Below are 144,179 nucleotides of genomic sequence, written 5' to 3'. Positions count from 1 at the left end.
AGGGTGAACTCACTACGGTAAATATAACAAAAGAAAAAATTAAAAGGTGTATAGAAAAAATTAAAGTTAATCAAACACCAGGGCCTGGCGATTGGCATCCAAGAATCTTAAAGGAAATGAAAAATGAGGTTGTTGTTCCATTAGAAGTTTTCAAGAAATTCATCATATCCGGAGATATCGCAAGAGTATGAAAGCTAGTTAATGTTACTCCCATATTCAAAAAAGGTAACAAAAAGAAACCAAATAACTACATGCCTATAAGCTTGACTTCAGTCATAGGAAAAATGATGGAAACTATCATCAGAGATAATATCGAACATAATCTAGAAAGTAAATGTTTGATAAATGATAGCCAGCATGGATTCAGACGGAAACGTTCTTGCGTGACTTACTCGAATTCTACAACACAGTCATCTCGAATTATGACAAAAGAAACAATATAGATTTAATAAATCTAGACTTTGCAAAGGCTTTTGATACCGTCCACCACGAAAGACTACTTACTAAATTAGCTTCACACGGAATACGTAACCTATAAAGTTGGACTAGTAATTGGTTGAATGATCGAAAACAGAGTTTTATATGGAAAAACTTCTAGATGGAAAAACGTTACGAGTGGAGTTCCTCAGGGTTCCGTTCTTGGGCAACTTCTATTCATAGTTGTTACTGTTGGGCTGTCGATGGCTGAGAATAAAACAGGAACCAAGTTTGTTCCTTTATTCAGAGCTTGAAGCAAAACGTAAAAACAAAAGATATTGACGTCATAGTATAAGTACCTGAACAAACCAAAGACGTCTACATAGGATCCAAACATATAAACAATACCAATAGATGCTATAGAGCATCTCAACATATTTCAGAGTATTAAACATATGAGAATCACATGGTATGTAAGGAACCTCCAGCACAAGTATATAATTCTTATACATCAACACAAAGTCTATTGCAAAGCAGGAACAATGCAACAATACAATTAATCTCAATTTACCACATCCCTTTTCCCTTATTGAAAAAGGAGTATCAAGGAACATAACTGAACATTAATCTTCATAATGAAGACATTACAACACCAGAATTAGAGATTCAATCTATCAAGTGGTTTCACAACTCTGCTAGATCTTCTAACAGGTTGTGGACTTGGTACATTGACAGTACTATCAAAATGATCAACATTTACAAAAGAATTTCCATCAGCCTTATCAAATACTTCTGAACTATCAGGACAGTGTCCTTGACCTGAAGGAGACATAGGCACAAAAGGTTTACTGCTACATGGGTTATCTTTTGGTACAGTGTCTTTACTGGGAACAGTGGTGTATATCTAAGCATTAGTTGATCAGAATGTCTTTCCCAAACAATGTTACCAAAATCCTTTAACATAACCTTGTAATTCCTCACACCTAGAACTTCAATTACTTTCCCTTCCAACCATGAATGACTTTTGCCATAATTCTTTACAAAAACAGCATCATCAATCTTATATTCAGACTTCTCAAACTTACACTCTTTTTCCAAAACCCTTTCCTTCTTATTTTGTGGTTTAATTTTCTCAATAATACCTCTGAAGTTTCTGTTAAACATTAGCTCAGCTGGAGCTTTACCTGTGGAACAATGGATTGAACGTCTGTAATTGTATAAAAATCTACAGACTCTGATTCGTATATCACCTTCCTTAAGTTTACTTAATCCTTCCTTGAAATTTTTTACAGCCCTCTCAGCTAAACCATTAGATGATGGGTTATAAGGGGCAGGAGTCATATGTTTAATTCCATTCTTTAAAAAAAAAAAAAAAAAAAAAAAAGTCTTCATTTCCTCAGATACAAAAGATGAAGCATTATCTGAAACCACAATGTCAGGTAACCCAAAATTACAAAAAGTTTTTCTCAGCATAGAAATTGTTACTGTAGATGTTGTAGACTTTGTTACATGAACATCCATAAATTTAGAGTGTGAATCTACAATCACTAAGAAATTATTTTCATTGATTGGACCTGCATAGTCCATATGGAGTCTACACCAAGACTTAACCGTCTCAGGCCAAGATAAGGTAACTTCCTGAGAACCTTGATTTTTTTTTAAACAAATTGAACAGGCTTTAGTAACCTCTGATATATCTTGGCCTAACTTAGGCCACCATATCCAATTCCTGGCTTCAGCCTTCATAGCGCTGATACCATTATGGCCTACATGCAGCTGTGACAGTACACTACCTTTTAACTCAGCTGGTATAACAACTCTATTCCTAAATAGCAACACATCTTCATATATACTTAAATCTGCTTTAACTGCTGCATATTCAGAAATAACAGGATCAGATACCCAACCAATTTTAACACATTGAAACACTTTACTCAAAACAGGGTCACTCTTTGTCATAACCTTAACCCTTTCATAGGAAATATTTTGATCTTCCAAATTTTCAACTAAATTCACATATTCAGCAGGTGTATGTGAGTCTAAAACAGAATCTGACATAGGCAAACGGCTCAGGGCATCTGCCACATTTTCTTTGCCAGACTTAAAACATAAATTGTAATCATACTGGGATAACAATAATGCCCAACGCTACTCTTGCGTTTGCATTGACAGGAATCTGTTTATCTTTACCAAATAAACCAAGTAGAGGTTTGTGATCTGTACGGATCACAAACTTACGGCCAAGCAAAAAATACTTAAACTTAGTTACAGCGTACACTAACGCTAGAGCTTCTTTGTCCAACTGAGAATAATTTAGCTCAGCGGCAGACAGCTTTTTACTTGCAAAGTAAACTGGTCGTGAACAACCATTAATTTCTTGTATTAACACACATCCTACTCCAACTGGTGAAGCATCTACCTCAACAATAACATCATGCTCACCATCAAAATTGGCAAGTAAATCAGATTTGGCTAACTCTTCCTTAACAGTAATAAATGCATTTGCTTCAACAGAAGACCACTTAAATTTTGCGTCTTTCTTCAGTAAATCATACAAAGGTGTTAATACACTTGAAAATTTTCTCACAAACCTACAATAATAAGTTACTAGACCCAAAAATAATTGAACTTCACCTACAGACCTTGGTATAGGTGCTTCTAAAATAGCAGCAAGTTTCCTTAAAGGAGACTGCAAAAGACCATAAGGCCTTGGTGAAGGTTTTATGCCATCACCTGAAATGACATAGCCTAAGTATTCTAAGGAGCTGGTATTCAGAACAGTTTTATTTTTGTTAATAGCAACATTATGTTTCTGAAAAACCTTCAACACTTTATCTAATCTCTTATCATGCTCCTCTTTAGTCTCACCGCCAACAAATATATCATCCAAGAAAGCAACTACTCCATCTATATTCGTCAATAACTGGGATATAAATCTTTGGAAGATGGCAGGAGATGATGCAAGTCCAAAGGGTAATCTTTTATATTCAAAAAGACCTTTATGAGTATTAATAACTAACAATTCTTGACTCTCATCATCTACTGGCACCTGTAAATAAGCATCCTTTAAATCAATTTTTGAAAATATCTTGCTTTTACCAACAACAGCAAGGATTTCATCAACTTTAGGCAGAGGGTACTGGTCACATGAAATACTTTTGTTTAATTCCTTGAAATCTACACAAATACGCATTGACTTTTTGTCAGCTTTTAACACTGGTACAATTAGAGCTGCCCAAGTACTAGAATGTACTGGTTCAATGATATTGTTATCAAGTAACTCATCTAAAGCATCTTCTACTAATTTTCTGTAGTGGTAGGGCACAGGCCTTGCTTTTTATCAACTAGGCACAGCACCGCTCTTTAGGTGTACCTTTGCTACAACACATGAAATTGGCAATCTAGAATCAGCTGAAAAATTATCTAATTGTACCATGGAATCCAAAACATTAACTCCTTCCTCTATACCTGTGAGTGCAATACCAATTTTAGGCATTAAATCTCTTCCACATAAGTTAGAGTTATTAGACTCAACTACATACAAACTTTGAAATACATTGTGACCATTATAAAACATATTTGCATAAACCTTACCCATAACATGCAAATCATTATTACCATAAGCCTTTAGAATTTTATCACTAGGCTCCACTGTTAAATTCAATTTCTTAACCTAATGCAAGGTTAGGGTAGACACACTGGCTCCACAGTCAGTTTCATAAGGCACATTATGACCTTCAATAATAATATCAACCTTATTTCTCACTGGCAAAACATTACCTACAACACTATGTACAGGTTCATGTAAAAAATTAACACTAACCACTTCTGGAAGGCTAGGTCTATCCATTAAATGTAACAACTGGTTATCATCACTACCAGTATCTCTCTCTTCCTGAGAAATTTCCTCGAAAACCATATTAGTTTTCTTTTTATCAAACCTCTTATTTTTGTTCAATTTTCCAAAAGATCCTTTCTGGGCACTGCTATCACTGGGCACTGCTATCACTCTTTTGAGGTGTCCCTTCGTGTTACATACTGCGCATGTTAGGTGCTTAAACCTACAGTTCTCACTTTTGTGTGGATATCCACAATGCTTACAACTTTCTTTTTTCTGACTATTGAAAAATTCAGAACTAACCCCCACTTTCTTCACTTTAGTCGGGAGTTTTTCCCCAACAAAAGCTTTTTCCAAATTTAAATTTTTCTCTAAAGTGTCCGTGGAAGACATGGTTTGTAAATCCAAATTCTCAGCCACCAAGTTCGGGAAATACACTTCAGTATCGACAGCCATAAATAATTGGTCTCTCACTCGTGCATCAAATAAAGTACCAAAACTACAATCCTTGGCTAGATTTTTCAAGTCAGCATACAAATCTCTTAAACTTTCATCAGATTTTTTCTTTCTCTTCTGAAATTTGATTAAACTCCGATGATAGCTCGGTTTAACCTTGTAATGTGATTCTAAAAGCTTCACTAACTCACTATAATTTTTAATATGAGGTAAATCAGGCGCACTCAGGAAGGCTAAGGTACTATAAGTTTCACTTCCTAACGAAACTAATAAAGAATTTTTCTTCTTGTCGTCATCAGTGATTCTATTATGTGCAGAATGAGCCTCCAACATGCCTAGCCAAATCTCCCATCTTATTTTATTGGGATCAAAACAGTCAATATTACCTGAGGTATTCGCCATTGTACATGAATTGTAGTAAATCTTGTTTAATCCTTGTGAAACAAATGACTAGTAGCCTGCTAAACCAAGGCTATCTGTAAATCGGTAGTAGTGGCATGGGTGCACATGATAGCGGGATCGGCGAGAAAAAATTCTTCATCCTTGTACATCTCGTCTATCAGTGGGAGAGGCAGCTATTTCCGTCTTTCAACATAACAATCGGTCCATCCACTAACAAATCCTCAGATCCTCGTTGCCACTGTTACTGTTGGGCTGTCGATGGCTGCGAATGAAACTGGAACCAAGTTTGTTCCTTTATTCAGAGCTTGAAGCAAAACGTAAAAACAAAAGATATTGACGTCATAGTATAAGTACCTGAACAAAACAAAAGACGTCTACATAGGATCAAACATATAAACAATACCAATAGATGCTATAGAGCAGTGGTTCCCAAACTTTTTTCTGTCATTTCCCCGTTACACCCAGTTCAACCATCCAGATTTCCCCCTTTCATGTGTATGAGGGAAAGAGTAGTTAAAATACACTGTGACTATTTACTATTTTATTTTTCAAATGTACATATATACTGATAAACAGGCATTCTCTCTCTCTCTCTCTCTCTCTCTCTCTCTCTCTCTCTCTCAGACATGAGAAAATTCATCTGAGATTTTTTTTAGTTAGTAGGTAGTGTAATTATTTCCCCCCTGGTAGATTCAAATTTCCCCCCAGGGGGAAATTTCCCCCAGTTTGGAAACCACTGCTATAGAGCATCTAAACATATTTCAGAGTATTAAACATATGAGAATCACATGGTATGTAAGGAACCTCCAGCACAAGTATATAATTCTTATACATCAACACAAAGTCTATTGTAAAGCAAGAACAATGCAACAACACAATTAATCTCAATTTACCACAATAGTATATATAAATGCTATAGACAACGGACTAAAATCTATTGTCTCCAAATTTACTGATGATACAAAACTTTGCGGAATGGCAAATGATCGCTTAAACCAATTAGATATTCAAGAAGATTTAGATAAACTACAGCAATGGTCTAAAATGTGGATAATGAAATTTAAAACAAGTAAATGCAAGGTTATGCACATATGTAAAAATAATATTATTGTAAGTACGATTACAAGTTATTTGGAAATTCGTGAACACAAGTGGATAGTGAAAAGGATCTCGGTGTTATTATCAGTAACGATCTCAAATTATCTAAGCAGTATATTTCAGCCTCTGAGAAAGTAAATAAGATTCTAGGACTGATTGTGCGATCTTTTGACTTCAAAAGTCCATCACTCGTTAGTTTGTCCACATTTGGAATATGCTGTTTCCGTATGGCCACCGAATCTCATTAAAGACATTGACAAATTAGAAAAAGTGCAACGTCGAGCCACAAAACTGATTCCAAATATCAAAAATAAATCATACGAAAATCGACTAAGATATATAAATCTGTTTTACCCTAAAAAAGCGTAGATAAATCATACGAAAATCGACTAAGATATATAAATCTGTTTTACCCTAAAAAAGCGTAGACTTAGAGGTAACTTGATACAGGTCTTTAAGATTCTAAAGGGTATTGACATCAAAAGTGACAAAATTTTCACACTGAATGAGAATCCGACAAGAAATAATGGTCTCAAACTGTCAGGAAATAATTTAACTTGGAAGTGGATAGAAACAACTTCGCCAGCCACGTAGTTTATGAATTGAATGAAGTTCCTGCGGAGGCAGTGCAATGTAGTTCAGTTCGAAGCTTTAAGATTCGTTTAGATAAAACCCAAGCAAGAATATGTTATAATACATATTCATAATGCTTACCTTATATGCTGTACTTACATCTTTTAATTCTGTAGCATGATGCAAAAATTTCCTAGTGAGAAGTTTTATTTTGATGAGTGAGTTGGATTACCTTTAATTTGGTACCAAATATTAGCTGATATCAGGAACATTGTGAAAGCTATTTGTAGGAGTTTTTATTGTGAGAGCTGGCAATTGCGAGCCACCCTCGTAGACGCTGCCCCAGGCCCCCAAGCGCGGGTAGTTAGTTATCCGCCAACAGCGTTTTTGTTAGGTAGCTAAAATAAAACCCAAACATGGCGCAGTAGTGATCCTTCCTACGCCTCTACGATGACCACCCTGCCATTTATGTTATATTATTTATTTGTTATTTGTCTGTTTGTTTATTATTTGCTTGATTTTCATTTATTATTACTTGTCGTTTGTTTATCATTTGCTTGATTTTCATTTATTAATATTTGTCAATTTATTATTTACTACAGTATTTACTTGTTTATTATTCAACTATACCAATGCATTTATTTCATTATTCTTTATACCTATATTAAAAAAATTATCTATTATGTATATACATATATATATACACATATATATACAGTATATATATATATATATATATATGTGTATTTACCTAGTTGTATTTACCTAGTTGTATTTTACGGGAAGGGGAGCTATGCTCGTGGGGTCCCGTCTTCATATCTCATTTTATCTAAACTATTTTTAAATTCATGTATTGTTTTTGCACACACCACTTTCTCATCTAACTTGTTCCAACTGTCTATTGCTCTGTGAGGAAAGCTGTTCTTTTTAAAATCTCTTCTATAGCTGTCTTTTTTTATTTTCTTTCCGTGTCCTCTTGTATTTCTGTCATCCCATTTTATCAGATTCTCTCTATCAGTAATTTCTATGCCTTTCATGATTCTGTAAATAGCTATCAAATCTCCTCTCTCTCGTCTTTGCTCTAGTGTCTGTAGTTTAAGTTTTTGTAGTCTCTCTTCATATGATAGTTTTGAGAGTGTTGGTGCCAGTTTTGTAATTGCTCTTTGTATCCTTTCAAGTTTTTTTATACATTTTTTTGTACTTGGTGACCATAACGTTGCTGCATATTCCAATCTTGGTCTTATCAGGGTGATTAGGATTTTCCTCACCATTTCTTCATCCAGGTATGTAAATGCCACTTTGATTGTTCTTATTAAATTATAAGTTTCTCCAAAAATCTTATTTATATGTTTCTCAGGTGACATATTATTCATAACAATGACTCCCAGGTCCTTCTCATTTTCTACTTTTTTTATTCCTTCTTCTCCCAAATTATATGATCCTGCTATTCTGTTTTTGCTTTTTCCAAATTCCATTATACTACACTTTTTTGTATTGAACTCCATCTCCCACTTCCTACTCCATTCTTGTACTTTATTTAGATCCCTCTGTAGTGATTCACAATCTTCTTCAGTTTTCACTCTTTTCAGTAGTTTTGCATCATCTGCAAAGAAGCTCATATAGCTTTCAATTCCTTCATCCATATCATTAATATATATAGCAAACATTATTGGGGCCAGAACTGTTCCCTGCGGGACACCGCTTATTACTTCATTCCATTTTGAGTGCTGATCTCTTATCACTACTCTCATTTTTCTTTCTTGCAAAAAGTCTTCCATCCAATTTAGCAATTTACCTTGTATTCCTCCTTCATATTCTAATTTCTTAAGCAACTTCTTATGTGGTACTTTGTCAAAAGCTTTTTTTAGGTCTAGAAATGCACAATCAGCCCATCCATCTCTTTCTTGTATTATATCTATTAGCCTTGAATAGAAACATATTAAATTGGTGACGCATGACCGTCCTTGTCTGAATCCAAATTGCCTTGGATTTAGTACGTTGTTTTTTTCCAAGTATTTTACCCATCTACTTTTGATAATTCTTTCACAAATTTTTGCTATTGTACTTGTTAGAGAGACTGGTCTATAATTGGTAGGTTCTTCTTTATTTCCTCCTTTATATATAGGTACTATATTTGCTTTTTTCCAATCTTCTGGAACTTTTCCTTCTTTTAAGGAACTGCTTATTATGCTATGTATTTTGTCTGCCAGTTCATTCCTGCATTCTTTCAGAATCCAGTTTGCTATTTCATCTGGCCCATGCGATTTTCTGACATCAAAATTACCCAAGTGTGTCAATATTTCATTCTTTGTTACTTCTATTTCTTCCATAGGGGGGACTTTTTCTTTCCACTCAATCTCTTCAGGTTGTATATTTTCCCTTGTAAACACTGATTTAAAATGTTTGTTCATAATTTCTGCCATTTCCATTTCCTCAGTGTATTCAACTCCTCCTTGTCTCAATTTCTCCAAGTCTTGTTTGTTTTTCAGTTTATTGTTTACAAATCTGTAGAATAGTTTTGGTTGATCTTTACACTTTTCTATAACATCTTTTTCATATTTTCTTTTTTTCTCTCTGCACTTTTGTACATATTCATTTCTATAACCAGTATATATTTTCCATTTTTCAGGTCTTCTGTCTTTTTTCCATCTGGTCCAGGCTTTGTCTCTTTTGTCTTTTAACTCCCTACAACTTTTGTTGTACCAGCATTTTACATATTCTTTTTCTTGTTTTTGTCTTGGGACATACTTTTCCACTCCTTTTTTGTAAATTTTTGTCAAAATATTCCATTTCTCTTCCACTGATGTTTCTTCTTTGTATATTTCTTCCCAGTTTTCTTGTTGGAAGAATTCTCTTATTTTATCAAAGTTTGTTTTTTCATACATCATTCTTCCTTTTCTATATTGTTCATTTCTTTTCATATATTTTTCTTCATTAAGTTCCAGTTCAATCAATATGTGGTCACTTTTACCTATTGGTGTTTTATATTCAATCTTGTCCACTATTCTAGGTTCAGATGTAATTATTAAGTCTAGCCTCGATGGTTCTTCTTCATTTCTATACCTAGTGTTCTCTTGTATCCATTGTGTCATTGAATGGTCAGTAATCATCTCAAGTAGAGCATTTCCCCATGAGTCATCACCACTCTTTGCTGTCATTTCTTCCCAGCAGATTTCTTTGCAATTAAAGTCGCCCATCATAACTATTCTTCCTCCGTCTTCCATTATTTTAGTTAATGCTATCTTTGTGTCCTCTAACATACTTTTATATTCACTCTCCTCCCATGAGGCTGTTTTCGGAGGCACATAATTGATCACAAATTTTCTGCTCTTCTTATCTCTGTCTTCCACTTCTATCATAATCATCTCTACTGTATTCTTTCCATATATGACACCTTTCACGTTTATATCCTTCTTAGTCAGGAACATAACTCCACCCCCTTGCTTTTTCTCTCTGTTTCTAATCCAATAATTGTATGCATCATGTCCTACACTGTTGGGTGGTAGTGGGCCTTTTAATTTTGTTTCTACAATTCCCATTATGTCCGGTTCTTTTTCTTTCAAATAATCATTCAGCTCATTCAATCCTGTTATTAATCCATCTATATTTGTGTAAGACACTCTTAGTTTTCTGCCACTTCCATTGTGTTCTCTGTTTCCCTTATGTTTTTCTTTTGTATGTCGAACTTCCTTAGTTTCATGTTCACTACTCTCCAATAGAATCTCTCTTTCTCTGACTCCGTTCTGTTCTCGTTTTTTGTCTTAGCTTCCAGTCTTTTCTGCTTTTCTTCCTCTCTTTCCTCTTTATTCATTTCTCTTTTTATCCATATCTTTTTGTGTTGTTCACTTGTTGCTAGTTTCCCTGTTTTGGATAAAATATTCTCTGCCGTTGTTTGTGACTTGAATTTAATCTTAATTGGTCTGGTCTTGTCTGTGCTATACTTTCCGAGTCTAAATTTCTCTTCGATTTGTTTCATAATTCCTGGTTCATCTTCCTGAACTGATTCTAGTAATTGGCTTACTTTTTCATTTTCCTCTTTGATTCTTGTGGTTCTATCTGTGTTGTGTTTCTCTTCCATTCCTAATATAATTATACATTTCTTCTTGTCTGCTAAATCCCTTACTATATTCTCCTTTTGTCTCATCACTTTAATAACTGAGTCTTCAGTATGTTCTTTCAATTGCTGTTTGACTATGTCAGTGAATGAAATCTTATTTCCTTCTTGGGTTTGCTTCCAATTTTTACTTTCTTTAGCTATTGTTTCTCTGTTTTCTTTACTATTCTTCTTCAATTCCTCATTCTCCCCCTTTACCTCTCTTAACTGTCTTTTTAGTTCTTCTATTTCATCAGTTAAGTTTTTATTCGCCTTTTCCAGTTCTTCCAATCTTTCAACCCTTTTTAAAATGGTGTTCATATGACCTAACCTACTCTCCAAGTCCTCGATCACCTTATCAACCTTCATCTCTAGTCTTGTCAGTCGGGGGGGTTTGAGTCCCCCCCACTCTCTTTAAATCCCTTGAAAATATTCTCATCACTTTCTGCTATATTGCTCCTATCTATACCTCTAATCTTCACATTCCTATTAGACATGTTATCATCCAACTCGTCTTGGGGTCTTTTGTCTACCCGGCGGCCCGTCAGGGCCATTTCCTCCACCTCCTCATTACCTTCCATTTCCCCAGTAATCCCTCCCCCTCTCCTCTTTCCTTACTTTCCCACTACCTCACGAGCAATTCCCCCCCCCCCTGCAAATACAAAAAGGCACTTCTCTTTGCGTTGGTATCCACAATCTGCACTTTTCTTCAGAGCGTTCGTCAAGCCGTCCGTTCGTTGAAAGTGTGTGTGTGTGTGTGTGTGTGTGTGTGTGTGTGTGTGTGTGTGTGTATATGTTTATATATATATATATATATATATAATTATATATATATATACATATATATATATATATATATATATATATATATATATATGTGTATTTACCTAGTTGTATTTACCTAGTTGTATTTTACGGGAAGGGGAGCTATGCTCGTGAGGTCCCGTCTTCATATCTCATTTTATCTAAACTATTTTTAAATTCATGTATTGTTTTTGCACACACCACTTTCTCATCTAACTTGTTCCAACTGTCTATTGCTCTGTGAGGAAAGCTGTTCTTTTTAAAATCTCTTCTATAGCTGTCTTTTTTTATTTTCTTTCCGTGTCCTCTTGTATTTCTGTCATCCCATTTTATCAGATTCTCTCTATCAGTAATTTCTATGCCTTTCATGATTCTGTAAATAGCTATCAAATCTCCTCTCTCTCTTCTTTGCTCTAGTGTCTGTAGTTTAAGTTTTTGTAGTCTCTCTTCATATGATAGTTTTGAGAGTGTTGGTGCCAGTTTTGTAATTGCTCTTTGTATTCTTTCAAGTTTTTTTATACATTTTTTTGTACTTGGTGACCATATCGTTGCTGCATATTCCAATCTTGGTCTTATCAGGGTGATTAGGATTTTCCTCACCATTTCTTCATCCAGGTATGTAAATGCCACTTTGATTGTTCTTATTAAATTATAAGTTTCTCCAAAAATCTTATTTATATGTTTCTCAGGTGACATATTATTCATAACAATGACTCCCAGGTCCTTCTCATTTTCTACTTTTTTTATTCCTTCTTTTCCCAAATTATATGATCCTGTTATTCTGTTTTTGCTTTTTCCAAATTCCATTATACTACACTTTTTTGTATTGAACTCCATCTCCCACTTCCTACTCCATTCTTGTACTTTATTTAGATCTCTCTGTAGTGATTCACAATCTTCTTCAGTTTTCACTCTTTTCAGTAATTTTGCATCATCTGCAAAGAAGCTCATATAGCTTTCAATTCCTTCATCCATATCATTAATATATATAGCAAACATTATTGGGGCCAGAACTGTTCCCTGCGGGACACCGCTTATTACTTCATTCCATTTTGAGTGCTGATCTCTTATCACTACTCTCATTTTTCTTTCTTGCAAAAAGTCTTCCATCCAATTTAGCAATTTACCTTGTATTCCTCCTTCATATTCTAATTTCTTAAGCAACTTCTTATGTGGTACTTTGTCAAAAGCTTTTTTTAGGTCTAGAAATGCACAATCAGCCCATCCATCTCTTTCTTGTATTATATCTATTAGCCTTGAATAGAAACATATTAAATTGGTGACGCATGATCGTCCTTGTCTGAATCCAAATTGCCTTGGATTTAGTACGTTGTTTTTTTCCAAGTATTTTACCCATCTACTTTTGATAATTCTTTCACATATTTTTGCTATTGTACTTGTTAGAGAGACTGGTCTATAGTTGGTAGGTTCTTCTTTATTTCCTCCTTTATATATAGGTACTATATTTGCTTTTTTCCAATCTTCTGGAACTTTTCCTTCTTTTAAGGAACTGCTTATTATGCTATGTATTTTGTCTGCCAGTTCATTCCTGCATTCTTTCAGAATCCAGTTTGCTATTTCATCTGGCCCATGCGATTTTCTGACATCAAAATTACCCAAGTGTGTCAATATTTCATTCTTTGTTACTTCTATTTCTTCCATAGGGGGGACTTTTTCCTTCCACTCAATCTCTTCAGGTTGTATATTTTCCCTTGTAAACACTGATTTAAAATGTTTGTTCATAATTTCTGCCATTTCCATTTCCTCAGTGTATTCAACTCCTCCTTGTCTTAATTTCTCTAAGTCTTGTTTGTTTTTCAGTTTATTGTTTACAAATCTGTAGAATAGTTTTGGTTGATCTTTACACTTTTCTATAACATCTTTTTCATATTTTCTTTTTTTCTCTCTGCACTTTTGTACATATTCATTTCTATAACCAGTATATATTTTCCATTTTTCAGGTCTTCTGTCTTTTTTCCATCTTTTCCAGGCTTTGTCTCTTTTGTCCTTTAACTCCCTACAACTTTTGTTGTACCAGCATTTTACATATTCTTTTTCTTGTTTTTGTCTTGGGACATACTTTTCCACTCCTTTTTTGTAAATTTTTGTCAAAATATTCCATTTCTCTTCCACTGATGTTTCTTCTTTGTATATTTCTTCCCAGTTTTCTTGTTGGAAGAATTCTCTTATTTTATCAAAGTTTGTTTTTTTATACATCATTCTTCCTTTTCTATATTGTTCATTTCTTTTCATATATTTTTCTTCATTAAGTTCCAGTTCAATCAATATGTGGTCACTTTTACCTATTGGTGTTTTATATTCAATCTTGTCCACTATTCTAGGTTCAGATGTAATTATTAAGTCTAGCCTCGATGGTTCTTCTTCATTTCTATACCTAGTGTTCTCTTGTATCCATTGTGTCATTGAATGGTCAGTAATCATCTCAAGTAGAGCATTTCCCCATGAGTCATCACCACTCTTTACTGTCATTTCTTCCCAGCAGATTTCTTTGCAATTAAAGTCGCCCATCATAACTATTCTTCCTCCGTCTTCCATTATTTTAGTTAATGCTATCTTTGTGTCCTCTAACATACTTTTATGTTCACTCTCCTCCCATGAGGCTGTTTTCGGAGGCACATAATTGATCACAAATTTTCTGCTCTTCTTATCTCGGTCTTCCACTTCTATCATAATCATCTCTACTGTATTCTTTCCATATATGACACCTTTCACGTTTATATCCTTCTTAGTCAGGAACATAACTCCACCCCCTTGTTTTTTCTCTCTGTTTCTAATCCAATAATTGTATGTATCATGTCCTACACTGTTGGGTGGTAGTGGGCCTTTTAATTTTGTTTCTACAATTCCCATTATGTCCGGTTCTTTTTCTTTCAAATAATCATTCAGTTCATTCAATCCTGTTATCAATCCATCTATATTTGTGTAAGACACTCTTAGTTTTCTGCCACTTCCATTGTATTCTCTGTTTCCCTTATGTTTTTCTTTAGTATGTCGAACTGCTTTATTTTCATGTTCACTACTCTCCAATAGAATCTCTCTTTCTCTGACTCCGTTCTTTCCTCGTTTTTTGCCTTAGCTTCAATTCTTTTCTGCTTTTCTGCCTCTCTTTCCTCCTTATTCATTTCTCTTTTTATCCATACCTTTTTATATTGATCATTTGTTGCTAGTTTCCCTGTCTTGGATAGAATTTTCTCTGCTGTTGTTTGTGACCTGAATTTAATCTTAATTGGTCTGGTCTTATCTGTACTATATTTTCCGAGTCTGAATTTTTCCTCAATTTCCTTTATAATTTCTGGTTCATCTTCCTGGACTAATTTTAATAAACTGCTTACTCTTTCATTTTCCTCCTTGATTCTTGCAGTTCTATCTGGGTTATGTTTCTCTTCCATTCCTAATATAATTATACATTTCTTTTTGTCAGCTAATTCTCTTACTATATTCTCCTTCTGTCTCATCACTTTAATAACTGAGTCTTCATTATGTTCTTTCAATTGTTGTTTGACTATGTCAGTGAATGAAACCTTATTCCCTTCTTGAGTTATTCTCCAATTTTTAGCTTCTGTAGCTAGTTTCTCTCTGTTTTCATTACTATTCTTCTTCAATTTCTCATTCTCCTCCTTTACATTTCCTAACTGTCTTTTTAGGTCCTCTATTTCTTCAGTTAAGTTTCTGTTAGCCTTCTCTAGTTGTTCCAACCTTTCAATTCTTTGAAAAATGGAGTCTACGTTACCTAACTTACGCTCCAAGTCCTCGATCACCTTATCAACTCTCTCCTCTAGTCTTATCAGTCGGGGGGGGGGTTGTGTCCCCCCCACCCTCTTTAAATCCCTGGAACATATTCTCGTCACTTTCTTCTGTATTGCTCCTCTCTATACTTCTAATCTTTACATTTTTATTAGACATTTGATCCTCGCTAAGTCTTTTGTTTACCTTCCGCTTGTCTGGCTGGTCAAAGTCTACTCCCTCCTCATTTCCTTCCATTTCCCTCAGTAATCCCTCCCCTTTTCCTCTTTCCCTACGTTCCCACTACTCCACGAGCAATTTCCCCCCCACCCTGCAAAAACACTAGGCACTTCTCTTTGCGTTGGGATCCACAGACTTCACTTTTCTTCAGAACGTCTTCTAAGCCGTCCATTCGTTGAAGTGTGTGTGTGTGTGTGTGTGTGTGTGTGTGTGTGTGTGTGTGTGTGTGTGTGTGTGTGTGTGTGTGTGTGTGTGTGTGTGTGTGTGTATTTACCTAGTTGTATTTACCTAGTTGTATTTTACGGGAAGGGGAGCTATGCTCGTGAGGTCCCGTCTTCATATCTCATTTTATCTAAACTATTTTTAAATTCATGTATTGTTTTTGCACACACCACTTTCTCATCTAACTTGTTCCAACTGTCTATTGCTCTGTGAGGAAAGCTGTTCTTTTTCAAATCTCTTCTATAGCTGTCTTTTTTTATTTTCTTTCCGTGTCCTCTTGTATTTCTGTCATCCCATTTTATCAGATTCTCTCTATCAGTAATTTCTATGCCTTTCATGATTCTGTAAATAGCTATCAAATCTCCTCTCTCTCTTCTTTGCTCTAGTGTCTGTAGTTCAAGTTTTTCTAGTCTCTCTTCATATGATGTGTGTGTGTGTGTGTGTGTGTGTGTGTGTGTGTGTGTGTGTGTGTGTGTGTGTGTGTGTGTGTGTGTGTGTGTGTGTGTGTGTGTGTGTGTGTGTTTTCATCCGACCTAGTCAAGGACCAAAGGGTCTCCTGTCAGCATGCTCCTCCTTTGTAAAGACAAAGACCCCCCCCCCCCCGATAGCTCCCATCAACCAGGGAGAAATGAGGGTGGTAGTCTAACTAGGTTTTTGGAGGTGAAGAATGTGCAATGAAAAGATGTGCCAAAGTAAGACCACTGAGTATCCTTCAACACTCAGTTGAATATAAAGAGGTCTTCTCACAACTTGGTAACACCTGGTCAGTATCAGAGGATGCTATGACCAAGTGGATGCTTTTACATGTAATGTCTATGGCAAATTGATGAAAAAAGTCAATGTTATACATTTTATAAAGATTAATGAAATCTGTAGAGATGAGGAACACAAAGTAGCGCTGAGGAATGTTGACGTGGCATCACTAGTACACTACCCCTTGCAGAAAAACACTGGCGCAACATGTGATTAGGATGAACTATCAGGTGGCAATATGGAAAAGATCACTAACCCAGAGATCCCAAGCCTGATCTCTTGGTAGACATAGAAGCCAGAAATAAACAAGATGATAGCTGGGAAGACGATGCAGAATCTGATGTCGAGCTAGATGCTGAATCAGAAGTGATTGAAATATTCATTGACTAATGATGACTGAACATGACAGTTGGGATATGTTACATGCATCTTATCTTTGTTGATACCCATGTTATTTATTTACTGGTTATTTACTCATTATATGATAGATTCACCGTTATAATACATATTCATAATGCTTACCTTATATGCTGTACTTACATCTTTTAATTCTGTAGCATGATGCAAAAATTTCCTAGTGAGAAGTTTTATTTTGATGAGCGAGTTGGATTACCTTTAATTTGGTACCAAATATTAGCTGATATCAGGAACATTGTGAAAGCTATTTGTAGGAGTTTTTATTGTGAGAGCTGGCAATTGCGAGCCACCCTCGTAGACGCTGCCCCAGGCCCCCAAGCGCGGGTAGTTAGTTATCCGCCAACAGCGTTTTTGTTAGGTAGCTAAAATAAAACCCAAACATGGCGCAATAGTGATCCTTCCTACGCCTCTACGATGACCACCCCGAGACGCCCTAGGCTCCTTGCCGCATCAAGTAGAAGGAGGAAGCCTCCTCGCACAGGCTCAGACGCTCTTAGTGTCCCAGCAGGGAGCCATAGCGGCTTTGCAGCGAGACAGCGGCGATGGGGACACCAAGACGCAAGGCCCTTAGCACAGCTGGGTTGGAGAAGTGCGACCTGGAGATCACTGCAGCCGAATTCAGGTCGTGGCGTTGGTCCTTGGAGGATTGGATCGAGCTCAACGCTGTCGGCGACGGTGACGCCGCGCGCTACATCCGGCTTTTATGTGCCCCAAGGCTCCATAAGGCGCTCGACGCCAGGTTCCCCAAGGCTCGTTAGGACACCCTTCTCGCTGCCGAGGCCCTGGAGAACGTTAGCAAGTTAGTGTTGCGTGCAGTACAGTGGTCGGACTTCTTAAGTGTAAAGCAGGACTTGGGGGAGTCAGTGGGCGATTACTTCACGAAGTGTTCCCAGATGGTGTTATATTGTGCTTTTCAGTGTCCAAGCTGTGACGCGAGTTTAAGTGAATATATGTTAGTGTGGAAGCTCATTGCTGGGTTGCGTGAACCAGCCTCAAAGACGTCGACAGCCTAAGATCTTATCGTGTAGCATTTGAAGCGGCTCAGAGGGACGCGCATGATTTCGCGCTAAACCGCCATCCCGAGGCTGACGCTGTTGACGTCATGCACGACGCTGCGAGTGACGACGACGTCATCGCTGCTGCTGGTCCCGGGAAAGCCCGCCACCGCCCTTGTTGGCACTGCGGTGACCGACACTAGTCCGGTAGGGCAGCTTGCCCGGCAGCAAACGCCACGTGTCTTGCTTGTGGAAAGCTGGGCCACTTCCAGAAAGTGTGCAAAGGGGGGAAGCCTACGATGAGGGACGCGGTGGCCAGTGCTGTGGTAGCGACCGCCGGGGTGATGAGCCAGACACGGCTACAGGTCATCGTCTCCGGGCCGGAGGGCGACACACAGCACTCTACCACAGCCATCGTAGATATAGGCGCGCAGGTATGTGTAGCGGGACCCAAGCTGTTGAAAGCTCTGGGCCTCTCGCCCAGGCAACTTGAGGGACGCACTGGTCTGCGCGACCTCGCCAACATTAACCTACCAACCTTGGGAACCATAACCTGCCACTTACGCATCCCTGGCCGCTCCACCCAACAGGAGGTGTACTCCGTACGGTCTGTGCGGCAGGTCTATCTGTCTCTCGCCGCCTGCAAGGATCTGGGCCTGGTACACGAAGGCTTTCCGCACCCGCCACTACCGACCATAGCGAGCGTGGGCGGGGGGAGCAGCGACAGCCCGGGTCCGCCACCAAGACCAGCAACCATGCCTTTCCCTACTCTCGAGGAAAAAGTACCGAGGCTACAAGAATAGCTGCTCGGCCATTTCTCGACGTCGTCCTTCGACACCGACCGGTACCCGCTGCCGATCATGGCGGGGTCCCCTCATCATATCCACCTGTCACCCGACGCTGTCCCTTATGCTGCCACACTCCCGCCCCCGTCCCGAAACATTGGGAAGCGGAGGTCAAGCGACAGCTGGATGAGGACGTCGAGAGAGGCGTAATTCGTCCTGTCCCCGCGGGAGAGGCCACAGAGTGGTGTGCCAGGATGGTCGTGGTGGTGAAAAAGTCTGGCAAGCCGCGCCGCACAGTCGACTTCCAGAAACTCAACCTATGCTGACTGCGGGAGACTCACTACACCCCTGCCCCATTTGACATGGCCTCTGGGGTCCCGGCACACTCCTACAAAACCGTGGCAGACGCGCACTGGGGGTTCCACCAGGTGGAACTGGACGAGGAGAGCAGGCGTCTCGCTACACTTATCACACCGTGGGGCCGGTACCAGTATTGCCGGACGCCCATGGGACGCTACGCAGCGGGGGATGCATACACCAAAAGATTCGACGACGCCATCATCGACCTGCCGCGGAAATACAAGTGCGTGGACGACACACTCCTCTATGACGCAGGCATAGAGGAAGCCTTCTGGCACGCCTAAATTTTTTTGGATATATGTGCTAAGGCTGGAGTGACACTAAAGCCGGAGAAATTTCGCTTCTGCCGGAGGGAGGTCAACTTCGCTGGCTACCACTTGGATTGGGACACATACAAACCGACGACAGAGCGCCTTACTGCCATCAGGGACTTTGAGATGCCAGAAAAACCGTCCATCACAAACGTGCGCTCCTGGTTTGGCTTTGTGAACCAACTGGCGCCCTTCCTGGCCACTGCCCTTCTTATGGCGCCCTTCAGGGATCTGCTGAAGAAACCAGCAGGTAAGGTTGTCTACTGGGACGAGTGTCTCCAGAATAGGTTCACACAGGCCAAAGAGATCATCTGTCAGCTAGCCAAACAGGGATTAGCATACTACGGCATAACCCGACCTACCATCGCCATCACGGACTGGTGCAAAGACGGCATCGGGTTTGTGGTGATGCAGCAGTACTGCTCATGCCCACCAGCCACTGCTGCAAGGGAGGCTGGCGCCTGGCATTATGCGGTAGCCGGCACCTTACCCCGGCCGAGACGGGATATGCACCTGTGGAGGGGAAGGCTTTGGCAGTAGCGTGGTGCCTGCGTAAAGCCCGGCTTTTCCCCCTGGGGTGCCCCAGCCTGGTTTTCGCCACAGACCACCGGCCCCTAGTTAGGTCCTTTGGCGACAAGGCCTTCAAGGACATCACAAACCCACGGCTGTTCCGGCTGCAGTACAGTTTCACCATGCGCTTTCTTCCTGGGAGACACAACGCGGCAGCCGACTTCCTATCCAGGTATCCCGTGGCCAAGTCTAATCCGGACGAGGTGGATGAAGAGCAAGACGTCGCTATCGCCACAGCCATGTCAACAGCTACTGTAGCCGCCCATGACCTGAGTGGGTGCGCCACCATCGACGAAGAAATGGTGTTGCAAATGGCCCTTGAGGACCACACCTACCAGTCACTGGCGTCAAGAGTGAGCAGCAGCGACTGGGAATCCCACAGGTCATAGGAGCCTGCCTGCCTGCGGCCCTTCTACGGTGTACGAGACAGACTGGCAGTGTCCCGTGGCCTAGTCACCTATACCTAAGATCAGGTATGTGTGCGGCTTGTCATCCCTGAGGCTCTGCGACAACAAGTGGCAGCTAGCCTTCACGCCAGCCATCAGGGCCAGACAGACGGTGTACTGGCCTGGAATGGAGGGTGACCTGCAGCATCACAGGGTCATATGTATCTCCTGCAACGCCAACGCGCCGTCACAACCACCTGAGCCCCTCATTCTCACCCCCCCCCCGATTACCCCTTTCAGCAGACGGTGGCAGACCTCTTCCAGCTGGCAGGTCAAACATACCTAGTCTACGCCGACCGACTCACTGGTTGGCTAGAGGTTGCTCACCTACCCTCGAGTGCCACGTCCAGCGAAATCATGAAGCACCTAAGGCACTATTTCACCAGATGGGAGGGGGCCCAGAACAACTCTCTATTGACGGAGGTACGAACCTAGTGAGTGGGGAAATGACCGCTTTCCTCAGAAGATGGGGAGTCACGACCCGCCTCTCCTCTGCTCAGTACCCTCAGTCCAGCGGCCGAGGCGAGGCCGCCGTGAAGACAGCCAAGAGGATTCTGCGAGACAATACAAGGACCAGCGGCAGCCTGGACAACGACAAGGTGTCGCTTGTCCTCCTAAAATACCTCAACACCCCACTACGGGAAGGAAACGCATCCCCCACTCAAATGACAACTAGCAGACAGCTACGTGATGGAGTCCCCACGGCCAAACAGAACTACAGAGTCGATTGTGAGTGGCAGCGGACACTGGAGAGGGAGACTCAGATGGCGCAACACCATGTAGAGATACGACAGAAGAGCACGGGCCAGCAACGTCGACGGTGACGCCTGCAGCCGGGAGCCCGTGTGTGGGTTCAAGACTAGACTACTAAGGCATGGAGCAAGTCTGGTACCGTAGTCGAAGTCCACCCACACCGCCAGTATGCAATGAGGATGGACGGAAGCGGTCGCATCTCACTGCGCACCCGCGGCCACTTGAGAATGGCTGCACCACCACGGGAGCCATTATCACCCGGGGCTTCACCCGAGCCGCAACTACCGACCCAGGGGACGCCTCCGCCTGCTTCCCTGAAAAGGGAACGTCCTCAGAGGCACAGGTCTCAGCCGAGATGGCTGGACGACTACGTAAAATAGCTGTTCAATTTTGTTCATATTGTATGTCATTGGAATTACCATTTATGTTATGTTCGATGCGGTCAGATTGTCAAGGTAATTGATTTGTTTTGTTTTTCCCTCACAATCTTGAGGGGGAGATGTAGGAGAGTTGGCTCGTAGACGCTGCCTCAAGCCCCAACACCCTTTTTGTTAGGCGGCTAAAATAAAACCCTAACACTAATGAATCAAGAAGATGCCAGTTTATGGATGTGCATTGACCAAATCACCAAAATATGTGTAATAGTAAGTTTATTTGGCACTGCATCAATATACATAAAGTGCAGATAATGAAAAGAACACATAGTTCGAAATAACAATTAATTGCAGAGGATAACAAAAAAGGCATGTAAGCTTATTTCCATTGTGGTCTTCAGTATTTGAATATTTAATATCCTAGCTTCCAGAAAATTGGTGTCAAAAGAAGCATCTTGAATTCCATTATGCAGTAAGAAATACTAGCAGCAGATATATATTCACCAATAGTTTTTCCTGTTATTTTTATTATCCTTGTGTTTGGGCGGTCAGATGCAGGGATGACCAGTCATCCTGGAGCCAAGAAAAGCGGGAGGGAGGGGTGGTGAAAGTGGGGGTGAAACGGATGGGAATGAACTTATGACTTACACTTTGGGGTTAAAGTGGTTGGTATATGTATGTACTTACCTAGTATTTTACGGGAAGGGGAGCTATGCTCGTGGTGTCCTGTCTCCATATCTCGTTTTATCTATACTGTTTTTAAATTTGTGTATCGTTCTTGCACACACCACATTTTCATCTAACTTTTTCCAAACGTCTATTACTCTGTGGGGAAAGCAGTTCTTTTTCACGTCTCTTCTATAAATGTCTTTCTTGATTTTCTTTCCGTGTCCTCTTGTATCTCTACTATTCCATTTTATTAGATCCTCTCTATCAATAGTTTCCATGCCTTTCATGATTTTATAAATAGTTCTCAAGTCTCCTCTCTCTCTTCTTTGCTCTAATGTCTGTAGCTCAAGTTTTGCTACTCTCTCTTCATATGATAGTTCTGAGAGTGTTGATGCCAATTTTGTAATTGCTCTTTGTATTCTTTCAAGTTTTGTTATACATTTTTTTGTACTTGGTGACCACGTCGTCGCTGCATACTCCAATCTTGGTCTTATCAAAGTGACTGACATTTTTCTTCATTTCTTCGTCCAGGTATGTAAATGCCACTTTGATTGATTTTATTAAATTATAAGTTTCTCTAAAAATATATATATATGTTTCTCAGGGGACATATTATTCATAATAATGACTCCCAGGTCCTTCTCATTTTCTACTTTTTTTATTTCTTCCTCTCCCAATCCCACTATTCTATTTTGCTTTTTCCAAATTCCATTATACTACACTTCTTAATATTGAATTCCATCTCCCATTTCCTGCTACATTCCCATACTTTATTGAGATCACTCTGCAGCGACTCACTATCTTCTTTGGTGTTCACTTTTTTCAACAATTTTGCATCGTCCGCAAAGAAGCTCATATAACTTTCAATTCCTTCAGCTATATCATTAATATATATAGCAAACATTACTGAGGTCAGAACTGTCCCTTGTAGAACTCCACTAGTCACTTCATCCCAATCAGAATGTTTGTCTCTTATCACCACTCATTTTTCTTTCATGCAAGAAGTCTTTCATCCACTTCAGCAGTTTGCTCTGTATTCCTCCTGCAGTTTCTTATTTCTTTAGCAATTTATGTGGCACCTTATCAAAATCTTTTTTCAGGTCTAGAAATGCACAATCAGCCCATCCATCTTTTTTGTATTACATCTATATTAGCCTTGAATAGAAACACATTAAGTTTGTGACGCATGATCGTCCTTGTCTAAATCCAAATTGTCTTGCATTTAGTACGTTGTTTTTTCCAAATGCCTTACCCATCTAATTTTGATCATTCACAAATTTTAGTTATCGTACCTATAAGAGAGACCGGTCTATAGTTAGTAGGGTCTTCCTGGTTTCCCCCTTTATTGGTACTATATTTGCTCTTTTCCAATCTTCTGGAACTTTTCCTTCTTTCAATGCACTGCTTATTAGACTATATATTTTCTCTGTTAGTTCGTTCTTGCATTCTCTCACAATTCAGTTTGCCAATTCATCTGGTCCATGCGATTTTCTGACATCGAGTTTACGCAAGTGATTTATTATTTCTTTTCTTGATACTTCTATCTCATTCATAGGGGAAACTTTCTCCTCCCACTCGACATCTCTAAGTTGTATGTTCTCCCTCCTAAACACTGAATTAAAATACTTGTTCATAATTTCTGCCATTTCTATTCCCTCTGTGCCAACTCCTCCTTGTCGTAGTTTCACTAATTCTTTTTTGTTTTCAGTTTGTTTACAAATCTATAAAATAGTTTTGGTTGATCTTTACATTTTTCTATGACATCTTTTTTCGTATTTTCTCTTTTCTTCTCTGCACACTTGTACATATTCATTTCTAGAACTAGTATATATTTTCCATTTTTCAGGTCTTTTTCTTCCATTTTATCCAAGCTCTATCCCTATTGTCTTTTAACTCCCTACATCTTTGGTTGTACCAACACTTTACATGTCCTTTTTCTTGTTTTTGCCTTGGAACATACTTTTCCACTCCTTTATATTTTTTTGTCAAAATATTCCATTTCTCTTCTACTGTTGTTTCCTCCTTGTGTATCCTTTCCCAGTCCGGTTTTTTTTTTTTTTTTTTTTAAGAATCATCTTATTTTATCAAAATTTGTTTTTCCATACATCAATCTTCCTTTTCTATATTGTTCATTTTCCTATGTATTTTCCCTCATTTCGTTCCAGTTCAACCAATATGTGGTCACTTTTCTTATTGGTGTCTTATATTCAATCTTGTCCACTATTTCGGGTTCTGATGTGATTAGTAGGTTCAGTCTCGATGGCTCTTCCTCATTTCTGTACCCATTGCGTCATTGTATGTTCTATAATCATATCAAGTAGTACATTTCCCCATAGGTCGTCTCCACCCTTCACTGTCATCTCTTCCCACCAGATTTCTTTACAATTAAAGTCACCCATTATACCTACTCTTCCTTCATCTTCCATTATCTTATTTAGTGTTGTCCTTGTGTCTTCTAACATATTTTTGTGTTCTTTCTTTTCCCACGAAGCCGTTTTAGGAGACACATAATTTACCACAAACTTCCTACTCTTCCCATCCCTGTCCTCCACTTCCATCAGAATCATCTCTATTCTTTGCATATGTGACATTACTCACGTTTATATCCTTCTTAGTCAGGAACATAACTCCACCACCTTGTTTCTAATCCAATAATTATATGCACCATGTCCTACACTGTTGGGTGGTAGTGGACCTTTCAATTTTGTCTCTACAATTCCCATTATGCCCGGTTCTTTTTCCTTCATGTAATCATTCAGTTCATTCAAGCCTGTTATTAAGACATCTACATTTGTGTAACACTTTTAATTTTCTGCTACCTCCATCCTGTTATCTGTTTCCCTTCCGTTTTCTCTGCTATTAACCATTTCCTCACTTTCATATTCACTACTCTCCAATAGAATTTATCTTTGACTCTGTTCTGTGCTCGATTTTCCTTAGCTTCGATTCTTCTTTTCTCCTCCTCCTCTTTCCTCTTTATTCATCTTTTTATCCATACCTGTTTATATAGATCACTTTTTGCTAGGTTCCCTTTTTTTTTTTATAACATATTCTCTGCTGTCATTTGTGACCTGAATTTAACCTTAATTGGTCTGGTCTTATCTATATTGAATTTCCCTATTCTATATATTTCTTCAATTTCTTTCCCTGATTCTTGTTCATCTTCTTGAACTACTTCTAATATCTTGTTTACTTTTTCCTTTTCCTTTACACTTATAGTCCTATTTGGATTATGCTTCTCTTCCATCCCTAATATAATTATACATTTTTTCTATATGCTAAGCCTCTTACTATATTCTCCTTCTCTCTTATCACTTTAATAACTGTGTCCTTGGTTTCTTTCACCTGTTGTTTTACTATATCTCTAATTTCAATTTTGTTGTTCTCTTTGACTTTTCTCCCTGTACCTCTTTTGCTATGGACTCTTTATTCTCTTTATTCTTCTTTATTTTCTCATTCTCATCCTTTACTTCTTTTGACTGTCTTTTTAATTCCTCTATTTCTTTGTTTAGGTTTTGGTTCTCCTTCTTTAGTTCTTCCAATTTATCAGTTTTTTTGTGTAATCCGTGTAAGTTGACTGAACCTAACCTCCCACTGTTCATTTATTTTCTCTAGTTTTTCCTCTAGACTTGCTAATCGGGGGAGGTTGTCATCTCCTCCCTCATTAAATCCATGGAAATAGTTATCTTCACCTTCCATTGCACCGCTCTTATCTATATTACTAATTTTTACATTTTTACTAAGCTCTTCGACTTCACCTCTATCATTTGTGCACGTCTTGTTGACATTCCTTCTCACTTTCTGGGCCCGTTCGTCCCCTTCCTCATTTCCTTCCATTTTCCTCAGTAATCCCTCCCCTTCTCCTTTTTCTTCACCTTCCCACTGTATCATGAGCTTTCCCCTTCCCCACTAATACAACACAGGTGCTCCCTTGTCATTGAGATCCACAGAATTTGAAGTTTTCCCTGGAGTTCCAAACTTCACTGTCACTTCAACTGTCGTATGTGTGTTTGGAGGGTGTTGTCATATAACAAACTAATGCTAATTTTTACTGCCCATTTGCATTACTTTTCAAATAATACATTAAAAGAGATTTTGGATAATAAATTATTTGTCTTAGTTGCTCATGTATAAGCATATAAAAAAGAATTAAATATATTTAACTACACACTCAGTGTCAGTCAGGAATTGGCTGCAATTAGGTTATACCCATAAATAGGGTGAAAACACCCTGTGTACCCCAGTTTATTTTATGATACCTCTCCATTTCATTAGCCAGACATAAGGGTTCAGAAAAATATGGTGGATCCCTTTCAAAAAATTCCATGTACAAGTTGCTTAACACTGAAGATAACTGGTTACCCATGGCAATACCAAATTTTTGCACATAAAAATTACCATTAAAAACAAACTTTGAATCAAAGGATTACAAAGGCGGAGCATGCCGACAGGAGACCTTTTGGTCCATATCTAGGTCGGATGCGAAAAAAAAATCATAATAATAATAAAATAATAAATAAAAACTATAATAATGTAAATAACAAATAAAATACATAAATAAATGCATAGGTATAGTTAAATAATAAACAAACAGGTAAATAGTAAATAATAATTGACATATAACTAATAATAAATGAAAATCAGACAGACAAATGATAACAAAACAAAAACAATACAAAATAAATTATAATCATTACAGCATCTTCCTTAGGTGTTTATCTAAATGATTCTTAAAGCTTCGAACTGAACTACATTGCACTACCTGTGCAGGAAGTTTATTCCATTCATTAACTACACGGTTGGCAAAGTTGTTTCTACCTACTTCCAAATTGAATCTATTTCCGGACAGTTTGAGACCATTGTTTCTTGTCGGATTCTCATTCAATGTGAAAATTTTGTCACTTTTGATGTTGTCAATTCCCTTTAAAATCTTAAAGACCTGTATCAAGTCACCTCTGAGTCTACGCTTTTTTAGGGAAAACAGATTCATATGTTTTAGTCGATTTTCGTATGATTTATTTTTTATATTTGGAATCAGTTTTGTGGCTTGCTGTTGTACTTTTTCCAGTCTGTCAATGTCTTTAATGAGATTTGGTGACCATACGGAAACAGCATATTCCAAATGTGGACGAACTAACGATTTATATAGCTTGTTAATGAGTGATGGACTTTTGAAATCAAAAGATCGCGCAATCAGTCCTAGAATCTTATTTGCTTTCTCAGAGGCTGAAATACACTGCTTGGATGATTTGAGGTCGTTACTGATAATTACGCCGAGATCTTTTTCACTATCCACTTTTGTTAACGAATTTCCAAATAACTTGTAATCGTACTTACTGTTATTTTCACCTATGTGCATTACCTTGCATTTGTGTTAAATTTCATTAGCCACTTTTCAGACCATTGCTGTAAATTATCTAAATCTTCTTGAATATCTAATTGGTTTGAGTGATCATCTACCATTCCGCACAGTTTTGTATCATCAGCAAATTTGGAAACAGTAGATTTTAGTCCAAGGTCTATATCATTTATATATACTATGAATAGAAGTGGTCCAAGAACGGAACCCTGAGGAACTCCACTTGTAACATTTTTCCATCTAGAAGTTTTTCCATTTAAAACAACTCTCTGTTTTCGACCATTCAACCAATTACTAGTCCAACCTAATAGGCTACCACTTATTCCGTGTAAAGCTAATTTAGTAAGTAGTCTTTCGTGTGGGACGGTATCAAAAGCTTTTGCAAAGTCTAGATATATTAAATCTATATTGTTTCTTTTGTCATAATTTGAGATAACTGTGTTGTAGAATTCGAGTAAGTTAGTCACGCAAGAACGTTTCCATCTGAAACCATGCTGGCTATCATTTATCAAACGGTTACTTTCTAAATGATGTTCGATAGCATCTCTGATGATAGTTTCCATTATTTTTCCTACGATTGAAGTCAAACTTATAGGCCTATAGTTATTTGGCTTCTTTTTGTCACCTTTTATGAATATGGGAGTAACGTTAGCTAGCTTCCATTCTCTTGGGACATCTCCGGATATGATGGATTTCTTGAAAATAATTTCTAATGGAACAACAATCTCATTTTTCATTTCCTTTAAGATTCTTGGATGCCAACTGTCAGGCCCTGGTGTTTTATTAGCTTTGAGTTTGTCTATACACCTTTTAATTTTTTCTTTTGTTATATTTACCGTAGTGAGTAAGTTTACCCTAGACATAACTTGATCAAATTAATAATGGTTGAAACATGACTTGCCACTCTGTTAACACCATTATTAATTTGATCAAGCTATGTGTAGTAGATTCAAAGTTTGTTTTTAATGGTACTTTTTATGTGCAAAAATTTGGTATGGCCACAGGCAACCCGTTATCTCCAGTTTTAAGCAACTTATAGATGGAATTTTTTTAAAGGTATTTATTACCTGGTATACTTCTCCACAATGTCATATGGCAATGATATGTTGATGACATTTTGTGCATTTGGCCTGTTGACTTCAATGTAGACTCCTTTCTTGTTAAATTGAATAATTTAGTTCCTTCTATCAAATTCACTACTGAGATAGAACAAGATAACAGGTTACCATTTTTGGACATTTTGATACACAGAAGTGGAAGATGTTTCAAGTACGATGTATTCAGGAAAAGCACAAATGTCCTGTCGTATGTCCACTTTTACTCAGCTCATCATGAAAAAACTAAAATTTCAGTCTTTTCTGCTATGTTCCTTAGGGCTTACAGAATTTGTAGCTCTGATCTCTTGGATGATGAACATAAGAAAATTTGTGACATTGCATCGGGCTTGAGATTTCCAAAATATTTGATTGATAAGGCTCATAAAATTGCTTAGAGGTCCTACCATGACATCTCTAAGGAAAGGAATAACTTTTGTAACCAAAATCTTTTAGTTCTTCCTTTCCATGAGAACTTGATAAGTCTTCCTAAGATTCTTAGACAGTTTGACATCAATGTGGTATTTAAGGATACAAGTTCTATTAAAAACATTCTTATTAAAAAATTCCCCATGTGATGGGATAGGCTGTGTTTATAGCATTTCTTGTCAGAAATGTGATAAACATTATATTGGTCAATCAGGAAAAGAGTTAAGTACTAGAATTAATCAACACAGGTATAGTGTGAGAACAAATCAATTGTCCAAATGGGATTTTTGTACACGTAAGAGACCATATAGCCAAGCCCTTCCTTACTTAATTATTGTATATATTTATTGTATATGTATCTCCTTTATTGTATATGTAACACTTCTTTATTATACATGAGTACATACAAACATATCTAGGTATATACATAAGAATGTACAGAAACAAGAGAACAATTACATATAATGATGAATATGCATGCAAAATGGTTAAGGGTAACATATATTTAATACCTTAATTCTATGACATGTACAATTGGCATAGACGCATATGCGTTTAGCGTACGCCTAATGACGTATATATAATCGGTTATATAATTATGTATAGGGCACTTATATAACGTAATGACTACATAGGCTTACTTATGCAAAACATTTACAATAAATATACAGTATGTTGATATTACGTACTCATGTATAATAAAGAAGTGTTACATATACAATAAAGGAGATACATATACAATAAATATATACAATAATCAAGTAAGGAAGGGCTTGGCTACAACCATGACCATCCCACTGATTGGAATAATCCCAAAGAAATTGTCTTTTGTAGTTCTATGTTGTATAGAAACATTATTGAATCCAGTTTCATTAAACATTCTTTTGATAACATCATGAACGTAAGTTTAGGCTTATATAAACTTGATAATTTCATTGTAAAGAAAATTGTTGATTATGTAGCAGCTCATTATGTGTCCCCGCCTTCATAAACTTTGGTAAAAAAAATTCTTGTTTGACCTCACATGTCCCCATCTTGTCTACTACTTTTCTGTATATATGTTCCTACTCATTGTAATTCTGTATTCCTTGAAAATGTCTGAATAGACGAAAATGTTTGGATCATAGTGTTTTATTTCCCGAGTGGATTTCTAAAAAAAATATATATATATATATATATATATATATATATATATATATATATATATATATATATATATAATTTCCCTTTTCATTTTCCTTAAAAAGTAAATAAATATAAAATAAAGATTAGTAAAAGGATCTTATATATATTCAAAATGGTGGGAAATGTTGCTAACACTTATTTTTCTTTTATGATGCAAGAAATTTACATCAAATAGCATTTTAATGCAAAACATTTTCAAAATAAGGGATTTTTTCCAATTTTTGAAATACATTTTACATTTGTTACCACTCTTTTCAACTATGGAGAAGTAAAAGCTATTAAATATATATATACATATATGTATATATTATATATATATGTATACATGTATATATATATACATATATATATATATATATATATATATATATATATATATATATGTATGTATGTATGTATATATATATATATACATATATATATATATACATATATATATATATATATATATATATATATATATATATATATATGTATGTATGTATGTATATGTATATATATTAATATACACACACATATATATATATATATATGTATACATATACATATATATATATATATATATATATATTATTGGGGGGGGGGGGGTGATTGGAGTGCATGCATCTTAGGCTAAGCTATTCTTAACCTTCCTATACCCTCTCCTCCTAAATGCTTGCATGTTACCTTCCTGTGGCTGCCCCCTGTTTGTTACAGAATGCATGTAAGCGACCAAGTGTCAGATGATATAATCAGACCCTCTGCTGCCTTGTAGGGTATGCCTCTTTAGGTAAAGGCTAGGAGAAGGAAACTCCGAAATAAAACCATGCCAGTTGTTATTGTTGTCGTTCCCTAGACTGTCTGTCCGAGCAGTCCCGTCTCCCCAAGAAATGCCACAGCCAAAACTGGGTTTTCCCACAAATCCTTTATAGAGTGTATGTTGTGTTGTTTGCGTGCATGATTGTGTATAATGCAGTCTTCCATTATGTGTTGTATGGTATAGGGTGAAGTGTTACATCCTGGGCAGCTGTTCACAATGCGGTCATCCAGCCTCTTCTGATAGCTTAGAAGTGCTGAGGTGGCCAAACCTCAGTCTGGCCAGGTGGATTCTGTCCTTTTGTGGGAGAGAGGATTCAGAAGGGTGGATATCAGGGGGTCTGGCATGCAGCAGCGTGTTGTCTTTCAGTGTGTTAATGGAGCAATGAGTGATATGATTATGAATATGTTTCCGGAGGCTGGTATCTGGTGGTTGTGGAGGAAGAAGTATCTATGTGTGATACAGGTCTTTGGGTGTTGTTTTAATGTTTCTTGGTGTGTGTGGGTGTTCTGCCATGTAGTGTAGCAGGTGTGATGTGTTTGTGGTGGCTGCGGCAAGTGTTTGTGTGCCTCTCATGTCGAGGTGGTCCTTGACTTGACTTTTGTTTCATAGTGTAAATGGTCTGTAGGTGTTGTATTTGTGCAGCCTGTAATTGTTTTTAGGGCTTTGTTTTGTATGATTTGAAGGGTGTTGTGGTGTGTCTCACTGAGATTAGAAGCCCATGCAGGACTTGCATAATTCATCACTGAGCGTATGTATTGTTTGTATATTGTTGTATTAGTTTCTTTGTTTTGTCCAAATGTTGTTCCAGTGATTGTCTTAAGTGCGTTAAGTCTAGGTGTGCATTTGTTTTTTATGTTTGTGATGTGTTGTTTGAAAGACATGGATGTATCGTATGTTACACCAAGAATTTTTGGTGTGTTTGTGTGTGGTATTAGTGTTGTTGATGTTGAGATGAGGTATGTATTTGTGTTCTTTTGTCCAGTTGGTGAGAAATGTTGCTGTAGATTTGGTTGGAGCTATTTTGAGTCTGTTTGTGATGAACCATGTGTTGAGTGTATCAAGGTATGGCTGGATTATTTCTGCAGCTTTGTCTGTGTTACGATGTGTATTTCTGAGGTGTCTGGTGTGGGTATGTCATGCATGTATAGATAGATTAAAGAGCATGGGGGATAGAACAGAGCCCTGTGGTACTCCATTCTTAATGTTTCTGATGTGCGATCATTGGCCATTATATGACACATAAGCATTCCTACCTGCTAGATAATTGGCTAGCCATCTTTTGGTGTTATTGTGCATGTCTGTGTTATATATCTTATTTGTTAGGTTGTGGCGGGGGATAGCATCAAAAGCTTTACTAATGTCTAATGTTAAAAGAAGTGTTCTGTGGTGGGGCCTATCTGAATTGATGCCATCTAAAATTCTTTGTGTGAGGTTTATCAGAAGAGTGTTTGTGGAGTGTAGTGGCCTAAAACCGTGTTGTGAGTCAGCAAGGGGAATATGTGGTGTGACAAGTTGAAGTATTAGGCGTTCAATGACTTTAGAGGGGGTGCAGAGAAGTGTGATTGGGTGGTGCGATGTTGGGATTGTTGGGTCTTTGTTCGGTTTTGGAATGGTGATTATTTTACCATGCTTCCAGATGTCGGGTATGGTGTTGTGTGAATAGCTGTAGTTTGCAATGTTTGTGGGTGCATGTATACATTGTGGTCCAATGTGTTTTAGGTGGATGTTACTTATGTTATCAGGGCCACAGGCAGATGAGTGCTTGAGATTATGTTTTATGTGTTTTGTCTGACTGTCTATGAAAGGTGTATGGGTGTATGGTCTGAGTCTGTGGGAAAGTCTTTCTTATGTCGAATGGTGCGTCAGTCGTCAGGGTGAGAAGTGAGATGGCTTGTCTGTGCAAAATGATTTATGAGTGTGTTTGCTTGTTGTCTGTTTGAGGGTAGATTGTCTGTTGTTGTGATTATTGCTGCATGAGAGCGTGTTGTGTTACTGTTGGATAGTGTAATGCTGTTGAGTGTTTTGTACAATTTGCTGGTGTTTGTTTTGTGATCAAGTGTATTGATAAAGTTTTGCCAATTTTGTGTTTTTTGTTTGTGTATTTTATTGGCAATCACAGTGTTTAGTGTTTGTATTTGGTCTGCTATGTTTTGAGGGATAGGTGTGGGGGTATTGTGTTTAAGTGTGTCTCGTTGTCTGATGAGGCCTTGGATTTCTGGTGTGAAGTTGAGGTTGTGTGATTTTCTGTTGCCTCTAGGGATGTATCTCTTGTCTGCGTTTTGTATGATTGTATTAAAAGCGTGCACAGCATTGTTTATGTTTGTGATTGGTGTACTGTTAAGTGTTTCAAAATGTTGTTCTGTCTCTTCAGTAAAAGCTTCCCAGTTAGCTCTCTTGTAATTGGTGTATGTGTGTCTGTGGCCGACTGGGGTGCATCTTGTTTTGGTGGTGATGATGATTGGAAGGTGGTCAGAACCAAGGGTTCCGACCACTCTCCATGATGTCGTTAGGGTTAGGCAGGGGGAGCAAAAGGTGATATCAGGAGAGGAGGGAGTGTAGAGGGCTTGGTGTGGGATATGTGTATGATTATGTGTGTTGTTCATGATAGTCAATGAGTCAAACTGAGTCTGTATATCAAGCCCTCTGTCTGTGTCAGGGTTGTCGACATACCAGGCAGACGACTTGGCGTTAAAGTCACCACCAATGATCAGGTTGGGGATTGAGGCTAGTTGGCTAAATTGAGGCCTGAAGGTGTTTGGAACTGTGGGGGATGATTGGGGGGAATGTACATGTTAACTATTGTCAGTGTTGATTTGTTGCCTGTGCGGATTCAAATGGATTGGATTTCTGTAGTGTTATCTGTGGTAGGGAGGAGAATTTTGGTTGTGGCACTTGTGTCCACAAAACAGATGGAGTGGTGGATCAGGGTGATGAGTCCACCGCCATTGCCATCGGTCCGGTCTTGTCTGATGGTGGTGTAATTATGAAATGATGGTGTTTTGTGTGAGTGTCTTAGTTTTGTTTCTTGTATAATTGCAATGTGTATGTTGTGTTGTTTAAGAAAGTGTTCGAGTTCATGTTTTTTCATGTTAATACCATCAATGTTGTGTTATAATATGTTGATGTTGTGTGTTCTGTATGTTATATTATTTGTTTTTGTTTTGTTATAATTTGTCTGTCTGATTTTCATTTATTATTAGTTATATGTCAATTTATTATCATTTACTATTTACCTGTTTGTTATTCAACTATACCTATGCATTTATTTATGTATTTTATTTGTTATTTACATTATTATAGTTTTAATTTATTATTAATATGATTTTTTTTTTTTTTTTTTTTTTTTTTTTTTTTTTTTTTTTTTTTTTTTTTTTTTTTTTTTTTTTTTTTTTTTTTTTTTTTTTTTTTTTTTTTTTTTTTTTTTTTTTTTTCATCCGACCTAGATATGGATCAAAAGGTCTCCTGTCGGCATGCTCCGCCTTTGTAATCCTTTGTGTTGTATGTTGCCGTTTGGGGTTGAGGTTGGGGTGTTAATGGAGAAGGTATAGGATCTGGGTTAGAGGGGGGGAAACGAGAGATTGGGGACAAAGGAAGGGGAGCACTGATTGGGGATAAGGGCGAGGGGAAATTGGGAGTGGGTAAGGGTGCTGGCTGTGGTTGGGGAGGTGGGAGTGGGGTTACTGGAGGGCAGGTAGAACATGTCCAAGTGTTTGTGTATTGGTTTGAGTCGGCAAGTGTTGTACAAGTGAGGTGGGCCCAGTTTTTGCACATATTGCACTGAACTGAGCCCTTTGTCTGTCTGCTTGAGGTAATGGGTTTAGAGCATGTTGGGCATGTGTATTTTGTGGTGGGCCCAGGATTGCTCTCTACAGCTCCGGCTAAAGTAGAAGAAGAGGGGTGATCGCCGGAGAATCACCCCTCGGTGCAGAAAAAACGTAACAGTGCATGTTGAGAAAAAGGATTGTGGTACTCCCCAAGGCAGTCGTAGCTCCTCTTGGGGATCGGTGCCATCTGCGTAGAGCCAGTGGCCAGGGCTGGTTGCCGCCGTTTGGCCCCCAACTCTTGGGGTTGGGGGGTGGTCCCACGACGTAGACGCTGCGGCTCTGTTGGTCTGGCTGCAAGGTAAGATCTGGTGGACTATATTATTGGCAGACCGATGCAACTCCACACCACAGTCTTGCACGTCACACCTATGTGCTACAGGAGGAAGGTGTGGAGCCAGAGTGTGTGGGCATCACTCTGGCAAAATGTTGTCCACCCTAAACAAAGTCACGCCAACGGCCTTTTCAGTCTAACTACGGTCTCTCTAACACCCTCTTTATTTCCTTTCTCTTCCTTTCCTCCTAACCCTACCTAGAAAATCCAGTGGCAATGGGACAAGGGTGGTGGGAGTAGGCATGGTGTAGCTGGAAGCTCTTAGCCCAGACCTGCACACTGGCGGCAGGCGTGTGATGGCCGCTTCTCCTGTGACTGTGACCACACAGGAACTCGGTCCTGCACCTGTGACTGAGCAGGCCTATTCAGGAGTACCGCTGCTCACCCCAACTGGGGAAGGCCCTATAAAAGGTGGGCTAAACATCGGTGGTCACACCATCCCAGTCATTGGGCAGCTGCACCCAATGACGCACCGTATATGCAGCCGTGAAAGAAGGAATGATTATAGTAAATCGTACCTCAAAGTAGGTGCATGGAATGTGCGCACCCTTATGGATACCAGAGACACAGACCGCCCTGAAAGACGAACAGCCTTAGTCTCAAGAGAACTCGCCAGATTCAACGTTGATGTGGCTGCTCTCAGCGAGACTAGAATACCTGGCGAAGGGCAAATCACAGAAGTTGGGTCAGGGTATACTTTCTTTTGGAAAGGGAAAAACCCGGAAGACCACCACTCCCAGGGTGTTGGCTTTGCAGTTAAGACCCAATTAGTAAAAGCCCATAACCTGACACCACATGCGATTAATGAAAGAATCACCTTACTAAGACTACCACTCCCGATAAACCAGTTCATCATGCTAGTATCAGTGTACGCCCCAACACTAGATGTGGAGGACCATGTCAAATGGACCGTCTCCTTCTCTTAGGGGATTTTAACGCCAGAGTGGGGCAAGAACTCTGGCATAACATAATCGGTAGGCAAGGTGTGGGTAACTGCAATGATAATGGCCTCCTCCTCCTTGGCCTCTGTGCTGAACAGGAACTGTTCATCACAAACACACAGTTCAGACTCCCGAATTGATCTAAGACCACCTGGAAACATCCTAGATCAAAACACTGGCATACCTTAGATTATGCCATTGTCAGACAACAACACAAAAATGAGGTTTTGATCACAAGAAGCATGCCTGGAGCCAATGACTGCTGGACAGACCACCAGCTGCTCATCACAAAATTAAAACTAAGGAAGCCACATAACATCCAACAAAACGAAGCCAGAAGATATGACACTGGTAAATTAAAAGATCCTGATACATCTCGAGCTTTCCAAGCAGCAATCCAGCAGAACCTACCAGCCAGAGAACCTTCAATCGACGCTGAATGGACTAACATACGAGATGCCATCAATGAAGCTGCAAAAACCATAATCGGCTACCAGAGTAAACAGCACCGGGATTGGTTCGGCGACAACGACGAAAATATTAAGTCCCTCATTAACACTAAACGGAAAGCCTGAATAGCCCTCGACCAAGACCCTAATTCCCAACCAAAGAAGGCTAAATATGCACAAGCAAAGTCACAGTGTCAAGCCAGGCTTTGGGAAATACAAAATGAGTGGGGGCAGCAAATGGTGCAAGACCTACAAGGTTATGCCAACAGCAGGTACCATAAAGGCTTCTTTGTAGGCACAAAGAAAATTTTCAGACCAAAGCACACTGCTGCAGGGACACTTTTGGCAGCTGACAACACCATCCTCACAGAAGACAATGAAATCCAGACCCGTTGGATAGAACATTTCAACACCCTCCTGAAAAGGAACTCATCAGCCCAACAAGACTTCCTCCGAAATGTGCCACAACATCCACCACAACTATGGATGTCCCTACCACCAACATTTCAAGAACTCGATGTAGCACTAAAACAAATGCGTCAAGGGAAGGCCGCAGGACTGGACAACATTCCCACTGAACTTCTGACCCATGGAGGTTTAGTCCTGAAGATGCATCTACACTCCATCATACTAAAAGCATGGGAAGAAAAACAGGCCCCCAATAATTGGAAAGACACACTCCCTGTCACCATCTTCAAAATAGGAGATAGAAGAGAATGTGGGAATTATAGAGGGATATCCTTGCTATCAATTGCAGGGAAGGTTTTGGCAAGGATCCTACTAAATAGATTACAAAACATAGCAGAAGTTATCCTGCCAGAATCCCAGTGTGGTTTCCACCCATCTAGAGGAACCATAGACATGATTTTCTGTGCTCGCCAACTACAGGAAAAATCAAAAGAACAGCAAAAACCCATTTTTCTAATTTTCTATGACCTCGAAAAAGTATTCGACGGCGTACCAAGAACAGCCATGTGGTCTGTCCTCAATCGCTTCAGAGTCCCTGAGCCTTTTGCTGACATGATCAAAGCCCTACATGATGGGATGACAGCTAAAGTAATCCACCACAGCAACCTGTCAGCCCCCTTCCCAATCACATGTGGACTAAAACAAGGATGTGTACTGGCACCGACACCTTTTCTCTTTATATTTAGCTGCCATGCTATATGAAGTACCCCACAACAACCCAGGGGTTGAAATAAAATACAGATTAGATGGAGGAATTTTAAACTGGGCAGACTCAAATCACGGTGCAACACCAACACCATCAATGTGACAGAACTACAGTATGCGGATGACAATACTGCTGTGGCCCACCCCATGCAGAACTCCAAGAATCGGTGGATAATTTCCATGCTGCCTACACATGTTTTGGAATTGACAGTTAACAAGGCCAAAACTAAGATATTGGCCCAACCAAGACCAGGGGAAAATCCACCAGCAACTAACATCACCATGGATGGAACCACCATCGAATGCTTCGAATGCTTCCCATATCTGGGAAGCATCCTTTCCACCCAGAGCACACCCTCCAAAGAGATTGAAAACAGGTTACAAGCTGGCCACACTGCATATGGGAGACTATCCACCAGGGTGTTCAAGAACAAAGACCTAACCACCCATACAAAGGTGATGGTATATAACGCCGTTACAGTATCTACCCTGTTATATGCATGCGAGACTTGGACCCTTTATAGTAGGGACCTCAAAAAACTAGAACAATTCCACCAGAAAAAACTGAGAACAATAATGAAAATCAAATGGAACGACTGTGTGTCCAATACAGCAGTCCTTGAAAGAGCCAACATCACCAGCATCAAGGCCATGATCATGAAACACCACTTAAGATGGTCTGGCCATGTGCTGCATATGGAGGACACAAGACTACCAAAGAAAATTCTCTTCAGTGAGTTAAATACAGGTGATCGCCTTAGAGGCCACCCTATGCTCTGATTCAAAGACCAACTCAAGAAATCCCTCAAGGAAGCTAACATAGACCCAAACACCTTCGAAGCTTCAACGAATGACAGGAATGGGTGGAGAAACAAAATTAAAGTGGGCACAGACCTCTTTGAAGAGAATAGAAGAGCCAACCTGGTAGCTAAACAACAGCAACTGGCAGAAAGAACAAAACAACCAAAACCACCTCCCACGATTCAGTGTGATCAATCCCCTTGGTTGTTCAGGGCACAAATTGGCCTTACAAGCCATAAGAAGGCTCACCACCCCAATAATAACTAACCTCTTATGACCCCCTCCTCTATTCAACCTTCTATTGGGACTGGAAATTATGATACTCAGATACGAGTACATGCCGACGACAATATATATTATTGATACAGAAGTATATTAACAGCACTATCATTACACTGACATGTTTTTCTATAATTTCTAACTGTATGAAATATTTCAAAACATGGAGTAATACAAAGTGGAGGCTTTTGGGGGCATTGTTTACAAAAGAAGGATGTCTGCCTTCTTTTGCATTCTCCTTTTCCCCTTTTAGCACACTGACTTGGTGTAATAGAGCAAACTTTACAAAATGGACGGTACTTCTTGTCTTCATATTGTCCAATATAATGCCCTTCATTCAATATTTGACTCTGAAAAACTTTTCCATGTCTGCGTCGCTTTCGTACTGTTGGTGAAATGCCTTCAAGCAATCCATTTATAATCTTTTGTCGAAAAAAAACCTGACTCATGCTTTTCTTATTCTGAATGTTATAACATATACTACTATTTATCAGAGCAATTTCAATGATAAAATGCCAAATGCTGTGATACCACTTTTTACTTCTGTGGTTAAATGGATAACTGGCACACAGTTGATCAAAAAGGTCCACACCTCCCACAAATCTATTGTACTGCTTCTGTAAAGAAGGTTTATCAACAACCCTATCACCTTCTTTTGACCTTATGGAGGTTTGTATAGTACTTGTGTCGCCAACAGTGGACAACATATTGAACCTACCAGAATCTTGCCATGAGTAGGCAATCATAGATCTGTCTTGACTTCTCCAGAAAGTAGGTGCTTCTCCATTTTTTTTCTTTATTTTTTTCATTTCTGAAGGTAATCCCCTTCTGTTAGGACAAACTGTACCACAAGCTCCTGTTTTCCTTTTCAAAAGTTTTTGAAAAAGTTGGACACCACTGAAAAAATTATCCATGTAAACAACATGACCCTTATTCTCAAATTCTTCCAACAATTTCATCACAACGAGCTCTCCAGCACCCACGTTCGTGTTTAAATCCTTTGTTTTGCCAGCGTAAACTTCAAACTTGAGAAGATAACCAGTTCTTGCATCACACAGGGACCAAACTTTTATACCCCATTCTGCAGAAGACTTTTTTGGAGGCAGGTACCATTTCCAAAATAATCTTCTCTTGAACTTGAACATGGTTTCAGCTACACTAACCTCTTTATTACTTATGTACACTTCAGTGTATAATCCTTTTACTATATTCAAAATGGGTCTGATTTTATATAATCTGTCATCCTTCTTTTTTTCCTTATTATCCACAAAATGTAGGCATGAACGAATTAGTTTATACCTTGCTATTGATAATATTGAGCCAAATCCAGGAGTTTCCGTCAATAAACACAGCTTTGCAAAGTAGCTTCTCAAAGACGGTTTTCTCACTAACCCCATGGCCATTTCAATTGCAATAAATGCCTTTATTTCACCAACACTTACATCAGTCCACGCATGAAAAGGTGACCTACGAGGTAATGGCTGTTTCTTTTTAATCATGTATATTGCATATTTATTCGTTTCATTGGCTACGTGTTCATAAATTTTATCAGGGAAAATTTTTTGGAAACACTGAAAAGGGGTGCAGTTTTCTAGTCCCACTACTCTGTGGGTGTCATTATAACTACCAACACCATCTACTGTTTTTGGTGATGTTGACCAATCACTTCTTATATACTGCCACAATGAACTACTCGGAATATCATTGATATCTTCTTCCTCTGATTCCCCCTCAAATTCAAGATCATCATCATGAGCTTCATCTTCTTCAGTAAACGCTTCTTGTGAAGCAGAACCCTTTCCAAATATTTCTTCATCTTCAGAGTCTGATTCAGCAAGAATTTCATCAATTTCCTGTTGAGTAACTTGCTGCTTTCTCTTTGGAGGCATTGGATGGGTTTTTTGCATAAACAGAGATTCCTTGAGAGGTGGTGATCGTAAATCACTGGCCATCACATCTGTCTGGCTAACATGAATGTTTTCATTAAAATCTTCTAAATGCTCCTCCTCTACTTTAATTTCCTCTTCAATTTTTACTTTCTGAAAAGACAAAAATAATTTACAGGTCAAGACAATAAAACAGGTATCTTTTTAAACTTCTTAAAAATCATGGGGAATGCATGGGTACTACTCTTACTGACATTAATTCCAGGCTCTGTAATCACTTAAATCTATATTTCATTTTAATGCCTAGCAATTTTGTTAACATTTCAATCTACAACTTACCTCCTGCTCATAGTTATCTTCATATATACATTTTGACGATGATGCATGAGGTTTGAGAATATCCCTCTCTAAGTACAATGATCCACAAGAATACTCATCCACTGGTACCCTCGGCACGTCCTCTATCACATAATACTCTTCAACTGGGAACCTGTCCATGATATACAATATTTCTATATTTCTATCAATTTTTTATAATCTTATTAGATATATTATAAAAGAAAAAATTCAAAGAAAAATTAACTTATAAAATGCATAGTAAAGATTTAAATGTCTGATGTCTGCACTGTGAAAGTATGGGTGGAACAGCTGATTTTCACTGGATCGTCTATGTTTAGTTTTCCGCATATTGCCACTAAATGGAGCAGCTAATGGGTTATTATGGTTAAATTCAAATGCAGGAAGAATTACTCAGTAGCATGCAAAGTATGACATATTTTTTAACATCCAATAAGAATGTTTATTTTTCGCATTTTTGTGTCTTAACCAGTTAAAGGGTTAAGTACTCCACTTCGTAAAGTGCTCCATGGTGAGACTTAAGTCTTACTTATACCAAAATATCTAGTAGTTTCATAGTTTCCACCCCATATTTATATATACAGGGTGGTCTAAAAGTAAGTGGACAGTAACTGATAACATTTGAGATTATGTATACAAAAGCAGGTGGACAGTAAGAGATAACATTTATTTTGAAATAATATATACAATTATATTTACTAATACAATTATATATATGAGTACAACAATATAAGAGCCTTATAATTTATCAACTCAGGTGCTCAAACAGTTTCCCATCACAATCTACACAGTAGGGTGGAGTGAAAATTGCCCAAATATTTTTTCTTCTTCTGAATTTTCACTTGAGTTCTTAAAAGGTGTCATTTCACTAAGAGATCAATATGCCAAAATTATATTTAAATCAGATATTTTTATGATCAACCACCAGACTTTTTAGGCTTACAATAATATACCATTATTCACCAATTGGCCCTAAAATATATTTACTTTTAAAGATTTAAGGTTGTAAAAGGTAGCAATTAATTAATAAAACATTATGAAAAAAAACTATTTAAATCGGACTTTTTTTATTAACTTCTATATTTTATAAATTTACAAAAATATTTTATTTAAAAGAAAAAAATCAAATTATAATATACATGAGATTATACTGCATATTTTCTGTTTATTTTTTGCATACTATTATTCTAATATTAAAGTCTGAGTTATCCGTGCATAGTTTTGATGAATTTAGAACTTATAGACACACTTTGAATCAAACTTTGGCATAAGCTGGTGAGAACCAACACGAGCCCAAACAAATCCGTGTCAGGACGTCACACTACACACAGAAGCAGAGGCTTCGGTAACTAGCTTCACACATCTTTCCACTGCCCATGTGTGATAACGGAAGAGGGGGAAGATGACCCTTGATAAAATTTGAGCAGAGATCATGTCCTTCAATTCATTGTCATATTCATTATAACAGGAGGCTTCATCACAGTCAAACTGTATCAATTGATCTTGTCATAGTATTCAGTCGCATTAAGGTTGAACAATGGCACATGAAATTTGTGGATTTTATTTGCAGACACATGTAACCTTGCCTTCATGATCCTTCTGAGCCCAAGTTCTCTTATATGTGGTCGTTCATCTGTCATCATGGCTAGTATCATGTTCTCAGGGTGACCACAGAAGCCATTTCGCTGAATCACCGGGTCAATGACTTTCTTTTGAGAGGAACTGAGGTACCGTGTTCTCACCATTATCCCATAAAGGCTGCATCTTGATTGCAAACCATGTAGGTGCATAAACCCTGATGATGAATGTGACAAGAGTTTTGATGTTATTGGATGGCTCATCAAGGCCAACACAGGGATGCAGGATTCTGTTAGCAGTTGTCAACCATCGCGAGTGGTTCAATAGTCCAGGTTTTGTATTGCTAGATTATAGGGACAGAGTTCACTGCTGACAGCTTAACACATCTACTACAAGTACTGCTGGTCAGTGCTTAGGTCTCTTACGTCTACATGCAGCAGAGGCATTGATATCAGTTCATACATTGTTATGTGGAGTTCCATGCATGCTGCAAGAGATTTTCCTATTGGTCCTGAGCACTTGGGTCCTGTAGTTGCTCCATCTAAATGCTGAAACAGGTGTTGCAAAAGGAGCTTATTAGTAAGTAATAAGCACACAAGCCATTGCAGAGGTTTTTGAAGTAATTCCTCAAGCTGCCAAATAACTGCCATTATGTCCAGTGTTGATGGCAGTTCCATCACATCCAACAACTTTTACACTGTTGAGATCCACACTTCGGGCAGTCAAGTATTCAAAGATTGCTTTGGAAATAGCCTTGCTCAATCTACTTGATGGTGTCACATGGCCAAAGTATGATGAACTTGGTTCACAAATAATGCTGATGTGCTTTTATATAACTGTCCTGGTGGTCATGTCCTGTGATGTCTCATACACTTTTCATTGTTTTATCTTTCTGACCAGCGAAGTACAATCCAGAAATGTATGTCATACTGCTATCTGAATTTGTGTCCTGTTTTGTCAATTCCTGACAAATTCTACTTCTATCTCAGTGAATTTTACTATGATCAATGACTTTGGAGGTGTCATTTGGAGACACAATCCCCATGTCTTGTAGCACAGATGAAGCAATAACGGCTGCTGTTTGATCTGAGATGCCAGTTCTGTCTCAAGCTTTAGCTAATGATGGTAATTGTACTATCATTAGTTTTTGTCATTTAGTCTCTGGTATCAGTAGATCTTGTTTACAGTGTGCCTTAGATAGAGTGTCTTCTTCATCGCTGGTATCTGTGCTGTCATCCTTGTCTTCCACACAGTTTCCAGAACTGCGTTGCTGCTTTTTTGTTCTTGCTGAATGCTGACTCTGCGTCTTCTCGATTCACTTTCTTTACTGGATTTTTTTTTTTGCAGCTTATTTGTTTCCACTATATCAATACCCCCTATAAACATCTTCCTGGCTCCTCTCTGGTCCAACAGAAACGTTCTTTCATTGACTGGTACTTTGTCTGCTCTTTTGCACTTACAGCTCATGACAAAATCTACACATTTACATTTGCTAATGTCAAAGAGTTTATCTGCATCTTTTCTGAACTGTTCAAGTTGTTGCTTGTAATTATTATTACCCTTCCGAGCCTTGTATGGTTTCAAAATTTTCTTGTATTTGTCATTATATGATCTCAAGATTTCAATCACTCGCCCATGGGTCACAGTCGGCAAAGATGCTTTCTCCCAAACAAGTTCAACATCAACACAAACTTTGTCCGATATTTCAGAGAATGGTGGGTATTTGTTATTCTTTGTTGTTAACTGTTGTCTTGTATTAATGCACGCCTTCATAACATCAGCATAGGTTGGAAGAAGATTAGTGGGTAACTTGCATGATGCACCAAAAATCACATGTGCCACCATCTCCCTCGTTAGACTGGCCATTCTGAAAAAATTTTTTTTTTTATAAATTGTAAGCAATGTAAGGCTAAGTGATATATAAATGGATAAAGAAAATATAACACTGAGGCATTATATCATGTCATAGTAGAACTTTCTGTGGGACGCCGTATCCCTTCCCCTCAGTTAACTACTAAAGTGAAGATTACCATTGTGTAGTGTATATAGATAGATTTATAACACTCACCGCTTATTAACATAGAGCAGCACACAACCTCCTAGCTCAACAGGTCAAGCCTAACTGCAAGGCAAAACATGTAATCTGCCCAGCTACCACAAACTTCACACAGCCACTTAACATATATGCCATATAGTAAAATGGTTGGTGGTTGATCAGAAAATGCTTCAATTATATTATAATTTCACGTGACTGATATTTTACCATTTTGGCACCTTTTCCACACTCAAATTTAGAATGAGAAAAAAAAAATCACTCCACACAGCTTTGAAGTCTGCCTCTCATGCTTCAACAAACATTTTATGTACAATTCTCTTTGGGTATTAATTTCTTGAAATGCTTCTTAAATAACTTTTGAAATCACCTTTAGGGTCAAGTCAGGTGAACATGCTGGCCAATCAATTGGACCTCTTCACCCAACCTATTTCTCAGGAAATGTTATATCAAGATACTCTGGACTGCTCTTGAATAATGTGGAGGGGCCCCATCTTGTTGGAAAGTCATGTGAGTCAGGCTATTGTTGTAACTGGAACAACTTGCTTCATTAGAATTTTGAAATACTTATGACCTATGACTGTTCTATAAAAAAAATACTGATCCTAAAACACCAGAACTTGAAATACCACCCCAAACATTGACACCTGGCTAACTTAGTTGTTGCTCAAATGTTACATGCACATTCTCATTATACCAGTAAATACAATTATATCTGCTAATATAACCTGATAATTTGAAAGTAGCTTCATCACTCCCCACAATCTATATACTTATAAAACTCTGATAATCTTGTTTGTTATCTTGCTTGCTTGAAACCTTCACCCAGCAAATCAGAAGAAGAGATATGACGTCACGACTGAGGACCAGCCAATCAGAAGAAGAGATATGACGTCACAACTGAGGACCAGCCAAGCAGAAGAAGAGATCAGAAGAAGAGATATGACGTCAAGACTGAGGACCAGCCAATCAGAAGAAGAGACATGGTGTAAGAGGCCGGTAGATAGAGGTAGACATTTAAGGTAAATCAGAGTAGATCGAGAGGTAGATGGAGAACGAATGCTAATCCAGGGTCAGTTGTTATGAAAACTTGTGAGGCAACAGCCAACGGCCGACAGGCGTCAAGGATAGCTGAGTCAGACTCGCACCTTGTATATATTTAAAAGTGCTGAGTGTAGGTTAAATGCGGAGTGTTGCCTGGTGTGTAATATTGTTTTGACTATTGTAACTGTGAGCGGACAAGCCATTTTTGTTATGACATAATGCTTACATTGTGACATAGTTTAGAAGAGTATAACAGCCTCTCTAATTGGAGAAAAAGGTGGAGGAGAAAAATCATTGGTGCAGAAAGGAGTCAATGTAGACTCTGAAATAATTACAGTCCCAGAATCAATTAAAATAAGAGGATTGAAGTGGGACTCAGGGATTTATAAGTCAAATAAGAACAGAGTAGAAGTACTAGTAATTAACACTATGAATAAGGATATAGTTTTAAGGAAAGGTACACAAATAGGATGTTTTCAGGTGTGTACAAAACCCATTAAGATTTTAAATGAGAGTAGTGAGGAGATAGAATTACCAATTTCATCAATCTGTTCAGTTCAAGAAGGAATATATTTAAGAAATAGATATAAAGATTTATTAAAATCAACTAATTGCCCTGAGTTGGATGAAAGTTTACTTGCTTTGCTTGTAAAGCACAATAAAGCAATTGCTTTGCCGGGGGACGCCTTAGGCAAAACAACTGTTTTAAAACATCATATCAAATTAAAACCAGGAACACAGCCTATTTACATACCCGCCTACAGAGTTCCTCACTCTAAATTAGCAATAGTAGATAAACTGATCACTGAAATGTTATCACAGGATATTATTGAACATAGTAATAGTGAGTGGAACTTCCCTTTGATTTTGGTGCCAAAGTCAGATGGTACTATGCGCCCAGTTATTGATTATAGGGAATTGAATAAGCACACCATTCGTGACAGGTTACCATTACCCATTATCGGTGACATTTTGAGAAGTTTGGGAACTGAGAATAGATATTTTAGTACTATAGATATCAAATCAGCTTTTTGGCAAATAGAGTTGCATGAAGACTCAAGAGAGTTCACAGCATTTTCTACTCCAACGGGACATTATGAGTTCAAGAGAATGCCATTTGGGTTATGTAATAGTCCATTAACTTACATGAGATTAATGAATACTATTCTAGATGGATTGTTAGGAAACACTGCCAGTGTATTTCTAGATGACATTTTAATAGTTTCTCAGACTGCAGTGGAGCACTTTAAGAAATTAGATTTGATATTCTCAAGACTAGTAGAAGCAGGATTAAAAGTAAAACTTGAAAAATGTAAGTTCTTGCAAGACAGTGTTATTTATTTAGGACATAAGATAGACATGGACTTAGTACAGTGAATTCAAAGGTTGACGCTTTAAAGAATTTTCCGGTTCCGACCAATGTAGACAAGGTTAGGAGCTTTTTGGGATTGACAGGATATTATAGAAAATTTATTCAACGATATGCTGACATTGCTAATCCATTAAGTTCTTTGTTGAGGAAGGATTCAAAGTTCATATGGGGACCTGCACAGCAGCAAGCTTTTGACAAGTTGAAAGATAAACTCACGAGTTCCCCCATTCTAATATTTCCTGATTATGAAAAAGAATTCATTCTTTGTACTGATGCATCTGACATAGGATTAGGAGGCATACTGATGCAAGAGAGAAATGGAACTTTGAAGCCGATCGCTTACACATCAAGACTTTGTAATAGTGCGGAGAGAAACTACTCTATAACAGAAAGAGAAACTTTAGCAGTAATTTATTCTTTAGAAAGTTTTAGGGATATGATATTAGGATATCCAATCAGAGTTTGGACTGATCATACAGCTATTCAGAACTTATTTAAGCATAAGAATCATAGAGGCGGACTTGCTAGGTGGTTTGCAATACTTCAGTGCTATGAAGTTCAATTTGAATATATTCCGGGTAGAAAGAATGTGGCTGCAGATGCACTATCTAGAAACATTAGTCAACCAATGACTGGGACTGGGTTGATTAATTTTGTTTGTAGTATAGAGGAATTAGTAACTTTAGATGAGGAAATGCTAATAAGAGAACAGAGGGATGATAAGACATGTGATTTATTAATCAAGTATTTGATGAACCCAAGAGGAAATCCTCCAAAGCTACCAAAGGGGTATAAGATAGAGGAATTTCAATTGATTAATGGACTTTTGTATAGAAAAACAGTTGTAAGTGGGAAAGATATTTCTAGAGGGCCTGTAAATCAGTTGGTAATACCCCCAAACTCTTGTAAATGAGATATTGAAGTTACTTCATGATAGTGATTATAGCTCACATCCAGGAAAGGATAAAACTTATAGACAGGCACAACACTTAGGCAGTCAGCACTACGGGGGGTGACACATGGCATCACAACATCACATGATGTGTAGTGTTCCAAGCAACGACGACATGACATCACAATCTTCTGCATTTCACTTCTTATAACAACGTATCATTTAAAATTTTATTTGACCCAACATACATACAGTATATATATCTATATATACTTATAAATTTTTCATATTCAGATGCAGAGTGCGGGGTGATCTAATAGAAGTGTTCAAGTGGATCAAAGGCTATAACAAGGGTGAGGCAAACAAGGTCATCATAATAAAACAACAGGGCAGAACTCGCAGTAATGGGTATAAACTGGACAAATTTTAAGAAGGAAATAGGCAAGAATTGGTTTACTAATAGGGTGGTCGATGAATGGAATAAAATTAGTAACCATGTAGTAAGCGCTGAAACTATCAGTTGTTTTAAAAAACGATTAGACAACTTTATGGATGGGGATGACAGGTGGTGATGGATACGGAGCTGCCTAGTGTAGGCCTTATGGTCTCTTGCAGTCTCCTTTATTCTTATGTTCTTATTTAAAAGTATACCCAACTCCCGAGTTAGCATCTATGAGGTATAATGAGTTTATTAAAATATTACGAACCCTATAAATCATATGATGAGTAGTGTTCCAAGCAACGATGACATGACGTCACAATCTTCTGCATTTCACTTCTTTGACCCAATGGGTCATGGGTGGTCTAGTGTTATCTAAAATTATTGGATTTACTTCAATTTCATTTAGCATTATCTCACTAAATTGCAGCCGCCTGTCTGGATCACCCTCCAATAAGCCATGAATTACCCATAGACAATAAGCTTTCAACCCAATAGATTTCAGGATTCTCATAATAGAGGCTTATGAAATGCTATCTTTCAAACAGGCTCTTCTGGTGGACTTTTTTGAACTGTGAACAAATGCTTCAGCAAAAAGTTGCTTATGATCCTATGTGGTAGACTGTTTTGTGTCAAGAATTGAGCCTGTCTGGGTTATTACCTGCATGTTATCGTGGAGTTAAAAGGTGCTTAATCGCATGCAGCTGATATAGAGTGCCCCTACAGACCAGAGCCACACATCATTTTGTCTGTGGTAGAGGAAATCTCTATTCATAGAGAAATGATGATACTTTATTATACTGTGACTATCCCTCTGTTATGCTGTCCCCCCACTCTTATTACTGTCCTGTACCACTTCCCTGAATATTCATTTTCTTACACCCCCATTCCACACATCCGTTCTTGCTCCCATTCTCAACCGTTCCTAGCCGTCCTTAGAACGGCTGTTACTGCCAACAGTCATTGTGCGAATGGCTGTTTTTTAGTTTCTTGCATTCCAATGGCATTGTGTTAACAATCGTAACAATGCTGTAATGTTCCAACACAGTTCAAATTCCGACCACGTAAAGTTTCTACAACATTTTTATAACAATATACCGTTCTCTACCTTTGTAGCACCATTCAATAGCATCCATAAGATGTTCTATTGCGATTTTATACTGTTCCCTTACCACTTCAACAGATCTGTACCATTCTTTAATGATTTCAGTGACCATAGCGTGTAGTTAGCATTTTTAACGATTTATTACCATTCTTTTACCGTTATCATTGCTGAGGATATTAAAAGTGGCGCACATATTCTTCCCATGTATAGTGGCTTGCTAGGCACAAAGATGGAAGGAGCTGGAGAGGAGTTATTCTTATTACTATTATTACATCAAAATAACATGCATTTTCACCAGATTGCCTTTATAAAAAATCTAATAAAAAGACGACCTAGACCCCCAGCATTTTGGGTGAGACCATGGTTGGCTGCCCCAAGGAGACTGACTTATAGACACTACCATTGTCTGATGAGAGAGCTGAGGATAGAAGACACAGCATCTTTCTTCAATTTCATGCGAATGGATCCCCAGATGTTCAATGAATTGGTTGAAAGACTATCTCCTAGGATCACTCGACAGGATACCAATTGGAGAAAAGCCCTGGAACCAGGTCTCAAGGTTGCTGTTACCCTGAGACACCTGGCCACTGGTGACCAGTATTCCAGCCTCTCATTCTGCTTCAGAGTGTCACGCCATACTATTGCCAAGTTCCTCCCACAGGTCTGCCAAGCTATAGTGGATGAATACAAGGATGAGGTCATAGCTTGTCCCACCACTCCTGTGGAATGGAAAGCTGTTGCTGATGAATTTGAAAGAAGATGGAATGTCCCTCATGCTGTAGGTGCAATTGATGGGAAGCACGTTGCCATTCGCAAGCCACCCCAGTGTGGGAGCCTCTATCATAACTACAAAGGCTTCTTTTTCATCATTATCCTTGCTTTAATTGACGCAGATTACAAGTTTACATGGGTGGACGTAGGATCCATGGGACATGTGTCAGATGCCCAGATCTTTAATGCTTCTGAACTGAAAGAGTGCTTCGAGCCTTATGTACATACCTGATGAAGCCCTACAGCAAGCGTAAAATGACTGATGCAGAACTCATCACCAACTACAGGATATCCAGAGGCCGCAGGGTGGTTGAAAACACATTCGGCATCTTGGCCATCAGGTGGCAAGCTCTCCTCACCACATTACAACAATATCCAGAGGTGGCGACAGTCATGGTGGAAGCTGTTGTATGTCTTCATAACCTCATGAGGATGAGATACCCTGGACTACAGAATGCTGAGTTAGATCACAAGGATGCTAAACACAATAATGTGCCTGGAGAATGGAGGAGACATGCACCAATACATGAATTGCTTTGCACTCATGGACCCAATCAAGCTACTACCAAGGCAAAGATGCAACGGGAATACTTGAGATTGTACTTCAACAGCCCTGCTGGGGCTGTTCCATGGCAGGATGATATGATTTACAATAGGCCCCAGTAATTCAATGTGTAATAATGTGTTAATACTAGGATACTGCTTATTGACTTTGAATGTGTTTCACGTATTTGTATTTCATTGCTAGATATGTTTGCTGCCGATCTATATTATGTATGATAATGTAGTTGTAATGATAATAAAACATGTATAATGTGAGAAAATGGAGAAAAGTGGGAGGTGAGCCAGCTGTTGTTTGCCAACGACACTGCACTTGTAGCAGGATCAGAGGGATTGAGGAAGTTAGTGACAGAGTTTGGGAGAGTGTGTCAAAGAAAAAAGTTGAAGGTAAATATGGGTAAAAGTAAGGTGATGAGATGTACAAGGGGTGAAAGTGGCAGTAGACTGGAAGTGAGCATTAAGGGGGAGCGAGTGGAGGAAGTGGATAGTTATAGATACTTCAGTGCAAATGTGGCAGGAGAGGGTGGAGTGGAGGTGGAGATAGAATGTAGATTGAGAGAAGTGAGTAAATGCCTTGGTGGTTTAAAAAGTGTAATGAGGAATAGACATTTGGGAATGGATGCTAAGAGGAGATTGTATGAAGGAGTGATTGTGCCAACAGCACTGTATGGGGCAGAAACATGGAACATAAGAGAGGAAGAGAGGAGTTTGAATGTGTTTGAGATGAGATGTCTGAGAAGTATGATAGGGGTTACTAGGCTGGATAGAGTGAGAAATAAGGAGGTGAGGAGGAGAACAGGGGTGGTAAGGGAGTTGGGAGATAGGGTGGATGAAAGAGTATTGGGATGGTTTGGACACATGGAAAGAATGAGTGAAAAAAGACTAGTAAAAGAGGTATGGACGACAGATATGGAGGGAGTAAACATGAGGGGGTGACCTAGGATGAGACGGATGGATGGGGTGAAAGGGGCCTTGGGGAAGAGGGGAATGTCTGTTGAGGAAGGACAGGAGAGGACAGAAGACAGGGGTGATGCATGAGGTGGAATAGGTGGGGGGATGGGGGTGAGGTAGTATGTGTGAGAAAAATTTGATACAGCCCGAATGGATTTCTCCCTGTCTTCTCCTTTTCTGCATGAAGCAGCCTTGCTGTGAATGTGCTGTGTCTTGTGACACTGCCTCTGACCCAGGGCAGTGGACAAGATGCAGGGATGACCCATCATCCCGGAGGTGCCAAGATAAGAGGGAGGGAGGAGGGTGGAGGGGACTGGAGTGTATTAGGGATGGAGTGGGTGGGAATGATTTTTATGCCTTTTTCTTTTTGGCTACCTCCCTTGTAAGGGGGAAAAAGCCTTTGGTGTATGAATGAATAATGTGCAATTTTACTTTATTTTACCATTATTTAACAAACAAGAGTCAATGAAAACCATATTCCATATAGTGTAAGATACCATTGCTTTAATTTAAAGCATACATATCTTAGAAAAAAAAACTCAAAGTACACATTTTAGCAAAAAATTTTGTTATTGGCAAAATAACAAAATAAATAAAAATCACACAATCCAAATATGAACCATATAGCAGATTAACATTGCCTATCAGAACTCCATGTAGCAACATAGCATAGCCTACAACCATTGTTCAAATGCAAAGATTTCCCTGGTTAAACACTGAAAACTTAATATCACTGAGCAAATGTTGTATCCGTACTGTCACTGAGAAACACTGTCCTATCACAAAATTAAAGATCTATTTGCTGATCCTCTTCGTCTTTCCCTGCCACTTGTTCGTCTTCCTCGTTCAGATGCTGCAACAAACTTGACATGTTGGATATGTTAGGCACATCTTGGTGCGACGGGGTGGACATTCCTGGGGCAAGTGATGCTGAAGGAGGAGCTGACTATGGATTATTACTAACAGTGTTGCAATCCACCGGCTGTGCGGTCCACTGGCTTGAGGGTGGTTGCCACTGGGAAGCAAGCTGGGATGGAGGCCAGAGGGTTGTAAACTGGTGGTGTTGGGGAGGTTAGTGCTGACAAGGGTTGTACTGAGGATATTGGTATTGAGGAGGCTGGTACTGAGGTTCTGCAAAGTACTGTTGGAGAGGTAGTAGTGGTGGCTGCAAGCTCTGCTGCTGTCCTTCACGACGGTCAACCTTGTCAAGAGCTTCATCTAAAATACCTTGGATCTGGCGGGAAACACGGCAGTACAGGTCACTTGGGAGCTTGAGAATCACTGCTATGCCATACTGCCCGTAGCTTTGCCTCACCAGGTCACCTTCCTGGGTGCGTTGGATAAACTCCTTCATGAGATAGAGCAGCTGATTTTGTTGTTCTTCTGTCTGTAGAAGTTTATCAACGAGATGCTCTTGCTCCAGTGCCTTCTTCCTGCTGCCTGTGGAGGAACCAGGCACCAGAGAGATGTATCCTGTGGCTCCTGTGGCTCACTGTGGCGTCACGGTTGTGCTGTTGCTAGGATGGGGGACATCCTGGCTGGGCATGTCTTCCTCCTCGGTGGAGCAGGCAAGTATACCTATCTTCTCTTTGATGGAGATGAGGGGCCTTGAGGAGCACCTATCTGCAATGAAGGGCTGCAGAAAGCTGAGTTGAGTAATGACCCACTTATCATGGTCACTGTGCTCCTTGGCGCCTGACCCAGACTTTTTCATCTCCTTGAGTAGCTTCCCGTATCTGGTACGCAAGAAATCATACCACACCTCAAGTTCCTCCCTGGTATGGTTCATCCTGGTCGCCTGCTTGTTCCATATCCGATCTCTCAGGTGACAGTCGTGGTACTGTTTTTTCTTTTTGTCATATATGGAGGGATTTTCATGTAAGAATTCCACCATCAAGTCCTCTTCATCATCCGTGAGCTGAGGGCGGGTGCGTGCCTTTTTCTTTGGTTGGTCAGCATCCCCAGCGGTATTGGTCACTTTGGTACTTGGTGAGATCTCTTCATCTTCTGATGCAGCCTGCTCGCTCTCCTGAACAATAGGACTTGGTTGTAGGTCAGGTGATGGTGTCCATTTCCTCTTCTGTCCCTTTGGGCCAACCTTTGCTTTCGGTATTTTATTACTTCTGCAAATATAGCAACAAATGATGTATTAAAATTCTGGCATGGGGATGTGAACTCTAGCTAGGTTGGGCATAAACTGTGAGCGGTAATGGAACTTGGCTCCTATAGTCAACACAGTCAAAACGTTAATGGAATGGTAATGGAACCATTCAAACGGTAGTGGTTCGGTTGGGACATTATCAGGATGCTATGGGAAAGGTAACGGAACGCTACCAGAATGTTAGAAAATCTACTTCAATTCGTAAATAGAAATTAGAACGTCTGAGGTTGTTGCAGGATTGGTATGAGATGGGTAATGACAGTATGAGAGCACTACAGCTGCGGAATGAATTTTGGTGGCCGTTCACTTACAATCCATTAGCGGCATTACCATTCCTTAAGTTCTGCTAACAATCCATCAGTTCCAATACAGATGTGCTAAGGTTCCATTACCATTCACGTCAAACGGGAGGGGAACGGCTAAATTTTTTAACAAGCAGCCCGAACTCAGCCGTCCCAACCGTTCCTACCATTCAAAGGAGTTCCATTAGCGTCCATTGGCATTCCATTTAGGTCCCCTCCCGACCCCTCCCATTCTCATACCGTTCCTTGGTTGGTATGGGAATTGGAGTTAGAATGGGATGGGGGTATTAAATGCGGGTAATACTGGTTACTTTCCTCGTCTGCAGTTAAACCAGTGTATGCTATGATAGTGTCAAGGGCTTCTCGAACCACTGAAAGCTTGGGAATTCGAACATCCAAATCATTTCCTTCATCATCTTCCTCTTGTACTGTGTCACCTTTAAGAATTTCTTCAGCTATTTCTTCATCTGTCATAACATGATGGCCAGGGTCACCTGTTTCTTCTAGCCACTCTCTCACATCATCCAAAGAAACATGTTCCCCTGCTTTTTTAAGGAGACAATGAAAATCATTTGGCTCAAAACCTTCAAAGTCGTACTCAACATCATCAGTACCATACAAAAAAAAATTCCATGCATTGGCCAGTGTTGTTGTTTTGACCTCTTTCCATGTAGTTGCAATATTGAATATGGCCCCTTTTATGTTGTAGTTCAGGATATTTTCTCTGTTTTTTTCACCTCTTCTATCAACCTCAGCATCCTCATCATCAATGACACACAGCACTTCATCAAGATATTTACGCTGGTACAGTCTCCTAAAGGAATAAATTACACTCTAATCCATTAACTGAATCAGAGAGGTGACATTAGGGGGCAAAAAAAAGAACTTGAATTTTCCCATCATGACTAACAAGGCTTGATTCACTAGGTTGGGCGGGAGTGTTATCTAAAATCAACAAAGCCTTCACATCTTTAGGAGCAATTTCTAGCACTTCTTGGAATTTCCAAACTGCTGGTACAAAATATTTAAAAAACAAATATTGGAAAATGTCCATATTGAACCAAGCCTTTTGCGAGTTGTAGTAATGAACAGGTAGATGGTTCATACAATATTTCAAAACTCTGGGGCGCTTAGACTTGCCCACCACAGTGAGAGACAAACGATGCAGGCCATCTGCATTAGTGCAACACAAGAATGAAATCCTTTCTTTACATATTTTCTCCCCATGAATTTCTTTTTCATCTCTAAATGCCTGTGTATTTTTTGGGATACAACGCCAAAAAAGACCACTTTCATCAGCATTGTAAATCTGAGAGGTTAAAAGCCCCTCATCTTTGATCAGCTTATTCAACTTCGGCCTAAAAGGCTCAACATCTTCGATTGGCGCACCGCCTGCTTCCCTATGCAAACTTTTATCACAAAGCCCATGCCTATTTCTGAAGTGCCATAACCATCCATCACTAGCAGTAAAATCATTAATTCCCATATATATGTCTAGCCAACTTTTGAGCAGCATCTTGAAAAGCAATCCCACAAACTTTTACACCACATGATCGTTGCTGCACAAACCATTTCGTTACCGCTTCTTCCAAATTTCTATCCTTAGAAACTCACATCCTTTTTCTATTTCCAAGAGAAGAATTTTCACGGCCTTTAGTCACATTGTACTTTAAAGAAAATGCTAGGAGTTTATCTTTATCTTTCCAAATGTCAGAAACAGTTTGTTTCTTCACCCCATACTCTTAACAAATGCTTTTCACAGTAGCTCCACCTTCTAATTTACGAACAAGTTCAAGTTTCTTGGTCACTGATAGAGTCACAAGCTTTCGAGCATTGGCTGCACCTCTTCCACGCATTCTGCAAGAAACTATTGAAGAAAAATGGAGATGAGCCCTTCAACAACTTGATATAGCCACAGCAAGCTTTGGAATAACGCCAAAATTTAGAATAACCGCGTGCCATCTATTGAGTAAAAAACAAAATATCGGCGTCATAAAAATGGCTGCTTGTAAGCCTTTGAGGGCAAACATTTGTATTCTCGGCCACGGTCTGCCTTATCCGATATCTGAATTATCAGGGTCCGAGTTAACGAGGGCATACTGTATATATATATATATATATATATATATAAATATATATATATATATACATAATATATATACATATATATATATATATATATATATACTTGCCAAATATCTGCACATTGCTGCGAGTTCATGAATAATCCCTAACCTATCCATACCTCACCTAACTTTAACCCTTAACACTAACCAATTTTTTTTTTTTTAATGAAATATAGTTATCCAAGTACCTGGAGTGATAGGGTATCAGAATATATATGGTTATGGGGGTCTATCTCCAAAACCCTAGGAGGAGTTTGTGAACAAACAGACAAATGAAAGATAATTATCCAAGTACCTTGGGTTGTAAGGTTTCAGAATAGGGGTTTATCTACAAAAACCTAGGAGGAGTTTGTGAATAATCTTTAGCCTAACCATTGTAGTGGATTGTTAGCACTACATGGTGAATGGTACTCAGCCATGGGAGAAGAACTGAATCAAACTTTAAATATTTTTTGACTCGGTTATTGTATTTCCACCTGCAATAAAATCATATAAAAATAACCAATATTTCAACATTCTATTAGATTATACAATAATTTTACATTTACATGCTTTCTCCTTACAAAGTCTATCATGGACTGGAGGACTGCCTGTATAGTTCTGCTTTACAAGGGAAAGGGGGACAAGTGTGAGTGTAGTAGTTTCAGAGGAATCAGCTTGTTGAGTGTAGTTGGGAAGGCTTATGGGAGGGTCTTGATTTGAGAGGATTAGGGGGAACAGAGGGAGTAATTGGTGATGAACAGTGTGGTTTTAGGACAGGTAGGGGTTGTGTAGATCAGATTTTTGTGGTAAGACAGATATGTGAGAAAGCTATAGGAAAAGGTAAGGATGTTTTTGTGGTAAGACAGATATGTGAGAAAACTATAGGAAAAGGTAAGGATGTTTTTGGGCTTTTATGGATTTGAAAAAGGCTTATGACAGGGTAGACAGGAAGGCATTGTGGGAGGTACTACAGATATATGGGATAGGAGGAAAGCTGTTAAGAGCAGTCAAGAGTTTTTACGAGAGTAGTAGAGCTTGTGTTAGGATTAGAAATGGAGAGAGTGAGTGGTTTGAGGTAAAGGTGGGACTTCATTAGGGATGTGTTATGTCACCCTGGCTGTTCAATTTATACATGGATGGAGTGGTGCAAGAGGTGAATGCAAGGGTAGTGGGTCAGGGGTTGGAGATGGTTAAAGATAAAGGAGAAAAGTAGGAAATATGCCAGTTGTTGTTTGCTGACAACACTGCGCTTGTAGCAGGATCAGTGGAGGGATTGAGGAAGTTAGTGACAGAGTTTGAGAAGGTGTGTGAAAGAAGGAAGCTGAAGATAAATGTGGGCAAAAGTAAGATGATGAGATGTACAAGGGGAGAGAGTGACAGCAGGCTGGAAGTGAGCATTAAGCGTGAGAGACTGGAGGAAGTGGATAGTTTTAGATACTTGGGTGCGAATGTGGCAGGAAAGGGAGGAGTAGGGGTGGAAGTAGAGTGTAGATTGAGAGGAGCGAGTAAATGCCTTGGTGGATTAAAAAGTGTATTGAAAAGTAGACATCTGGGAATAGATGCTAAGAGGAGACTGTATGAAGAAGTGATTCTGCCAACAGCACTGTATGAGGCAGAAACATGGAATATAAGAGAGGAAGAGAGGAGTTTGAATGTGTTTGAAATGAAATGTCTGAGAAGTATGACAGGGGTTACTAGGCTGGATAGAGTGAGAAATGAGGAGGTGAGGAGGAGAACAGGGGTGGAAAGGGAGTTGGGAGATAGGGTTGATGAAAAAGTATTAGGATGGTTTGGACACATGGAAAGAATGAGTGAAGAAAGATTAGTAAAAGAGGTGTGGAAGGCAGAGGTGGAAGGAGTGAACATGAGGGGGCATCCTAGGATGAGATGGATGGATGGGGTAAAAGGGGCATTACAAAAGAGAGGAATGTCTGTTGAGGAAAGATGGGAGAGGACAGAAGATAGGGGTGAATGGAGAAGGGTTGTGTATGGATGATGCTGTGATGCATGAGGGGGAGTGGGTGGGGGATGGAGGGTGAGGAAGTATGTATGAGAAATAATTTGACGCAGCCCAAAGGGATTTCTCCCTGTCTTCTCCTTTTCTGCATGAGACGGAGAGAGGGGGTCACCAAATTAATGAAGTGGCCTTGCTGTGGATGTGCTGTGTCTTGCGACACTGCTTCTGACTCAGGGTAGTGGACAGGATGCAGGGATGACCCATCATCCAGGAGATACCAAGATAAGAGGGAGGGAGGAGGGTGGAGGGGAGTGGAGTGTGTAGGAAATGGAATGGGTGGGAGTGGTTTCTATGCCTTTTTCTTTTTGGCTACCCCCCGTATAAGGGGGAAGGGGCCTTTGGTATATGTATATACACACACACACACTGGCTGTTGTTGGCAATTTGTTTGGTATGCATCAAATTGGTTTCTTTCACTGTGCCTGAAAATTATTTGGTAATATTGTATTATTAATAAGTTTTAACATACACATACATATACCAAGGCTTTTTCCCCCTTCCAAGGGAGGTAGCCAAAAAGGGAAAGGCATAAAAACACTCCCACCCATTTCATCCCTAAATACACTCCACACCCCTCCCACCCTTCCTCTCATCTGAGCACCTCTCATCCAGGTAAGTATGAAGTAAATGAACAGAAATACAGTTTTTCTTACCTTACATCCCAAGCATCATGTACATTGCTGTGATAGATGGAAGGGGGTGGGGGGTTAAAGAGTATGTGGGAATGATATTTTGATACATCCAAAAGGGATTTCTACCCATTTTCTCTTTTTCTGCATGAGGGGATAGAGAGAGGAGGTTGCTGATTAAACGAACTGGCCTTACTATGGATATGCTATGTCTTGATGCATTGCTTCTGACCAAGGGCAGTGGGCAAGATGCTGGGATGACCTGTCATCCAGGAGGAGCCATGAGGAGGGGAGGGGTGGTGAATGGGAGTAGAGTATGTGGGGATGAAATGGGTGGGAGTGGATTTATGCCTTTTGATTTTGGCTACCTCCCTTGTAAGGAGGAAAAAACCCTTGGTATGTGTATGCATTATGTACACCATTTACAGGACCTAGAATGATTGTTATTCTAGATCCATGGCCCCACCCTCACCAACAGATACTTCAGATGGCTCATCAACGTCAAAGATGTCTGATAAGGGGGCCCTGGTGCCAGAGGTGCTAGGCAAGGGGTTAGTAGGCTGTGGGCTAGCAGTGGCAAGGCCTGGCAAGCCTGAGGGGGCTCTGAGCTAGCTGAGGCTTGCAAGCCTGAGGGGCTGTGGGCTAGCAGTGGGGTAACTGGAGCAATCACTTTACCCTCGGATGCAAAGAAAGCACTTATTTTTGGCTGTTTGCCAATGTTGTACTATTCCTTAAGTATTATGTCATGCAACACTCTCAGGTGAGTTTCATATCTGATCATTTGCTCAGGATACTTGATGTATGTTGTGTAGTCAATTAGCCTGTCCACAGCCTGTCTCAAAGTTGACATTTTGCACTGTTTCACCTGCACATCCTCATCATCACTACTGTCACTCAAGGGAGGATTAACAACTGCAGTAACAATCTGGTTATTGGTCAAGACTTCACATCCCTCACATGAATCCTGCTCCTCCAACCACTAACGCACATCCTCAACATTAGGCCCCATTTCCCCACCACACTTAGATTGTGTGTGGAAGTCCTCAGCTTCAAAGCCTTCAAAGTCTGCATAGACATCCTTGCCAATCAAGAGCTTCTTCCAACAATTGACCAGTGTAGACATCTTCATCTCTGCCCAACTTGATGCAAAATTATAAATTCCAGACCAGATCATGTAGGCTTTAATGATGGCAATTGTTCGGGCTCTGTGGGTGTCTTCCATGGTGTCACTCTCATCCTCCAACACCACCAACACTTCATCAAGGTAACAACAGATGTAGCTGTGCTTGAAAGCAGATATTATGCTTTGATCCATAGGCTGGATGACAGAGGTGGTGTTTGGTGGTAGGTAAACCACTCTTAATATGTCCATTGTCACTTATAAGCCCTTAGCCTCATTTTTCAAAACTTTTGTTTGGTACTTCCTCACAGCTGGTACAAAATTATTGTGGAACCAATCAAGAAATATTTGTTGGTCAAACCAGGTCTTCTTGATATTAAAATATATCACTGGAAGTTCATTCATTACAGCTCGCAACACTTGAGGCACCTTAGATTTCCCAACAATGGCAAGTTTAAGGCAGTGGGTACCACTTGCACTGGTGCATACCAAACATGACAAGCACTCCTTGCTTGATTTTTCCCCTTAGTGGTCTCCTTGCCTTTCCTCATCTGGCTATTTTCTGGTATAAACACCAAAAAATGCCTGTTTCATTGCCATTATACACTTGTGATAATGTTAACCCCTCATCTTCTATTAATTTCTGCAGTTTGAGGCAGAAAGGTTCAATACTAGTTGTGTCAGCATCACCCACCTCACCCCATACAGTTGCAGAAGAGACCATGCCTGTTCCTAAACTGCCACAACCAATCATCACTAGCCTTAAAATGATAAATTTCCAGCTTCTAGGTGTACTTGCAGGCAGCAGCAACAATTTCACATGCATGCACACTTATCCCTTTTGCATTTTGCTGTTTATACCATTTCATCACACTGGCATCTAAACTTGCCTCTTTTCCAATTTTCATGTGCTTTTGTGACAGACATTTCCCTTTTTTGCTAGAGGAACCATCGACACAATACTGGGAGACATAGGCTTGCAATTTTCCCTTGATTTTCGAATATCTGACACTGTTTTTGATACCATATTCTTTAAGCAAGGCTGACACTTGCACGACTTTTGGCCACGATTTTGTCGTGGCAAGTCGTGCCATTTTGGGGCACGAAATGGGAGGCTCCCACATTGTTCACGACTAGTTCACACATAGTTCACAACGAGTTCACAACGAGTTCACGAATAGTTCACGAATGCGTGCCCATCAGTGTCCACATTGACACGAACTGGTACGACGAGTTCACGCATAGTTTGCGCATAGTTTACGCACTTCCCGCATTGGCACGACGAGTTTGTGCAATTCGGACGATGTCGTGCCGACTTGGGCACGCCATATAAAAAGGGGGGCTCCCCAACCCCTGGTCATTTTTGGACTGGCTGTGGAAGAGACAACATGCTGAATGCCAGAGACACAATCATTGCAGAGAAGAGAAGATGCCTATACCTGGCAGCTGCTCTAGCCATTGTTGTAGAGCAGCAGAAAAGGCTGGAAGAGGCAGAGCAAGAAAAGGCAACCCCACCTCGAAGAAAGGCACAAAGGAAAGTGTGGGTCAGGGAATGGTTGACCAGAAGGCACGAGTTTGGACAGTATGACAGTCTACTGACTGAACTCCACAAGGAAAATCAAAGGGGCTACAAAAATTACCTCAGAATCACACCTGACCTGTTCCAAGAGATGGTTGAGAAGTTAACCCCTCACCTCCAGAAGCAGTCCACCTTCATGAGGGAACCGCTTCAAGTTGGACTCAAGCTGGCTGCCACCCTCCGCTTCCTAGCCACTGGAAATTCCTATCCAAGTCTGCAGTACAGCTTCAGGGTTGAAGCAAGTATCATCTGCAAGTTCATACCCAAGGTGTGTAAAGCCATCATCGCGGTCTACAAGGATGAAGTGCTGCACTGCCCCAAAACTGAAGAGGAGTGGAAGGAAGTTGCTGCCAGGTTCAGCTCCAGATGGAACTACCACAACTGTCTGGGGGCTGTGGACGGCAAGTACATCGCCATGAAGAAGCCACCCAATGCTGGCTCTTACTACTACAACTACAAGGGGTTCCACAGCATTGTACTGATGGCAGTGGCAGATGCTACCTACAAGTTCCTCTATGTGGATGTTGGGGCAGAGGGTGGTGCATCAGATGGAGGAACATGGAGTAACTGTTCCCTGCATGATGCTGTAGAAGAGAACAGAGCTGGAGTGCCTCAACCAGAACCACTCCCTAATGATGACCAGCCAGTGCCCTATCACTTCATAGGGGATGACGCCTTTGCTCTCCGAACCTGGATGATGAAACCATTCTCCCATCGGTCACAGGTCCTACGAGAACGCATATACAGCTACAGATTGTATTTATTTACCTAGTTGTATTTACCTAGTTGTATTTTGCGGGAAGGGGAGCTATGCTCGTGTTGTCCCGCCATTGTATCTCTCAGTGTCTAGTTTGCTTTTAAACTCATGAATGGTTTTTGCGCTTACTATTTCATTATCCAGTTTGTTCCAAGTGTCTAAAACTCTATGTGGAAAACTGTTTTTCTTCAGTTCTCTTCTATAGCTATGTTTTCTTAATTTCCTTCCATGTCCTCTTGTGTTTCTCTTGTCCCAGTTTAGTAATTCTTCTCTATCAAGTATCTCTGTGCCTTTCATGATTCTGTAGATGGTCAGTAGGTCTCCTCTCTCTCTTCTTTGCTCCAGTGTTGGTAGCTCCAGTTTAGCCAATCTCTCCTCGTATGATAGGTTTGCAAGTGCAGGTGCCATTTTTGTAGCTGCTCTTTGGATTCTTTCTATTTTCTTTATGTTCTTTTTGGTACTGGGGGACCACAATGTCGCCGCATACTCTAGTCTAGGCCTTATCAATGTAACCAATATTTTTTTAATCATGTCTTCGTCCAGGTAAGCAAAAGCCACTTTTATTGATCTTAGCAAGTTGTAAGTCTCCCTGACAATTTTGTTAATCTGTGTATCATAGGACAAGTCGTTTGTGATAATGACTCCCAAGTCTTTTTCGGATCCTACTTTCTTTACTTCCTTGGTTCCAATTGTATATTTTCCTGATATTCTGTTTTTGCTTTTTCCAAACTCCATTATGCTACACTTCTTAGTATTAAAATCCACTTCCCATTTCTGACTCCAGTTCCATACCCTATTCAGATCTTCTTGCAGTGCTTCACAGTCCTTATCAGTTTCTACTTTCCTTAACAGTTTGGCGTCATCAGCAAAGAAGCTTATGTAACAGTTCACGCCCTCGTCCATATCATTCATATAGATAGCAAACATTATTGGAGCCAGTACAGATCCTTGCGGTACTCCACTAATCACCTCTTTCCAATCTGAATATTTTTCTCTGAGTACTACTCTCATCTTTCTTCCAGTCAGGAAGTCCTCCATCCATTTTAGTTGGTTCCCTCATATTCCTCCTATGTGTTCCAGTTTTTTTAGTAGTTTTCTGTGGTACTTTGTCAAATGCTTTTTGCAAGTCTAGGAATGCACAATCAGCCCATCCGTTTCTTTCTTGCACTATGTCTATTAGTCTTGAGTAGAAGCATATCAAGTTTGTGGTGCATGATCTACCTTGTCTGAACCCGAATTGTCTTGGGTTTAATATGTTGTTATCTTCCAGGTGTTTTACCCATCTATTCTTGATGATTTTCTCACAAATTTTGGCTATAGTGCTTGTTAGTGATACTGGTCTATAGTTGGTGGGTTCTTCCTTGTTTCCTCCTTTATATATTGGTACAATGTTAGCATTTTTCCAGTCATTAGGTATCTTTCCTTCCTTGAGTGAGCTATTTATTATGATGTGTATTTTGTCCATTAGCTCTTCTTTGCATTCTTTTAGAATCCAATTTGCAATTCCATCCGGGCCATGTGATTTTCTGACGTCCAATTTTGATAGATGTTCTGATATTTCTTTTTGTGATGTAAATTCACTCATGTGGGGAGAATGCCTTTGGAATTTTGTGTCAAAGGTTCCGTTGCTTTTTGACGACGATGCATCAGCACCCCGACACCATCACCTTGATAACCATGTGCGCCTGTGTCCTGCACAACCTCATCCTCATCAGATACCCACACGCAATTTCAGAAGTGGACCGCGAAGATCCGGACACACATGATCTTATCCCTGGTGGATGGAGGACTGACCGACACCTGCAGGGGCTGCTGCCTCTAACCGGCCATCATACCCAGAAGGATGCAAAGGATCAGCGAAACTACCTGTCACATTACTACATGTCCCCTGCTGGTGCTGTCCCTTGGCAAGAAAGAATGGTAGTAGCTCCATGAGCTGCATCCACAGTTGTTCCATTTTTTAAATAATAGAAACGAAACTCCCCCCCAAAAGTAATGAAGGAATAGAAAATAAAAGACATTAAAGAAAGGAAGTCAGAAAAAAATTAAAACACTGAAAATGAATAATGAGAAAAGATGATTCCCCCACCCCCCACCCCCAAAAAAGAAGAAAAAAAAACACTCTTTTCCTTTTCTTGTCTTTGGGGTTAGGGGAGGGGAGTGTCTTTCCTTCTTTTCTTGGATCTGCACCGCTACAGGCAGCGGCGTCAGCTCTTCCAGCAGCCACAGCAACAACCACGCTCATACAAAACAAAGCCCTAAAAACAATTACAGGCTGCACAAATACAACACCTAGACCATTTACACCATGAAACAAAAGTCCTCAAAGTCAAGGACCACCTCGACATGAGAGGCACACAAACACTTGCCGCAGCCACCACAAACACATCACACCCACTACACTACATAGCAGAACACCCTCACACACCAAGAAACATTAAAACAACACCCAAAGACCTGTATCACACACAGATACTCTCTTCTCTTCCTCCACAACCACCAAATACCAGCCTCCGGAAACATATTCATAATCATATCACTCACTGCTCCATTAACACACTGAAAGACAACACACTGCTGCATGCCAGACCCCCTGATATCCACCCTTCTGAATCCTCTCTCCCATGAAAGGACAGAGTCCACCTGGCCAGACTGCGGTGTGGCCACCACCCAGCACTTCTAAGCTACCAGAAGAGGCTGGATGACCGCATTGTGAACAGCTGCCCAGGATGTAACACTTCACCCCATACCATACAACACATAATGGAAGACTGCATTATACACAATCATGCACGCAAACAACACAACATACACTCTATAAAGGATTTATGGGAAAACCCAGTTTCGGTTGTGGCATTCCTTGGGGAGACGGGACTGCTTGGACAGTCTAGGGAACAACAATAACAACAACAACAACAACCACCCATGACCTGGCCAGCCCCAGAGCAGCAGCAACCTTGGCAGCCACCTCAGCAGCAGAAAGAGAAACGGAAAAGAAACACAAGAAAGTCCCCTCACCCCCCCAAAAAAAAACGAAATCCTTCGTTTCTTGCGTTTCTTTTCCGTTTCTCTCTCTTTTCATTTCTATTTTCGTTTGTTTACTTCAATTTCTTCGTTTCTTTTTGCCTTTTTTAGGTGAGTGTTTTTTTTTTTTGTTGTCCTTTATTTTTTTCGTTTCTTTTTCATTTATTCTTTTTTTCGTTTCGTTTCGTTTCTCTTTAACTTTTAGGTTAAAAAGAAAAACAAGTATTTTGAAATAAGATAACAATTTATTAACATGAAAACAGCAAACAACAAATATGTACAACTATTTACAAATATCTAAAAGTCTCTCAATGGCTCTGACTGCCAAAAGTCTCTCACTTTGTAAAGTCTTTCACTCAGTGTCCTTGCTGGTGCTGGTACCGCTGCCTGGAGATACCCGTTGTACTGGTGGTGTGTCGAGTTCCTTGGAGGTGAAGAGGGTTGAGGGTGAAATACCCTCTAGGCTGCTGTCGACAGACCCCGCGGTCAGGGCTGGGAAGCTGAGTGGTGTCACAGGTGTCTTCAAGGTGGCTGACAGGGATGACACTGAAGGTGTTGGTGAAGGAGCCTGGACAAGGGTGGCTGACGGTGCAGGTGGCATCCCTGGTTCCCACTACGTGTTACGGGTCCAGGACGACTGGCCTGAAGACTGTGGTGACTGGAGCGGCATCCAGGTTAGAGGTGATGGCTGACTAGCTGGAGGTTGCTGCCAAGGTTGCTGCTGCTGTGGGGCTGGCCAGGTCACGGATGGTTGTTGCTGTGGCTGCTGGAAGAGCTGACGCTGCTGCCTGTTGCAGTGGACAAGGTTGAGACAGTCTATCTGGAATTCATGCCAAGAGTCCTCCGGGATGCCCTGCATGGGCCCTTCCAGCAGGCACGCAAAATTGTGTATGATCTTCTGTTGGCCGGTATAGGAGTGGCTGGCCCCCAAGGAATCTGCTTTAGAGAGGATCTGAAACATACAAACATTGGAACAATTTAGTACAGCATTTCAATACAACATATTGCACATGTCATGTCAAGAGCAATGGATCAAACTGGAATACAATCTGCATGTAGACATTGGGATTCTCACCTGCTTCACTGCATCACTGAGGTCGCTCTGGGTCACCCCGGTGTCAGCGGTTGTGGTGGCTGTCTCTGTTGTTGGTGGCCTGGACCGCTTCCCCTTACCCTTGCCCTTCCCGGTGGTAGTAGATGCTTGGCTCTGGGAGCCTGTGGACCTCACTTCATCATCGTCGTCGCTGATCGTCACTGCAGCTGACTCTGGGACAGCAAACTGCTCACTGGGGACTGTCTCTCCCCAGACGATGTGTTGCATCAGGAAACTCCAGGTCTCCATGATCTGGTTGTCACGGGCACTCCTCTGTGGCTGGCCAGCCCCACTCTTCTTCTCCTTCTTCATAATCTTCCCCACCCTGGTTCTCATGTTCTCATAGTGCTTCTTGCATTGGGGACCAGTGGCAGGAGGCTCCAGCTGCTCTCCGACTCGGTCCCACTGGCTGTTCTTGGCCGCCACGTTGAGCCACTCCTTCTGCTTCTTGTCATACACCTGGGGGTTCTCTTTCACAAGCTCGGCCAACCTCAACTCGGCCTCCTCTGTCCAGCGGTACTCAGGGATTTCTTTCTTGGACACCCGGACCCACTTCTTCTGCTGCCTGGTAGCCTCGTCCTCACTCGATGGCTGTCTCTGGCTTTCGAGTGGATCCTGCTGTGTCTCCGGGATAACATCGACACTTGATATGGATGACTGGGGGGAATGATCTCTCTCAGCGGTCTCTACCTCTGGCCTGTTGGCTTCCGGCCTTCTCTGCTTTGCTCTTCCTCGTGTCTGCTTTGTTTTAGGCATGTTGTCTCTGTGATATACGTTGTCTCTTCGCTGGCGATCTCTGGAATGGCGAGCAGTGTCAAGGAAGCCCTACATATACCCCCACACCGACGCGAGTGCCACTGTCGTGCAGTAGTCGTGAACTACTCATGAACTCGACGTGAGCTGTTCGTGAACTATTCGTGGCAGTTCGTGACAGTCATGGCATGGCGCGCACTGCCACACACTGGCACGCATCCTCCCGCATTGTCCCGACGAGTTCATGACGAGTTTATGAACAGTTTGCGCATAGTTCACGACACGGTCGCAAAATTTTGTCATGACCAAAATTTTGAACATTTCAAAATTCTTGTCCCGACATGGCACGCAGTCACGATGGATTTACGCACAGTTCATGCCAATTTACGACTAGTTTGCGCATTAGCACGACTCGAGTCATGCCAATGTGTGCCACAGAATCGTGCAAGTGTCAGCCTTGCTTTACACACTTTTGATATACTTATGCCCTTCTCCAACTTCCCAATTAACTCTAGCTTGGTTGCCACACTAAGGGTTACACGCTTACGCTTCTCAGGTTCTTTCTTGGCCAGCATGGTGCAGGTATGGGTTGATGTATCACTGTAATGTATCACTCAACAACAAATGAATGTATGTTTCTAGCAAGAAATGTGAAATAGCACAGTAGTCAGATTTTCCAAATTTGTGAGCAATAACCTATGGTATTTAACATCCCATATTCACTGACATAGCTTTTTTTTTTTTTTTTGGTCATAACCAAATGTTTGCACTTGTATACATAGTGTTGAATTCACATTTAGTTCTACAATGATGTCAGGCAATATACTAAGTAGTAAACACACACTTGGGAAAATAAACATTTATAACAATCAGGTATATGACAATTATTATATACAATAAAAAAATATATAGTCGTAATGAAGGAGCAAACTTAAATATGATACATCATTAAATGCTAGCCTAACTGTCTATACCTCTCTTTCTATTGCACACACACACACTCTCTCTCTCTCTGTGTTATAAAAAGAGCTTTACACTTCAGGAGATTTTAATAGATGCAAGACCTCTGATGGCAGCTGCTGTAGCTTATGCGTACATTTCTTTCGGAATCCAGCAAGGACGGGATCTGATATTAGTAGCAGCCAATGCATGAGATCAGTGTTGGACCTTATTCTTGATTTTTTGGAGGTATGGTTCTCTCTTGCATTCCTCAGGATCTTGTGTGTTCCCTCTAGTCCCTCTTCAGATGTGTGTCCCACAGGTATACATAGGGACTCGATCACTTGACTGCCATGCATTAACATCTTGTGAACTGAAACAGGCATACAGTACCACTTGTAGAGTTCAACATAGAGGTTGGCAGTTTTCTTAGCATATTCTTCATAGCTGGTACTGTCTATGTCATATCCTGCATTAAGAGCACACAGCAGAACAGAAAGTTGATGAATTAGCCTTGCATCAACTCCAGTAATTCTTGATATATTTTCTGGATCTGCAAAAAACCTTCTAGCTGTGTTTCCATTATTTGTAGTTCCAGATCCTTTAGCCGGACAGTCTACATTTAGGCCCAATTCATTCTTTAATTCCATGTATATCCTCTTTTTTTCTTCATTGTATATCTTCTTTTTCTCATCTCCCTTTATCATCCATGTTTTTAGCTTCATTCTGTATCCTATATGCAAAATGCATTCCATAGTGTTGATGAGGAGGTGCTGTGGAGATAGTCCAAAGGAAAATGCATTTTCATCAATCTCTTTTTCCTCTATAGTTTGCAAGTTATTCATAGCAGATGGGTTTGTCTTTGGTTTGCATATATAGCAGGATGCTGCAGATGGAGTATTTGTTAGTGCCTGGCAAACTTTCCCATCAACCATGGTCAGTATTAACTTGTGATGAACTTCAACATTTTCAATTACTGTAGGTGGAAGGTTTGCTATTGCCTCTTGAAGTTCCAGTATCTCTTGCCGTGTGTTTTCTGCAGTTTCTTTACTGAAGCTAAGTTTCACAGGACGACAATAAAAGGGAGAAGAGGGAGCTGGATTCTGCCAAATTATTTTGTTACAATCTCTAAGGGACAACCTTATGGGGCAAATGAAGCTTGATAGTATGCTTGCCTCACTTACATCACTGTGCAATTCTTGATTAAATTTGATTGAATACAAGGCCTGGTCCCCACTTCCATCAATCCCATATTTTGTCAATAGTTCTAGAGTCAGTTTACTTTGACCACCATTGTTACTGGAGAAGTTGGACTTGCAGATATCAATGGCAGTCTGTTGGGCCACTAAGAGACGCTGAACTGTGTGGGATAATAGACTTTGTAATGGAAGTTTCGCTTCAAATTCCGTGACATTAATACCTACAGGGTAACACTTTTGTTTTTCACAGAGTACTTTTTCATATGAAGGATACATGTAGCACCCTTTCTGTCTATGAGCCTCTCTTAAGAAAACATAAATGTCTTTACTCATGTTGGTTTTTACAATAATATTTAAGGCTTCAACTGGTGAGAACATAGACTCATTATTGTGGTTTGCTTTTTTCAAAATTTCTGCCACCTTTGATGATGAAGATGTGGCTTGGTCGCATAATTTAGCTGCATGAACCTTTCCTTCATTGCACAATTTCATTTTAGTTGCATAAGCCAATTCATCAGTGGAGAACTGTTCTCGAAGAAGTCTGGTTCTTCTGGGTTTTGTGCTGTCACTTGCCTCACCAAATTCTGCCACAGGTCTTCCTCTACTACAATCATTTGAGCACTCACTTTCATTTTTCATGTTCATATTACTTTCTTCAATCATTTCTGTCACAAGTCTAATGTCACCATTGAGCCAGTTTCTATTTTTACGTAAGAAATGGCTCTTTATACGATGATTTTTTCTCCACTTGTCTTTGAATTGGCATGTGAGGGTTTTCTTGTGTTTCTTTGATAACATTCTGGAGTGGTTGTAAGTCTGTTGATGGTTCTTTATTGCTAGATCGATTGCCTGATCAAAAGTGATGTCTCTATCCCTCGACAAATAATAGGTCACTATGTCCTCTCTCTTGATAGTAACCATGCCTATAAAAAAAAATAGAAATATACAAATGTAAGATATGTCATTTTTTCAAGGATATACAATAATATTTTATTAGATGGAACATTTTTCTCTAGTGTTCAATAGATTTTCTTTAGTTTTAGTGGGTAACTATTTTAAATATCTAAATTCTACATTTGCATGTCACTTGATAATTCCATCATAATCACTTTATTGTTCACATATATTTATTCAAATACGAAGCATAGATACATTCACATGTCACATACACATCATAAAATACAACATATATCTTACTTGTGGTTTGCGTTATTGTGCAGGAGGATGAAATGTCAGAACGTCCATGCCTGTTTACATTTGAGGAGTAAAGAAAACAGAGGTCACACAGCTGACTTAATCTGAGCGGTAGATTTAAAATGACATAAGAGTGAAAGAGTGAAATAATAGTCATCTAAATATTGTTTTCTCGAAATGTTGAGGATAGTACATACATACATATACCAAGGCTTTTTCCCCCTTAAGGAGCCTACACACGGAGCGTCTTTGTGACGTGTGTCATTTATGATGACCGTCAAAATAATGCCCTAACCTACACACATGGCGTTGTTTTCTGTTTCAATTGGTAGTACAGTGCCACAAGTTGAGGAAGAAAGACGTGTTTGTATTATAAAATACAGAAATGGAAACAAGTGATGACGGTATTACTGATGTTTTAATTGCATACACAGTGTACAGAAAGCTCTACAGAAGAAAGAAGAGGAAAATGTGGATTCACCCAATGTTAGCCAATAACACTAAATATTTTACAAAATTATTTGCTGAACTTAGAAATGATGATCAAAAAATTTTCAACTATTTTCGAATGTCCATGGACTCATCTGATGAATTACTAAATTACCTGAAACCATCGTTGGAAAAAAAAGGATACCAATATGAGACAAGCAATACCGCCTAGTGAAAGACTCTGAATAACTTTAAGGTAAGAAAACAATGTATATGTTTACCGAAATCCATTTATTTAAAAAACAAAATGAAAAAAAATTATTGGTAGTTCATGACATCAAGTATTTCTGAAGTTTCAGAAAGAATTGAATCAATAGGTCAATAGGTGACGTAGGTCCCTGCTGCACAATGGGAGTAGTAGCTTGAGCCATATGTCATGGAGAAGGTTCATGAATATTGTAACTGCTAGGAATCATGTTATGTTCAGGATACATCATAGTGTATCCTGAAACAGTTGATTGGCAACGTGCAATTTCTTTTTCTCGGTTTTTTCTCTCTTTGATTTTTCTAACCAAATATAACAGATCCGATTTTACTTCAAACATCTCTTCCTCAGTGAAACTAGACATATTGGGGTAGAGAGACTCACAAAATTTTACAAAATCATTACTCTGTTTATTCCTGCTGGCATCAATGAAACCAACAAGTTTGTCTTCAATTTGATCCCTTTTATTTTTTCTGGAATACTTCTGAGTGTTTTGTTTTGGTTCATTAGCTTGGGTAGTGCAGCCTTCTTTGGCTCGATCTATTTCATTGCTTTCCTGGAATAAGGAGCTAGATGTTGCCCTATTTTCATACATTTTTTAAAGAAAAGATAATCTTTCTTGATATAGATACGGTTTTTTGTTTTTCTTTCCTGACCCAGAAGGACACTCTTTTCTTGTCCCTGCATATCTATCCCTTATGGATCTTCATTTAGTTTGAAGGTTTCTGCCTGCAAAAAAAAGTTATAATGATATATATATATGTTATCTATATATATGTTATAATATATATATATATATATAATATGTTATAATAACATATAAGTTTGAAGTAATTTTTATCTGAGGTTTAATTTCTATTTATGTTCGACTGAAATTAACAAAGATTATTTTGATGTGAAAATTTGATGATTTGATGATTTGCAGTTCATATAATGAACGACTAAACTTTGGGAAACAGTTCTTGAAAATAATCACATATCATTATCAATGTTTGGTTTTTTGTTTCAGGTATCTTGGAAGTGGGCACTCTATGGTGGATCTTCACTACTCTCACAAGATTGGGTATAGCACTATACAGTGTATTATAAGTGAAGTATGCAGTCAGATTTGGAACATTCTTTTGAAAGTATGTATGCCTAAACCATCACAAGAGGATTGGCTTACAATTTGCATCAATTTTGAAAAAAATGCTAATTTCCCCAATTGCCTCAGAGCTATTGATGGGAAACATGTTAGGATTACAAAGCCATCCCATTCAGGAAGTCTATATTACAACTATAAAAACTTTTTTTCATTAGTTTTGCTTGCTATATGTGATGCAGATTACTGCTTTACTTATATCAATGTTGGATTGTACGGTAAAGACAGCGATTCAAACATTTTCAAAAATTCCCATTTCTATCAGTTACTGGAAAATAAGAATCTCAACATTCCCGAAGCTGCAACAACGCAAGATCAGCGAGGACAAATTCCATACGTTTTTGTTGCAGACGAAGCTTTCTCATTATCTCAGAAAATGCTGTGCCCCTATTCAGGAAATCAGCTAATAGAGAAAAAGAGAATATTTAACTATCGCTTAACTAGGGTGAGGCAATATATCGAATGTACATTCAGCATATTGGCAAATAAATGGAGGATATTTCAAAGACCTTTGAATGTATCTGTAGAATTAGCAGAAATCATAACAAGAGCTTGTTGCATACTGCATAATTTTGTACGAAAACGTGATGGACACTGAAATCATGACGGAGAAAGAAATTCCCATGATAAATCAGGATTGGAAAATATAATATTAGCTGCAAATGTTCAAGGTGGGAGAAATGCCAATAAAGTAAGAGAATCTTTTGCTTCTTTTTTTGTCACTGAAGACGGTGCTCTCCCATGGCAGTATGAGAAAATATAAGCACAATTTAGTCTTAAAAATCTGTACATATATCTATCAAAATATAATGTTTACTTACATGTTTAATTTTTTTCCTGCTCACTTTGGTTCTTGAAATTTTCTACCATTTTTTCTCCAATTTCCGCCTATGCGTTTGCCTTCTTTTGCTTGTCCTTGTAAGCTTCGATATATAGGTCCTATAGACAGGCTCTCTCTTCTATTAAATCAATGAATAGTTCACAATCCAGGTCTTCTCCCATAATTCTGATAATAAAATGTAAAAAAAATAATAATGTATAATATAGCAACATGACATCACTTGATATGTCATAGTGTTGGCGTCACTAAGGAAGAGGCCAAATAAAAACGTACAAAAGTATCAACATAACTTTATAAAAACTATAACATTCGCTTTAATTCAACTATAAACTATTTGAACAAATTACTGCCCCCATACCTTATGTAGTGTATAGTACAATATGCTGTACCAGCTGTAAATAATATAGAGAAGAAAAGAGTACAAAATCACAACGCGACGCTCTGTGTGTAGGTCACGTAGAAAATACACACCGTCCACCTGCTAAGCAGTGCAAGCAACGACTGAAATTAGCAGGATGATGCGCAACACTCAGGCGCCATAATGACGACCGTCATTTTAACGCTGCGTGTGTAGGACAACGTTTGCGAGTATAGTTATCTAAAAACGAGCGTCTTTTTCGACGATCGTCATAAATGACGCACGTCACAAAGACGCTCCGTGTGTAGGCTCTCTTACAAGGGAGGTAGCCAAAAAGAAAAGGGCATAGAAACCACTCCCACCCATTCCATCCCTAAATACACTCCACTCCCCTCCACCCTCCCTCCCATCTTAGCACCTCCTGGATGACGGGTCATCCCTGCACTTTGTCCACTGCCCTGGGTCAGAGGCAGTGTCACAAGACACAGCACATCCACAGCAAGGCCGCTTCATTAAATCAGTGACCCCCCCTCTCCATCCCCCCATGCATAAAAGGAGAAGATGGGGAGAAATCCCTTCGGGCTGCATCAAATTTTGCTCACACATACTCCCTCACCCCTATCCCCCTGCCCATTCCACCTCATGCATCACAGCATCATTCATATATAACCATTCTCCATTCACCCCTGTCTTCTGTCCTCTCCCCTCCTTCCTCAACAGACATTCCTCTCTTCCCCAAAGTCCCCTACACCCCATCCATCCATCTCATCCTAGGACGTCCCCTCATGTTCACTCCCCCCACATCTGCCTTCCATACCTCTTTTACCAGTCTTTCTTCACTCATTCTTTCCATGTGTCAAAACCATCCTAATACTCTTTCATCAACCCTATCTCCCAACTCCCTTTCCACCCCTGTTCTCCTCCTCACCTCCTCATTTCTCACTCTAGCCTAGTAACCCCAATCATACTTCTCAGACACCTCATCTCAAACACATTCAAATTCCTTCTCTCTTCCTCTCTTATGTTCCATGTTTCTGCTCCATACAGTGCTGTTGGCACAATCACTCCTTCGTACAGTCTCCTCTTAGCATCCATTCCCAAATGTCTATTCCTCATTACACTTTTTAAACTACCAAGGCATTCACTCGCTTCTCTCAATCTACATTCTACCTCCACTTTCACTCCTTTTCCTGCCACATTTGCACCCAAGTATCTAAAACTATCCACTTCCTCCAGTCGCTCTCCCTTGATGCTCACTTCCAGTCTACTGCCACTTTCACCCCTTGTACATCTCATCACCTTACTTTTACCCACATTTATCTTCAGCTTTCTTCTTTCACACACTCTCCTAAACTCTGTCACCAACTTCCTCAATCCCTCCTCCGATCCTGCCACAAGCGCAGTGTCGTCCGCAAACAGCAGCTGGCTCACCTCCCACTTTTCTCCATTTTCTTTAACCATCTCCAATCCTTGACCCATCACCCTTGCATTTACCTCTTGCACCACCCCATCCTTGTACAAGTTGAACAGCCAGGACGACATAACACATCCATGACGAAGTCCCACCTTTACCTCGAACCACTCACTCTCTCCATTTCCAATCCTGACACATGCTCTACTACTATCGTAAAAACTCTTGACAGCTCCCAGAAGCTTCCCTCCTATCCCATATATCCGCAAAACCTCCCATAGTGCCTTCCTGTCTACCCTGTCATAAGCCTTTTCCAGATCCATAAAAGCCCAAAAAACATCCTTCCCCTTTCCTTTAGCTTTCTCACATATCTGTCTTACCACAAAGATCTGATCTACACAACCTCTACCCATCCTAAATCCACACTGTTCCTCACCAATTACTCCCTCTGTTCCTCTCCTAATCCTCTCAATCAAGATCCTCCCATAAACCTTCCCAACTACACTTAACAAGCTAATCCCTCTGAAACTACTACACTCACACTTGTCCCCTTTTCCCTTGTAAAGTGGAACTATACAGGCACTCCTCCAGTCCTCCGGCACTCTACCCTCTCTCCAGCAAACATTAAATAATCTCACCAGCCAGTCCACCATCACTGTACCTCTTTTTTTTTAGACATTCTGCATGGCATCCATCCAGACCAGGTGCCTTACCTGCTTTCATCATCTTAACAACTGCCTTCACTTCATCCTTCCTTATTTCTCCTCCATTTTCCTCACTCATCACTCTCATTTTCTTGGCATTTTCCACTGCAACTATCTTTCCCTCCCTATCCTCCTTCACATTAAGCAACTCCCTAAAATATTCTGCCCATCTTCCTACTACTGCCTTCTCTTCCATTATCAACTCTCCATCTGCACCTTTTACCTTTTCTTCTCTACTTGATTCGCCTCCTCTTCCTCTCTTAATTTCTTTCCAAAACATCTTTTTATTACTTTCAAAATTTTCTGTCATACTCTTACCCCACTTCACATCTGCTCTCCTCTTTGCCTCCTTTACCTTGTGCTTTACTTTTCTTTTCTTTGTACCTCTCATATGACTCCCTCGTCCTATTTTGTAACCAATCTGTGAAAGCTCGCTTCTTCTCTTCTACAACCTTCTTTGTTTCCTCATTCCACCATTCACTACCCTTCCTTCTATTTCCTCCTGTCCTTCTTGTTCCACACACCATCTTTGCACACTTTGTGACTCCCTCCTTGAACCATCCCCAGTCCTCCTCCACTCCTAGCTCTACTCTATCCTTCAGCTTCTTCTTGTACTCCTCCTTTTCCTTTTCATTTAAAGAATTCACTCTAAGCACCTCCCTACCTTTTGTCCTTTTCCTCTTTCTCCATCTATCCTCCACTCTCAACTTAACTTCCACCAAAAAATGATCTGATATTCCCCCAGCCTCTCCCCTTAGCACATGTACATCCTTAACTCTTCCTATTATAATCCTATCTACCACTACATAGTCCAATAACGCTCTATCTACCACCCTTCCATCCACCACCCTCTCCCATGTGTACTTAAGCTTGACTTTCTTCCGAAACACTGTATTTGCTATCATCAACTCTCTTTCTGGATACATCTCCACCATCAACTCTCCACTACCATTCTTTCCTGGAACTCCACATTTCCCAACCACTCCGTCAATTGGTTCATTTCCTACCCTAGCATTAAGGTCTCCCAGTACTATTACATTGACATTTCTCCCTAATACCTCTATGCACTCATTTAAATCTATCCAAAAAGCCTCCCTTTCTTCTACACTCTTCTCACTATCAGGCCCATATGCACTTACAAAAACCCACATCTCTTTTCCCAGTTTCACCTTCATCCATATTATCCTTGAGGAAATCTCCTACTCCACTACACATTTACCTATCTCTTCACTTACTAGTATAACCACCCCTTCTCTCCCTCGCCCTCTCTTCATTCCTGATAACCTCCCACTTATACTCCCAAACTTACACTCGCCCTTCCCTCTCAATTTAGTTTCACTCAAAGCCTACACATCCATCTTTCTTCTCACAAACATACTACCTATCTCTTCCCTTTTACTCTCATCTGTACCACATCCACGCACATTACAAGACCCAAACCTTAGGGTGCTGGTCAGAAAACTCCTAGACCCTCTTATGCCTTTACTTTTTTAAGGAATGTCCTCTGTGGGGCTACAGGGAGAAGGATGCCTGGCCCCAATCCCCGTCCCATTTTCTCACCTCTTACGATCCAAGTGGAAATACTTGGTGGCAGTATTTTTTTGCCCCCACCACAGGGTTGCGGATAGCAGCACCCTTTTATTGTTTTATTACATAGATAAATACATAATCTACATGCTTATATGTGTTATAATGCTTGAAAAATATTGAATATATAAAAAATTTCAACATTTTCAAAATATGCTATAGTAATATATAGCATATGCAGGGTTTTTTTCCATATCATTATATACAGTATACTCTTTATTATGTATATTTACTCCTTCCTCATTGTAGGGTGCCTGATGATGAGATTACACGTTTGAGAGCAAGCTGATAAAAATGCAATATTTTCTTAGACTATTTTTTCAGCCTCATCTGATAATATAATTGTAAGATCGTCGTATAAGTTCATACACTATATATTGCCTAACAATATACAAACAACTTTTGGTCAAAACTGTGATACTGACTTTTGTTCACAAAATGAGAGAATCTGACTACTGTGAATAGTAGCGATGAAAATGATATGTGCCAAATATGACCCACTGGATCAAAAGAGGACTGAACATTTGTCCACTCCAACACTTACTTTTTTCTTATACTATCTTCTTCCTCCTGATCTTCCTGTGCATTTGAAATAAGTGTTTTTTTCTGTGTAAATAGAGATTCCTCAAGAGGTGGTGGTAGCAAATCGCTGACTATCATATCTGCCTGACCAACATGAACGTCTTCAGTAAAATCTTCTAAATGATCCTCCTCTACTTTAATTTCCTCTTTAACTTTTACTTCCTGAAAAGACAAAAATAATTTACAGGTCAAGACATTAAAACAGGAGGGAGGGGGGGGTCGCCAATTAAATGAAGCAGCCTTGCTGTGGATGTGCTGCATCTTGCTTCATTGCTTCTGACCCAGGGTAGTGGGTGAGATGCAGGGATGACCCATCATCCAGGAGGAGCCAAGAAAAGAGGGAGGGAGGGAGGGGTGGTGAATGGGAATGGAGTATGTGGGGATGAAATGGGTGGGAGTGGATTTATGCCTTTGACTTTGGCTACCTCCCTTGTACATACATATACCAAAGGCTTTTCCCCCCCTTATATGGGAGGTAGCCAAAACACAAAAGCATAAAAACCACTCCCACCCATTCCATCCCTATCACACTCTACTCCCCTCCACCCTTTTCCCTCCCTCCCTCTTGGCACCTCCTGGATGATGGGTCATCACTGCATCTCGCCCACTGCCATGGGTCAGAAGCAGCATCACAAGGCACAGCACATCTACAGCAAGACTGCTTCATTAAATCGGCAACCCCCCCTCTTCGTCCCCTCATGCAGAAAAGGAGAAGAGGGGGAGAAATCCCTTTGGGCTGCATCAAATTATTTCTCACACATACACCCTCAACACCCATCCCCCACCCATTCCACCTCATGCATCACAGCATCATCCATATGCAACCATTTTCCATTCACCCCTATCTTCTGCCCTCTCCCATCCTTCCTCAACAGACATTCCCCTCTTTCCCAAAGCCCCCTTTACCCCATCCATCCATATCATCCTAGGTCAACCCCTCATGTTCACTCCTTCCACACTTCTTTTACTAGTCTTTATTCATTATACATTGTAAGGGGGAAAAAGCCATTGATATATGTATTTACCTAGTTGTATTATATGGGAAGGGAGCCATGCTCGTGGTGACCCGCCTTTGTGTCTTTCAACATCAATTTTTTTCTTAAAATCTTGAATAGTGTTTGCACACTGTTTCTTTATCTAAGTTATTCCAGGTATCCAGTACTCTGTGTGGAAAGCTATTTTTTTTTTTTCAGATCTCTTCTATAGTTATCCTTATTGAGTTTTTTTCGTGTCCTCTTGTTTTCCATTGTCCTATTTTAGTAAATCATTCCTATCTAGGAATTTCATTCCTTTCATAATTCTATAATTCAGCAGATCTCCTCTTTCTCTTCTTTGTTCCAGAGTTGGTCATTCCAATTTGGACAATCTTTGTATGTTAATTTGGAAAGAGTTGGTGCCAACTTTGTCGTTGCTCTTTGTATTCTTTCTAATTTCTTTATATTCTTTTTAGTAGTGGGTGTCCATAGTGTTGCTGCATATTCCAGTTTTGGTCTTATTAAAGTAACTAATTTTTTTTTAATCATTTCCTCATCAAAGTAGTCAAATGCCACTTTCATTGACCTCAATAGGTTGAAGGTTTCTCCAACTATATTATTGATATGTTTGTCCGGTGCCATGTCTTTGCTGATCATTACTCCATGGTCTCTTTCCAAGTTCACTTTTTTAGCTTCTTCACCAATTTAATAATTTCTTGATATTCTGTTTTTACTTTTTCTAAACTCTATAATACTACATTTCTTGATATTGAAGTTCACTTCCCACTTTTGAGTCCATTTCCAGATTTTGTCCAGGTCTAACTGTAATGATTCACAATCCTCCTCTATTTTTACTTTCTTTAGTATTTTTGGAGAGGGGGGGTTGCCGATTTAATGAAGCGGCCTTGCTGTGGATATGCTGTGTCTTGTGACACTGCTTCTGACCCAGGGCATTGGACAAGGTGCAGGGATGATCCGTCATCCAGGAGGTGCTAAGATAAGAGAATGTCAATGAAGGCCAAAATATCATGATAGGATGTAATGACAGTGGAAGACAAAAGATCACAATGGGATGTAATTATAGTGGAGGAAAAAATATCACGGTAGGATATAATGTCACTGGAGGACAAAATATAATTCTAGGAAGGGATGTCGGACATAATGTCAATGAACGACGGTAGGCCGGCGTGAATTACGGTGATGTAGGGGAACAAAATGTACAAAAGAGATCGGATAACCGTGATCGACCAGATGTCTGTGATGGGGGAAAAGTTAATTTTGATGGGAGAAATGTTAATGAGGCATTGAATGTCAATGAAGGACCAAATAATAATATAGAGCAAGGTATAAATAAAAAAACAAAATGATAATGTAAGACATGATATTGAAACTCAAAATGTGTCAAAAAGAAATAATCACGAGTTTCTTAAAACCATGTACTTTAATGCTCGTAGTATTAGGAACAAATTTCAAGAAATACAGGCGTATGTCAAAAGCGAAAATCTCGATATGATAGGAATAACTGAGACATGGTTAAATGGTACAGAGTTCAAAGCTGAATTTAATATTGCGGGATTTAAATGCTTTCATCAGGATAGAAACCACAAGAAAGGTGGGGGTGTTCTGTTGTACATTAAAAACAATATTCATGCTTGTGTTTTAGAGAAAGTGAAACAGGATGCATATGATAGTTTGTGGGTTGAGTTAACCCAAACAAATGGATAAAAAATTACTATAAGTGTAATATATAGGTCAAAGACATTATCATTAGCAGACGACAAACTGTTATTTCAAGAACTGTCTAGTTTCTGCAACCGGGATTTATTGATAATGGGTGATTTCAATTTTACTGACATTGATTGGATGACCCTTGAACATGGCCATATAGGTAGTCGCTTGATTGATTTTCTTGGTGACAATTACTTAATTCAGCATGTAAAAGAGCCCACAAGATATGGAAACTTACTCGATCTATTGATCACTAGCCGCGAAAGCATGGTAACTGATGTAGAAGTCGGTGAATCTGTTGCAAATAGTGATCACAACTTAGTTAGATTCAAACTCCTAAACAATTTTAGAATAGATACTTGTGTTTCTAAAATACCCAATTTCAGTAAAGCTCAGTTCATAGGACTACGTCAGGAGCTTCAGCTTACAGATTGGGAGGCAAAATTAAATGAAAGACCTGTAGATCAGATGTGGGAAATATTTCAAAATACTTTCACTAAGATGATTCAAACTTACATTCCTTTTAAGGACAGACGTCCACCAAATCAGGCTCGCCCAAAGTGGCTCGACAAAGTAACTGAAAAAAGTATTGCTAAAAAGAGACAGGCTTATAAGAAATATAAGTGCTCGGGTGCATCTAATGACTATGAAAATTATGTATCAATACAGAGATTTAAAAAAGACAATAAGAAAAAGAAAATGACAATACGAAATTAACATCGCTGATAAATCCAAGGAGAATCCCAAAGAATTCTATGTAGTATTTTTGCATCATCTGCAAAGTAGTTCATATAACACTCTACTCCTTCATCCATGTCATTTATATATATGGCAAATATGATTGGAGCCAGTACCGAACCTTGTGGGACACCACTTATCATTTCTTCCCAATTCGAGTATTTGTCTCTAATTACTACCCTCATTTTTCTCCCAGTCAGGAAGTCTTCCATCCATTCCAATAATTTTCCTCTGATGCCACCTATTGATTCTATTTTTCTTATTAGTTCCTTGTTTGGTACCTCATCAAATGCTTTTTGTAGGTCTAGAAGGGCACAGTCTGCCCACCCATCCCTTTCTTGTATTATATCTATTAGTCTCAAATAGAAGCAGATCAGGTTTGTTGTACATGATTTTCCTTGTCTAAATCCAAATTGATTTGGATTCAGTATAGTTTTTTCTTCCAGATGTTTAACCCATATACTTTTGATAACTTTTTTCACATATTTTTACTACTGTGCTTGTTAGGGAGACTGGTCTGTAGCTGGTTGGATCTTCCTTGTTTCCTCCTTTATATATTGGTACAATATTAGCATTTTTCCAGTCCTGTGGTACCTTTCCTTCTTTGAGTGAATATTTAATCATATTGTATATTTTGTCTGTCAAGTCCTCTATGCATTCTTTCAGTGGAAAATTTACCTCCAGATGATTCTAATTATGACATCGCATTCCTTCTTCTTGATGACTTGTTTTTTAACAAGGAAGAGATCTTAGACAAGGTGTTAAATTCTATTATTAATGCACCTGAAGTCTCTAAATTGAAGGACCTAGAAGGTTTCATTAGGTCTATAGATTCTAAACTACAAGACCTTAAAGGGATTGGAGTTGACTTTACCATGGCTGGAAGCAAGGGCCTCCTTTTGATTAGCAAGTTAATTTTAAATAAACTAAGTTTTTCTTGACTGAATTGTCTCGGGCGATTTTTTTTAATTACCCTAATTCTAATTCACTGTTTTAGTTAGACTTAAAATGGGATCTGATGACCTTAACATCAAACCCAGATGGAGTGATGCTAGCAGCTCCCTTGCCTTCAAGGAAAAATGCTTGAAAAAACCTGCTGTTGGTTCTAGCAAGGGAGTTAGTCATTCTTTTAAGATTAATCCAGATTCCATTAAGAAGTCAATCTTCAGATGTAGATTTTGCCCCGCTTATGACCATGGCCGTTCAAGGTGCTCCACCTATATTTCTCATGAACACAAAGGAGCTAGAGGGGCTCAATTAGGACTGTGTAATCAATGTTAAAATCTTGGACATGGCTCTTTGGAATGCCTCGGGTTAAAAGCCTCTCTACCTTATAAATGAAGAGGCCTCAAACTTGGAGGAGGTTATTTCTTTGGAAGACGACTAGGTCGATTCGGAACCTACCTCTTTGAGACCTCGTAAGACTGCGCTAGCCTCTAGAGACCAAGTAAGGTCTCTAGCTTCTAAGGGGTTATTGTAAATTTTCTTTGAGATTGTTGTATTTATTAAACACTTTCTTTTGTTGTCGGGGAGGTTGTGGTAATTGTTACCCATTTAAATAGGCGTCTTCCTTGTTATTGGGAATCTTTTAGTGCTTACATTTTCGTTCGGGAAACTTTCCCTCAAGGTGTTGTTTACATCTTTCGAATTAGGAGCATTTCCTGAAGCTTCGAACCGTGTCTATCGTAACTTTAAACAAGATATGATTTAACTCCCCTCCTCTTAATTGCTTGTTAAATCTGTTATGTAATAAATTTTGGTTTAATAAATTGGGGATTGAACTTTTGAGAATTTACTTAAAAAGTCAATATTAACCCATGGCCTTTGGAGCTTTTTTCGAACCTGTAAGAGTTGTACCAAATACAGTCCACGGGTGCATCTAATGACTATGAAAGTTATGTATCAATACAGAGAGATTTAAAAAAGACAATAAGAAAAAGAAAACGACAATACGAAATGAACATCGCTGATAAATCCAAAGAGAATCCCAAAGAATTCTATAGTTACATTAGAGATAAAAAGGTTGTTAGGAATCACATTGGTCCACTATTATCTGGTGACGGTCAACTTGAATATTCAAATGAAGGAATGTGTAATATCTTAAACAATTATTTTAGCTCGGTATTCGTAAACGAAACACCTCTACGGTAAATATAACAAAAGAAAAAATTAAAAGGTGTATAGACAAACTCAAAGTTAATAAAACACCAGGGCCTGACGGTTGGCATCCAAGAATCTTAAAGGAAATGAAAAATGAGATTGTTCTTCCATTAGAAATTATTTTCAAGAAATCCATCATATCCGGAGATGTCCCAAGAGAATGGAAGCTAGCTAACGTTACTCCCATATTCAAAAAAGGTGACAAAAAGAAACCAAATAACTATAGGCCTATAAGTTTGACTTCAATTGTAGGAAAAATAATGGAAACTATTATCAGAGATGCTATCGAACATCATTTAGAAAGTAACCGTTTGATAAATGATAGCCAGCATGGTTTCAGACGGAAACGTTCTTGCGTGACTAACTTACTCGAATTCTACAACACAGTTATCTCGAATTATGACAAAAGAAACAATATAGATTTAGTATATCTAGACTTTGCAAAAGCTTTTGATACCGTCCCACACGAAAGACTACTTACTAAATTAGCTTTGCATGGAATAAGTGGTAGCCTATTAGGTTGGACTAGTAATTGGTTGAATGATCGAAAACAGAGTTGTTTTAAATGGAAAAACTTCTGGATGGAAAAGTGTTGCAAGTGGAGTTCCTCAGGGTTCCGTTCTTGGGCCACTTCTATTCATAGTATATATAAATGATATAGACCATGGACTAAAATCTACTGTTTCCAAATTTGCTGATGATACAAAACTGTGCGGAGTGGCAAATGATCACTCAAACCAATTAGATATTCAAGAAGATTTAGATCAATTACAGCAATGGTCTGAAAAGTGGCTAATGAAATTTAACACAAGTAAATGCAAGGTAATGCACATAAATTAAGAAGTGGAAAGAAAATATTGAAAATAAAGAAATTGCTTTCAAAGAAATAGTCAAGCAGCAAATGCAAGATAATGCAAAAGACACAATCATTCAAGTGATTAACGAAAAAGCAAATTGGGTCAGGGACACAGTAGATAGGAAGAAATGTATTGTGGTTTATGGGCTTAAAGAAAAACAAGGATTGGCGAGGTACATGAGAGAAAAAGAAGAAAAAGAGACAGCAGTAGAAATCCTTAATGAAATTCAGGGGGGAGACAGTGATTCAGGCACAGACTTAGAAGAGACTTACAGAATTGGTCGCTATACTAAGGATAGGAATCGACCTCTAAAGATAAAACTAAGGTCACAAGTGGTAGTAGAAGACATATTTGAAAAAGTAGGTAACTTGGCAAAGAGTGAAAAATACAATAAGATATGGATAAAAAGAGAAATGAGTACTGAGGAATTAGAAAAAGAAAGGGCACTAAGATAAGAAGCAAAGGAAAAAAACTTGAAAAGATCGGAGACAGAATGCAAAGAATTCCAGTGGAGAGTAATAGACTTGAGATTAAGACAATGGCGCTTCAAAACGAACAAAACAAGGGAAGAAGAAACCAGGGAGAAGGAAGAAAATTAAAAGTGGCCTATACCAACATTGACGGACTAATTTCGGGACTGAACGAACTCAATGATTATCTGTTAGAAGCAAAACCAGACATAATGGGAATTGTAGAGACCAAACTAAGAGGTGAAATACCATCCACTGTTATCGGACAATGTTTATACAACTACTGGATAAAAAACAGGGACAAGAAACAGGGAGGGGGAATCATGTTCTTGGCCAAGAAAGACCTAAAGGTGACAAAAATTGCAGAGGGCAAAGGTAATGCTGAATTGATCATGATAAAAGTCGAAGGCAAGAATATGAAAAGTAGAAAGTTTGTGGTGACTTATGTGCCTCCAAAAACAAGCGCTTGGAAAGAAATCGAACATAAAAAAATGCTAGATGACACAAGAAAATCACTCAATGAGATACTAATGGGTAAGGGTAATCTGGTAGTTATGGGGGACTTCAATTGCAAAGAAATTTGTTGGGACAGCATGACAGTGCAAGGAGGAGATGACTCGTGGGGCAATGTACTGCTAGATATGACCATGGAGTACACAATGACCCAATGGGTCCGTGAAAACACAAGGTACAGAAATAATGAAGAGCCATCGAAACTAGATCTAATATTTACAACAGAGCCTGAAATAGTGCATAAAGTCCAGTATGAGACACCAATTGGAAAGAGTGACCATGTACTCATCGAAACTATACTAAAGGAAGAAATAGACATAGAGAGGAACGAAAAGCATAGGAAAGGAAGACTGAGGTACAACAAAACAGACTTTACAAAACTAAAGACATTCTTCCGGAATGCAAACTGGGAAATATTTTACAGGGAAGAAACAGCAGTGGAAGAGAAATGGAATATATTGATGGAAAACTACAATGAAGGGGTAAACAGGCATGTACCAAGACAAAAGCGAGAGAGAGAGTACATTAAATGTTGGTTCAACAAAAGATGCAGTGAGGCAAAAGACAGAAGGGACAAAGCTTGGAAAAAGTGGAGAAAAGACAAAAAACAAAGCAAATGGCAAATTTATGTTAACTATAGAAATGAGTATGTTAATGTGAGAAGAGAGGAGAAAAGGAACCATGAGAAGGATATTATAGACAAATGCAAAGAGCAACCCAAACTATTCTATCGGTATGTGAATGGTAAACTTAAAAACAAACAGGAATTGGTGAAACTATGCCAAGGAAACATAGAATACACAGAAGATTTAGAGATGGCCGAAGTCATGAACAATCACTTTAAATCTGTTTTCACCAGAGAGAAAATACCAAATTGTGACATAGACAAAAACAAGAAATCTCCCCTCATGAATGAGTTTACAGCATCACTAAAGGAAATATCAGAACATTTATCAAGGCTGGATGTCAGAAAATCACATGGCCCGGACGGTATTGCAAATTGGATTCTAAAGGAGTGCAAAGAAGAACTAACAGACAAAATACACATCTTAATAAACAGCTCACTCAAAGAAGGAAAGATACCCGAGGACTGGAAAAACGCTAACATTGTACCAATACACAAAGGAGGAAACAAAGAAGAACCCACCAACTATAGGCCAGTATCACTAACAAGCACCATAGCCAAAATTTGTGAGAAAATAATCAAGAATAGATGGGTAAAACATCTGGAAGACAATGACATATTAAACCCAAGACAATTCGGATTCAGACAAGGAAGATCATGCTCCACAAACTTAATATGCTTTTACTCAAGACTAATAGACATAGTGCAAGAAAGAAATGGATGGGCTGATTGTGCATTCCTAGACTTGCAAAAAGCCTTTGACAAAGTACCACACAGAAAACTACTAAAAAAACTGGAACACATAGGAGGAATACAGGGAAACCTACTAAAATGGATAGAGGACTTTCTGACTGGTAGAAAGATGAGAGTAGTGCTCAGAGAAAAATATTCAGACTGGAAAGAGGTGATCAGTGGAGTACCGCAAGGATCTGTGCTGGCACCAATAATGTTTGCTATCTATATGAAAAACATGGATGAGGACGTGAACTGCTACATGAGCTTCTCTGCCGATGACGCCAAACTGATAAGGAAAATAGAAACTGATGAGGACTGTGACGCACTGCAAGAAGACCTAAATAGGGTATGGAACTGGAGTCAGAAATGGGAAGTGGACTTTAATACTAAGAAGTGTAGCATAATGGAGTTTGGAAAAAGCAAAAACAGAATATCAGGAAAATATACAATTGGAACCAAAGAAGTAAAGAAAGTAGGATCCGAAAAAGATTTGGGAGTAATTATCACGAACGACTTGTCCTATGATATACAGATTAACAAAATTGTCGGGGAGACTTACAACTTGCTAAGATCAATAAAAGTGGCGTTTACATACTTGGACGAAGACATGATGAAAAAAATATTGGTTACATTGATAAGGCCTAGATTAGAGTATGCAGCGACATTGTGGTCCCCCAGTACCAAAAAGAATATAAAGAAAATAGAAAGAATCCAAAGAGCAGCTACAAAAATGGCACCTGCACTTGCAAACCTATCATACGAAGAGAGATTGGCTAAACTGGAGTTACCGACACTGGAGCAAAGAAGAGAGAGAGGTGACCTATTGACCATCTACAGAATCATGAAAGGCACAGAGGTACTCGATAGTGAGAGCTTACTTAACTGGGACAAAAGAAACACAAGAGGACATGGAAAGAAAATAAAAAAACATAGCTATAGAAGAGAACTGAAGAAAAACAGTTTTCCTCATAGAGTTTTGGACACTTGGAACAAACTGGACAATGGAATAGTATGCGCAAAAACCATTCATGAGTTTAAAAACAAACTAGACACTGCAAGATACAAAGGCGGGACATCACGAGCATAGCTCCCCTTCCCGCAAAATACAACTAGGTAAATACAACTAGGTAAAAAGGTAAAAAATAACAGTAAGTACGATTACAAGTTATTTGGAAATTCGTTAACAAAAGTGGATAGTGAAAAAGATCTCGGCGTAATTATCAGTAACGACCTCAAATCATCCAAGCAGTGTATTTCAGCCTCTGAGAAAGCAAATAAGATTCTAGGACTGATTGCGCGATCTTTTGATTTCAAAAGTCCATCTCTCATTAACAAGCTATATAAATCGTTAGTTCGTCCACATTTGTAATATACTGTTTCCGTATGGACACCAAATCTCATTAAAGACATTGACAGATTGGAAAAAGTACAACGGCAAGCCACAAAACTGATTCCAAATATCAAAAATAAATCATACGAAAATCAACTAAAACATATGAATCTGTTTTCCCTAAAAAAGCGTAGACTCAGAGGTGACTTGATACAGGTCTTTAAAATTCTAAAGGGAATTGACAACATCAAAAGTGACCAAATTTTTACATTGAATGAGAATCAGACAAGAAACAATGGTCTTAAACTCTCCGGAAATAGATTCAATTTGGAAGTAGGTAGAAACAACTTTGCCAACTGTGTAGTTAATGAATGGAATAAACTTCCTGCACAGGTAGTGCAATGTAGTTCAGTTCGAAGCTTTAAGAATCATTTAGATAAATACCTAAGTAAGATGCTGTAATGATTATAATTTATCTTATATTATTTGTTTTTGTTTTGGGTAAAAGTAAGGTGATGAGATGTACAAGGGGTGAAAGTGGCAGTAGACTGGAAGTGAACATTAAGGGAGAGCGACTGGAGGAAGTGGATAGTTTTAGATACTTGGGTGCAAGTGTAGCAGGAAAAGGTGGAGTGAAGGTGGAGGTAGAATGTAGATTGAGAGAAGCGAGTAAATGCCTTGGTGGTTTAAAGAGTGTAATGAGGAATAGACATTTGGGAATGGATGCGAAGAGGAGACTGTATGAAGGAGTGATTGTGCCAACAGCACTGTATGGGGCAGAAACGTGGAATATAAGAGAAGAAGAGAGAAGGAGTTTGAATGTGTTTGAGATGAGGTGTCTGAGAAGTATGGTGGGGGTTACTAGGCTGGATAGAGTGAGAAATGAGGAGGTGAGGAGGAGAACAGGGGTGAAAAAGGATTTGGGAGATAGGGTTGATGAAAGAATATTAGGATGGTTTGGACACATGGAAAGAATGAGTGAAGAAAGACTAGTAAAAGAGGTATGGAAGGCAGATGTGGAGGGAGTGAACATGAGGGGACGTCCTAGGATGAGGTGGATGGATGGGGTGAAGGGGGCTTTGGGGAAGAGGGGAATGTCTGTTGAGGAAGGAAGGGAGAGGACGGAAGACAGAGGTGAGTGGAGAATGGTTGTATATGGATGATGTTGTGACTGCATGAGGAGGAATAGGCGAGGGGGTGGGGGCCGGGGTAGTATGTGTGAGTAAATTTTGACGCAGCCCGAAGGGATTTCTCCCCGTCCTCGCCTTATATGCAGAGGGGGACGGAGAGGGGGGGTCGCCGATTAAATGAAGCGGCCTTGCTGTGGATGTACTGTGTCTTGCGACACTGCTTCTGACCCAGGGCAGTGGGCAGGGTGCAGGGATGACCCGTCATCCAGGAGGTGCTCAGATGAGAGGGAGGGTGGGAGGGGTGTGGAGTGTATCTAGGGATGAAATGGGTGGGAGTGTTTTTATGCCTTTCCCTTTTTGGCTACCTCCCTTGGAAGGGGGAAAAAGCCTTGGTATATGTATGTATGTTGTTTTGTTATCATTTGTCTGTCTGATTTTTATTTATTATTAGTTATATGTCAATTTATTATTATTTACTATTTACCTGTTTGTTTATTATTTAACTATACCTATGCATTTATTTGTGTATTTTATTTGTTATTTACATTATCATAGTTTTTATTTATTATTTTATTATTAATATGATTTTTTTTCGCATCCGACCTAGATATGGATCAAAAGGTCTCCTGTCGGCATGCTCCGCCTTTGTAATCCTTTGTAAACATCGGGACAGAAAACCCAGAGCTCTGGTACCAGACGGATGTCAAAATTTGAAACGTCAAAGCAAGGGACCTACATCTTCAAAGTTCAAAGGCAAGGCCTTAATCTTCAATTCAAACACCACTGTTTGAGAACCCAACCAGGTTGAAAACTGTGACTGGCAAGTTCTCGAACATTAATCTTTGAATTTGTTAAACCACAATTTTCATAGCTCCACTATTTCTTTAAAAGATAATTTCTGACTTTCCTGTTCTACTTTGTGTTAATTGTTATTGGGAATCTTTTAGTGCTTACCTTTTCATTTGGGAAACTCTTCCTCAAGATGCTGTTTACATCTTTTGAATCAGGAGCATTTCCTGAAGCTTCAAACCGTGCCTATTGTAACTTTAAAGATACAATTTAACTCCCCTCCTCTTTTTTGCTTGTTAAATCTTATGTAATAAATTTGGGTTTAATAAATCGGGGTTTGAACTTTTGAGAATTTACTTAAAATGTCAATATTAACCCATGGCCTTTTGAGCTTTTTTCAAACTCGTGAGAGTCCCACCAAATAGTCCACACTAACGTCAGGTCAGACTACCCACAGCTCTGGTTCCAGATGGACTTCAAAATTAGAAATGTCAAGGCAAGGGACCTACATTTTCAGAGTTCAAAGACAAGGCCTTATTCTTCAGATTTCAAATACCACAGTTTGAGAACCCAACCTGGTAAGTTCTCGAATGTTAATCTTTGAATTTGTTAAACCTTAATTTTCATAACTTTCCAGTTTCTTTATTTCTTGGAAGTCATTTTCTTTGATCTTTTCTTCCACTTTCTCGGTCACTGCCTACATTTGATCCTTTATCTCTTTCTTTAATGTCCCGTTCCTATTCATATCTTCATTATTCAATCTTTCATTTTCTCCCTTTATCCTATTTAGTTCCTTTTTCAACTCATCTATTTCCCTGTTATTTTCTTCATTGGCCCTTCTTAATAGGGCTACTTCTTTGTATATAATTTTACATTCACTTTTGTGTTCAATTATTTCATCTAACAAGTCATTGATTTCCCTATTTCTCATTATATTTTTAAACCTGAGTTCTCTTTCCATTTCTATTCCTCTATACATAATACCACTATCACAACCAGAAAATAATTTTTTTTTTAAATTTTGGTATGTCTTCGGTGTTTCATTCAGTCATGTCCTTTTTGGGACCACCCGTATGGTGATTCAACCCTACTTATGTCTAGGCACCTTTTTGTTGGTTCTTTTTCCCTTTGATTTTTGTTTTTTCCTTCCATTTTTTATGTAACTGACCATGAAGAAAAAATAAATAAAGAAATAAATAAAGATACAAAGACGGTTACATTTTCGGTCACTCAAATTATATTTCTCCCTTCTCGTTTTTGTAAACAACTAGGCAGGGTTGGTTCCAATTTCATCCGTCAACAAAGCGCTGTTTAGCAGTTCGGAGCTTGTTTTCGGTATGTCTTACTTCAACCACTGCTGGAGTGTGTATATGTAGGCATGCATTCTTTTAAATCCCTTCTTAAAATACATCACTGAAATCTACATTTCATTTTAATGCCAGGCAGTTTTGTTTACATGAGGTAACCCAACACTGCTTAGGAGTTAATTCAACAATTCACAACTTACCTCCTGCTCACAGTCATCTTCATATATAGAATTTGGCAATGATGCATGAGGTTTGAGAATATTCCTCTCTAAATACTGCAATCCACAAGATGATTTGTCCATTGGCACCTCTGCCACTTCTTTTTTCACATAAACTCCTTTAACTGGGAATCTATCCATGATATTTCCTTCCTGATGATGAATACAAAGAATGTCACATTACATACATATATACAAAAGATGCTTTCTCCCTTATTAAGGGGTAGCCAAGTCAAAACACACTCCCACTAAATGCATTCTAAAACACTATGCCCCTCTCATCTCAGCATTTCATGGATGAAGAGTCATCCCTGTTCTCCGCTGCACTACTTGTGTCAAAGACAATGCAGTGAGACACAGCACTTCCATAGCAGAGCTTAACAGGCACAGTTGATTTACCCACACAACTTCAACATATAACTCCTTCCCCCATCATCCAGTGATAAATTTTATAGAGTAGGTGAGATGAAACTCCCTTTGGGCTGAAATCATTCTTTCATCTACTCTCAATCTTCCTCCATTCCGTTCAATATTTTGCAGTCCCTCTACCCTGCTCCAGACCCATGTACTCAGGTTCTGGTCTGTCCTCCAAGATTTTCTTTTGCTTTACCTCCTTGCAAGAGATGAATATATATATATACAATATATATATATATATATATATATATATATATATATATATATATATATATACATATATATACACACCTGTGAAACTAGTCAAGAATAAACTTGAGACTAAGACTCCTGTGTTTCCTACTCCACTTACGTCAACCTATCAGAATGTCTCAACAAATGTCTATATATACATTATATATATATATATATATATATATATATATATATATATATATATATATATATATATATATATATATATATATATATATATATATGAGAGGGAGGAGGATGGAGGGGAGTGGAATATGTAGAGAATGGAATGAGTGGGAGTGGTTTCTATGCCTTTTTCTTTTTGGCTACCCCCCATGTAAGGGGGAAAAAGCCTTTGGTATATATATTATATATATATATACAACCACTCCTCGTTTAACGACCTACTCGGTTAGCGACGACGCGGAGTTACGACGGGCTTTATGACAGACCAATATTCGTTTAACGTAAATCTCCCGAAGTTACGACGTCGTGTACGATAATTAAGTTGGCTGAGGCAAATTTGTATGTTATAAATGAACTTGTACAGTGGATATTAGCTGTGAGGTATAGTGTTCTGAAGCTCAGGTCTACATTACCATCCTGCAAGCTGCACAAACTACCTGGGGTACAGTATATACAGGTATTGGTAAATTTTTAGTTTTGACCATGCGCGCATTATAGCAATAGAAAATTAATTATTAATTTTGTAAATTATAATGTATCAACGTAATATACAATTTTGTGAGCGGAAATAACAAAAAAAAGTACAAAAACAGATTTCGTAAGTAACGAAGTCATGTCGGACGAATGGTACACCATGTTTGTTATGATAGATGCCGACATTGAAGAAATGAAAGGATGATAAATTCGTCTAACCTACACTAACCTAACCTGTAACGTAGGTGTCGTAACACACGAATAAAATAAAACTTAAACCCACTCTCGGAGAAAGATAAGCTGAGATACACAGTAAAACCGTATATTTCGACCACTGACTGTGGTCCTCTTCAGCAGTTACAATTATAGGGTACATAGACAAGAGGTTATATACAGAGGAGGAAGGAGCATTGGGGGACTCAGTAAGCCTCAGGTCACTTGCCCCGAGTGAGGTCGGACGTTACGTCCTGTAGAGATGAACTTGTCAACCGCCGTACTAGTTATAGCATCAGGTGACCATTGACCTTTGGATGTATTATAATTAGGAAACTTTTTTATTAGTAAGGACTCAATAATTTTTCTTTTGAAACTACAATTTGAATTGTACACTGTAGCTGCATTCCTCCAATCTATTCTGTGATCTAAAAGGCTAGAGTGGAGGAATACAGCAGAGTTTTCTTGGCCGTATCGTAAAGAATTTTTATGTTCTTTGATCCTAGTGGGTAGATCACGTCCCGTTTGTCCCCAGTACACTTTATCACAGTCGAGACATGGTATCTTGTATACTCCTTATTGGATGTTCTATGATGGACATTTACTACTTTTTTAAAAATATTATTTGGGTAACTAAAAGTGACCTTGATTTGGTTCCTAGGTAATAATTTAGATGCGGCATGCATGGATTCGTTTTAAGGGAGTTTGATATTTGATTTTTTCCCAGACAAATTTTGTGTTGGAATTGTTTGTTCTAAAATAACTGGTTTTGGCTTTGCTGAGGGCTTTTGTCAGAAACCAGTCTGGGTAGCCTATTTTTAATAATTGAGTGCGCACTGATTCAATTTCTGAGTTGAGAAATTCCGGGCTGCAAATCCGAAGAGCTCTTAAATAAAGGCCCGAGGCAACACTATATTTTATATTATCCGGATGATTACTGAAAAAATGTAAATAACTGCCCGTATGAGTAGGCTTCCTGTATACTGTAAAGGACAAATTATCTGGACATCTGATCACTAAAATATCAAGAATATGTATTTTTACTTCAATTTCCCATTCTACTTTTAATCTAATTTTATGTGCTAAATTGTTAAGACTATCAAGAAAAACATTGAAAGAGCCCCCTTTGTCATCCCAGATAGTGAAAACATCATCTACATATCTGAACCAGAACATGTCAGCTGGTTTGATACTAGGTAAAAGTACGCACTCAAAGTATTCCATGTATAGGTTCGCCAACACCGGGGAAAGGTTAGAACCCATGCTGCAACCGTACCTTTGCCTGAAAAAAGAATTTTTGGCGAACCTATACATGGAATACTTTGAGTGCGTACTTTTACCTAGTATCAAACCAGCCGACATGTTCTGGTTCAGATATGTAGATGATGTTTTCACTATCTGGGATGACAAATGGGGCTCTTTCAATGTTTTTCTTGATAGTCTTAACAATTTAGCACATAATATTAGATTTAAAGTAGAATGGGAAATTGAAGGAAGAATACCTTTTCTTGATATTTTAGTGATCAGATGTCCAGATAATTTGTCCTTTACAGTATACAGGAAGCCTACTCATACAGGCAGTTATTTACATTTTTTCAGTAATCATCCGGATAATATAAAATATAGTGTTGCCTCGGGCCTTTATTTAAGAGCTCTTCGGATTTGCAGCCCGGAATTCCTCAACTCAGAAATTGAATCAGTGCGCACTCAATTATTAAAAATAGGCTACCCAGACTGGTTTCTGACAAAAGCCCTCAGCAAAGCCAAAAACCAGTTATTTTAGAGCAAACAATTCCAACACAAAATTTGTCTGGGAAAAATCAAATATCAAACTCCCTTATCACGAATCCATGCATGCCGCATCTAAATTATTACCTAGGAACCAAATCAAGGTCACTTTTAGTTACCCAAATAATATTTTTAAAAAAGTAGTAAATGTCCATCATAGAATATCCAATAAGGACATAATTGGAGTATACAAGATACCATGTCTCGACTGTGATAAAGTGTACTGGGGACAAACGGGACGTGATCTACCCACTAGGATCAAAGAACATAAAAATTCTTTATGATATGGCCAAGAAAACTCAGCTGTATTCCTCCACTCTAGCCTTTTAGATCACAGAATAGATTGGAGGAATGCAGCTACAGTGTACAATTCAAATTGTAGTTTCAAAAGAAAAATTATTGAGTCCTCACTAATAAAAAAGTTTCCTAATTATAATACATCCAAAGGTCAATGGTCACCTGATGCTATAACTAGTATGGCGGTTGACAAGTTCATCTCTACAGGACGTAACGTCCGACCTCACTCGGGGCAAGTGACCTGAGGCTTACTGAGTCCCCCAATGCTCCTTCCTCCTCTGTATATAACCTCTTGTCTATGTACCCTATAATTGTAACTGCTGAAGAGGACCACAGTCAGTGGTCGAAATATACGGTTTTACTCTGTATCTCAGCTTATCTTTCTCCGAGAGTGGGTTTAAGTTTTAACCTAACCTGTGTTTAATAAATCATCACCTGCAAATTAAATGTCATCCGGCTCGTCCTCGTTGTCGTCGTTGTGAGAGACGACGGGCTTTTCAACCACTCTCTCAGCTTGCGGGGTATACAAAGTTCTTGCAGCTTGAAGGAATGCATGTATCTCCGCACCATAACATTCCTTCAAGAAAATATACCTGGCGAGGTAGTCAGAAGTACCGAGGCCGTCAATTGACAGACGACAAGATGGCGTCCCGATCCTATGCTACCGACTTCGTTCATTAGCATATTTGCTTGTAGCAAGGCATTCTTTACTTCCATTTCCGCCCACAAAATTGCATATTACGTTGATACACTTTAATTTACATAATTAATTTTCTATTGCAATATTGCACCCATGGTCGAAACTAAAAAAATACCCCGGTATTTGATATGGAATGTCAGCATACGCGAATTTGGTCACATACAGTAATTTCAGGAACCTAACCACGGTAAATAAACAGTAAATAAAGCTTTAATGTACTGTATAAAGGAGGGAAAATACATGAAAATAAGGATATATGTATTGCTGGACATTGTACATACAGTACATGTATGTATATGTATACACTTTCTCTTAACAACCAATTCGGTAAACGACGGCGACGCTGGTCCCAATTGTCGTCATTAAACGAGGAGTGGTTGTATATATGTATATATATATATACATATTCATGTATATATATATATATATATATATACATGTATATATATATATATATATATATACATGTATATATATATATATATGTATATATACATATATATATACATATATATATATACATATATCTATACATATATATATATATATACATATATATATATTTACATGTTTGAATATCTAGGGAGCAGATTATCTTGTATGCATGTGTTGTTAAAGTCGACAGCATTAAGGAGGTTGTTAATCTTCTTATGGGTATTCTCCAGCTTTCTAACCAATACTCTGCCATTTGGAGGGCGGGCATAAACCAAGTTGCCAAAATGATTCATTTATTCAATGTTTCGCCTGCAAAGAGACATCTTCAGGAAAATCTGTAACATAAATATTACCGACATACAGAAATAAAGAAAAAAAGGGTGTTAACCTTAACAAAAATTCACAATTATGGAAATAGATATCAATAAATCAGCAATAATTCAAATCCTATCTCGATACATGGGCCGTTGGGGACCACTACTTACAAAATTAAAGGTCCAAAGAAATGACGAAGGAAATCATCAGTTGGTGACTTATATATGCGAACCAAGCCGGCTTGGGTGGTGGAAGGGGTAGTGGGGGAAGGGGTGGTGGGAGGGGTTGAATGCTCATTATGATGGGAAGGAGAGGGTTGAGGAGGGTGGGGTTGGGGGTTTGGGGGTTGCGAGGTTGGCTGGGGGGAGGATGGATGGAGTGGGTGGGAGGAGGTGGAGGGGGGGAATATTGACATAGGGGGAGGTCACGGGTGGTGGTGGCTTCACTGCATTGTTAAACAAACCAATGACAGAAATCATGTTGCTTTGGATATTAATAACAGGGCTATATTCCCTTATAAACATAGCTTCTAAAAGCTTAAATTTATGTGCACCCCTATTGCTTGCTATAATCCTGGTGTTCTTAACTAGGCATTCACGGGTGGCTGTTTGGTTATGATATTTCATTAAATGATGTTTAATAGCCCCGTTTTGCAAAGGCATTGTATTCTCCGAGTATTGGTTAGAAAGCTGGAGAATACCCGTAAGAAGATAAAACAACCTCCTTAATGCTGTCGACTTTAACAACACATGCATATATACACACACATCTGCTGGGAAGAGATGACCTTATAGGGTGGAGAAGACTCATGGGGAAATGTTCTACTCGAGATGATTATTGACCACACAATGACACAATGGATCCAAGAGAACACTAGGTATAGAAATGAAGAACCATCGAGACTAGACCTAATAATCACATCAAAACCTGAAATAGTGGAAAAGATAGAATACCAGGCACCAATAAGTAAAAGTGACCACATATTGATAGAACTAGAACTAAATGAGAAAAAATACATGAAAAGAAATGAACAATATAGAAAAGGAAGATTGATGTATGAAAAAACAAATTTTGATCAAATAAAGAGAATTCTTTCAAAATGAAAACTGGGAAAGAATACACAAAGAAGATACAACAATAGAAGAGAATTGGAATATTTTGACAAAAATTTATCAAAAAAAAAAAAGAGCGGAAAAGTATGTCCCAAGACAAAAACAAGAAAAAGAATATGTAAAGTGCTAGTACAACAAAAGTTGTAGAGTGTTAAAAGACAAAAGAGACAAAGCTTGGACCAAATGAAGAAAAACAAAAGACCTGAAAAATCAAAAATATATACTTATGGCGCAGCGAATTACTATGCTGCGCATAGGGGAAAACGTAACGAGTGCCCTCTTTCTGCATTACATAACATAAACAAACGCGGAGAGGGTAAGGATCCACGGAGTACCCGTTGCTACGTTTATTGGCAATAGAAAAAAACGACTTTCTCATCTTCACACAACAGGTGCTACCATTGAAAATATGGAGGGGCAGACAGAAATTGGGAGGAAGAGTAGAAGTAGTAGATGAAAAGTGAGTTGGCCGCAAAGGGAGCGGGTATACACCTGAAGGCGTTTCGAACCAGACTGCCTAGATGTGTGACGTGACATCACAAAACAGCAACCGGTTCTTACACACCTTCTTAAGTCTAATTCTTTAAGTGAACATTGTACAAATAATGAGATGTTATCTTGCAACACAGCTTGCAGACAACTTACAAGGTGGGATTTTCGAACAGAAGAGGCCTCTGCTCGAAATATACTTAAAACTAAAGCATTACAAAAAACAAAATTGAACACCTCTTCCGAGGGGAAACGAGCCTTACGACAAAAAATATGTAAACATGGGGTACACGAACATATAAAAAAGCCCCGTTACCTCTCGTAACGGCACAATACTTGTTATAGAAATGAATATGTACAAGCGTGCAGAGAGGAAAAGAGAAAATATGAAAAAGATGTCATAGAAAAATGTAAAGATCAACCAAAACTATTCTACAGATTTGTAAACAACAAACTGAAAAATAAACAAGACTTGGAGAAATTAAGACATGGGGGAGTTGAATACAGAGGAAATAGAAATGGCAGAAATTATGAACAAGCATTTTAAATCAGTGTTTACAAGGGAGAATATACAACTGGAAGAGATTGAATGGAAAGAGAAAGTCCCCCTATGAAAGAAATAGAAGTAACAAGGAATGAAATAATGAAACACTTGAGTAATCTTGATGTTAGAAAATCGCATGGACCAGATGAAATAGCAAACTGGATTTTGAAAGAATGCAGAAATGAACTGGCAAACAAAATACATAGCATAATAAATAGTTCCTTGAAAGAAGGAAAAGTTCCAGAAGATTGGAAAAAAGCAAATATAGTACCTATATACAAAGGAGGTAATAAAGAAGACCCTACCAACTATAGACCAGTCTCTCTAACAAGTACAATAGCAAAAATTTGTGAAAGAATTATCAAAAGTAAATGGGTAAGGTATTTAGAAAAAAACAGCGTGCTAAATCCAAGGCAATTTGGATTCAGACAAGGACGATCATGTGTCACTAATTTAATATGTTTCTATTCAAGGCTAATAGATATAATACAAGAGATGGATGGGCTGATTGTGCATTTCTAGACCTAAAAAAAGCTTTTGACAAAGTACCACATAAGAAGTTGCTTAAGAAATTAGAAACTGAAGGAGGAATACAGGGCAAACTGCTAAATTGGATGGAACACTTTTTGCAAGAAAGAAAAATGAGAGTAGTCATAGGAGACAAACACTCTAGATGGGATGACGTAATAAGCGGTGTTCCACAAGGAACAGTTTTGGCCCCAATAATGTTTGCTATAAATATATTAATGATATGGATGAAGAAATTGAAAGTTATATGAGCTTCTTTGCAGATGATGCAAAACTATTTAAACAAGTTAACACGGAAGAAGATTGTGAGTCACTACAGAGTGATCTAAATAAAGTACGGGAATGGAGTAGGAAGTGGGAGATGGAGTTCAACACTAAAAAGTGTAGTATAATGGAATTTGGAAAAAGCAAAAACAGAATAACAGGATCATATAAATTGGGAGAAGGAATAAAAAAAGTAGAAAATGAGAAGGACCTGGGAGTTATTGTTATGAATAATATATCACCTGAGAAACATATAAATAAGATTTTTGGAGAAACTTATAATTTAATAAGAACAATTAAAGTGGCATTTACATACCTGGATGAAGAAATGGTGAAGAAAATTCTAATCACTCTGATAAGACCAAGATTGGAATATGCAGCAACAATGTGGTTACCAAGTACAAAAAAATGTATAAACAAACTTGAAATAATACAAAGAGCAATTACAAAATTGGCACCAACACTCTCAAAACTATCATATGAAGAGAGACTAGCAAAACTTGAGCTACAGACACTAGAGCAAAGAAGAAAGAGAGGAGATTTGATAGCTATTTACAGAATCATGAAAGGCATATAAACTATTGATAGAGAGAATCTGATAAAATGGGATGATAGAAGTACAAGAGGGCACAGAAAGAAAATCAAGAAAGACAGCTATAGAAGAAATGTGAAAAAGAACAGCTTTCCTCACAGAGTAATAGACAGTTGGAACAAGTTAGATGAGAAAGTGGTGTGTGCAAAAACAATACATGAATTTAAAAATAGTTTAGATAAAATGAGATATGAAGACGGGACACCACGAGCATAGCTCCCCTTCCCGTAAAATACAACTAGGTAAATACATATATATATTTATATATATATATATATATATATATATATTTATATACATATATATATATATATATATATATATATATATATATATATATATATATATATATACACACACACACACACACACTTTCGTCGGATTCACAGCGTGGATTGGAACTCCAGAAAAAAAAATGCATTTTTCGTGGATCTCATCTACGAGGAAGTACCTTATTGTATTTGTAGGGAAGGGGAAAACCCGTGGTGTAGTAAAAAGGTAATGCAAGGGGAGAAGGGGAGGGGTTACTGAGGGAAATGGAAGAAAATGAGGAGGGAGACGAACGGGCTCCCCCTGACAGCAGAAAAAATTTAAACAACAGGTCAGCTGACGACAATGGGGAAATAGAAAATATCAGTAAAACCATTAAGGTTATAAAAATAAATAAGAGTAGCACAATGGAAGATGAAGATAATAATTTCCAGGGATTTAATGGGGGGGGGGGGACGAATACCAACCTCACCCGATCAGCAAGACTAGAGGAAAAAATTAAAAAAGTGACCGAACATTGGGAGAAGATGTTCGGTAACGTAGCAAAGATTGCGCAGAGAGTTGAAAAATTGGAAGAACTAGAGAAGGTGAACAAAAACTTAACTAAAGAAATAGAAGATTTAAAAAGACAGTTAAAAGAAGTAAAAGAGGAGAATGAGGAATTAAAGAGGAATAATAAAGACAATAAAGAGGCCATAGCAAAAGAAGCACAGGGTTGGAAAAAAATCCAAGAAAACAGTAGAGTTGCATTTACTGACATAATTAAACAGCAAATGAAAGAACAAACTGAAGACTCAGTTATTAAAGTGATGAGACAGAAGGAGAATATAGTAAGAGACTTAGCAGATAAAAAGAAATGTATAATTATATTAGGAATGGAAGAGAAATATAACCTAAATAGAACCACAAGAATGAATGAGGAAAAAGAAAAAGTAAGCAGTTTACTAGAATTAGTTCAGGAAGATGAACCTGAAATCATGAAACAAATTGAAGAGATGTATAGACTCGGAAAGTATAGTACAGATAAGACCAGACCAATTAAGATTAAATTCAGGTCACAAATGACGGCAGAGAATATCTTAGCAAAAACAGGGAAACTAGCAGCAAGTGAACAATATAAAAAGGTATGGATAAAAAGAGAAATGAATAAAGAGGAAAGAGAGGAGGAAAAAATGAAAAGACATGAAGCTAAGGAAAAAAACGAGAACAGAACAGTCAGAAAAAGAGAAATTCTATTGGAGAGTAGTGAATATGAAAGTAAGGAAATACGACATACTAGAGAAAAACAAAAGGGAAACAGAAAATACAATGGAAGTGGCAGAAAACTAAAAGTGTCTTACACAAATATAGATGGATTAATAACAGGATTGAATGAGCTGAATGATTATCTGAAGGAAAAAGAACCGGACATAATGGGAATTGTAGAAACAAAATTAAAAGGTCCACTACCACCCAACAGTGTAGGACATGATGCATATAATTATTGGATTAGAAACAGAGAGACAAAACAAGGGGGTGGAGTTATGTTCCTGACTAAGAAGGATATAAACGTGAGGTGTGTCACATATGGAAAGAATACAATAGAGATGATTATGATCGAAGTGGAAGACATATAAGAAGAGCAGAAAGTTTGTGATAAATTATGTGCCTCCAAAAACAGCCTCGTGGGAAGAGAGTGAACATAAAAGTATGTTAGAAGACACAAGGATAACATTAAATAAGATAATGGAAGATGGAGGAAGAATAGTTATGATGGGCGACTTTAATTGCAAAGAAGTCTGCTGGGAAGAGATGACAGTAAAGGGTGTAGACGGCTCATGAGGAAATGTTCTACTCGAGATGATTACTGACCATACAATGACACAGTGGATACAGGAGAACACTAGGTGTAGAAATGAAGAACCATCGAGACTAGACCTAATTATCACATCTGAACCTAGAATAGTGGAAAAGATTGAATATAAAACACCAATAAGTAAAAGTGACCACATATTGATTGAACTGGAACTAAACGAGGAAAAATACATGAAAAGAAATGAACAATATAGAAAAGGAAGAATGATGAATGAAAAAACAAATTTTGATAAGATAAGAGAATTCTTTCAAAAAGAAAACTGGGAAGGAATATACAAAGAAGAAACAACAGTAGAAGAGAAATGGAATATTTTAACAAAAATTTATAAAAAAGGAGTAGAAAAGTATGTCCCAAGACAAAAACAAGAAAAAGAATATGTAAAGTGCTGGTAGAGCAAAAGTTGTAGGGAGTTGAAAAATAAAAGAGATAAAGCTTGGACCAAATGGAAGAAACACAAAAGGCCTGAAAAATGGAAAATATATACTTGTTATAGAAATGAATATGTACAAGTGTGCAGAGAGGAAAAGAAAATATGAAAAAGATGTCATAAAAAAAATGTAAAGATCAACCAAAACTATTTTACAGATTTTTTAACAACTGAAAAACAAACAAGATTTGGAGAAATTAAGACAAGGAGATGAATACACAGAGGAAATTGAAATGGCAGAAATTATGAACAAGCATTTTAAATCAGTGTTTACAAGGGAGAACATACAACCTGAAGAGATCAAATGGAAAGAGAAAGTCCCTCCTATGAAAGAAATAGAAGTAACAAAGAATGAAATAATGAAACACTTGAGTAATCTTGATGTCAGAAAATTGCATGGATCAGATGAAATAGCAAACTGGATTTTGAAAGAATGCAGGAATGAACTGGCCAACAAAATACATAGCATAATAAACAGTTCCTTGAAAGAAGGAAAATTTCAAGAATATTGGAAAAAAGCAAATTTAGTACCTATATATGAAGGGGGAAATAAAGAAGACCCTACCAACTATAGACCAGTCTCTCTAACAAGTACAATAGCAAAAATTTGTGAAAGAATTGTCAAAAGTAGATGGGTAAAATATTAAAAAAGTGTTAAATCCAAGGCAATTTGGATTCAGACAAGGACGATCATGCGTCACCAATTTAATATGTTTCTATTCAAGGCTAATAGATATAATACAAGAAAGAGATGGATGGGCTGATTGTGCATTTCTAGTCCTAAAAAAAGCTTTGGACAAAGTACCACATAAGAAGTTGCTTACGAAATTAGAAACTTAAGGAGGAATACAGGGCAAACTGCTTAAATGGATGGAAGACTTTTTGTAAGAAAGAATAATGAGAGTGTGATAGGAGACAAACACTCTCATTGGGATGAAGTAATAAGTGGTGTTCCACAAGGAATAGTTTTGGCACCAATAATGTTTGCTGTATATATCAATGATATGGATGAAGAAATTGAAAGTTATATGAGCTTCTTTGCAGATGATGCAAAACTGTTTAAAAAGGTGAACACTGAAGAAGATTGTGAGTCACTACAGAGTGATCTCAATAAAGTATGGGAATGGAGTAGGAAGTGGGAGATGGAGTTCAATACTAAAAAGTGTAGTATAATGGAATTTGGAAAAGCAAAAACAGAATAACAGGATCATATAAATTGGGAGAAGAAAGTATAATAAAAGTTAAAAATGAGAAGGACCTGGGGGGTCATTGTTATGAATAATATGTCACCTCAGAAACAAATAAATAAGATTTTTAGTGAAACTTATAATTTAATAAGAACAATCAAAGTGCCATTTACATACCTGGATGAAGAAATGGTGAAGAAAATACTAATCACTCTGATAAGACCAAGATTGGAATATGCAGCAACGATGTGGTCACCAAGTACAAAAAAATGTATAAACAAACTTGAAATAATACAAAGAGCAATTACAAAATTGGCACCAACACTCTCAAAACTATCATATGAAGAGAGACTAGCAAAACTTGAGCTACAGACACTAGAGCAAAGAAGAAAGAGAGGAGATTTGATAGCTATTTACAGAATCATGAAAGGCATGAATGTAGAATGTAGATTGAGAGAAGCGAGTAAATGCCTTGGTGGTTTAAAGAGTGTAATGAGGAATAGACATTTGGGAATGGATGCGAAGAGGAGACTGTATGAAGGAGTGATTGTGCCAACAGCACTGTATGGGGCAGAAACGTGGAACATAAGAGAAGAAGAGAGAAGGAGTTTGAATGTGTTTGAGATGAGGTGTCTGAGAAGTATGGTGGGGGTTACTAGGCTAGATAGAGTGAGAAATGAGGAGGTGAGGAGGAGAACAGGGGTGAAAAAGGATTTGGGAGATAGGGTTGATGAAAGAATATTAGGATGGTTTGGACACATGGAAAGAATGAGTGAAGAAAGACTAGTAAAAGAGGTATGGAAGGCAGATGTGGAGGGAGTGAACATGAGGGGACGTCCTAGGATGAGGTGGATGGATGGGGTGAAGGGGGCTTTGGGGAAGAGGGGAATGTCTGTTGAGGAAGGAAGGGAGAGGACGGAAGACAGAGGTGAGTGGAGAATGGTTGTATATGGATGATGTTGTGACTGCATGAGGAGGAATGGGCGGGGAAGTGGGAGGTGGGGTAGTATGTGTGAGTAAATTTTGACGCAGCCCGAAGGGATTTCTCCCCGTCCTCGCCTTATATGCAAAGGGGGACGGAGAGGGGGGGTCGCCGATTAAATGAAGCGGCCTCGCTGTGGATGTACTGTGTCTTGCGACACTGCTTCTGACCCAGGGCGGTGGGCAGGGTGCAGGGATGACCCGTCATCCAGGAGGTGCTCAGATGAGAGGAAGGGTGGGAGGGGTGTGGAGTGTATTTAGGGATGAAATGGGTGGGAGTGTTTTTATGCCTTTCCCTTTTTGGCTACCTCCCTTGGAAGGGGGAAAAAGCCTTGGTATATGTATGTATGTATGTATGAAAGGCATAGAAACTATTGATAGAGGGGATCTAATAAAATGGGATGACAGAAATACAAGAGGACACGGAAAGAAAATCAAGAAAGACAGCTATAGAAGAGATCTGAAAAAGAACAGCTTTCCTCACAGAGTAATAGACAGTTGGAAAAAGTTAGATGAGAAAGTGGTGTGTGCAAAAACAATACATGAATTTAAAAATAGTTTAGATAAAATGAGATATGAAGACGGGACACCATGAGCATAGCTCCCCTTCCCGAAAAATACAACTACGTAAATACATATATATACATACATATATATATATATATATATATATATATATATATATATATATATATATATATATATATATATTCACCAAAGGCTTTTCCCCCCTTCTATGGGAGGTAGCCAAGTCAAAAGGCATGCATCTACTCCCATTCACCACCCTTGTCTCCCTCTCATCTTAACTCCTTGTGGATGGTCATCTCTGTCTCCTGCCTTTCATAAATATCATCCTAAAATATCCTTTCTAAAATAATGAATTAGTCAAAATATATATGCATACATAAAATTTACCTCAAATCTAGCTTTCTTATTAGTGGGTCCCCCTTGGTTAGTATTTCTATCTTTCTTCTTCTGAGCCTCTTGATGAAGGAGTACAGCTGGAGGTAAAACTTGGCACAACTTATACCACCCTCCATCATTAACCAAATCATGTCCTCCAGCAAAGAAGTGAGGGTATTGTGATAGATGTGCCAATATAATACCACGAATATGTTCTTTCCTCCCCAGTCTGTAATATCAGAACGTTCAAAATTAATCATCGTAGAGAGATCTGGAGACAGAGTGCATGTACATCATGACTGAACACCCTGATGGAGTTGAGGATCTTAATGGGACCTGAAGAAGAATGAAACAGAGGTGCTTCTCTCAAGCATCCAGCTTTCAGAACAACACAACAAGAAAGAAGATAATAACTCACCCATTGTCCCGGAAGAGATCATTCCAGTGCTGGACGATGAACTTGTAGATATCCAGTTCCCAATGGAAGAATCCTTTTCTATGTCCAGCAGGGTTCTTCATATGAAGGTTGTACAGTGTGAGTAGTAGTAACTGTGTTCTGAGAAAATCAGAATATCAAACAGAAAATTAAAGAAATACTATTCTGGAAGTAACCACTCTCACTGGTATAAATAGCCAACATTACCCTTTCCTTTCCTAAGTCTTAACTCCTCACAAGGAGGGAAAAGAAAATAAGATATATATATATACATACATACACACATAGCAAACTACTCTAATGGGTGTTTTTATTTTTTATTTTTTTAATGGAAGATATACAAGAGCAGTAGTAAAGGATGTCAAGATGGACAGCAGGAATGAGCAGAGTTCCATAAGGTTCAGTGCTTGCACCAATAATGTTTCTTGTCTATGTCAATGACATGGTGGAAGGTACAGCAAGCTATGCCAACATTTATGCAATGTCGAAAAAAGCATGCAAAGAGTGAAAAACAAGAAGGATGGTTGACTACTGCAAACAGATCTAGACAAATTCCATGGACCCAAGAATGGGAAATGAAGGTAAATACAAAAAATGCAAGGTACTGGAAATAGTCAATAGTGGCAAAAGACCATCCATACACTATTACTTAGGAAGTGAGCCCAATACAAAAGTAAAGGAGTAGAAAGATTTGGGAATGTTGATAAAAGACATCCTGTCACCCCACAGACATCAGCAGGAGTGTGGGTGAGACATACAGACTAGTGCAGAAGATTAAAAAGGTGTTTTACTATATGAAGAGATGATGAAAAAACTCATGGAAGCCCTGAGCAGTCCAAGACTGGAATACCAGTAGTACCATCCAACATAGAATGAAGGATATATGCAAGAACAAGAGAATAAAAAGGGCAGCAACCAAACTGGTCCCCAGCCTGGAAGATAAACCATACAAGGAAAGACTAACAGCACTGGGTCTGCCAACCTTCAAGGATTGAAAAGAAAGAGGTGATATGATTATACAGTGGATCCCATGTTGAACTCATGAGCAGGTGGTTATGAGTTCGATTCCTGGGACCCACTGCTGGATTCCTGCATTGGTTCCGAACATCCCTGGCCAGGTGGGGACGCAACCCAAACATCAGCCTAAAACACCTAAAGACTTTTCCACAACTGACTGGGCTTGCCCTACCAGAGGTTTCTCACTTCCCACTTCATAGGATTGGGCTGGCAAGTTTTTTATTCAGGTCACTAAAAGGGGACATATTGCACTGACAGAGATCTCTTGACTAAGGATGAGATTTAAAAGGTCATAGGAACAAATTAAGACCACATACCTAAAGGATGTGAATATATACTGTTTTCCATATAGATGCATAAACACTTGGAATAGCTTAGAAAGTGATATAGCACAAGCTGGAACAGTATATGAATTAAAATTTAAATATGATAATTGGAAATCAAGGATATAGACTAAGTTGGAACTGTACATAAATTTGTAACAAAACTGATCTAACCCCAATGTTACTGGCATCACAATACAGAGAAAATGGCTCTGAGAAATCTGGGCTTGCAACACAGGAGCAGTACACAAAAGACTCTTAGCTTGAACAAAAGCGGAGTTACAAGCCTCAGTCCACTGGAACTTTGTTCCTTTCTTCAACAAATCAGTTAATGGGGCCATTAAAGAAGAGAAATTATAAATGAACATCCTGTAATAAGCAATGGTTCCTATAAAGCTATGAACCTCTTTCTTACTCTTAGGTATGGCTATGTTGAGAATGGCTTCTATTTTAGCGTGGGGCAAAGCAACCTCTCCTTGCCCTATGACATAACCAAGATAATGAACCTTAGCCTTAACAAAATCACACTTGGTCAAATTAAGCACTAAATTGGCAGACACTAACTTGTCAAAGAGTAAAGTTAGACGACACAAATGTTCTTGCCAAGTATCACTATAGATGACAACATCATCAAGATAGGTTACACAACCGGGAATGTTCTCTGTAAGGTTATTCATCAACCTTTGGAAGGTGGCAGGGGCATTGGTCATTCCAAAAGGCATTACATTACACTGATATGTTCTCTTAAGAGCTGTGAAACAAGAGATGGACTGGGCACAAGGGGTCAGAGGCACCTCCCAATACCCACGTAGCAGATCTAGTTTACTTATGAAACATGACCCACCTACTTTATCAATGCACTCTTCGATTCTAGATAAGGGATACAAGTCTTTCTTGGTGACGGCATTCACATGTCGGAAATCAATACAAAATCTCTGAGTATCATCAGACTTTGGCACTAATATGGTTGGGGAACTCCACTCTGTGCTGGTTGAATTGCGTTGTGAGCCAACATATAGTCAATTTCTTTCTTAATGATAGCAGCTTGTTGTGGCTTCACACGATACAGGGCTTGCTTGATGGGCTTCACATCTCCCACATCCACGTCATGCAGCATCAGGTTGGTCCTTCCAGGGGCATTCTGAAAGATCTCCTGGTATTGGCTAAGCAACTCCAGTAGGTCCTCCCACTGCTCAGCCAAGAGATGACCCAGCTTGTCCACCACCTGGGGCCACACATCTGCATTTGCCTTCCACATCATCTCGAAGGTGAGAGAAATCGAGTCCTTATCATCCTACTCATTTCCTCCACCAATTTTATACCTTGGGGACACCTTTTTGCCAAGAGACACTCTTTCAGGACTTTAAGAGGTCCTCTGACACAATGTCCAAACACCATATCGAAGGGTGAGAGGCCCAACAATTCATTAGGTACTTCACACACAGCAAACAACAAATATCATAGTGCTTGATACCATCCTGTCTCATTTTCTAGGCACCATTTCCTTAGTATGCTCTTTAAGGTCTGATGGTACCTTTCAAGTGCACCCTGACTTTGAGATGGTATGCACCTGAAGTGATTTTAACAATATTCAGGCCTCTATCTTTGGACAGAAATATAGACCCTTGGTCTGCAACGTTCTAGGTAATCCCCATCTCATAAATAATTTTATGAGTTCCTGTAAGACTATTTTAGCACCTTGATAAGGTGTCCATTAAAGTTAGTATATACTCATTACCACTTTTAGTTTTAGGTAATGGTCCTACTATATCTACAATTACCTTAGCAAAGGGTTCCTCTCCTACTGGATTTGGTTTTACAGGTGCTACTATTATAGGTTGGTTAGGTTTGCCCACTACTTGACAAGTATGACAGCTGTGGCAGTACTGTATTATATCTTTTCTAATTCTGGTCCAATAGAAATGTTGCCTGATGTGGTCTAAGGCCTTTCATACACCCATATGTCCTACAAAGGAACCATCATGCCCTATCCGCATAACTTCTTCCCTGTAGACCTTCGGCAATATTATTTGCTGTCTTTCAGACCATAGTGCATCATCAGTGGGACAGGTACTATCCACCAACCTGTGGTATAGTGCTCCCAACTCTAAGTAGTATTCCTCCAACAACTAACTACCACTCTCCACTCTTTCATACAAATCCCTCAAGTCGGGGTCAACTCTTTGTAACTCACTGAGACTTCTTGCTTCCACCTCCTCTCCCATAAACAAACGAGTCAAGTCATACACTTCTGACTCACTTTCTCATTCCTCTCAGAACAGGGACCTCAAGTCAGCCTCTGTCTCAACCTAAGTGCTTTCACTAGGGATTTTCCTTCAGGATTCAGACTGTCCTCACATTTAGGTTTTTCACAGTCTTCCCCTCTCAAGACCCTTATTGGCTTTACTTGGTCCTTAGACCATTCTCTCTGTGTGGCCATGGCCCTAGTCACTGCACAAACTGGCAGTAATCCCAGATGCTCTTTTTCAAATTGTTTGGTTTCTTCCAAAACAATTGGTATATCTGACACTATGGGTGTGGGGCACATCTTCCCACCTACCAAGTCATTTCCCATAATGACTTCAACACCTTCTACTGGCAACTGATCTACTAGTCCCATCATTGCCTGTCCTTCATATAGAGGTGATTCTAGCCCTACCACTACCAGAGGCACCCTAGCTAGGCCTCCTAGAGAGCCTATAACTACACTCCCTTTTACTATGGGTTTTTCTATTAAACTACCTAGCATTACTGATTGAAGTGCTCCTGAATCTCTCAGGATTGTCACCATTTTTCTCTTATCTCCCTTTGTGGAGATCATTCCTTGAAAAAGGAATGGTTTATATCCTTTAGTGAGGTTTCATCTCATCTTTTTCTTTGCCATCTGTGACAGCAGTACTCATGAGAGCCACTACTTTGGCAGCCTCCTTTTCTTCTTCTCCCTGGACTTTACCCTCTGGGTGTCCTTTCCACCTATAGCTAAAATAGGCTTAACACTTTCTATCTCCCTTCTCCTCTTCCACAAATCCCTCACCCAGTGGCCTACTTTCCTGCAGTAGTAACATGACATGCTCTGCAACGACTTACTATAGTCACCCTTTTTGACCTCTATGAATTCTGTAGGTGGCCCACCTGACGAGTTTGATTTTGAGATTTTCAGCTGATCTCTCTCCCCCTTGGAGTAACTGAGAATTTCCCTGCAGTAGGTTTTAAGATTTCATATTTATCTGCTAAGATTGCAGCCTCTTCCAACTTTGAAAATTCTTTCTCCTGAAGGTACACAGACACCTCTTTAGGGATGGATCTCAGATACTCTTCTACTAATAATGACTCGGCCCGCTTCTTATAATCTTCATTTATGTTACGGGATCTTAACGACTGGTCCCATAACATTGTTTTCTCTCCACTAAATTCAACATGTGAGATATTAGATTGCTTCCTTAAATTCCTAAACTTTACCCTATAAACTTCAGGTACTAACTCACAGGCTTGTTGGATGGCTGCTTTAATTATTTCATAACTTTTAGTCCATAATCCTCCAAAGCACTGTATGCCCTTAACAGTTTACCTCTGAGGCTTGTTCACAACAATGCAGGCCGATACTTCTTCAGCCATTAATAATCTTCCACCATTCTTTTGAACGTTCTAAAGTATCTACCTGTGATTCATCAAATTTAGGGAAGCAATTTGGCATTTTGCATCACATCAAACTATGTCTCCCATGCATGAGTTGAGAGTCTGGTAGCACTTGTCTATTTTCTTGCAATTCAGCTTGAAGTTCAAGGTTTTCATTCTCTATCCTAGCTCTCTCTGTTTCTTCCCTTTTTACTTCAGCTTTTATTCTAGCTATCTGTAACTTCAACTGCAATTTGCTTAATCAAGATTCAGCATTTTTTCTTCCCATTCTTCCTCACATTCTGAAGTGACAAACTCTCTGTCTTTCTTTTATCTCTCATTGCCCCACTTTAATCATGATTCAGCCCCATAGCTACCACAATACACACTAATTTTGCTTTATTCACATTATGGGCATAATCAGCCCCTAGACATTGTGCCACCAGCTTCAACTCTGTTATGGTAAGACCTGGGATTTCCCTCTCTGTGGGTTGTCTCATTACACACTCACACACCTCCTTTTCATTTGACAACCTCATTTTCTCACAATATTAATCCTATCTAATACTAAAATTCTCATTGGTGACTTTTTCACTTTACCATTTAAAATCCTGGCAATGCGTTGCCAATTTTGTTACGAATCTTATGAATACATTTGACCTGTAACATACAGATATTCTAAGATATTATGAATGATTCTGCTTACAAAATAAAATTAGTAGAGGTCACCATACCATTTTTTTTTATCATGAAAATGGAAAAAAACGATGATACAACTGGAAAATTTAACATTATTCATTAAAGTCAATAGGAATAACAAGATAATTATGACCAAGGGCATACAACTGAATCAAGAAATTACAAATAAATTCTAAATATGATTCCAAGTTCTTAAACACAATTTTTAACTTGGGTGAAAGAGAAATGGTTACCAAGAGATTCACTGTCCAGGCTTCCTACATCACTGCCATAGACTTCACACACACGATCCTAATTAATAGTTTAGTTAAACATATAAACAGGGGAAGGAAGGACTTGCTTTAAATGCAGCCAAAAATCCTGCCCAAAGCTGAATGTCCTCTCTCTGGGACTTCCTACATCTTTCTCTACCTCCCACGTGCCCAGAACAATCATTCTTCCAGTACAAAATCACTCCTGATTGGCCCATAGAATCAGCATCTACGGAGTTTGAACCTGACTGGCAACGTATTTGCATGCACACTGGTGATGCTTCTCATGCAAATACGACGAAAACGTATTACTCAAGACCTTGAACTAACACATTGCACTGTATCAACAGAAAAACATAATAATTTGGTTTGGCATGTTTACAGAATAATACACAAAATAATAAGGCATATTACTTAGCTAAACATGATTCAATGGAATATTAAGACATTAACCCATAACATTCCATTCTTGTCCATTAGATAACTGACATCTTTTCACCAAAACAATAATTATATTCATACATTACATATATAGGTTATTCATATATGTAACAATGCAGAGACTGGAGCTCCTGAAATACTTAAAAAAAAAAAAAAAGTCTTAACAGCGATACAATTATAGAATACCTAGGGTGTGATGGAGAGTGCTTGTGGATACCCGGAATGATTAACTTACAATGTAAATAGTGTGTAATTGATGAGAAATGGAAGAAAACGATGACAAGCCCAAGAAACCACAAGATGGCTGTCCATCACATTTCAATGTACACAGTACCCAGAGCCATCTATCGGCACATGAGCAAAGCAAAATACAAGCATAGGTTTTAGATCACCAAGAGGCATGAAAAGGTTTCTACTTGATAATGGCAATGAGGATTTAGTGGATATGAAAGAAGACTTTTTAGTGGAGTTATAGATATAGAGAGGAACATGACATATATAAATAATTTGTGGAGGGGGGAAACTAATGATCTATGGAAAATGAACAAAGACCTAAATAAGGAAGAGACTTAAAAAAAAAATAAACATGGCAATAAAAGAAGTGCACTAAAAAAAGAACTGGCTGAGTTAGAATGTGAAAATGAGAGGTTGAAAAATAATGAACACACAAATAACAAGACCATAAGGAAAAAGGTGGATGAATGGATAAAAGCAATGGCCATGGAAGCAGGAAAATCCAAAGAGATGATTTGCAACACCTCTGAAATGATTGGAAAAAATACAAAGATAAAGTAATCTTTAAAGAAATAGTTCACCAGCAAATGCAGAAGGCCAAAGATGCTATCATTAAGGTAATTAAGGAAAAAGAAAACTTGGTAAGAGATACAGGTGACAAAAAAAAAAGCATATAGTAATATATGGTCTAAAGAAAAAACATAACCCAAATTGGTTCCTGAGAGATAAAGAGGGCAAAAATATTGGTGAGAAATATTCTAAAAGTGGTACAAGATAAAGAACAAGAATTTGAAAAGGAAATAGAGGAAGTGCACAGAATTGGGTAAATATGCAGAAGGAAAAGAAAAAGTGAACCACTAAAGATTAAATTAAGGCTATAAATGACTGTGGAAGAAATTTTAGCAAGAACAAGAAAATTAGCAAGTATCAAACACATTAAAATACATGGATAAATAGAGACATGATGAGGAAAGAGAAAAAATTAAGACATTAATAAAAGAAGCTAAAGAAAAAAAAAAATAGAAAAGAACAGAGACCAGGACAACACAGTTCTATTGGAGAGTGTTAGATATGAGACTGAAAAAAAAAACACAGTATATTCAAGGGGAAAAAATGAAAGGTTCAGAGAACATGGAGGGAACAGAAAATTAAAATTGGCTTATACCAACATATAAGGTGGTGCTGAAAAGTTCCTGGCTTTGGGTAAAAAAAATACAGAAAGATCAGTTAATTATGATTATATTCAACATATTCCCCTCACAGATTCACTTATTACAATGGTCCTTCAGTTTTCCTAAGGCCTGAAAAAGGAACTCAAAAGGGACCTCCAACCAGGCCTCTGTAGCAGCGATCACTTCCAAATCAGAGTGAAATTTCATTCCCTTGAGATGTTTCTTCAGTTGTGGAAAGAGGTGATAGTCAGAGGGGGCCAGGTCTGGGGAGTAAAGTGGGTGGTCTACCAATTCGAAGCAAAAGTCTTGTATTTTCCATAGTGTTTCATGTGCTGTGTGTGCTGGTGCATTGTCTTGCAAAAAGAGGACACCACAGCTCAGCTTTCCACAGCATTTCTGCTTCAAAGCTTCACGCAATTCTTCCAATATAGTCATGTAGTATTCTGCGTTGATGGTGCGACCCTTTGGCAGGTATTTTATGAGTACTCCATCTTTGTCCCAAAACAGTGAAGCCAGTATCTTTCCAGCTGACTTCTGGGTCCAAAACTTCTTGGGACATGGTGAACTGCTGTGTTGCTACTCCATTGATTGCTGCTTGGTCAGGGATTATAGTGATGAAACCAAGTTTCATCTATGGTGACTAAACAAGCCATAAAATCAGCCATCCCCACTGCAAACCAATCCAAAATTGCCTTTGATGTTGTCACTGATGCACTTCTGATCTGTGTTCAGGCATTTCAGCACCCATTTTGCGGAAAACTTTCTCATGTCCAGAATGTTGTGGATGATGTGGCCAACTCTTTCGTGGGAAATCCCTAGAGTCTTAGCTATGACTTTAGCTGAAATCTGATGGTCCTCGAGAATCATGACATGCACAGCCTCGGCTTTCTCCCCTGTGGTTGCAGAAGTTGGCTGTCCTGATCGGGGTTCATCTGTGACCTCAAAATGACCAGTCCGAAACTGCAACACCCACATTTTCACTGTAGAGTATGATGGGCAGTCATCCTTCAAGATATCCTTCATCTCACCATGGATTTCAGCCGCCCCTTTGCCTTGCAAGAAGAGGAACTTCATGACCGCCCATGCTTCAATTTTACCAAAATCCACTGTAGGCACTGCCATCATGCATTGAACCTACAAAAAGGAAAAAGATATATTGTATGCCATCATGCTTTTTTTTTGCCTATCTTCTCCTAAATAGTTGTCCTACCTCCCCTGCAAAAGTAACAGCTCTACCCTTTCACGATACCCTCAAAGCCAGGAACTTTTCAGCACCCCCTCATAGATGGATTAATCTCAGGATTGAACAAACTAAATGATTACCTGTCAAAAGCAAAACCAGTCATAATGGGAATTGTGGAGACAAAATTAAGAGGTCCACTAGCACCAGTGTTGGTCATGACTTAGAAATACGGAGGAGAAACAAGGTGGAGCAGTCATGTTCCTGGTTAAGAAAAACTTAAATGTGACAAAAGTTACAAAAGTGAACACAGTAGAGATGATCTTATTAAGGGGGTACATGACACCTAGGGGTCATTTTCTAAACTATTTAGAGTAAAGAGCTGAAACTTCTCAGGTAAATAGGTATCCACGTTGCCTACATTTTAGGTGAAACAGAATGATGTATGTACACATGTACATATACCAGTAGCGACATTTAAAAGTGCACAGCATCATAATATGTGGACCAATTTGTTATATATTTTGGCTATGATTAGTCAGTAGGCACACCTAGGGCCGGTCATTGAGTAATTGAACAATTTCCTTTATACTTTTGCATACAGGCATTTCAATTTTAATGTCCGGCAAAAATCGTGAAAAATGACATTTTTTTGGTCTTGTTTCCATTATTACTCCTAACTCTTTCATCTTATTCAAAATATTCGAATGACCGGCCCTAGCAGTTACTAAATGTAATATTTTCTGTAAGTTTCATCTAAATCTGATGTATTTTAGATTTTTTATGATTAAAAAAATGTAAAAAAAATATCGAACGGAGATATGGCGACTTGAAATATAAATATATCTGTAACTTGCTCATAGTTTCACCAATTTGACTGATTTTTTCATGGCTTAATTCTTATTATATAATGGATAAGTACAGTAAAAATCATCAACATATTTTAATTATAAGTACTTTAAATAATGAAAAACTAAAGTATAAATATATCACAGTAGTGGCGACGCACAGACGACACCATCATATAATTTGCTTTTTTGCACATTTGTCGGTTTCTTCATATGAAACCTCACTGCTGGGGGTCTTCGGGGTATCTAAACCATTGGAAAGAGGTTTATTTTAACCAGCAGTGGGTGCCTTTCGAAGTGAACTCTTACTCCACAAACCATCGATAGTAACTTTTACTTCCGGTAAAGTTGGGTCTTCCTTTTCTAATGCTGCATGTACATGTTCCCTTGTTTTTTCCAAGAGTTCCTCATACTTCTTTATGCTGGTCTCTATAATATGATGGCAAAGTTTACTAAACGTCTTGTGATGTATCATTTTCATGTTCATTGCCATGCACATTTTCTGTACTGCAACATCCCCACGGAGTAAGCCGGCCTCCACAACTCTGTTATGTGTGTAAGTGTGTAAGTGATACGCTCAGTGATGAATTATGCGAGTCCTGCATGGGCTCCTAATCTCAGTGAGACACACCACAACACCCTTCAAATCATACAAAACAAAGCCCTAAAAACAATTACAGGCTGCACAAATACATCACCTACAGACCATTTACACCATGAAACAAAAGTCCTCAAAGTCAAGGACCACCTCGACATGAGAGGCACACAAACACTTGCTGCAGCCACCACAAACACATCACACCCGCTACACTACATAGCAGAACACCCACACACACCAAGAAACATTAAAACTACACCCAAAGACCTTTATTACACACAGATACTCTCTTCTCTTCCTCCACAACCACCAAATACCAGCCTCCGGAAACATATTCATAATCATATCACTCACCGCTCCATTAACACACTGAAAGACAACACACTGCTGCATGCCAGACCCCCTGATATCCACCCTTCTGAATCCTCTCTCCCACGTAAGGACAGAGTCCCCTTGGCCAGACTGCGATGCGGTCACCACCCAGCACTTCTAAGCTACCAGAAGAGGCTGGACGACCGTGTTGTGAACAGCTGCCCAGGATGTAACACTTCACCCCATACCATACAACACATAATGGAAGACTGCATTATACACAATCATGCACGCAAACAACACAACATACACTCTATAAAGGATTTGTGGGAAAACCCAGTTTCGGCTGTGGCCTTCCTTGGGGAGACGGGACTGCTCGGACAGACAGTCTAGGGAACGACAACAACAACAACTCTGTTATGTATTTCATAACTTTCATTTCTACCACCTGGTGAAGTACATCATTTGCTCTTTTCAGAGCACAACTTTCATTCTGCCTGAAATGTCTTCACCATTCCACATTCTCCTATCACTTCAACATACATCTTCTCACCACACTGGCATCTAACAAGCGAATTTATCCATGGCAAAAAACTGCTCTTCTCCACAATCATAAATTCACATTCATTCTTATCTCCCCTCTGTACAATTTCATAACTAATATCTAATTTTCTTGCTGTATTCGAGATGAATAAAGTACTTGATGGTGTAGAACCTGGCTACATATGTTGAGAGAGATGGAAGTGAGGGCAGTGGTGGAGTGAGAGGTGGTGAGGTCTAGGCTAGTCGTCTTTGACTGTTTGCCATCTTTAACTGTTTTTTTTGTCATTGTAGATGTTATTTTTGCTACCCATGATGACTGTACTAATGAGTAATATGTACTAGCTAAGGTAATATAGTGCCAGGAGAGCTCATGAGACATGCGTACTTTTTCTTTCAAAGCTAGTCAGTAACTGACTTCCAGCTGAGCTCTAAGTTGGGAAGAGCTATCCCTCCACCTTCCTCCCTTCCCCTCCACCCTCATACTGGCCGTTGAAGCATTGGGCGAGCGTAAATTCAATCGAATTTCAACGTTATTCGATGCGCCTGAAGGTCCTAAGTGGCACGCCCCCCTCTAGTGTGGGTTGCGCCTTTAACTCCGTCCATTTAAACCCCCGCCCAAGACATTTAAATTGCGCGCCGCTGGAAAATTATTTGTCGGGATTTATTTCTAAATGGTATACAAACATTTTGAACACAGTTTTGAAAAATGCTATATCTTGACCAAATTCACCCCCCCCAGGTGTCGCGTACCCCCTTAAGAGTTAAAAATAGCAATTTCTTATGTGGTACCTTATCAAAAACTTTTTTCAGGTCTAAAAATGCACAATCAGTCCATCCATCTCTTTCTTGTACTGTATTACATCTATTAGCCTTGAATAGAAACACATTGGGTTTGTGACACATGATCATCCTTGTCTAAATCCAAATTGCCTTGTATTTAGTACGTTGTTTTTTTTCCAAATGTCTTACCCATCTAATTTTCATAATTCTTTCACAAATTTTAGCTATTGTACTTGTAAGAGAGACCGGTCTATAGTTAGTAGGGTCTTCCTTGTTTCCCCTTTATATACTGCTATATTTGCTGTTTTCCAATCTTCTGGAACTTTTCCTTCTTTCAATGAACTGCTTATTAGACTATGTATTTTGTCTGTTATTTCATTCCTTCATTCTCTCAAAATCCAGTTTGCCATTTCATCTGGTCCATGTGATTTTCTGACATCGAGATTACTCAAGTGATTCATTATTTCATTTCTTGTTACTTCTCTTTCATAGGGGGACTTTCTCCTCCCACTCGATATCTCTAGGTTGTGTGTTCTCCCTCGTAAACACTGATTTAAAATGCTTGTTCATAATTTCTGCCATTTCTATTTCCTCTATGTATTCAACTCCTCCTTGTTGTAGTTTCTCTAATTCTTGTTTGTTTTTCAGTTTGTTGTTTACAAATCTGTAAAATAGTTTTGGTTGATCTTTACATTTTTCTATGACATCTTTTTCGTATTTCTTTTTCTTCTCTGCACACTTGTAAATATTAATTTCTATAACTTGTATATATTTTCAGTTTTCAAGGTCTTTTGTCTTTTTTCCATTTTATCCAAGCTTAATCCCTTTTGTCTTTTAACTCCCTACATCTTTTGTTGTACCAACATTTTCCATATCCTTTTTCTTGTTTTTGTCATGGAACATATTTTTCTACTCGTTTATAAATTTTTGTTAAAATATTCCACTTCTCTTCTACTGTGGTTTCCTCCTTCGTATCCTTTCCCAGTCTGCTTTATGAAAGAATTCTCTTATTTTATCAAAATTTGTTTTTCCATACATCAAATTTTACTTATGTCTTATACTCAATCTTGTCCACTATTTTGGGTTCTGATGTGATTATTAGGTCCAGCCTCAATGGTTCTTCCTCATTTCTATACCTAGTATTCTCTTGTATCCATTGCATCATTGTCATTGTATGCTCTACAATCATATCAAGTAGTACATTTCCCCTTCACTGTCATCTCTTCCCACCAGATTTCTTTACAATTAAAGTCACCCATTATAACTATTCTTCCTCCATCTTCCATTATCTTATTTAGTGTTATCCTTGTGTCTTCTCACATATTTTTGTGTTCTCTCCCCCATTAAACTGTTTTAAGAGGCACATAATTTACTAAAAACTTCCTGTTTTTCCCATCCCTGTCCTCCACTTCCATCATAATCATCTCTACTCTATTCTTTCCATATGTGACATTTCTCACATTTATATCTTTAGTCAGGAACATAACTCCACCCCCTTGTTTTACCTCTCTGTTTCTAATCCAATAATTATATGCACCATGTCCTACACTGTTGGGTGGTAGTGAACCTTTCAATTTTGTCTCTATAATTCCCATTATGTCTGGTTCTCTTTATTATTATTCTTTAATTCCTCATTTGCATCTTTTACTTCTTTTAACTGTCTTTTTAATTCTTCTATTTCTTTATTTAGGTTTGGTTCTCCTTCTTTAATTCTTCCAATTTATCAACTCTATGTGTAATCCATATAACTTGGCTGAACCTAACCTCCCAGTGTTCATTCATTTTCTTTAGTTTTTCCTCTAGACTTGCTAATCGGGGGAGGTTGGCATCCCCTCCCTCAATAAATCCATGGAAATTATTATCTCCACTTTCTATTGTATTGTTCTTATCTATATTTTTAATTTTAGGGCCTTTACTGATATTTTCGACTTCACTGTGTCATCTACAGCCCTTTCGTTGACATTCCTTCTGATATCCAGGGGAGCCCATTCGTCTCCTTTCTCATTTCCTTCCATTTTCCTCAGTAATCCCTCCCTTTCTCCTTTTTCTTCACCTTCCCACTACACCACCCTTCCCTACTAATACAACAAAGGTACTCCCTCATTGTTGAGATCCTCGAAACTTGACATTTTTCCTGGAGTTCCAAACTTCGCTGTCACTTCGACTGTCATGTATTTATCTAGTTGTATTTTATGGGAAGGGGAGCTATGCTTGTGGTGTCCTGTCTTCATATCTCATTATATCTAGACTGTTTTTAAATACGTGTATCATTTTTGCACATACCACATTTTCATCTAATTTGTTCCAAATGTCTATTATCCTGTGGGGAAAGCTGTTCTTTTTCAGGTATCTTCTATAACTGTCTTTCTTGATTTTCTTTCCATGTCCTCTTGTATCTCTTAATATCCCATTTTATTAGAGCCTCTCTATCAATAGTTTCTATGCCTTTCATGATTCTATAGTTATCAAGTCTCCTCTCTCTTCTTTGCTCTGATATATGTAGCTCAAGTTTTGCTAGTCTCTCTTCATATGATAGTTCTGAGTGTTGGTGCCAATTTTGTAATTGCTCTTTGTATTCTTTCAAGTTTTGTTATACATACTCCAATCTCGGTCTTATCAAAGTGATTAGTATTTTCTTCACCATTTCTTCATCCAGGTATGTAAATGCCACTTTGATTGTTCTTATTACATTATAACTTTCTCCAATTTTTTTTTTTTATGTTTCTCAGGGGACATTATAATAATGACTCCCAGGTCCTTCTCATTTTCTACTTTTTTAATTTCTTCCTCTCCCAATTTATATGATCCCACTATTCTTTTTTTGCTTCTTCCAAATTATATTATACTACACTTCTTAATATTGAATTCCATCTCCCACTTCCTACTCCATTCTCATACTTTATTGAGATCACTCTGCAGTGACTTAATCTTCTACAGTGTTCACTTTTTTCAACAATTTTGCATAATCCACAAAGGTCATATAACTTTCAATTCCTTTATCCATATCATTAATATATATAGCAAACATTATTGGGGCCAGAACTGTTCCTTGTGGAACACCACTTATCACTTCATCCCAATTAGTGTTTGTCTCTTATCAACACTCATTTTTCTTTCATGCAAGAAGTCTTCCATCCACTCCAGCAGTTTGCCCTGTATTCCTTCAACAGTTTCTAATTTCTTTAGCAATTTCTTATGTGGCATCTTATCAAAAGCTTTTTTCAGGTCTAGAAATGCACAATCAGCCCGTCTCTTTCTTGTATTACATCTATTAGCCTTGTATAGAAACTCCTTGTAGTTTCTCTAATTCTTGTTTGTTTTTCAGTTTGTTGTTTACAAATCTGTAAAATAGTTTTGGTTGATCTTTACATTTTTTCTATGACATCTTTTTCGTATTTTCTCTTTTCTTCTCTGCACACTTGTACATATTCATTTCTATAATTAATATATATTTTCCATTTTTCAGGTTTCTTGACTTTTTTCCATTTTATCCAAGCTTTATCCTTTTGTCTTTTAACTCTCTACATCTTTTGTTGTACCAACATTCTACATATCATTTTTCTTGTTTTTGTCTTGGAACATACTTTTCCACTCCTTTATAAATTTTTGTCAAAATATTCCATTTCTCTTCTACTGTTGTTTCCTCCTTGTGTATCCTTTCCCAGTCTGCTTTTTGAAAGAATTCTCTTATTTTATCAAAATTTGTTTTTCTATACATCAATCTTCCCTTTCTATATTGTTCATTTTTTTTACATGTATTTTTCATCATTTAGTTCCACTTCAACCAATATGTGGTCATTTTTACTTATTGGTGTCTTATATTCAATCTTGTCCACTATTTCAGGTTTTGATGTGATTATTAGGACCAGTCTTGGTGGTTCTTCCTCATTTCTATACCTAGTATTCTCTTGTATCCATTGCGTCATTGTATGTTCTATAATCATATCAAGTAGTACATTTCCCCATAGGTCATCTCCACCCTTCACTGTCATTTCTTCCCAGCAGATTTCTTTACAATTAAAGTCACCTATCATAACTATTCTTCCTCCATCTTCCATTATCAGGTCACAAACAACAGCAGAAAATGTCTTCAAAAAACAGGAAAACTAGCAGAAAGTGATCAGTACAAACAGGTATGGATAAAAAGAGAGATGAATAATGAGGAAAGAGAGGAAGAGAAAACAAAAAGAATTGAAGCTGAGGAAAAAAAAAAGAGAACAGAACAGAGTCAGACAGACAGAAATTCTAATGGAGAGTAGTGGATATGAAACTGAGGAAATGGTTCATGGGAGAGAAAAACAGAAGGGGAACAAAAAACAGGATGGAGGTAACAGAAAATTAAAAGTGTCCTTCACAAATATAGATGGATTAATAACAGACTTCAATGAACTGAATGATTGCCTGATGGAAAAGGAACCTGCCATAAGGGGAATTGTGGAGACAAAATTGAAAGGTCCATCACCACCCAACAGTGTAGGACATGGTGCATATAATTATTGGATTAGAAACAGAGAAGTAAAACAAGGTGGTGGAGTTATGTTCCTGGCTAAGAAGGATATAAATGTGAGGAATATTACATATGGAAAGAATAGAGTGGAAATCATTATGATGGAAATAGAGGACAGGGACAAGAAGAGCAGGAAGTTTGTGGTAAATTATGTGCCTTCTAAAACAGTTTCATGGGAAGAGACCACAAGAATATGTTAGAAGACACAAGGATAACACTAAATAAGATAATGGAAGAGAAAGAATAGTTATAATGGGTGACGTTAATTGTAAAGAAATCTGCTGGGAAGAAATAACAGTGAAGGGTGGAGACGACCTATGGGGAAATGTACTACTTGATATGATTATAGAACATAAAATGACACAATGGATACAAGAGAATACTTGGTATAGAAATGAGAAAGAGACATCGAGACTAGACCTATTAATCACATCAGAACCTGAAATAGTGGGAAAGATTGAATGTAAGACACCACTAAGCAAAAGTGACCACATATTAGTTGAACTGGAACTAAAGAAAGAAAAATACATGGGAAAAAATTAACAATATAGAAAGGGAAGAATGATGTATAGAAAAACAAATTTTGATAAAATGAGAAAAAAAATAAAAAAGCAGACTGGGAAAGGATATACAAAGAAGAAATAACAGTAGAAGAGAAATGGAAAATCTTGACAAAAATTTATAAGGAAGGAGTGAAGTATGTTCCAAGCCAAAAACAAGAAAAAGGATATGTAGAATGTTGGTACAACAAAAGATGTAGAGAGTTAAAAGATAAAAGAGATAAAGCTTGAATAAAATGGAGGAAAGAAAAAAAAAATGGAAAATATATACTGGTTATAGAAATGAATATGTACAAGCGCACAGAGAAGAAAAGAGAAAATATGAAAAGGATGTCATAGATAAATGTAAAGATCAACCAAAACTATTTTATAGATTTGTAAACAAACTGAAAAACAAATAAGAATTTGTGAAACTACAAGGAGGAATAGAATACACAGAGGTAGAAATGGCAGAAATTATGAACGAGCATTTTAAATCAGTGTTTATGAAAGAGAACATACAATGTAGAGATGTCAAGTGGGAGGGGAAAATCCCCCCTATGAAAGAGATAGAAGTAACAAGGAACAAAATAATGAATCACTTGAGTAATCTCAATGTTAGAAAATCGCATGGTCCAGATGAAATGGCAAACTGGATTTTGAGAGAATGCAGGGACGAACTAACAGACAAAATACATAGTCTAATAAGTGGCTCATTGAAGGAAGGAAAAGTTCCAGATGATTGGAAAAGAGCAAATATAGTACCAGTATATAAGGGGGGGAAACAAAGAAGACCCTACAAACTATAGACCGGTCTCTCTTACAAGTATGGTAGCAAAAATTTGTGAAAGAATTATCAAAATTAGATGGGTAAAGCATTTGGAAAAAATCAATGTACTAAATCCGAAACAGTTTGGATTTAGACAAGGAAGATCATGTGTCACAAACTTGATGTGTTTCTATTCAAGACTAATAGATATAATACAAGAGATGGATAGGCTGATTGTGTCTTTCTAGACCTGAAAAAAGCTTTTGATAAGGTGCCACATAAGAAATTCCTAAAGAAATTAGAAACTGTAGGAAGAATACAGGGCAAGAAACTTAAGTGGATGGAAGACTTTTTTGCATGAAAGGAAAATGAGAGTAGAGATAAGAGACAAACATTCCAATTGGGATAAGGTGATTAGAGGAGTTCCACAAGGAACAGTTCTGGCCCCAATAATGTTTGCTATATATATTAATGACATGGATGAAGGAATTGAAAGTTATATGACCTTTTTCACAGATGATGCAAAAATTTTGAAAAAAAAAAGTGAACACCAAAGAAGATTGTGAATCACTGCAGTGATCTCAATAAAGTATGGGAATGGAGTAGGAAGTGGGAGATGGAATTCAATATTAAGAAGTGTAGTATAATGGAATTTGGAAGAAGCCAAAAAAGAATAGTGGGATCATACACATTGGGAGAGGAAGAAATTAAAAAAGTGGAAAAAGAGAAGGACCTAGGAGTCATTATTATGAATAAGATGTCCCCTGAGAAACATATACTGTAAACAAAAATTTTGGAGAAACTTATAATCTAACAGGATCAATCAAAGTGGCATTTACATACCTGGATGAAGAAATGGTGAAGAAAATACTTGTCACTTTGATAAGACCACACTTGTAGTATGCAGGGAAGACATGGTCATCAAGTACAAAAAAATGTATGACAAAACTTGAAAGAACACAAAGAGCAATTACAAAACTGGCACCAATTCTCTCAGAACTATCATATGAAATGCTGGCAAAACTTGAGCTACAGACATTGGAGCAAAGAAGAGAGGGAGGAGACTTGATAACTATTTATAGAATCATGAAAGGCATGGAAATTATTGATAGAGAGGATCTAATATTGTGGGATGGTAGAGATACATGAGGACATGGAAAGAAAATAAAGAAAGACAATTATAGAAGAGACCTGAAAAAGAACAGCTTTCCCCACAGGATAATAGACATTTGAAACAAGTTAAATGAAAATGTGGTGTGTGCATAAACGATACACGAATTTAAAAACAGGCTAGATAAAACGAGATATGAAGACGGGACAACACGAGCATACAGTGGAACCCCACCATTCATCCGCCTCTCTACTCATACAACTCGTTATTAGTCCAACTTATTCAAGTAAAATTCAACTCGTCATTCATACGCTTGCCCCGTGATTCGGACAGCATCACCTTGTTACTGGCCACGCTACACGGTCGCTTCAGCTCAGTCTCATGCTAGCTTCCCTATGCTACGCATCATCCACGCAAGCTTCATGAAACTTTGCGCTACTTTGTTGCTTTTTTTTTTTATCTTTATTAAGAATAGTGCAGCCATGGGTCCAAAAAAGATTAGTGATTCAACCAAGCCTAAAAGGGTCTGGAATGGATTAATCCAATTTACATTATATCTTATGTGAAAAAGTTATTCACCATTCGAAGAGCCTCCTGGAACGGATTGTGTACAAATAGCAAGGTTCCACTATAGCTCCCCTTCCTGTGAAATACAACTAGGTAAACACACACGATCATCGAATTGATGAAGATTGGAACTCTGGAAAAATCGCAATTTTCGTGGATTTCAACGAGGGAGTACCTGTGTTGTATTAGTCGGGGAGGGGAAAGCTCAGTAAAGGCATAAAAATTAGAAATATAGATAACACCAGTGCAATGGAAAGTAGAGATAATTATTTCTATGGATATAATGAGGGAGGTGATAACCTCCCCTGATTAGCAAGTCTAGAGGAAAAACTAACAAAAATTAACGAATCATGGGAGGTTAGGTTTAGTCAACTTGCACTGATTACACATAGAGTTGATAAATTGGAAGAACTAAAGAAGGAGAAAGAGTCCATAGCAAAAGAGGTAAGTGGTTGGAAAAAGGTTTAGGAGAATAGCAAAATTTAATTTAGATATAGTGAAACAAGAGAAGAAGGAACACACCCAGGACACTGTAATTAAAGTGATGAGAGAGAAGGAGAATACAGTAAGAGACTTAGCAGATAAAAAGAAATGTACAGTGGAACCTCGCTATTCATACACAATCTGTTCCAGGAGGCTGTTCAAATGGCGATTTGTACAAATGGTGAATCATTTTTTCACATAAGATATCATGTACATTGGATTAATCTGTTCCAGACCCTTTTAGGCTTGGTTGAATCACTAATCTTTTTTGGACCCATGACTGCACTATTTTTAATAAAAATAAAAAAAATAGCAATAAAGTAGTACAAAGTTTCACGAAGCTTGCATGGATGATGCGTAGCGTACGGAAGCTGGTACGAGACTGAGCTGAAGCGACTGCGTGGCGCAGCTAACAAGGTGACACTGTCCGAACTGTGGCACAAGCGTATGAATGAAAGAGTTGAATTTTACTTGAACAAGTTGGACGAATAACGAGTTGTATGAGTAGAGGTGGACGAATGGCAGGGTTCCACTGTATAATTATATCAGGAATGGAAGAGAAACATAATCCAAATAGAACTACAACAGTAAGAGATGAGAAAGAGTGAACAAGGTACTAAAAATATTTCGAGAAGGTGAACAGGAAATAGGGAAAGAAATTGAAGAAATATATAGACTTGGGAAATACAGTATAGACGACACCAGACCAATTAAGGTTAAATTCAGGTCACAAACAACAACAGAGAATATCTTATCAAAAAACAGGAAAACTAGCAGAAAGTGATCAGTACAAACAGGTATGGATAAAAAGAGGAAGATAAAACAAAAAGAATTGAAGCTGAGGAAAAAACGAGAACAGAACAGTCAGACAAAGAGAAATTCTAATGGAGAGTAGTGGATATAAAAGTGAGGAAATAGTTCATAGGAGAGAAAAACAGAAGGGAAACAGAAAACAGGATGGAGGTAACAGAAAATTAAAAGTGTCCTTCACAAATATAGATGGATTTATAACAGGCTTGAATGAACTGAATGATTACCTGATGGAAAGGGAACCTGCCATAATGGGAATTGTTTGTAGAGAAAAAATTGAAAGGTCCATCACCACCCAACAGTGTAGGACATGGTGTTATAATGGATTAGAAACAGAGAAGTAAAACAAGGTGGTGAAGTTATGTTCCTGGCTAAGAAGGATATAAATGTGAGGAATGTTACATATGGAAAGAATAGAGTGGAAATCATTATGATGGAAATAGAGGAAAGGGACAAAAAGAGCGGGAAGTTTGTGGTAAATTATGTGCCCCCTAAAATGGCTACGTGGGAAGAGAGAGAACACAAAAATGTGTTAGAAGACACAAGGATAATACTAAATAAGATAATGGAAGATGGAGGAAGAATAGTTATAATAGGTGACGTTAATTGTAAAGAAATCTGCTGGGAAGAAATAACAGTGAAGGGTGGAGACAACCTATGGGGAAATGTATTACTTGATTTGATTATAGAACATACAATGACACAATGGATACAAGAGAATACTTGGTATAGAAATGAGGAAGAGCCATCAAGACTAGACCTAATAATTATATCAGAACCTGAAATAGTGGACAAGATTGAATATAAGACACCAATAAGTAAACGTGACCGCATATTAGAAGAACTGGAACTAAATGAAGAAAAATATGAGAAAAATTAACAATATAGAAAGCAAAGAATGATGTATGGAATTTTTTTTTTTGACAAAATGAGAATTATTTTTCAAAAAGCAGACTGGGAAAGGATATACAATGAGAAAACAACAGTAGAAGAGAAATGGACAACTTTAAATTTTTTTTATAAAGGAGTGGAAAAGTATGTTCAAGACAAAAACAAGAAAAAGAATATGTAGAATGTTGGTACAACAAAAGATGTAGCGAGTTAAAAGATAAAAGAGATAAAGCTTGGATAATATGGAGGAAAGCCAAAAACTCATACATACATACATACATATACCAAGGCTTTTTCCCCCTTCCAAGGGAGGTAGCCAAAAAGGGAAAGGCATAAAAACACTCCCACCCATTTCATCCCTAAATACACTCCACACCCCTCCCACCCTCTCTCTCATCTGAGCACCTCCTGGATGACGGGTCATCCCTGCACCCTGCCCACCGCCCTGGGTCAGAAGCAGTGTCGCAAGACACAGTACATCCACAGCAAGGCCGCTTCATTTAATCGGCGACCCCCCCTCTCCATATAAGGCGAGGACGGGGAGAAATCCCTTCGGGCTGCGTCAAAATTTACTCACACATACTACCCCACCCCCACCCCCCTGCCCATTCCTCCTCATGCAGTCACAACATCATCCATATACAACCATTCTCCACTCACCTCTGTCTTCCGTCCTCTCCCTTCCTTCCTCAACAGACATTCCCCTCTTCCCCAAAGCCCCCTTCACCCCATCCATCCACCTCATCCTAGGACGTCCCCTCATGTTCACTCCCCCCACATCTGCCTTCCATACCTCTTTTACTAGTCTTTCTTCACTCATTCTTTCCATGTGTCCTATATACTGATTATAGAAATGAATATATACAAGTGCACAGAGAAGAAAAGAGAAAATACAAAAAGGATGTCATACAAAAATGTAAAGATCAACCAAAACTATTTTATAGATTTGTAAACAAACTGAAAAACAAACATGAATTAGTGAAACTATGACAAGGAGGAATAGAATACACAAAGGAAATAGAAATGGCAGAAATTATGAACAAGCATTTTCAATCAGTGTTTACAAGGGAAAATATACAACTTAGAGATGTCAAGTTGGAGGGGAAAGTCCACCCCTATGAAAGAGATAGAAGTAACAAAGAATAAAATAATGAATCACTCAAGGAATCTCGATGTCAGAAAATCGCATGGTCCAGATGAAATGGCAAATTGGATTTTGAGAGAATGCAGGGACAAACTAACAGACAAAATACATAGTCTAATAAGCAGCTCATTGAAGGAAGGCAAAGTTCCAGATGATTGGAAAAGAGCAAATATAGTACCTATATATAAGAGGGGAAACAAAGAAGACCCTACAAACTATAGACCGGTCTCTCTTACAAGTATGGTAGCAAACATTTGTGAAAGAATTATCAAAATTATGGGTAAAGCATTTGAAAAAAAAAACAATGCACTAAATCCAAGGCAGTTTGGATTTAGACAAGGAAGATCATGTGTCACAAACTTGATGTGTTTCTATTCAAAACTAATAGAGGAAAGAGATGGAATGGCTGACTGTGCCTTTCTAGACCTGAAAAAAAAGCTTTTGATAACGTGCCATATAAGAAATAGCTAAAGAAATTATAAACTGCAGGAGGAATACAGGGCAAACTACTAAAGTGGATGGAAGATTTCTTGCATGAAAGGAAAATGAGTGGTGATAAGAGACAAACATTCCAATTGGGATGAGGTGATTAATGGAGTTCCACAAGGAACAGTACTGACCCCAATAATGTTTGCTATATATATTAATGATATGGAAGAATGAATTGAAAGCTATATGAGCTTCTTCACAGACAATGCAAAAATGTTGAAAAAAGTGAACACCAAAGAAGATTGTGAATCGCTGCAGAGTGATCTCAATAAAGTATGAGAATGGAGTAGGAAGTGGGAGATGGAATTCAATATTAAGAAGTGTAGTATAATGGAATTTGGAAGAAGCAAAAAAAGTGGAAAAAGAGGACCTAGGAGTCATTATTATGAATAAGATGTCCCCTGAGAAACATAAAAACAAAATTTTTAGAGAAACTTATAACTTAATAAGATCAATCAAAGTGGCATTTACATACCTGGATGAAGAAATGGTGAAGAAAATACTAGTTACTTTGATAAGACCAAAATTGGAGTATGCAGCGACGACATGGTCATCAAGTACAAAAAAATGTATAACAAAACTTGAAAGAACACAAAGAGCAATTACAAAATTGGCACCAATGCTCTCAGAATTATCATATGAGGAGAGGCTGGCAAAACTTTAGCTACAGACATTGGAGCAAAGAAGAGAGGGAGGAGACTTGGTAACTATTTATAGAATCATGAAAGGCATGGAAATTATTGATAGAGAGGATCTAATAATGTAGGATAGTAGAGATACAAGAGGGCATGGAAAGAAAATCAAGAAAGACAATTATAGAAGAGACCTGAAAAAGAACAGCTTTCCCCACAGGATAATAGACGTTTGGAACAGGTTAGATGAGAATGTGGTGTGTGCAAAAACAATACACAAATTTAAAAAGTCTAGATAAAACGAGATATGGAGATGTGACACCATGAGCATAGCTCACCTTCCTGTAAAATACAACTAGGTAAATACATACACACACACACACATATAAAAGAAGTTGGATAATATTCTTTATCAAAACATTAATATAACAAATAAGTAACAAAATTAACACGTTCTTTGTGTCAGTGATTTCTGCACTTACATAGACAGATTTGCTCTGAATACAATATCTGTGTCAATCTTGGCACAGGGTTGACACGTAAATTCAAAGAAATTGTCCCCTTCTAACTGCCCAGGTGGGATACCAGATCGTAGACATGTGCTATGTGCCAGTCTTTGGCACTTTCCACAGCGTAACAGTTCACCAGGAGATCTGCTGTTCTTGGATGTACAATATATGCAAGTATCCATACTATAATTAGGTATAAATATCTGCAAGTAAACAAACAAGTACTTAAAGGACAGCAAAATTAATGGAATTCACTTCCAAGTTATGAGTATAAAACTTATTCTGAACAGTGTCTTCACATAAAAGATTACATACTTACATTAGACATTTTTTTTCACTTTAAAGCCACTTGTTTCTTATGGAGTTCTTGTCAAAAACAATTCTGAAAATTAAAAGAATGAGGAAAAGAATTACATCTATGGAAATTTCACAGTAAGCAATGGTAATGATGCAGTCATGTCCCCTATTATTTATAGCATTCATTTATCATCTAGATGCCTAGCTTGTATGAAAACAAAATGTGTGCAAATAATCATAATTCAGATCTTCATCACCATATAGCCTCTTCTCATAACTCATAGCCTCTTCTCATTATCAATCATTCGGTAGTTACTGTTTCACCAGTCTAAATTTTGCCATTCACAAATGTGTTCATATAAAATTTACAGTATTAAGTTGTTTTCCAGTGTCACACATGCAATTCTTATCTATATCATTGGATAGTTCTTATCATTCTGAGTATTTTCAACCCCCTGAATAAGTATTGCAAATCAAGTCACCCAGTACCAAAAAGAATATAAAGAAAATAGAAAGAATCCAGAGCAGCCACAAAAATGGCCCCTGCACTTGCAAACTTGTCATATGAGGAGAAACTAGCTAAACAAGCACTATAGCCAAAATCTGTGAGAAAATCATCAAGAATAGAAGGGTAAAACACCTGGAAGAAAATAATATAATAAACCCAAGGCAATTTGGGTTCAGACAAGGAAGATCATGTACCACAAACTTAATATATTTTCACTCAAGATTAATAGACTTAGTGCAAGAAAGGTATGGATGGGCTGATTGTGTCTTCCTGGACTTACAAAAAGCTTTTGACAAGGTACCACACAAAAAATTATTTAAAAAAACTGGAACATATAGGAGGGATACAAGGGAACCTACTAAAATAGATGGAGGACTTCCTGATTGGTAGAAAGATGAGAGTAGTGCTCAGAGAAAAATATTCAGGTTGGAAAGAGGTGATCAGTGGAGTTCCATAAAGATCTGTATTGGCTCCAATAATGTTTGCTATTTATGTGAATGACATGAATGATGATGTGCAATGTTACATGAGCTTCTTTGCAGACGACGCTAAATTGTTAAAGAAAGTAAAAACTTAAAAGGATTACGAATCACTACAAGAAGACCTGAATAAGGTATGGAACTGGAGTCAGAAATGGGAAGTGGACTTCAATATTAAGAAGTATAGCATAATGGAGTTTGGAAAAAGTAAAAATAGAATATCAGGACAATATAAAATTGGAACTAAGGAGGTAAAGAAAGTGGGATCCAAAAAAGATTTGGGTGTAATTACCTCAAACAATTTGTCCTATGATAAACAGATAAACAAAATTGTTGGAGAATCCTATAACTTGCTAAGATCAATAAAAGTGGCATATACATATTTGGATGAAGAAATAATTTTAAAAATATTGGTCAGTGATAAGGCCTAGATTAGAATATGCAGCAACATTGTGGTCACCCAGTACCAAAAAGAATATAAAGAAAATAGAAAGAATCCAGAGAGCAGCCACAAAAATGGCACCTGCACTTGCAAACTTGTCATATAAGGAGAGACTGGCTAAACTGGAGTTACCGACTCTGGAGCAAAGAAGAGAGAGGTGACCTACTGACCATCTACAGAATCACGAAGGGCACATAAATACTCAATAGAGAGGGCTTGTTAAACTGGGACAAGAGAAATACAAGAGGATATGGAAAGAAAATAAAAAAACATAGTTATAGAAGAGATCTGAAGAAAAACAGTTTTCCACATAGAATGGTGGACACTAGGAACAAATTGGATGAAAAAATAGTGTGCGCAAAAACCATTCATGAGTTTAAGAGCAAACAAGACACTGTGAGATACAAAGGTGGGACACCACGAGCATAGCATGCCCTGATGTCAGAAAAATGTTAAGGAGTAGGTGAAGTGGCATGAGACATGAGGCAAATTCCTCATTCAGTATTTGGCAAGAGGAAGCACTCATCCACACTTTCTTTACCCAGGGTCTATCCTCCACTGGGTGCCCAACATCATCAGCCACATCATTGCCTCCACATTACACTTCAAGCAACAATGAAGCTGGCAACAAAGAGGAAACAGTAGGACTGTTTTTTCTTAGAAAACATTTTTATATTTACCATGTTCAGTTCAGTTAGGTTAGGTATGATTTTGCTATTCTACACTGCAGCCCCTGCAAAAAAAAAAATATATATATATTTTTCCAAAAATCACTACTGACATTACTATTAATTTTCAGTCCAAAATACTCAGAATGATAAGAGCTATCCAATGATATAGATAATATCATAATTGCATGCGAGATTGGTAAATAATACTGTTTACCAAATTTACTTAGTACTTCTCACCATTAAGCTCCTTATACTAATATTGACTGTATCCATCTTGTCACCTTCCAATGCAATTTAAAATCCTACTTTCCAGACTATGGCCAGGAGTCTAGGCCCCAACTTGTGAGGGAATAATTTCCAACAAAAGGATCGTTAAAATTGGCAAGAAAAGAACTTTTTTCCCCACTCTAACCTAATTAGACTAAATCTAACCTAACATACGGTACAAGTTACCTCCAAATACTGCATTCAACTTTATTTACCGCAGGATGTAATGAAAATGAAGACAACTTTAATGTTTGATATATAAAGTTATTCGGTCCATTATTGACGCAGCTGAGATGGATAGTCTTACATCGATAGCTCCTAAGGATTCCTCTTGTTTTCTTGATTCCTTATAACTTATTGTTATTGTAGTTTTTCTTGTGTTTTCTCCTTTGCATTTTATATAATACAGTATTTCTTTATGCTCCTTGAGTTGCTTTACTTGTTTTGCGAACAGAAGCACTTCGATTGTTATAATAGTATTGTCTTCCCGGGTGGGGACAGTTTACGTGAGATAAATGTAATTTACATGTTTTCAACTTGTCACCAGTGCTTCCACAGCAAAAAATTTCGTTACCCCACACAGTTGTGTCAATTACCCTAAATTATAACTTTATTTAATATATAAATATATATTATTATCACAATTATTATCACAATTTTTTGTGCTGGCAAATAATAGAACTGCATAAGAACAGTATTTTGTAAGTCAAAGTCACCTTTATGTAAAGATCTAGGTATTTCTATAAAAATAACAAGTACAATACTGAGCGTAATCCAGAAAATAAAGACAGAACTCCTGCTTCCAAATAGGTGTACAACGTGCTATTTTATGAAGTACTGGAGCTAGGTTCTCCCCGTAGAGCAGCAGATTCTTTGCAAGTAACACTGCTTTTCACATTTCTAACAGCTTTTAGTCAACTTTCGTCAATAATTAAGGTATTTGTTTTTGTATTGTTGTTCTTCATGTGGTAAATTGCGTGTAGTAGTTTTAGTTCGGAACAACGGCAGGACAAATGAAAATCAACACAAAATATCTAATCTCTTTCTTTTGGTAATTAGCCACAAGGTGCGACACTAGAAGTGTCGCATGAGAAATATATGTGAAGCTCGGACTAAGGCCACAGCTTAGTGGAGCTTATGGTTGTAGCTGGACGTGGAGCCTAACGTCAGCGAGGCGGTAGCAGATGATGACGGCGAGGCTCGATGGGACAGCTAGAAGACTGGACGAGGAGATGTAATTGTGTACGCTGGTTGATACTGTTCTGCCCATCTCGTTGGATCTTTAAGGCTATCGACCTATAATGAGGTCATTAAGCCTGGGGCCCATCTCGGCGAAACGCCGACCTTTTAAGGGAGGCTGGCGGGAACGTGAGGAGCTTTCCAATTTCCTAATTGGCTGACCGCTGGCTGGCAGGGACACCCTTGCGAACTACGCTTGCCAACTACAGGAACTTGAAGATTTCTTAGATCAGTGTGTGACGGGTCGTAGGATACATCAGGGGCGCCCGCAGGCGGACGCACCGGACGCACGTGCGTCCAGTTTGGACATTACAAGCATACAAGGTCCCCTATTCAAACATTTTTCCCTTCTAAAACCCTCATCTTTCAATGAAAAATGTAGATGTTTTACATACATTAGAAACGTGGTAAAGCATCAGTGTTAAAATTATGTATGCACTAGAATACATGTGGATCTATGTAGTATATAAATTATAAACAGAAGGAAACGCAAACGAAAAATGAATATCGGATACATAATACATGAAATAATAGTATATAATATTTGTACTGTATACACCACTTACATCACCATTCCCACGCATTGTGAGCGGTGTCACAATCATCACCCAGACATCCCGTCGCCAGACACGTCCGCCCTAACAAGCTGACCTTAACACTTATCGCAGGAAAGCTGACCTAACATTTTAGCAGCCGAGCACACCGTCCCCGAGCGCCCACAAACAAGACGCACACGGACACACGAACACACACATAATGGATGCCATTAGTCACAACTCACATTAACACACGGAAACACAATACACATAAGACCTTTCCCCCTGGACATATTACGTAAGATAAATATAATAGATAACAGTTTATAACCCCAGAATAATACTGTTGTTACATACTTATGGTGTCATGTATAACAATTGAAATTGATAAGTGACCAAAGCACCTCAAGAAATTGCTGTGTCAAAACTTCCGGTCAACAAAAAGACCGCGGGGATCTCGAGAGAGGAGTTGTCGGTGTTAGACGTGCTTGGTGTTACTAGTGTACAGACATATTGTATAACCCTGTGTTTAAAAAATAAACGAGAGAAAACCAGAGTGCGGTATATAACCCCAAGCGGGTATACAAGTGACTAACTTAGTGATTGGAGACTACCGGGAGCAGGACACTCAGGCCCCTGAAAAGAACCATTCCTGAACCAATCAATCGAGTGGTTCTACAAGCGGTTATACTGGTGGCAGCACACCGCATCCCATTTCCTCTAAAAGAGACTGGTACCTAGAAACCACCTTATTCTATTCAACCTGAAGCGAGCCAGCCACGCCCATCGTTGAGAAGCACGAAAACCTCGGTCACAGAGCTGACATCGCCTGCCCCTGACTTCCAATCTACCGCACACTGTAACGAGCATCGTCGTCACCGTCTCCAAACTACCTAACCACGTCTACAAGGTAAATAGTTTTCTATCCACCCCTCACAACACTTGATAATATTAATAATCCTCATCTACCCCCTAAAACCCCCCTGATACTCGCTTTTCTTTTCCATTCCATGCGAGCATCATTCACCCAAACTTCAAGTACCAACCCACAACAAACCCCATATACAGAAAATAGCACCAATCAATAATAATAAAAAAAAAACTTCATCGACAACCCAAACTGAACTTCAACCAAGATTCCTAAGTCTGGCATCTCACAATCTACGGACATCAACAGCCCCACCTTGCGGTAGCCGCACGTACGTCCATATACCCATTCATACTTTCTTTTTTCTAAGGTATTAAACGAAGCAAATATCATTATATTATTTTTTGTAACATCACTAAGATAACCACTCACTTATCTTTGCAAATAATTAAGTTAAGAGATTAGTCACTACGTAACATAGTACTATAATAACTACTTAGTGATAAAAAAAATTCCTCCTTACTAAGTACATATTCACTAATATTTAAGTATTATTTTATATATTATTAATTGTTACCAATCCATAATTATAATACCATTTCCTTTTACATAATTTTACTTTGTATTTTCCCAATTTATTATTTACATTTAATACCTTTTCAACTTTTACAATAATTTATATAGTTATATTGATATATATACCCTTTTTGTTATATTTCCACCACCTTATTATTACATACTCGTATTCTATATCCCCATTGTATACCCATTTACATTTAATATCTTTTCAACTTTTACAATAACTTATATAGTTATATTATTATATGTACCTTTTTTTTATAATCTTATCCAATTACTACTACAAACCCATATTATATATCCCATTGTATACCCATTTACATTTAATATCTTTTCAACTTTTACAATAACTTATATAGTTATATTATTATATGTACCTTTTTTTATAATCTTATCCAATTACTACTACAAACCCATATTATATATCCCATTGTATACCCATTTACATTTAATATCTTTTCAACTTTTACAATAACTTATATAGTTATATTATTATATGTACCTTTTTTTATAATCTTATCCAATTACTACTACAAACCCATATTATATATCCCATTGTATACCCATTGACGCCTTATACCCCCCCCCCCTATTCTCTAACTACACCACATTATATCTTAGGTAATGCATGCATCTCTAGTTAGACACTAACATGGCTACAGGAACGAGAGCCAGGGTCAGAAATTTAATTGACTCGTTTATTTCTTCCTCTAAAGAAGAAAAACCCTCCCATGACACTGACCATGCCACAACTAAGGCAGATTCTAGATTAATTCTCGAGGATAACATTGACAACCCACCCTTACAACATGACCATTCACAGGAAGACCCTTTTAACCTAACCCAACTACACCAACTCCCCTCCCCCCTCCCCCACTCCACACCAAAAGCTCAAGTTACCCCTCAACTAGATCCTCAACAACAACCCCTCCACACCTCACCTCACCCCCAAGTTGCCCCTCATGTAGACCCCCAGCAACAATCCCTAAATCCCACAACCCATGCATACGAGAACTTAGCCTTCCCTTCTCCCAACTTCCCGTCAAGTCCAACAGCCTTCACCCAACATCCCTACCCAGCACCTAACCTTGCCCCAACCCCATCGCAACATCCTCACCCACAACTCCAACCTACAGTAATCAATAATTACCAAACCATTACCCCTCTAACCGAAATCCCCACCTTCTCTCAAGCTAGCGGACTCTCCATCACTGACTTCCTGACGGCATGTGACCTTTTCTTTTCTAAAAATCCAAACTACTCTGACTTAGATAAGATAAATCTATGCCGCCAGAAAATAGAAGCAAGCATCAGATGAGCACCGATCTACCGCTCGGATGCTAGACAGTCTGATAGCCACAGGGATCGCATATAGCGATTATAAGCAGCATCTGTTAAATGTCTTTCAGAACAAACAAGCAAACAACATTAACTTTCTCCTCACATTTCTAAATAATACTAGAACTCAAAAACAGACTAACATCAAAGACAATGTGGCCAACGCAATCAAGGAAATTAGGGAAAATCTAGAAAATAACAGCCCTTGGACCTGTACAACCATTACAGGAAAAAAGGCAGTGACATTAGAAAACCTATACACATTCCTGGAGATAGGCCTTTATCTTTCCCAACTCCCACCAAAGTGTCAAAGAGAAGCCACAAAAAGGGATTTAAACACTAGAAACCCATTAGCTTACACATACATATTAGACATAACCAACGCTTGCAACATCTCCCTCTCTGACCAGCACCATTTTGCTAGACTAAATAGCCTTCAGTCACACCAGCCCCCTAGCTCCAATACAGCGCAACCATCTAACTGGTGTTCCTACCATCTTTCAACTAGTCACAACACCAGAGACTGCATACAGAAACAACAAACGCAGACACAACACCACACTACCCCTTGCTCAGTTCATGGAACTACTTCCCACACGGATTCTCAATGTAGAACGCAGCAATACCAACACCCGCAGACACAACACCACACTACCCCTTGCTCAGTTCATGGAACTACTTCCCACACGGATTCTCAATGTAGAGCGCAGCAATACCAACACCCGCAGGCACAACACCGCGCTACCCCTTGCTCAGTTCATGGTACTACCTCCCACACAGATTCCCAATGTAGAGCTCAACAACAAATCAAACAACTCACGCCCCCCCCAGACCCCCCAACATGTCAAAACCAACACGGCCAGGCAAATACTGCAACCTACACAAAACCACAACTCACTCCAACGAGGAATGTTCTCAACAAAAATCACAACCACAACCTCATCAGAGAACAAACAAACAAGTTACCGCACCTCGACAAACACCCTCCTCCCACACAACACATACAACTCAACACCGATTGGGGGAACGTGTACCAGCCTCACGCACCAGACCACCATAGGAACGTCCGACACACCACACAACTATATCACCCTAAAGGTGACATTAGATCAAATTACTGTTGACATGATGGTTGATACAGGAACAAACCTGAACCTCATCCCCAGAGCTCTCTATGAAGCACTAAATGACCCACCCCAAATTCAGTATTCAAATACGGAAGGCCTACTGATAGAAGGATCAACCATATCACTTCATGATATGATTGATATAAATATAGAAGTTGACAATTCCCAGGTAGGCTTCACATCCTTCCACTTAGCTGATGAATGGAGTCTCGACCAACAAGGTATAATAGGTTTAAAGTCCCTACGGGACTGGAAGGCAATAATTAACTTAGATACCAACAAAATCTCCTTCCAAGATGTCAATGACATCTCCAAAACTCCTGAAACACCCGACCCAGACACACAACCTCTTTCATGTCTATCTGGCTTAAATAACCCCTCTCCAACTAAGAGCTACTCATTCCGTCCACCACCTTATGTCACCTCAAAAGCACTGATGTCTAACACAGTCATCATACCCCCTAGACATTCAATAACAGTTCCACTATACATACCCGGAGCAATAGAACATCAGGATGTCATAATTGACCCAGATACGTCAAGAATAAATAACATAACCCTAGAATCTTCATGGGATGTAGTGTCAGAAAATAAACACACCCTAGCTATGTTAACGAATCTCTCAGACCAACACCGCAAAATTAAAGAGAACACATACATTTCTTCAGTCCATCTCCATAATTCCCCAATCCAGGAACCACTCCCTCAACACATCAACACTGTAAGACAAACACAAACCCTCACCCCTATCCACCCCTATCCACCCCAACCAAATCACAACATCAGCCAACGGAGAGATGCGTGACAAGCTACAATACCTCCTACAAAGGAATAGATCGGCTATCGCCTTAGAAGGCGAACCCTTAGGCAAATGTGATATAATCAAACATCACATCCAAATTCCCCCCAACACCCCCCCCCCTCAAACACCCCCGCTTACCGCATACCCCACAGTAGGAAAACACAAGTCAACAACAGTGTGCACGAGATGTTACACCAAGGTGTAATTCCTCACTCAGACAGTCCGTGGAACAGTCCCCTCTTCCTAGTCCCTAAGAAAGACGGAACCTTACGCCCTGTTGTAGACTTTAGGAAAATAAATCACCTAACTCAATCTGACCCACACCCACTACCCGCCATGCAAGATGTCTTACAATCATTAGGGAACGGGAACTCTGTTTTTTCCACAATTGACCTTAAGTCAGCCTTCTGGCAGGTGGAACTGACAGAGGAATCAAAACCCGTAACTGCATTCTCCACTGATAAGGGACATTTCCACTTCGAGCGTATGCCCTTTGGCCTTAAGAATGCCCCCTCAACCCAACAGAGATTAATGACTCGCATTTTCAGCGACATGATAGGAATCTCATTATTCGTCTACCTAGACGACCTCATCATCTATAGTCCCACACAAACTGACCACCTTCATACACTAGAGATTGTCCTAAAAAGACTCAAAAACACCGGACTGAAAATCCAACTAGGAAAGAGCAAATTCCTACAGACGGAACTCACCTTCCTAGGCCATAAGGTAGACGCCACAGGCATCCATACCACCCCAGATAAAATAAATGCCATAGTCCCAACCCCCAGAAACGCAGATGAAACTAGAAGTTTCGTAGGACTAGCATCATACTATAGACATTTCATACACAAATTTGCAGAAATTGCATCCCCTCTCACCAAATTCACAAGAAAAGGCGAGCCTTTCAAATGGTCTGAAGAGGAACAGACAAGTTTCGACACCCTTAAACATGCTCTTACCACAGCCCCTGTCCTTGCCTTTCCTGACATGAAGAAATAATTCCTTCTTTACACCGACGCCTCCTCTAAAGGAATAGGCGCAGTCTTACAGCAGAAAGATGAAAACGGGAAAGAGCACCCCATAGCCTACGCAAGTAGAGTACTGAATAAACCTGAAAGTAACAATTCAACTACCCACAAAGAAGGACTTGCATTGATATGGGGCTTGAAACATTTTAAATATCTTATACTAGGGTATAAGATCACAATCTTTACAGACCATCAACCCCTAGTCTTCCTCTTTAACTCTAAAGACCTACATGGCAGAATAGCTAGGTGGAAAACAACCTTATTGATATATGATCCCAAGATCACATACCTAGCTGGAAAAGCTAACATAGTAGCTGACTCACTAAGCAGACAAACTCACGTGTCAACCCTAGCAAAAACAACCTGTATCCCTATGCAAGACCTTAGAGAGGAAACAGACAAAGACCCGAAATGGTCTAAAGTAAAACAATATCTACTCTCAAGAGCACCCTTACAGTCCCGACCACCTGTCCCTATAGAGGAACTCAAACTGGTCGACGGAATTATAAGGATAACCACTAACAGCAGGGAAGTGACTATCATTCCCAGAACCTAGTTCCCAAGGTCCTACACATATTGCACGACAGTGCAATGGGAGGCCACTCGGGCAGGGATAAGACACTGAATACTGCTAGGCATTCATATTTTTGGATAAATATGAAAAAAGACATAACCACACATATAGACCAATGTTTAACTTGCAACCAATTCAGAGGACCTGACCCCAAACAACTAAATATAAAACACATCCCACTCCCTGCTGAACCATGGGAAACACTTGGCATTGACCTACTTAAAATGCCAACGAGCCATCAAGGTTCCAATTATGTACTCACGGCAGTCGACTATCTGTCAAAGTACACAATCCTAGTTCCACTACAGGACAAAACAGCAGAGACTGTGGCCAAAGCATTGGTTAACAACATATTCTGTAGATACAACATCCCCAGGCGAATGCTGTCTGATAACGGCTGTGAATTCAAGAACGAAGTAATGCGCGAAATAGCACATTTATATAACATAAATCAAACCTTCGCCACTGCCTACCATCCACAAGGGAATGGACTTGTTGAACGCACAAATAGAAAAGTGCTTGAAATCCTCAGACCTTTGGCCAACGATCTTTCGGATAGTTGGGAAGATTGGCTACCCCAGGTACAAGCTAGTATCAATAGCACAGTCAACTCCGCAACAAAGATGTCCCCCCATGAGATCATATTTGGCCAAAGAATGCGGCTACCCTACCAAATCTTTAACCAACCCCCACCCCCCTTATACAACCTAGATAACCTTACCCAATGCCTAAAAAGAGGCATGCAAAGTATATACAAACAGGTCAGAGAAAACCTCAAAGCAGCTCAAGAAAAAAACAAAACAAAACAGCACAAGCGATCATCTCCACTCAACATAACACTTGGAGACACAGTCATGGTCAGAGACTCTAATAGATCTAACAAACTCAAACCCAAGTTCTTAGGCCCCTTCACAGTCACAACCTCACTCCCCAACAATGTTTTCCTGTTAACGGACCCTTCCGATCACACAACCGTAACCATACACGGAGAGAAGTTGAGAAAAGTTAAACTTAACCTCGACCCAACCCCACCTCCCAACTACAACTCACCTACCGCACTAACACATAACTCACCCAAGCGCAAGTCCCATCACATGACACTACGTCGACGCAACTAAACATGCACTCTAGCTCTCGCCCCTGAAGATGCAGGACGTCATGCATCCCTCAGTGGAGGTTAAAATGGCCAATTTACAATAAGAACTCCCTTCCAAATATCTATCAAAATTTCTCTACTTCCTTCCGACCACTATAACCTTAGCGAGAGTCAGATAGACATATCCTCATTCACTAAAACATAACCTTCATCCACAGGATGCAACCCATAATCCTGCTACCCATTCTCGTCCACCTCTCACTCTCCACTCCCATACTGATACCAGGAGCAATCGTCAACAACCATGGCACCACCGCATGCGTAGAGGATTCCATAATGGTAAAACTACGGATTTCACCCGAACTGTTGATAAGACCCCTCATAAAAATCCACAAAAACTTATTACAAATAGAGCAACAAATATCCACCCAAATACCCAATACCACAGATCAAAACTACGAAATCTCAATGACACTGTACCACAACGTCAACGCCTTATACGAAAAAATTAACACAATCAAATACACAATATACCACCTCCCCAACCCAGAAAATGAAGACCCAAAGAACAGTAGAGTCAAACGCGGTTTGTTCGACTTTATAGGAATCATCTCTAAATCCCTGTTCGGGACTGCAACTGAACAAGACGTACAAACAGTCCACTCACACATAGGAAATATAACAGAGGTACTACACAGACAGGGTAAACTCATAAATCTAAACTCTAAAAACATCGATCTCCTCGCTACCTCAATAAATTCAGTAATTGAAAAGATCAATCACCTCACAGCATTCACAACTTCCCAGTTATCTAAGATTGCCAATTCACAAATAGCCCTCTTCTTCCTTCACCACCTAAATGAACTAGACAAACAACTAGACAGACTACTGAGTCACAGTAATCTTATCCAGAGAGATATTTGGAACGCCCACGCAGGTATAGTCAACTCTCAAATGATCACTCCAACCCAACTTACTCAAACATTACGACAAGCTCACAATACATTGAAAATCACCCCCTTCTTCCTCCAGAATGAAATACAACACTACTACCCCATCCTAGCATCAACTATCTTTCAAGAATTTATTCTTATCAACATACCTATGGACCCGATCAAGAGATTCTCCCTTTGGGAAATTTATCCCTTCCCCTACCCTTATCAAAACCGCACAATGACCCTCAACCTACCAACCTCCACCATCCTAAAATCAACAGACGGCCAGTGGATTTCACTGACCTCACCGGAAACCATGGCAGCTTGCAAGATAGCACGACCCAACTTCCATATCTGTCCAGCTTACCCCTTCCATTTCCAATTAACCAAGTCCCAACCTTGCCTCTCAGAACTCACAACACCCAAAGTCAATTTTTCCGAGACATGTGATTTTCGCTTTTCGGACAACACTCAAATACACCACACCCACGTAGGACATAAACACTTCATATTTCTTCC

General features: G+C 38.8%; 1 protein-coding gene and 1 pseudogene across 4 annotated transcripts; both read right to left on the bottom strand.

The window, feature by feature from the left end:
• Positions 1–36,038: 36,038 nt before the first annotated feature.
• LOC143020994 (uncharacterized) lies at positions 36,039–131,074 on the bottom strand. 4 transcript variants are annotated; one of them, XM_076178077.1, is made up of 7 exons: positions 130,845–131,074; positions 106,390–106,527; positions 105,984–106,200; positions 91,743–91,913; positions 78,149–78,348; positions 41,210–41,360; positions 36,039–41,023 (listed from the first exon to the last, which is right to left on the bottom strand). In XM_076178077.1, exons 1-7 carry the CDS (start codon positions 131,051–131,053, stop codon positions 39,062–39,064), a joined length of 3,048 nt encoding a protein of 1,015 aa, XP_076034192.1. In that variant the 5' UTR covers positions 131,054–131,074; the 3' UTR covers positions 36,039–39,061. The 4 variants fall into 4 exon arrangements, with proteins under 4 accessions (XP_076034192.1, XP_076034197.1, XP_076034198.1 ...); XM_076178083.1 differs by lacking the exons at positions 36,039–41,023; positions 41,210–41,360 and adding exons at positions 66,021–66,642; positions 66,766–67,579; XM_076178081.1 differs by lacking the exons at positions 36,039–41,023; positions 41,210–41,360 and adding exons at positions 68,564–70,597; positions 70,872–70,921.
• LOC143020995 (uncharacterized) lies at positions 41,882–73,653 on the bottom strand (annotated as a pseudogene).
• Positions 131,075–144,179: the final 13,105 nt, after the last annotated feature.

The sequence above is a fragment of the Oratosquilla oratoria genome, chromosome 41 (assembly GCF_046742065.1).
Source record: "Oratosquilla oratoria isolate Oo_2021 chromosome 41, ASM4674206v1, whole genome shotgun sequence".
In the NCBI taxonomy this organism is placed as follows: domain Eukaryota; kingdom Metazoa; phylum Arthropoda; class Malacostraca; order Stomatopoda; family Squillidae; genus Oratosquilla; species Oratosquilla oratoria.
Note: the sequence above shows the minus strand (reverse complement) of the source record. Positions and strands in the feature narration are given on the sequence as shown.

Bases quoted from the DNA above. Each gene is read 5' to 3' on its own strand.
- LOC143020994 (XM_076178077.1), bottom strand. From the start codon at position 131,053: ATGGATACTTGCATATATTGTACATCCAAGAACAGCAGATCTCCTGGT. The intron at 78,349-91,742 runs GTAAGTTGTGAA...TTGTCTTTTCAG, and splicing joins AAGATGACTGTGAGCAGGAG to GAAGTAAAAGTTAAAGAGGA. The intron at 41,024-41,209 runs GTAAGTTGTAGA...TTGTCTTTTCAG, and splicing joins AAGATAACTATGAGCAGGAG to AAAGTAAAAATTGAAGAGGA.